Below are 137,486 nucleotides of genomic sequence, written 5' to 3'. Positions count from 1 at the left end.
TGACAAAGCCCTGGCTGGGATGATTTAACTGGGAATTGGTCCTGCTTTGAGCAGGGGGTTGGACTAGATGACCTTCTGGGGTCCCTTCCAACCCTGATATTCTATGATTCTATGATTCTAACCCAGGAACCTATCCTTGCAACAAAGCCTGTTGCCAACTCTGTCCACATATCTATTCAGGGGACACCATCATAGGGCCTAATCACATCAGCCACACTATCAGAGGCTCGTTCACCTGCACATCTACCAATGTGATACATGCCATCATGTGCCAGCAATGCCCCTCTGCCACGTACATTGGTCAAACTGGACAGTCTCTACGTAAAAGAATAAATGGACACAAATCAGACGTCAAGAATTATAACATTCAAAAACCAATTGGAGAACACTTCAATCTCTCTGGTCACGTGATTACAGACCTAAAAGTGGCAATTCTTCAGCAAAAAAACTTAAAAAACAGACTCCAACGAGACTGCTGAATTGGAATTAATTTGCAAACTGGATACAATTAACTTAGGCTTGAATAGAGACTGGGAGTGGATGGGTCATTACACAAAATAAAACTATTTCCCCAGTTTATCCCCCACCCCACCCCGCACTGTTACTCAGATGTTCTTGTCAACTACTGGAAATGGTCCACCTTGATTATCACTACAAAAGGTTCCCCTCCCCCCGCTCTCCTGCTGGTAATAGCTCACCTTAAGTGATCACTCTGGTTACAGTGTGTATGGTAACACCCATTGTTTCATGTTCTCTATGTATATAAATCACCCCACTGTATTTTCCACTGAATACATCCCACGAAGTGAGCTGTAGCTCATGAAAGCTTATGCTCAAAGAAATTTGTTAGTCTCTAAGGTGCCACAAGTCCTCCTTTTCTTTTTGCGAATACAGACTAACACGGCTGCTACTCTGAAACCTTTCCTTCAGAAGCATCTCAAAGATTTTTACCATATATACAGAAGTTATTTTGTCCAACACTGAAATACAGCCACCTCTGAGATTAAATGCAGCAGCTGTTTAACAGCAGCTGAATGATACACAACAGCTTAGGAGTGGAGTGTCCGTTAAAACCACAGTGGAGGAAGCCGGGGGCGGGGGAGGAAGGAGCAGCAGGCAGAATGTAACTTCCAAATTGGAAGGTGCCCAGGATTGCGAGCAAGTAGTAGCTGGGTCCTTGTCAGCACTCCTAACACTATGCTGAGGTGTTAGTTCAATCCTGACTCAGAAGAATGTTGAATCACCGACACCCTTTTCCTGCAGCACCTGGATGTCTTCTCTAACCAGTGACCAAAACAGGCTTAGTTTAGGAGCAGGGATGCCAGAACAGGGCGGGCCAGGGAGCATGACTCCCACCTTTTCTGGGCCATAAGGACAAGTGACAGGGGTCGGGGTGCAGAGGGGAGCAAGCGGGGGGTGAAGTCTTGGAGGGAAAGAGGTGGCACAGGAACAGGGCCTTGGGGAAAGAGATGGTGCGAGGGCAGGAGCATGGGGAGAAGGGGCAGTGTGGGGGCACAGCATCGGGGGGGGCAAGGCCATGGTTTGGGCGCCTGTGGCCCCCACACTTTTAGGGCACTTCCACCACTCCTGTTTAGGAGATGGATGAGATCACAGCCTGATGGAGCAAACAGCATATTCCTGAAGACTATGGAGAGTTCCATGAAAACCTGCTCTCCAGTCAAAGGGCAAATACACAGGATTGCTGGATTATTTCGTATATTTAAGAGATCTGATCCCCATTGTTCGGTTGTTTAATAAGATTAACTGCCACGGGACAATTTTTTAAACTGGGGACTCAGAGTATGGATTGGTCATGGCAAACTATGATTTTGCATATATTAAAACAGTGGCACCCTCAGCTCACAAAAAGAATGAGAGGTACTTGTGGTATTCCTCGTTCTTTTTGCTGATACAGACTAACACGGCTACCACTCTGAAACCTCAGCTCACAGGCATTCCTGCATGCTTGTACTGTTTTCACCTTTGGACAACCTATTTTGCTGTCTCCTGCTGTTCTATTTATGTCAACTGTAAACTCCTCTGGGCAGGGATTCCACCTCGTGATTTCCTTGTTTTGTAAAGCATCACTCACAATTATGGTGTCAGTCATAAATAATAGTAAGGCTAAAGTTAGCAAAAACAAGGAATAGCACAAAAGATTTCCCCCAGATGGCTCTATTAATGTACCTCGGTCATTTCTTACAACACTGCAGAGTTATTGCAGTCCTGCACAACCACACAGACTTGCCAGAGTACCTCAATCCAGTCCCACCTAATATTCCAGTCCTGGGAGCTCCAGACCTCTGCCAAAGCCCTCCTGACACAGCTGGGTCAAGCAAATTTGAGAAATCCTGCCAAACCTTTCAATTGCCTCCAACCCCAAAAGCCAAGATTCAATGCATCACTTTCTTTCCCCACACCTGACCCAAACTGCTAGCCAGACCTGCTGACTGGGGAGGAGACAGCATTCAGTCAGGGAAAGAGAAGCAGGTGATGTGTTTTGTGGAAGGAGTTATGGGAATGGCGGATGGCTGAAAAACAAGGAGTGGACACTGGGAAGTCTGCTGCACGCCCCTGCCAGGAGCAGGGCTTTGACAAAGTAGGAGAGTCTGTTTTCCGGCCAACTCAGTCTCCCTATTGTAGAAACTTTCAGTCAGGGGGTGGGGGAATCTTTCATTCTACACTGGGACAAACAAAAAAACCCATATTTTTCACAGGAGGAAAAATTCTGAAAAATTCCAGAGAACAAATGCAAAATTTTTCAGCCTGGCTCCAGCTGCCCAACTCCCCGGGCTGCTGCCTCCTGGGGTTGCCCGCTCAGAAAAGGTTCCATCAGAACATTTTTGACCAGCTTTGGTAGGAGATACTTTAATTCCCTAAAGCGCTCAAGGTATTACCACTGACCTCTTAGTCAGCACAAAGCAGCTCATTGCCACACCACGTGGCCCTGGGGCCAGGGCACTTGCATTTCTACCTGTTCTTACTGAGGGGTCAGCACCTGGACCCAGTGTTACACCAATAAAATAAAAACCAGCAGGATCTTATTAAAGGGGAAAAGGCAAAATACCACATTTATTGTGAATACAGAAAGAATCATAGTAAGCAGTTAGTTATAGCTATAACATTCCATTCAATCTCATCTTTATTCACACATTCATTCATACACACACACACACACACAGGTTCTGCAAGGTTGTTATCATAGTTACCAGCCTTACTGTTGCTCGTGCCAGGCCACTGGCCAGGTGGCCTGGACACGAAGAGGGAGCTGGGTCTTGTCAGATGCACATCTGACACTCCTGGAAGTTGGTTTACAGAATCAGATCCCAAAGTTCTCAGTTTCTAGAGTCCATTTTTATAAGAATTTCTTCCTATGCCAGTCTATGGGATTTGCTTCATCATGCTGTTGCTGAATCAATCAGCAGATGGCACATTCCTGACGGCTCCCTGTTGTTCTTCGGTTCACCCATCCTTGATGCTGTTGGGTAGATTCCAGTCTGCCTTCTGGTTGTTTCCACTTGACGCCTTCTTCGGCTGATGGACACTGGATTCTTAGGCTGGCACCTCCCTGATCATTCATTTATTATCCACAGCAACCATCCATCCACATACATCCTCTATCTCTATTTTAATCACAATTGTTAACAAAGAAAGATAAATACAACAAAAGGGCGGGGAATCTGTGTATGCTGTTTCTGTTGTTACAAAGTATCGCTTTGAGTCTCTCTCTGTGTGAGTAGTTGTTATAAAGTATTGCTTTGAGAACAGACTCTGTCTTAGGATGCCTTCTCTAATTGCCTTCTATGACGAGATAACTGGTTCTGTGGATGAGGGGAAAGCAGTGGACGTGTTGTTCCTTGACTTTAGCAAAGCTTTTGACACGGTCTCCCACAGTATTCTTGCCAGTAAGTTAAAGAAGGATGGGCTGGATGAATGGACGATAAGGTGGATAGAAAGTTGGCTAGATTGTCGGGCTCAACGGGTAGCGATCAATGGCTCCATGTCTAGTTGGCAGCCGGTATCAAGTGGAGTGCCCCAAGGGTCGGCACTCGGGCCGGTTTTGTTCAATATCTTCATTAATGATCTGGAGGATGGCATGGACTGCACCCTCAGCAAGTTTGCAGACGACATTAAACTGGGAGGAGAGGTAGATATGTTGGAGGGTAGGGATAGGATACAGAGGGCCCGAGACAAATTAGAGGATTGGGCCAAAAGAAATCTGATGAGGTTCAACAAGGACAAGTGCAGAGTCCTGCACTTGGGACGGAAGAATCACATGCACCGCTTCAGATTAGGGACTGAATGGCTCGGCAGCAGTTCTGCAGAAAAGGACCTAGGGGTTACAGTGGATGAGAAGCTGGATAGGAGTCAACAGTGTGCCCTTGTTGCCAAGAAGGCCAATGGCATTTTGGGATGTATAAGTAGGGGCACTACCAGCAGATCAAGGGACGTGATCGTTCCCCTCTATTCGACATTGGTGAGTCCTCATCTGGAGTACTGTGTCCAGTTTTGGGCCCCACACTACAAGAAGGATGTGGAAAAATTGGAAAACGTGCAGCAGAGGGCAACAAAAATGATTAGGGGACTGGAACACATGACTTATGAGGAGAGGCTGAGGGAACTGGGATTGTTTAGTCTGGGGAAGAGAAGAATGAGGGGGGATTTGATAGCTGCTTTCAACTACCTGAAAGGGGGTTTCAAAGAGGATGGATCTAGGCTGTTCTCAGTGGTAGCAGATGACAGAACGAGGACTAATGGTCTCAAGTTGCAGTGGAGGAGGTTTAGGTTGGATATTGGGAAAAAAATTTTCACTTGGAGGGTGATGAAACACTGGAATGGGTTCCCTAGGGAGGTGGTGGAATCTCCTTCCTTAGATATTTTTAAGGTCAGGCTTGACAAAAGCTTGGCTGGGATGATTTCGTTGGGGATTGGTCCTGCTTTGAGCAGGGGGCTGGACTAGCTGACCTCCTGAGGTCCCTTCCAACCCTGATATTCTATGCTTCTATGTACTAACACAATTAGCAGCTTGCAAGTTTCACACTCAGAGGGAGAAACAGTAAAAACAAGAGACCAAAAAGCAAGAGACCTCTTAATTAGTAATACCCTGGAATTTAAACTATGGGGAATCAAACTCATTTGTGATTTTAATACAGAACTTCTTTAATATGATGCAACATAACACCAGGGGTCCCCGTAGCTGCAGGTACACACTGAGCAGGCAGCAGTGCCAGTTCCTTGTATCCCGGTCAGACTGCCAGGTGTACCAATTTCTGGGATGGTTTCATGCGGTGGGTGAACATTCGCTAGGACCAAATTCATTTCACTTGTGGTCAAAGTGTCTTTATCTTTAAGACTGTGTGTACCAATGCAGCAAGAGCAATATTGCATGAACTGCAGTCACGCCTGCCTGCCTCCGTAAAGAGCTGGGTTCTATTTCCAATTCTGCCACTGACTCACTGCGTAATTTTGGTCACCTAACCTCCCCATCTGTGAGATGGGAATAATGCCACTCACCTACCTCTGTAGAATGGTTTGAGATCTATAGATGGGAAGTGCAAAATAGTTGAGCCATATGGGTGGCTGTTGAAATGTGCAGACCCAGGAATGTTTTCAGCTAAAGGCTTCCTAACAGCAGCAAGAGCTTCAAGCATTCAGCACCAGGCTGAGGGACTGGGGCGAGGGTGGGAGGAGAAGTCTGTGAACTTAAGGGGTTCCACAGACATCAGAAATTTTCCCAAACTTTCACTCTTGAGGTCAGCTTTTCCTCTTGACACTCCAGACAGTAACATGGCTCTGCCCATACCCAGGTCAGGGAACCACCACAGGGCCTAACACCTGGTAAATCTGCAGCAGAAGAAAAGCAGCAGCAATTGCCAATATCAGTGTTCAATTTTAAGCAGAAGCCAAAAGTTTGGTTCTGGTCTGCAGGAGGGGAGGGAACACCACACTTCCAGCAACAAACGAGGTGTCAGCAGCAAGAAAGGAGTGTCTGGTGCTCCAAGAGAGTAAAACCAGATTCAAAACCACTCAGAGGGTTTAACTGATGCCCGTGGAAAACAAGAGATTTGGGGGAAACAGGAGATAGCCAGCTTAGACTTTTCAGGCTACGTGCCTCACACCTGAGGCTGGCAGGAACCAAACGTGCAGCAGAAACAGTGTGCTAAGCTAAGTGAGGGGGAATGCCATGAGATGCCCCACAGATCTTACGCATGAGTGGTGGGGATGAGTTCCAATATGACTCACATTCAGTCCTACCAAGTCAAAGAAACTCAGCACAATGCAGGGCCTCGAAAGAGGGGAACAGAAATCCTGAGGACCTTTCTGGTTGGGATGCTTTTCCTTCCCATGGTGAAACAAGGCTACAGAGCTAAATACTCCAGCAGAAAACATTTTTTATAAGATCTCATACAACATTACTAAAGGGTCTGCATTATGTGCAAGCCACAGACTAAGCCCAGGTCTATACTCAGAAGCTTACAGTGACATAGCCGTACTGAGACGTCCGTGCCACTGTCAGAGTGCCCGTGTGTCGCGTTATGCTGACGGGAGAGAGCGCTCCTGTCAACATAACAAAGCCAGATCAATGAGCGGCACTAGCTATGTCAGCAGGAGAGCGCCTCCCACCGACATAGCGCTGTGCACACAAGCACTTATGCCGGCAAAACTTATGCCGCTCAGGGAGTGGTTTTTTCCACACCTCTGAGCAACAAAAGTTTTGTCACCATAAGTGCTAGTGTAGACATGGCCTAACACAAACCTGGTCTCTGGACAGCTGAATCACCTTTCTGAATCTTTGGCAATCATACAGCCTCCAGCCTTCACCACTGATTTACATACGCCAACTACTAAACTATTGATGACCAAATAAATCCAGTCATTTCTTAGGACTGTTCCAACCCAAGGCTTTAGTGACACTAGGGGGTCACAAGTACCAGTGGACCAACACCCTTTGTGAGAGACCCCACTGCTCTTGTGAGAGCTTGACCTAGCCCAAGAATGACATTAGGAAAATCTCCCTGTCGCGGCAGATTAATCAATTGTCTGAGATGCACAAGAAGTGAATTTGTCAAACCCCAAAAAGTAACACACAGGCTTCTTAAACATAATTTCTTTACCCAAATGAACAACACAAAAATTCCTTATGCCCACGAAGGCTACAAACAATAACCCACACTCAGGATGTCTTGCCCCCCCACTACCACCACACACACCACCCGTGACAAAAGAGAATTCTAAATTCACCCATCTCTGGCCTCCAAGAGCATTTGTCTGACAGAGCTCTAACTGTTTCCACTGAATTCAGTGGCCAAACCAAAAAGGACTAGGAATGTCTAACTCTGTGTTCATTCCCCTGCATGGACTCCAGGACATACTTTCTAGAATTAGCCTTGGAAAACTAAAATAGCCTCTGAAATGTCTAAACCAAACAATGGCAACAACTGCTGCTTAAGATATCACCGCTACAGTGGCAGGTCTATAGCCAGCTGTTGGTTAGAGGAGAGGACTTGGACCTGTCATGTGGCTGGCTGAGATGATCCCATGAGGAACCACTTTTCATCACGGATTTTAAGCCTGGGACATTTATGAGTAGCTGCCTGTGTTAAAGCATCAGAGCCTTTGGTGAGTTGGACACTGTTATAAGGATTAATCAGGGCTCTGAAGGGAAAGTGATCTGAGGCCAGCACTGCAGCATACGAATCGCTGTCCTTCACTACCATACCACGTACCATCTGGTCATCACCAAATTTCCAAGTACTTGTGGGGAAACAAATGTACAAGGCATGGCTCCCCAGATCCAAACTGTAGGAGGTGAGTATTCAGTAGTCTGGAAACAAGAGTCACAGACCACATCAGTACCTGGGCAGCAAAGAAATCTGCTTAACAAAGGAGATGCTTCCCTTTTTGCAGTTTCTGGGGAAAGATACCTTCTCTTCACAGCTCTCATCAACACAGCTCTTTTGCAAACAACATTTTAGTTATATTTTGTATTAAGTAAGAGTGTTTTTGAGGCAGGATTCTCTCAGAACACTTCAATTCCCATAGCACTGGTGACACTGTCCCTGGATAGCTGACGATGGGCACTTTACTGCCAGAAAAATAACAACACATTGGGGTTCCACAGGGATCTGTTCTGCGTCTGCTGTTATTTAATATCTTTATTAATTACCTGGATGTAGAAACAGAAAGCATACTGATCACATTTACAGATGACACAAAGCTGGGGGTCGAGGGGGAGGTTACAAACACTTCGGAGGATAAAGTTCAAATTCAAAGAGATCTTGATAAATTGGAGAACTGGGCTACACAACAAAATGAAATTCAGCAAAGACAAATGTAAGGTGCTACACTTAGGGAAGAAAACCCAAATGCACAAATACAGAATGGGGGATAACTGGCTTGGCAGCAGCACGGCTGAGAAGGATCTGGGCGTCTTGTGGATCACAACCTCAACACGAGTCGTCAATGTGATGCTGTTGCAAAAAAACCAAATGCAATTCTGGGTTGCATTAACAGAGGCACAGCGTGCAAGTCACGGGAGGTGACAGTACCACCCTACTCGGCACCGATTAGACTTCAGCTGGAGAGCTGTGTCCAGTTTTGGTCACCGCCATATAGAAAGAAAACTGGAGAGAAACTGGAAAGGATCCAGAGGCGAGACACAAAGATGATCAAAGGGCTGGAACGCAAGCCAGATGAGCAAAGGCTGAAGGAACTGGGTATGTTTAGTTTGGAAGAGAAGAGATTGCGGGGGGAGGGGGGGAGACATGATAGTGGTCTTCAAATACTTGAACGGCTGCCATAAAAAGATGGAGAAAAGTTGTTCTCCTTTGCCACAGGGGGCAGGACAAGAGGCTGTGGGTTCGAACTCCAGCACAGCAGATTTAGATGAAATCTCAGGAAAAACTTCCTAACTGTAAGAACACTAGGAGAATGGAACAAACTGTCAAGGGAGGTCATGGAAGCTCCTTCACTGGAGGTTTTCAAAAGGAGGCTCACTAGCCATCTGTCTTAGATGGTTTAGAGACAACAAATCCTGCATCTTGGCAGGGGTTAGACTAGATGACCCTTGCACTCCCTTCTAACACTATGGTTCTATGATACTAAGATAGAGAGAAGAATTGAGTGATTGGTCCTGAAGGGATTGATTTATAAGAAGAGATTTATAAGAACTGAATCTGTTTAGCTTGGCTAAGTGAGGATAAACGTCTACAAATTTTTGAAGGGTGCAAACATCAAGTAGAAAGAATTATTTACAGTGCCGCCCAAGGAGAGAGAAAGTTAAGCTTCGAATTTCTCAATTTAGGACAGACACCAAGAAGTGTTTCCTGACAGCAACATGGATAAAAATCAATTATTTAAAATAAATAGATAAATCAGAATTATTTTATTTAAATTGATTTTTAATTATTTAAATTATACCTTTTTAAAAAAAAACTTGTTTATAATGAAATCTGAGTTTAATAAAAAATATGTTAAAACCCAAACTTCTTATAATTTAGTTGTAAATGTGGAACATGTTTTGATAAGAGAAGTTTATGTAAACAAAACATTTAAGGTTATTTTGTTTAATAAAAATAAATTTTACATGCTGTTTTGTGTTTAATTAAATTACAGTTACCATCCTAATGCAGCTTGACACAAATCATAAGCAAAAAGTTAATTATCTAATAAATAAGCAACATATCATTTACCATTTTCTAACATACTAAAGGTATACAATTAATAAGAATCTGACAATATTAAGCTATATAATTGCTCAACAAATGTATGTATAGCATACCCTCCAAGGTAGCAAAACAATATACCAAATTAGTGTAAAGGCTCTACTGAGTTGTAAATCAATTTAATAGCTATATCAACCAATGAGAATGCATCTTTCTTTAGAAAATAACTGAAGTACAAATGGAAAAATTGATTAAAATTGATTATTTAAATCGAGACTTTCCACTTGGTGATTTAAATGCCTGGATTTAAATCAATCCACCCTGCCTAACAATGAAGTCTAGAGACTGTAAAATAGTCTCCTAAGGGAAGTGATGGAAACCTCAGCTGAAAGTGACCTGGGCAAGGCATTAGAGCATATACTTTTGGAAATGGTACCCACCCAAAAAGAGGTATGAACTCCAGGGGACCACTAACCCTTTCCATCTCTTATTTCTGTGACTTCAGGTCTCTTTGTGCACTGAGCCCTGAAAGGCTGAGGACGCCACTCCAGCTTGGCAAAAGCAATCAGGCAGCCCGGACAAATGCAGGCAGACAACCAAAGAGCAAGGTTAAGGAGAACTGTGCTGCTGTTCCTTTGAACGTTCCTTTGAACATCTACTGGAAGCATAGAGCACAATATTTTACCTCCATGCAGATGCCCTTCTCTGTCCTGCTCTGAAAGCTCATCTTTTCTTTTAATGCTTTTCTCTCTGAAAGCTGGCAGCGGCGCAGGTTGCTTGGGCTTTGTTTTTGAGACCAACCAGCAGAAATCATGCCTTGGAGCGCACTAGCCTTGCCTTGGAGCTTCAGGGAGTCACTTGACATCACTTGCCAGTGATGTCACTTTCCGGTGGACAAATGAAACAAGGTTAAAGACAGAAGAGTGAGGCAAGAACTCCACTGAGAAATGGCAGCTCAGACACCACGAACGCCATCCTACCTGGAAACAGAAGGCACTCAACCAAACACTAGGCCAGAGAGTTGAGGGACTGTTTCATAATATGAAATATTTACATATAGAGCAAGTGAACATGCGGCCTGATAGCTGACTGTCATGCTTGGCTGCATCAGGATGGTTAGCTCGATGGCACGGTTATTGCGCACCATAGCAGGAGAAAGGAGGACTGGGGCTATTTAAGATTTAAGATAGATGTAGTGCATAATGGCCACAGTTTTCAAACGAAGGGCCCTACAGTCATGTCCCCCCAGGAGTACTGAGCTCCTGCAGCTTCCCCTTAAGCCACTGCTGTGTGGGTGCTCAGCACTTTTGAAAAGCAGAACAATCTAGTTAGGTGCCCTGCTTTAAGTACTCACGTGGGAAAAACGTGGCCAAAGGCAGATTTATGTCGGGGCGCTTCCACAAAAGTATGTTCCTAAGGATGGGAACTGCAGGTTGTTACCATTGGTAAAGTCTCAGCCACACACCTCCCAAGCAAGCAGAGGCCCTTCCACAAAGAAGCTTCCCAAATTTGCCCAGCTGAGGAATACAAATGACAACTTGTCTGGCACTTGAGCGTGGTGCCTAATATGCATGAAATGGAGCAGAATGCAGCTGCTCTGACACTACAGACCAGCCGAGCCCTGGGTCAGGGTGGGTGTTAGCAAGACCTCGCAAAGCAGTAGGGTTTGGAGCTCAGACCCTACTGAGATGCACAGGTCTGACTGCTGGGAAGTTTTTAATCGAGATTGAGCCTAAATTTTCTCTCTCATTTCCTTCCTCTCTCTTACTAATACTTCTAACCACCCGCCCCTCCACCCCTGTATCACTCTGAATAATTGCTCCCTCTGATACATGCTTAATTTGCTTATTCTCCTCCCCCATCTAACCTTGCAGCCTCTGATCATTGTTGTTGCTCTCCCCTGAACTCCGTCTAATTGATCAGCATCTTTCTGGTAACATGGTTCCCACAGTGCATTAAATATTCCAGGTCTGGTCACACCAGAGCTCCTGAGAAAGGGGTAGTTATCTCCATATGCATTTCATACGTCACACTGGACTTTTAGTAAGCTTAGCGCACTGTAAGCTCATTTCTCCTTGTTCCCCACTATCACCCTTATAACTCTGTCACTCCCGCAGTGAGGAGCGGAAGCAGAATTTGGTCATACATGTCGTAATTTCCCATGATTTACTGAAATCTAATATCCTCGTACTACAGCTTTCTGTGAAGCCAGTCCTTATTCATCCAAGCGTAAGAGTACCATTGTGCAACAAGTACATCACGCTTTGGGACTGCCTTAGTGCTGACCAGATGAACAATAACAGCCCCCACATTGAGCAATCCTACCAAACCCAACCAGCACTTGAGCGTAATTATATAGAATGTTACGCCCCCAATTGCTTTCCAAACATTCATCGGCACAACATGCCTGGGAGGCAGGTATTTTACAGAAGAGGACACAAACATGTAAAAATCAAGGGACTTGTCCAAGTTCCCAGAGGCAATATGTTGTGGAGTCAGGAAAAGAACTTAACTGGCTTCAAGGCTGAGCTTGATAAGTTTATGGAGGGCGTGTTGTGATGAGACTGCGTACAATAGCACGTAGCTAATCTGCGACTGCTAGCAGCAAATATTTGCAATGGCCGGGGATGGGACACTAGCTGGGGAGGGCTCTGAGTTATTACAGAGAATTCTTTCCCAGGTGTCGGGCTGATGGATCTTGCCCACATGCTCAGGGTCTAATTGATCACCATATTTGGGGTCGGGAAAGAATTTTTGCCCAGGTAAGATTGGCAGAGACCCTGGGAGGGTTTCGCCTTCTTCTGCAGCATGGGGCGCAGGTCACTTGCAGGTTTAAACTAGTGTAAATGGTGGATTCTCTGTAACTTGAAGTCTTTCAGTCATGATTTGAGGACTTCAGGAACTCAGCCAGAGGTTAGGGGTCTATTCCAGGAATGGGTGGGTGAGGTTCTGTGGCCTGCAGTGTGCAGGAGGTCAGACTAGATCAGTGGTTCTCAAACTTTTGGACTGATGACCCCTTTCACACAGCAAGCCTCTGAGTGCGACCCCCTTCCTTATAAATGTAAAACACTTTTTGTTTATATTTAGCACTATTATAAATGCTGGAGGCAAAGTGGGGTTTGGGGGTGGAGGGTGACAGCTCACGACCCCCCATGTAATAACCTCACAACCCCCAGTTTGAGAACCTCTGGACTAGATGATCATGATGGTCCCTTCTGACCTTACAGTCTATGACCCTATGAGAACTCAACTCTGACTCCAAGTCGTCTGCCTTTATCCACAAGATGAAAAGGAGTACTTGTGGCACCTTAGAGACTAACCAATTTATTTGAGCATGAGCTTTCGTGAAAGCTCATGCTCAAATAAATTGGTTAGTCTCTAAGGTGCCACAAGTACTCCTTTTCTTTTTGCGAATACAGACTAACACGGCTGTTACTCTGAAACCTCTCTTTATCCACAAGATAACATTCCTCAATTGAAGAAAAGCGTTATTTGATGGGACACAAATAGAGACATGCAACCCGGGCTTTTAAAGTTCAAAGCCCAGGGAGTGGCAGTTCTAATAAATCGTGTCAAAAATGTTATCAGAAACTCTCTGGCAAAGAACCAGAAATTTCAGGGTGAGGAGGAAATTCATAGCTGTAAAATCCTTTTTAAAAAGCTCTGTGGAGTTTAAAACAGAGGTAATCCAGTTACTTAGGTTAACACATTTTGCACTGCAATCTATACGCCACCGAAGTGATAGTAAATATAGTCCAGCCCATAATCCTCACTGGCCATGGACCTGACTTGTCATGCACTGACGAGAACCAGTTTAGTGATTTCTCAGAGAGCTCGAGTACTTACCACAAGCCTCATTGCCATGGCAATATGTGCTAGAAAAATTAACAAACAGCCTCCAGAGCAGAACAACATGGAGAACAACAAAGGGTGAAAATTCGGGGATTATTTTGCTGTTCTCCAGAACTAGGCCAAATGCTATACAGATCCAGTTTTATGAAGAAAACTAGTTTTAGCATTTTGCAGTCTACTTTGTCGCTCATTAACACATTTCCTGGTGAGCCACCTATTTCAGGGCTATGCTACACCCAGGAGAAGGAAGCTGATCACACATGCCGATGTATGCATGTGAATCCCATTAGCATCATAATACTTAATAGTACTTAGCACTTACATTGCTCTTTCCAGCCTCAAATGAGCTTCCAGACATCAGCTAATTAATAGGATCAGCAGAAGTAGGATGCACAGGACTGGAGGAGAGCAGTAGCATTGGGGTTTTGTACCAATTTAACGGTGTAACCCCCTAGCATGGACATGAGGATCATTCCGGCATAGAGGTGTTTATATCACTATTGCTTATTTCTGTAATTTACATCTATGCCTGTATAACTGCATCTACACTAGGAGGTTGAATTGATTTAACTACATCAGTTACTAGAGCGTACAAAAAAACTGCGTGTAGAAAAGTATTAGTATTAGTATTGCTCTGCACCTAGGGAAAATCTTGTTCTCCAACGTGTGCCATATAAATATGATGCACTTTGTACTAAGTAAATTCAGGTTATGTACATCAAGCTGTTAGTCACTAACACTGACTAACAATGCACCTGTCCTGGTTCAGAAGATAGAGAAAGGTACAGTCCCCACCCTGAGAAGATGGATATTAGAGGAGGAGGAGAAGCAGTGGGGTAGAGAGACCAAGCCAGCCACATTTCCATGGATTCCCAACCAGGCAAATAAGAACATGATAAAAGTATACAAACTAATGAATGGCCTAGAGAACACAGATCAAGAACTCTCTTCTCCCTCCCTGTTTTCTAACACAAGAACAGGGCACACAATTAAGTTAAAAGGTGGCAAATTCTAACTGACAAAAGGAAATATTTTTATACACAACATGTAATTAGACGTGGAACTCGTGAAATTATGTCACTGAAGCCAAGAACTTCACAAGGTTCAAAAAAGGCTGGACGTTTATTGGATAGTATTCAATATTATAACCCTGGATATTCTCGTTAACAAGCATTTTGGAAGGTATATTAAACCTCCTTCTTCGGGACTTAAACTAATCTCTAACTATTAGTGATTTGGATAAGACCTTCACAAGGAGCAGATTAACCCATATCTGCTTACTCTGGGACTTCTTAAACCTTCCTCTGTAGCATCTGGTGTTGGCCACTTTGAGAGACAAGATACTGGGCTAGATGGACCAGCAATCTGATCCAGTCTGGCAATTCCTATGTTCCACAGAGGCATTGGCAATGGAGCAGGAAGGGAACAGGCCTTCACAGGCCCCACTATGACCAGATCAACTAACTGGATTGAACTGGAAAAACATGGCTGGGGGGCCTTGCATTCTAATCAGGAAAGGAAAGGACCCTGGGAGGGAAGTGCAAGAAAAGTATTGCAAAAGGCATTGAAATGACACAAAAGTGGTGGAATTCAAATAGAATATGATGGGCAGAGTGGAAGTAGGGCACGGTTACTAAGCTTGCTAAAGCAAGTTGGGTGAAGCACCTGAACAGAAGAATGGAGCTGGGAAAATTAACAACTAACCACGTTCTGTGTCTATCTTCCGTGTTGCCTGTCCATTACGTTTTGTATGACATCCTATTAGATTGTAAGCTCCTCGTCACTTACGTGTTTACACAGCACCCAGATCCTGACTGGGGCCACCAGAACATAAACATGAAATAATACATGAATAGCCATCACCCTCCCTTCCCCACGTTCTCACCTGCAGAACATTTCTCTGCTCCAGCTGTAGTTTCCCAAGCTGGGCAAAAACCCTCTCCTGCTGTTCCTGAGATATGGAAAAATGGGGAGAAGAAATATCTGCTACATTTTCAGTCTATAGGAATTCTCTTCTTTGCTTACTCGGATCAAGACCAACTGGGCTCCCCTCGACCCCGCCTGCCAGAAGTGTCAGGACACAGTGAAATGAGGGAAATAACAGTGCCACCAGCATTTCAAGTGTCACTTTAGACCAGGGGTCAGCAACCTTTCAGAAGTGGGGTGCTGAGTCTCCATTTATTCACTCTAATTTAAGGTTTCGCATGCCAGGAATACATTTTAACGTTTTTAGAAGGTCTCTTTCTATAAGTCTATAATATATAACTGAACGATTGTTGTATGTAAAGTAAATAAGGTTTTTAAAATGTTGAAGAAGCTTCATTTAAAATGAAATTAAAAAGCAGAGACCACCGGACAAGTGGCCAGGACCTGGGCAGTGTGAGTGCCCCTGAAAACCAGCTCGCGTGCCGCCTTCAACACGCGTGCCATAGGTCGCCTACCCCGCTTTAGACACTGGTAATGACAGGTTTCAGAGTAGCAGCCGTGTGAGTCTGTATTCGCAAAAAGAAAAGGAGGACTTGTGGCACCTTAGAGACGAACCAATTTATTTGAGCATGAGCTTTCGTGAGCTACAGCTCACTTCATCGGATGCATGCCGTGGAAACTGCAGCAGACTTTATATATACACAGAGAATATGAAACAATACCTCCTCCCACCCCACTGTCCTGCTGGGAATAGCTTATCTGGGAATAGCTTACACTGGTAATGGTGGCCCCTGCCATGAGACCCCTGTCCTCATCATACCCCCACCCCCTCCATACCCATCATGCCATGGTACCCCCACCCCCTCCATAGCCCAACTGACCCATGATAGGCCCCCCCGCCACAGCCCCCCAAGCACAGGCCCCCCCACCCCCTCCATACCCATCATGCCATGGTACCCCCACCCCCTCCATAGCCCAACTGACCCATGATAGGCCCCCCCGCCACAGCCCCCCAAGCACAGGCCCCCCACCCCCTCCATACCCATCATGCCATGGTACCCCCACCCCCTCCATAGCCCAACTGACCCATGATAGGCCCCCCCGCCACAGCCCCCCAAGCACAGGCCCCCCCACCCCCTCCATACCCATCATGCCATGGTACCCCCACCCCCTCCATAGCCCAACTGACCCATGATAGGCCCCCCCGCCACAGCCCCCCAAGCACAGGCCCCCCCACCCCCTCCATACCCATCATGCCATGGTACCCCCACCCCCTCCATAGCCCAACTGACCCATGATAGGCCCCCCCGCCACAGCCCCCCAAGCACAGGCCCCCCCGCCCCCTCCACAGCCCCCCATCACAGGCCCCCGTCCCCCCGCAGCCCCCCCCGCCCCCTCCACAGCCCCGCCCCAAGCACAGGCCCCAGGCCCCCTGCCCCGGGGACGCTCCCGCTCCCGGCTGCACTCACCCGCCGCCGTCGGCAGGAGCCGGATCGCTCTCCGGCTCTCTCCCCGGTAGGGGCGGGTCGCCACAGCGCCTCGCCATAGCAACCATCCACACTTCCGCTCTGGGCGGAGCTCCCGCCGGAACTGGGCGGCTCAGGGCAGACGCCGGCGGCGCCATGTCGAGTGTGGGCGAGAAGCCGGGGGGCGGGGCCAAGGGAGCGCGGCCCCGCCCCCGCCGGTAGGGGGTGGGGCCAGGAGGGACAAAGGGCGGGGCTGGGGGCGACTTAGTGAAAAGCCTCGGGGCCTGGCTGGGGGCCCCATCTCTTCCCCCCGCCCCGGCCTCGGGGCCTCCACAGTGTCCCCATCTCCCCCCACCTCGGAGCCTGGCCGGGGGCCCCCATCTCCCCCCCCGCCTTGGAGCTTGGCCGGGGGCCCCATCCCCCCCAAGCCCCATCTTGGGGCCTCCACAGTGTCCCCATCTCCCCCGCCTCGGAACCTGGCCGGGGCCCTATCTCCCCCCCTCCGGGCCTGGCCGGGGCCCCCATTTCCCTCCCGCCTTGGGGCCTGGCCGGGGGCCCCATCTCCCCCCACCCACCTAGGGGCCTCCACAGTGTCCCCATCTCCCCCCGCCTCGGAGCCTGGCCGGGGGGCCCATCTCCCCCTGCCTGCCTCGGAGCCTCCTCTGTATCCCCATCTCCCCCTGCCTTGGAGCCTGGTCAGGGGCCCCATCTCCCCCCGCCTCTGGGCCTGGACAGTGTCCCCATCTTCCCCCGCCTCTGGGCCTGGACAGTGTCCCCATCTTCCCCCGCCTCTGGGCCTGGACAGTGTCCCCATCTCCTCCCGCCTCGGGCCCTGGCTGGGGTCCCCGTCTCCCCTCATCTCGAGGCCTGGACAGTGCCCCCATCTCCCCCTGTCTCAAGGCCTAGCTGGGGGCCCTATCCCTTCCACATTGGGGCCTGGGCAGGGGCCCCGTCTCCTTCACATCACGTCTCCAGCTGGGTTTCCTGATCCACCCAGCTCAGAGTCCTGACCCACCTGCATCAAGGGTCCCAGGCCGCCCTGCCTTCATAAAGGGCCAGCGGGGTTTTCCAGGCCATCTGGGCCAGGGCCCCTATAGCCCTCAGCTCAGGCTCCGGCTGCCATTCGAATGCCGCCTGCCTATGTAGAGTTGGTGCCATTGACGGATGTCACTACCCCCCATATTTACACTTATACCCAGGGCCCAATCCTGCTCCAAGTGACTCCAATGGGAGCCCTTCGAATGGAGAACACGGCTCACACCACAGCAGGAGGCCTGAGTGATCTCACCAACCTGGACATTCCCCTCATATAAGTGGGACTGGACCAGTCTCAGAAAAAATACTCTAGCCAGCATCTGCTTTTTAATGGGATCCACTGGATCCTAGCACGAGGCACCAGCTGAACCCGTTCCCGGCACATTCTCTCCTTTCCCTGACCCCAGGCTCTCATGGAGTTAGACCAAGAGCTTTGCTCCTTTCAGTGCAATGTTTTCTTCCCACATTTCCACAGCCTTCGTTTCAGTCTTCAGTCTGCCTGGAGGGTTGATTTTTCTCCCTTGCAAGAGTATCTCTAGCTTTTACTTTGTGTTGCATTGATGGCTCTAGGTTAATTGTTGCTACTTCGGTAAAAGAAAAAGAAATAGAAAAATCCTATTCACAAACCATGGTACATTTCCACCCCTTTGATACCTGGATAAATTCATGTAAAATGTCATTGACTTTTTTACTCTTCCCTTTCCCAGAAATGCTCCTCTCCAGAGCCCTAGTGGTGGGTGCTGGCCACATATCTTTTGCTTCAGCCAATGGCCCTTGCCTAGCCAGTTTCCCCCTGGCTTGCATGCCCTAGCAAAGAGATTCCCGCCGGTGGGGGGTGCCCAAGGGCAGGGCATGACTGTTGCTCATGCTGGATCCTGACCTATATTCTCCTACTTTCCCCCCACAGTTGGGGCTACATAATGCTGCTCCCTGCAGTGTTCATGACCTCACACAGGGAGTACGAGAGAAACCGCCACTGCAGGGGGGTAGGGAAACCAGTCCCTGGGTGAGGGATGGAAGGAAGAAGAAAGCCCAGACAGCTGGGGAGGGCTCAGACTAGCAGGCAAGGGGGAAGGGGGGCCCAAAGTGGAGGTAGTGGGGCAGGACGGCCAGCCAGAGACATGCTGTGATCACTGGTAGAAACACAGCCGAGAAGAACAACTAGGAGCCGCGCTGGAGCTGGGGAGGAGGAGAGAGCTGGATAGGGAACGGGGAAGAGGCAGGAGGGGGAGCAAACCCAGAAGCAGACAGAGGAAAGGAGACAAGAAGGGAAAGGGCAGAAAGGAAAAGCCGGGAGAGTCAGAGGATGGGGCAGCAGCTTAGCCAAGGCAGGTCAGGAAGGGCGAGGACAGCTGGTGCTGATGCATTGGACAGGTGCGACCATGGCTGTTGTGAGAGCTCCAGGGGAAGGTTCAGTCCAAACCAAAAGAGCTGCTGCCATTGACGTCCCCCCTTTACTTTCCTGCGAGTATTTCTAGGAACACGGCTTTGTAAAACCCATTAGCAAACACACTCCATAGAGCCCCTAGGACCCCCCAGCGTCTTTCAGCACAACTCCCTATGCAGTAAATGTGCCAGAGAGCAGCAGTTCTCGGTTTTGGATATTAGGTGGATGGAAGAATAACATCAATAGTTCTCTGCACTGTCTGACTCCAGCCATGGAGGGGCTTCAGATCTGAAACACACAAGTGAATAGCCAGGAGGTGTAGCAACTGTTAGTTCTCCTTAGGGTCCCATGAACTTAGTTGGGACTTGGGGAATAGCCATGTCTCCTGGATGTGTCCCCCCGAGGCAGTTTCCAGTTCTAGCTCCGAAAAGGCAGCCGCGGATAGAGCGAAAACCCAGCTTCTCCTGGAGTCTCTGCATCACAGATCCTGCCTTTTCCAAGCAAGGCTTACGTCGGCTTATTTTCATCCTGACTAGTCACAGACGCTCAGCTTGGAGAGCACCTCTGCGGGTAGTGAGGGCTGGCTCCAACACCCAGTGCAATCCAGGGGAGTCTGCATTGTCTGCAAATGGAGCCTGGGAGCAGGTTCTCTCTCCTGCACAGCGGTTCCATCAGCAGCTTGCCACAGTGTCCGTCCCCCCACTCCAGCCTTGAGTAACTCCACGCCCAAGGAGGGCTCTCCACACCCTCCCTGCCTGCTCTCTCCCCTGCCCTAAAGATCCTCACAGTGACATTTTGTCCTGCTTCAGTTTCAGACTTGTTCTCGATGGAGAATTACCCCCCTGAAACACGTGCACGCACTCTCCTCTGTGTTACACCTGGCCAGGTAGGGCTGTTTCCACGTTGCTTCTCCCTGCTCTTTATGCACAGACTGTTTGCCAGCACCCAGTAACGCTCCCCAGCAGCTCGGGACACAGAGCACATCCTGGCTGCAAACCTAGGGAGAGCTAGAATGGAGTTGGAACGTGGCCTCACCTCTCCTTATTTATTAACACTGACAGCAATTCACGTGTTCAAAGTGTTGTACCAATGGGAATTCCACACTGAACCGCCAACGCCAGCCGCACACTGGGGCACTAGGATCAGTGCAAATTCATTGGGGAGAGCGCCTCCTACTGAGCACCCCAAGCGCTGTGCTGGGGCATTGGGGTCAGCACTGACTGCAAGGCGAGGGAGCCTCCCGCCCTAAAATCATCCACACCCTCCCCTGCAGTCCAGCACCGGGCTCAGCACCATCTCAGGAGAATAGCCATTAAGTCCTTCAGCCCCCTTGGTTTTTCTGGTGGTCTCCCATCCAGACGCTGATCCGGCCTGACTCTGCTAAGCCTTCCTGAGCCAAATTCCCCGAGGTACTGACGGCTCACAGCACCCATCACCTTTAGGCAGGGCAGCTGGCACTCACCACCCAGAATGCTTTGCAGGCGGATTCTCGGAAGGACGGGGGAACCACCAGAGCATGGGGGCATTCTGCTGACATCACAGTGGGGAGACTCCATAGCCCGCGGAGCTGGCGGCCCCCGGAGACATCCCGTAGCGCAGGATCTCCGGGCCAGCAGGCCTCCACCTTTCAGCACGCACTGTCAGAGAGATCTGGCCCAGCCCCCAGACATGGCCCAGGCTGGGCCAGCATGGGGCGCATCCCCTCATGCCTGCAGGAGAGGAGGGCACCACGGAAGAATAGACAGGTCTGGGCTCCTTCCTTCCTGTGAAGATGAAGCCGATGATTGGGAGACCGACCCGGACTATATAAATGACGCCACCAAGAGAGGCTTTTGGTCAGGGGATGGCCACAGAGCCTGCTCTGAGATCTCCATTGCCTCCATCATCTCTGGTAAGGACCGGGGAGAATGCTGGGAAAAGACCCTTGACAATAACCGCAGGGGTTCTGCCTGCCCATGGGGATGTGTGGATGGGCTGAGAGCACTGAACACGTGGGCCCACTTCTCCGAGGCACGTTCCTTCCTGCTGCCCTTTCAGCCTCAGCCTTGCTGCTGCTTCAGCTGGGAAACAGCCTGGGGCAGGATGTGGGGCCGAGTGAGGTAGGGAAACTGACCACCAGCCAAACAGATGTGGGTGCTGCTGTGTGCCCCAAGAAGACCCATTGCCACTGTTCCCTCTAAGCTGGGCGCGTGTGCACACAGATCCTAAACCCTGCGCACACGGCAAAACACCGTGCGCACAACAATTTACACAGAAGAAATTTTTTGCGCACACGGACTGTCAAAAATTAGAGGGAACACTGCCCATTACCCCGCTCTACTCACTTTCAGCTCCAGGGCTCACCGATCTGGGTTCCAGTAACAATCTGGGAACGGTCCCTGCTGCAGTGTTTGAGTCTGTGACCCAACCCAATGGGAACCTTTGGTCCCATTTCTACTACAAATTCAACCATGTCCGTCAAAGTGTAATGCCCGAGGGGGGGGAGAGAGATGCATGATGCACACACAGAGTGTAATGTCCTGGGGGCGGGGAAGAGAGAAAGGTCACGTTGTATACACACACACACAGACACAGAGTCATGTGTGGGAAGGGGGAGAAAGCACACACGTACTCGATGATGGCAGGACCAGGAAACAGAACCCAATTACACCAGTCGCAAATGCAAGTCCTGCTGGACAGCCCCCTGTGGGAGCAGACTGTCTGTTGTATGCCCCATCACTTGACGTGCTCTGGGTTGCGGGAGTTCAGACCAATGGTAGGAGCAGGAGGCTGGGAATTAGGAGCCCTGCCCAGCTCAAACCCTGAGCAAGCTGTGTGTCACAGCCCCAGGCAGGCCTCAGTTTCCCCTCCCAGGGAAGGCACTAGAAGAGGGCGGAGGGCAATTACCCTGCCTTGCTTGTTTTGGATTTTACTCTCCTTTCTGGGATTGTTTCAGATCTGTCGAACTCCATCCGTGGCTGTGAGCTGAACCAGCCTGGCACGGCGAAGCCAGGCACACCCCGTGTCCTATCCTACGAGACCAGGGAGCACGGGCGCCCACCCACTGCTGAGGACAGCCACCTCCGGAGCTCTCGAGAGACAATCCAACGGAGCCCGCGGCCAGGCACCGGGACTCGCCTGCTGCGGCCGTACCCCAGCGTCTACCTGCACTCCTCCGCGGGCACGGGCATCGAGAGGGCCTCCGTGTTTGAGTGCAACGCTGCTGAGAAGCTCGACACCTTCTTCTACGAGAAGCTCAAAGCTTGTGAAGAGGCCCCCGCACCGCCCTGCCCTGCCCGGGGTGACTCCAGTACCTACGCGAACGAGGAGCTCCTGGGTGATGAGCCAGGGACGGAGGCTGCCAGCAGGAGGAGGGCCCACAGCAGCACAGACAGAGAGGGGCAGCTGGCGCATCAGAGAGACGGAGCCCAGCAGGGTGGTTTGGCCCCCCAGGACCAGGGTGGGAGGCCCAGACGCAGTCACACCAGACAGAGGAACAGGAGGAGGGACAGCGGAGGCCTCCAGCGGCTGCCCAGTTCTGGAGATGCCCCCGACCCCGCAGCCTTCGATCAGAGCCTGGGGCCGTTCCAGCCAGGGGACAGGACAGCAGCAGGGCCGGGGTGGGAAGAGCCTGCCCATGGGAGGGGGTGCAGCAGACCTTGCCTGGAGGCAGGCGGGCCACCCCGGATACTGCCGCACTGCGTGATTGCTCATCTCCAGAGCTGTACGGCCTGCCAGCGGTTTAACCAGAGCCTGCAGGCCTGGCCTGGGGAGGAGGCCACCTACGAGAACAGCTGGGCCCCACGGGAAGAGGAGAGCGCCCCCAGCAGGAGGGCGAGGTCAGCAGCACCCTCGCAGAGGCAGCTCCGGCAGAGGCTCTCCGAGGTCCAGAAATGGCTGGAGCAATCCATGGCTGAGGAGCCTTCGCTTTGTCCGGGGCCAGAGACCCACAGGGCCCCAAGCCCGGTTGTCCCAGGCTGGTTCTATGCCTGTGAGAGCTACAGGAACTTGGATCAGAAAGAGGGTGGGACCTGGAGGAGGCTGGAGCGGGACGGGGACCCGGGGAGCCGCAAACAGCCTGCAGAGTGGGGCAGCAGGAGAGGGAAATGGGAAGCAGGAAACCCCCCGCGCTGCCAGGTGAGGAGGGGCCTGGAGGCTGAACAGCAAGGGAAGGGGGAGAGAGAGGCCCCTGTGCGGTGCAATAGTCCTGCTGTCAGTAGCCAGCGTGGTGGCATTGTGAGCCCAGGTCACGAGGTCAGGGCTCCCCGTCAGGCTGGTGCTAGCCCCTGGCTGAGCTGCAGGGAGGAGATCCACCAGCCTGGCAGAACGGAGGGGCTACGTGTGGGGAGCAGCCTCGAGCCGCATTGCCTAGGCCATTGAAAACCAGCCCAGACAAAGGCCTGGAGACTCCGGAGGGACCAGCCCAGCCCCAGAGGCAGGGACTAGCCGCTTCCATCAGCCTTGCCCACCTTCCCCCTCAAAGCGAATCCCCCTGGCCGTGGCCCAGGGCTTTGGCAAGCCAGGCACAGCGCCCCCCCACAGGAGAGCAGGGGATTTTCAGGGATTACGGGGAGGGGGATGGGAACTGGGACCAAACACCACTGGCCGGCTGCGTCCAGCCTGTCTGGCAGTAGACAGACGCTCAGCCAGAGGTGGAACAGGAGCCAGGCTAGCAGGCCGGGCTCGCTGGCAAGGAACAAGGGTGCACGGTCTATCAGGGAAATGTGACAAGGGCACGCAGAGAAGGCAGCCCCTGGCATCCCTTTTATTACACAGCAGAGGGCCCTTGCTCCCCCGTCACTGGGAAGCCACCCTTGACTGCAAGGGGTGAAAATGGAGCAAGTTGCGCAGGATTGGACCCTGTCTAACCCCCCCGCCCCCACAGGGCTCAGCTCAGGGCTTGGTCAGAACGGACGGCTTGGGGGTGGGGAGCTTGCGCTGGGAGAGGGAGCAGGCCACAGCGTTTGCCTCCATGCAAGTGTGCCCAGCCGCTCTCCGGGGGCTGCCAGCAGTGCCCTGCAGGCCACCGTTTGGGAGCCGCTGTCCCAGATGACCTGCTAGGTCTCTCCACCCCACTCCGATTTCCAGGGTTGGGGAAAGGATTAGTCACTCCTGTGGCTAAGCTGCAGCTTCCCCAGTGGGCACAACAAGAGATCTCAGGCCTCAGGGCGGATCACCAGCTGGCGTCAGGAAACCATTTCCCTCCATGGCAGCGTTGCAGTTAGATGTACCTGGCAAATGTCCAACTTGCACAGAGCATCTGGCATGGGAGACAGGGTCCCAGGATTGATGGGCTATTGGGCTGTCCTGCTATGGCAGGGGGTAGGATGGACCATGGTCTGTCCTGGTCCGGGGTGGGGTGGTACCCAGATGAGATGGACCATGGTCTGTCCTGGTCTGGGGAAGGGGGGCCCAGGCCATCGTCTGTCCTGGTCTGGGGAGCGTGGGCAGATGAGATGGACCCTGGTCTGTCCTGGTCCGAGGGGGGACGACACCCAGATGAGATGGACCATGGTCTGTCCTGGTCTGGGGAGGTGGGGTGTACCTAGATGAGGTGGACCATGGTTGTCCCAGTCCCTCCCCCAGCACCTGATGCCCTGGGGGTCGGAGCCCCGCAATGCCCGCTCACTGCACTGCGTGACCCCCTCTCTCTGCCGTAGCCTGTGGCGAGGGGCCTTGGCCATGAGGAGCTGAACGCAGCGACCGTCCCGCAGGGCACGTGCTCCTGGCTCTTCTGTGAGCACCAGAGACGCGGCCCAGGCTCCGAACCAGGCCGGCGGAGGGGAGGCCACGCCAACGAGTCTCGGCCCGGCACCTGTTCTGCCACCGAGGCTGCAGCTGCCAAGCTGCAGGCCGAGAGCCGTGTCCAGAGGATAGTGGAGGCCTTTGAGAGACGATCCCGCAGGGAGGCCAAGGCAGCAGCACAGGAGAAGCTGTTCCAGGCCGCCCGGCAGAGGGAGCTGGACAGAAGAACTAGGGCAGTGGCGTCAAAGGAGCACCGAGGGGCCCGGCTCGCTCGGCAGCCTCGGAGCGGTTCCAGGCCACCCCGATCCCATTCCAGGGAGCACTGGCGAGAGGCACCCCGGCCTGAGGCCGTGACTGAGGGGAGGCCCCAGGGCTCCCGGCGGAAGGGAGACACCATGAAGAAGAAGAGGCCAAGCTTTGTGGAGAAACGCAACAGCCATCACTAGTCCCTTGTGATCTGCCTGCAGCTCAGCTGGCAGCCCCAGGACCCACTCAGGAGAAGGGTCGGGCAGCACCTACATGCTGGGAGCCTGGTGTGCCACAGGCACGGACGGGCAAAGGCGGGCTGAGCTGGGCTACAGGGCACCAGATAAAGAGCAGGGCCCATGACAACCCAGGTACCCTCTGCCTGAGCAATCAGGGAAGGAGAAGGGGGGAACCGTGGAACAAGGGGGGCACCAGCCTGGGGGGCCAGGCAGGAGCTCAGAGCTCCTGGGGCCTGCAGAGACCCATGGCCGGGGCCGGCAGCCTGGGACGGGTCCCCCAGAGAGGGCGGGGGCTGCGGAGAACACCAGTGTCCGAGTGATGTGTCCATCAGCGGGGGAGGAGCCGGGCAGGGGGGATCGGGGCCACAGGCTGCCTGAGGAATGCCAGGGGGGCCCTGGTGGCTCCGTGCCACGTGATGCTTTCCGAGATGGTGCAGGAGCCCCCCCGGGGTGGCAGCACCCCTTGGTCCAGCCCAGCTCTCCCCACTGGGGTGAAAGGGCTGTTTCCCGGGGGCGAGGAGAGCCTGGGGCTGGCCTGAGGGCGCTGATGGCTCACTCTGCACCAAGGCCAGAGGAAAACAGGGACCAATACATCATTGCACCACTAGAGGTCGCTGTGTGTCTCCTTAGCGAGGCTGGCGCCTGGGAGGGGAGCCAGGAGCACCCTGAAAGGAGCAATGCCCTGGGGTCTGTCACGCACCCCCACCCCCAGAGCACAGGGGCAGGCCGCAGCAAGGGCCCTGCAGCCACGGAAACAACAGGCACAGTCCCCCAACACCTGGCCACACCTGTGCACAGACGGCACGCACAGCTCAGCCACCCTACAGCAAGGAGCCGGGCACAACCGGCAGACAGACAGACACACAGCTCAGCCACCCTACAGCAAGGAGCCGGGCACAATCGGCAGACAGACAGACACACAGCTCAGCCACCCTACAGCAAGGAGCTGGGTACAACCGGCAGACAGACACACACACACAGTATTGCTCACGCCTAGTGGTCAAAAATCACATAATCTCCCCCCACCCTCCCAAATGACAAGCTTGGCTTAGAGACCCTGTGATTTTCATACTAATCGAGGCTGAGTCTTCACTTGCCTCCTGGTCACTGGGCCTTTGGGGTCACAGTTTCCAGCTTTCCCCCCAAACCGGGGAACTCTGGGCCTTTGTGAAGCGAAGCTGTGCATCTCGCCCGCTCACCTGACTCCAGTAGCTGGGGCTTTAAGAAAACACCAGATGTAAGAATTGGCAAGAAACTCTCCCACGGAGCCTTCCCCACAAGACAGCCACACACACCCCCACGACACAGCCACACCCCACCACACACACAAACACCCCCCCACACCAGAGACGAGCCCTGGCCCCGGCCCCAGCTTTGCACTCCACCTGCTTCTCTGTAGACCCAGATACTGCCCCCACCTCCACCTCCCCCATTGCTCCTTGCTGCTGTTTTTATTTCCCCCTTTTTTAAAACCTCCCTCACTTCTCCCCATCCTGCTTGGGTGGGGCCCAGGCTCGGAGCAGCAGTGGGGGCTGCGGGTCAGGATTGTGAAGAATCGGCAGAACTTGGAGGGTGGGGGGAGCCCAAGGCTGGGACAGCAGCAGGAGCTGCAGGTCGGGATTGAGGGGCAGGGCATTGTCAGAGCTGGGGGTGGGGAGCCCAGGGCATGGAGCCAGGGTCCCTGCCTTCACATCCGCAGACGGAAATCCACATCCCTCCTCCCCAGGGCGATGGGGACTGTCAGGCCTGGTGCTGGCCAAGTCAAGCGGCCACATCAACAAGCCTTTCCCAGCTCCTGCCCCATCCCCCCTGATCTCGCACAACAATGGGGCTGGGGAGGCCCCGCTGAGCTCAATCACCAGCCCAACAAAGGGAGCTCCTGCCTGGCCTGGCGGCAGGGAGATGGCCGCAGACACCTCTGGGGGGGAGCAGCCCTGGCGGGGAGGTGACAAATGCACCAATGCCAGCTCTGGGGTCAAAAGGACAAGGGGGGGAGCAGCCAGAAATGGGGAGCACAGGCCTGCACCCTGCGTGCCATGGGGGGGATGGGAACCAGCAGGCTTGGCTGGGGAGAGCCGGGGGCGGGGGCGGAATTAATGACAGCGGATTTAGGCTGGAGGCGAGATCTCCTGGGCACTGGCATGGGCACTCGCTGCCCCAGGGCTGGGCTAGGCGCCTGGCGGACGGCTTGGAGAGTGCACTAGGGAGGACGTGGCTCATAGCGGTGCTGGGGGCACGACGGAGGCGGCAGGCAGGGCACACGGAGCAGACGGGGACAGAGAGCCTGTGCGGGGTCAGAGCCGCCGGCCAGCCAGCGAGTCCCTACGACCCACCGGGCCCAGGGGAACCGGTGCACGTCCCGGCCACAGCCCAGCGGGTGCAAACCAGCCGCCTTGGAGCTGCACCTGTCCCATCTGCTGAGGTTCCAGCCCTAGCAGCACAGGTCTGGGGGGGCTCAGGGTCGCAATGGGAAAAGCGGGTGTGTTTCCTCGCCCGGCCCTGCCCTGGCCAGCTCAGCCACTGCCATCTCCCCAACCCTCTGCTCCTGGGCTGGCCCCGGGCTCCCACACCATGAGCTCCGCCCAGGGCGGGGGCGGGGGCACACAACAACATGGCCAGCCCCTGGACAGTACCAGTCATACTGTCAGCCCCAGGGAGTCAGCTCCCACCCCAGCCAAATTCCTTAGCAGTGGGAAAGCCAGGGGGTGGGGTAGGGGATTTGGGCATGTCTCTTGACAGATATTGGGAACATGACACATGCCAGCCCATAAGGCTCCAGAGTCCCGATTTACCAGTGCTGATCTCCATCCTCCACTGGGCGGGGCACCCAAAGCACCGTATGCTCCAGGCTGGATTCATCCCAAACCCATCACTAGCCCGCCGGCTGGGGACAGATCATTCCAGGCAGGCTGCAGAGGGGAAAGGGACACCCAGGCCAGCCAGCGAGTCCATGCAGAGCCCTGAATAGAACCCAGGCGTCCTGACTCCCCAGCCTCGGTTTTAACCGTGAGAGCAGCATGTGCCTGCAAGGCCGCCAGGCGAGGGGGGTCAGTCGGTGTCACTGGCACAGTCAGGAGGTGCTCGGTGGTTACGAGCGATGGCCGTGTGCCAGTGGAGAGCTCTGCACTGCTGGTCCGCGGGGTTCCAGACTCCCTGAAACAGACAGCGCCACAACCGGGTGCGGCCCACAGCAGGACACAGCAGGTGTGAAACCCACGGACTGCAAGGGACAGCGCCCCCTACTGAGCCCCTGCCCCCCTCCCTGCACCACAGCGCCCCCTACCGACCCCCGCCCGGCTCCCTGCACCACAGCGCCCCCTACCGACCCCCACCCGGCTCCCTACACCACAGCGCCCCCTACTGAGCCCCTGCCCCCTTCCCTGCACCACAGCGCCCCCTACCGACCCCCGCCCGGCTCCCTGCACCTCAGCACCCCCTACCAACCCGCGCCCGGCTCCCTACACCACAGCGCCCCCTACTGAGCCCCACCCATCTCCCTACACCACAGCGCCCCTTACCGACCCCCGCCCGGCTCCCTGCACCACAGCGCCCCCTACCGACCCCCACCCGGCTCCCTACACCACAGCGCCCCCTACTGAGCCCCTGCCCCCTGCACCTCAGCGCCCCCTACCAACCCGCGCCCGGCTCCCTACACCACAGCGCCCCCTACTGAGCCCCACCCATCTCCCTACACCACAGCGCCCCTTACCGACCCCCGCCCGGCTCCCTGCACCACAGCGCCTCCTACTGAGCCCCGCCCAGCTCCCTACACCACAGCACCCCCTACTGAGCCCCTGCCCCCTGCACCTTAGCGCCCCCTACTGACCCTCGCCCATCTCCCTACACCACAGCTCACCTACTGACCCCCGCCCCGCTCCCCGCACTGCAGCGCCCCCTACCGACCCCCGCCCAGCTCCCTGCACCACAGCGCCCCCTACTGAGCCCCTGCCCCCTGCACCACAGCGCCCCCTACTGAGCCCCGCCCGGCTCCCTACACCACAGCTCCCCTACTGAGCTCCGCTCCCCGCATCACAGCACCCCCTACTGAGCCCCCACCCCACTGCCTGCACCACAGACCCCCCTAGCACCACACCAGGGCATTGGGCTCAGCACCGACTGCCAGGGGAGAGCACCCCCTCCTGAGCCCCTGCCCCACTCCCAGCACCCCCTCCTGAGCCCAACCCCTGCTCCCTGGAGTGCAGCGGCCCCAGCGCCACCCTGGGGCATTGGGGCCAGCACTGACTGCAGCCACGCTAGGGAAGTCCCTGCTGAGTGATGACACGGGACAGCACCGTCTCCCCACAGGGAAACCTAGACAAGGCAGTTTGCGATTGCCACAGGAGTTACAGGGGCAGCCTCGGGTTTGCCCTGACCAGCTAAGCTGCAGGAATGCTTGAAACTGCCTCTTCCCCTGTACAGGAGCTGAGAAGGGAGAGGCCAGCTCCAAACTAATAGGCCTTTAAGAGGGAGGCCTCCAAACCAACCCTGGCCCCCAGAACTCCTGGGTTCCTTTATGTCCTAGGAGGCATGTTCCCTTAGGCACCAGGTCAGGGAAGGAGTTGCTTAGCTGACCTCAGAGCAACCACCGAGCCACCAGTCAGCACAGCCAGGTCTCTGTGGGTACGTCCACACCACAGTGAAAAGCCCGTGGCACCGAGTGTCAGAGGCCAGGGCCACTGACTCAGGCCTGTGGGGATGGGGCTGCAAATTGCAGTGTAAACGTAACCCGAGAGCCCAGTCAGGCTAGAGACCTGCAACCCATAGCAGCAGTAGGGTGGCATGTGTGAAAATTCAGGAGGGGAGGCGGGAACTGGCGCCTATCCCTGAATATCGGAAAAGTCCCTATAAAATGGGGGCAAGTGGTCATCCTTGGCAGCTGGCACAATGTGCTCCTCACATTGAGTCTAGCCTCTCCTTTTCCTGGTTATATGGCCGGGCCGGGCCCCAGGGCAGGACTCCGGGACTGTGCCCAGTCTTTGTAAACTCCAGCCAGGGGTAACCTGCTCTGTCACAGCCAAACCGGGAAAACAAGGCCCAAGAGTGGGGAGCGCCCCCTCCTGAGTCCCCAGTGCCGCTCCCTGCAGCAGGCTGGAGGTTCCTCGGAGGTCTCCCAGCCAGGCCGGAGTCGCTTGTTGGGTCGGTCCTGTGCCAGGTCTGGGGCTGTTGGCGGGCACCCCACCCCCATGGCCCACAGTCGCTCACTGTCACCCACGCGAGTCCCAGAGAGTCACAGGGCCCAGGCTTGGCAAACTCAGCTGGAAACCTGCCCTGAGCATCCACAGCTGCTGCATGGCCCGGGGCCTCACATTTCCATGTCAATCCGGGGAGTTACAGGCACCAAAATCCACTGCTGACTGCGCCCCTTGCTGGGGACCTTTGCTCGGGGCGCTGGGGGCGAAGCCCCCCCCTCTGGATTGGAGTCCCGGGCTGGGGGACTCAGCTTCCCTGAGAAGCAGGCGAGGCCCCAGCTCTCAGACCATCTGGCTAGACTGGCCCAAGCCCTCCAGGTCCAGTGTGAGGAGTGACCCTGGCCTGGACCCAGGGCAGGGGAGAACGGGCCAGATCCTGAACCCCTTGCTCAGGCCTTCCCCAGGCCAGATGCCCACGGGCTTCAGGCTCTGGGCCTGGCCAGGGGGGCCTGACAGATGTTTCAGACTCAGCTCTACCATGGGCTGCCAAAGCCCCCCTCGGGCCAGTCCCCTGCGGGCTAGTGGGGTCCAGCAGGCCGGCCCAGGAGAGGGGCTGCGAGGCCGCAGGTTCTCCCCCAGCTGGGGCTGAGCCCGGGGTCTCATCTCCATCAGCCTTTGACGTCCTCCCAGGCCCCCCCGCTTAACAGAGCCCTGCTAATTGTCGGCCGGCCGGCCGGCCCTGCCCCCTGGTGCCAGCAGTCTGGCTCCCCAGTTGGGGCAGAGATGCGGATCAGCATGAGAAAGGCTTGAATCGGAGCAGGAGAGCCGCTGCCTCCCACCTGAGCCCGCCCCCTGCCCCTCCTGGCCCGGGGCTGCCCTTCACCTTCAGCCGGGCCGGCACCCGGAGCAGCAGCGGCTGGAGCAGCGCCCGGGCCATGTCCCATCCTACGGGGGAGGCAGCCCCTGGGCAGAGCGGCGCAGAGGCGGGGGGCTGCCCGAGCCCCCCGGGGGAAGCGCCCCAGCGCTGTGCCCCGGAGAGGGGAGCTCCGGGCGCTGGGGATGGAGCGGGGCCGGGCGAGGAGCCCCAGGACTCCAGCAGGAAGGGGAAGAAGAAGAAGAAGAAGAAATACAACCGCCACCCCAAGCCGCCCTACACCTACCTGGCCATGATCGCCCTGGTGATCCAGGCCTCGCCCGGCAGGAAGCTGAAGCTGTCCCAGGTAAGAGCAGGGCAGGGGCCCAGGAATCTGGGGGCCTTGATTTCCCCTGTTGTGCGCGGTCCCACAGGCTGGGCGACCGGGGAGGGGGGGCAGAGGGACTATTGGACCATCTAGTCTGACCTCCTGTACCTCCCGGGCCATGCACATCCCCCAGGTCCCCTGCTCTGGTTCCCCGCCCCTCCAGGCGCCCCTGGGAGAGCCGGGCAGCCCAGAGCCGGAGGGAGGGAGGGGGACACTGGGCTCCAGTTGGTACAGGGCCTGACCCCCCTTGCTAGGCTTGCACGGCTCTGGGAGAGCCCCAGGACCAATGGTGGGCGAGGGGGATGCCCGGAGACCCGGGCACTGTCCCTCCCCTCCCAGGGCCTGCTCTGGGGCCGAGCTGGGCGCGTGCAGCGGCCGGGGGATCGGGGATGGGGGCAGGCGACAGACCCCCGCGGAGGGAGGGTTTGGCTCCCGCTGCTCCCAGCGGCCGGGACCCAGCGGCTGAGCCGAGCCCCATTCAGCCCCGCGCCTACTGTATATGGTGTAGATAAGCCGCGGGTCAGGGGTCGGCCAGGGAAGGAGATTAGGAACAGCAGGGGGGGGATTCCTCGGGGGTCAGGTGACCTGGGAGTTTGCACAGACACGGGGGGGATTAGCACGTTGGGATGGAGAGCTCGCCCGACCCCCAGGCCAGGGTCTAAGGGGTCACACGAGGCTTTACCGCTGCCTGGGCCAGCGCCGGGCCGAGCTGCCGGGAGCCGGCGGTTGCTTAAAGCCCAGAAGCTCAGAGCACTTTACAAACACGGAGCGCAAGGCCAGACAGTGTCACTGCACTGGGGAAACTGAGGCACGGGGCCCGTCCGAGGTCCCCCAGCCAGTGGGAACAGAACCCAGGTGCCTGGTTCCGAGTGCTCTGCTCTAGCCACTAGACGCCACTCCACTCATCCTAAGGGACCCGCTCCCCTTGGGCATTTGCCCCCAGCTTGCGTTACTGGCCCCCCACTAAGCCAGGCTAACAGCTGGCACTTACAGCCCCGGGCAACCTGGGAGGGGGCGGGGCCTGGACGAGTCAGCCAATCAGCTCCACCCAGATCAGCTCTGCATGGGGTGGGGGGTCAGGTACCAGATTGGACTCACATGCTCAGCTCTGCTCGGACCCCTTCACCGCCTGGTGCCCCAGCTGCCCTGCCCCATGGCACTGTGGGTGCTGCAAGGGTTAATAGTGGGGGCTGGGGGCTTTGAGATCCGGAGGGGCAAGTGCTGCGGGGGAGGGGGTACTGGGACAGCCTATGGGGTGGGGGTGGTCCCCAGCTCCTCTGGAATGGCAGGGCAGAGCCGGGGGAGACTCTCCCCGGAGCGTGGCGTGGGCTCTGTGGGCTGTTTTGGGGGGCTACTGCCAGTGAGTGGCCCAGCCCTGGCCCTGGGGTACTGTTCAAGTGCTGGAAGCCAGCAGGAGGCATCAGGGAGCCCCCAACAGCCTGCCGTGCTGAGTAATCCCAGCCCCCCTGCCCAGGTTCACGGATGCTGCAGGGGCTCTGTGCTGGTGCAGCTCAGGCCCTCTGCCGGGGCCAGGAGGGGAGATGGGCATTACCGGAACCAGAGCCCAGCCCTGCTCCCATGTAACCTCTGCTCCTGGTGCCGTGGGTTCACTGGGAGCAGGTGGGTGAGCTGAGCTCACACAGAGAAGGGCGGGCATGGGGGGGAGGCCATGGGGACGGGTGTGCACCCAGAGGCAGAGCAGACCTGGGGGTGCCCCAGCACCAGCCTTTTCCACCTTGTGGGAAAGGGGAGCTCCCTCTCCCTGGCCTGTTCGGTCCTTGGCCCCTGCAGAGGCCTAGTTAGTGCTGGTTGGGGGAGGAGGGCGGGGGGGGGGGGGCTGCACAGCATGTCCCCTGGCCTGCTAGGAACAGGGATGCACCCCTCCATATTTGGGTCTCACACGCCACCCAATGGCCACAGTCACGATCCAGCAAGAGCCAGACAGGACCAACACGATGGCTGTCCTCGAGGGGATTAAACCCTCCACTCTGCACCACGCCCTGTGCCCCAGCCTTGCTTCCTGACAGGCTACAGTGCCTCCTTAAAGATGCAGCCAGCTGCAATCTGCTCCAGTCCATGACCACCAGGGGCCTGACAATTCCTTCCTGGCACCTTGTGCCATCAGTCTCATCTGCGCTGGGGGGGAATGAAGCGTCACAAGCCCGCTTTGCACAGGGGTGAAAGATGACATAAGAAAACTCTGAATTGTTTAACAACACTTTGTTAGATGCTCAAAAAAGCCATAATTAAGGAAGACCCTGTTGGTTAAAACGCTGACCTGGTTCAGAGGAAAGTGAAGGCAGCTATACAAAATTAAAAAATAATGTATAACAAATGGAAGAAAGGGGAAGTTGACAGTTATGAGTATAAATCAGAGGTTAGGAACTGTAGAAAATTGATAAGGGAAGCAAAGGAACACAAGGAGAAATCTAAGGCCGGCAGAGTTAAGAACAATAAGGAGTAGTTTTCAAAGTATATTAGGAACAAAAAGAATCCTCACAATAGTATTGGTCCAGTACTAGATGTAGAACTATTAATCATGATGCAGAAAAGGCAGAAAAGTTCATTAAATATTTGTTCTGTATTTGGGGAAAAAAACTTAGATGATGGCATCTCATCATATGATGATGATAACACTACATCCATTCCACTAGTCTCTCAGGAGGATGATAAACAGCAGCTACTAACATTCGATATTTTTAAATCAGCTGGTCTGGATAACTTACATCCAAGAGTTTTAAAAGAGCTGGCTTGACCATTAATCTTGATTTTCAATAAGTCTTGGTACAGTGGGGAGGTTCCAGAAGACTGGAAGAAACCTAATGTTGTGCCACTATTTAGAAAGGGTAAACAGCATGACCCAGGTAATTATATGCCTTTCATCTGATATCAATCCCAGGCAAAATAATGAAGCAGCTAATACGGGACTTGATTAACAAAGAATTAAAGGAGGGTGATATAATTAATACCAATCAACAAATGTTTAGGGAAAGAGATCCCGTCAAACTAATTTGATATCTTTTTCTAATGAGAGTACAAGTTTGGAAGGAAAAGGTAACAGTGTTGATATGCTATTACTTAGACTTCTGGGCATTTGATTTGGTACCACAGGATATTTTGTTTAAAACACTGGGAAGATATAACATGAACACGGCACACATTACATGGATTAAATGCTGGCAAATGGATAGATCTGAGAATGTAACTGTAAATGGGGAATCGTATTAGAGAAGATGTGTTTCTAGTGGGGTCCCACAGAGATCGGTTCTTGGCCCTGGGCTATTTAACATTTTTATCAGTGACCTGGAAGAAAACATAAAATCATCATTGACAAAGTTTTCAGATGGCACAAAAATTGGGGTAGTGGTAAGTAACGAAGAGACCAGGTCTAAATTGCTTGGTAAGCTGGGCACAAGCAAACAATATGCATTTTTATACACCTAAATGTTAACGTGTACATCTAGGGACAGAGAACGTTGGCCAGGCTTACAGGATGGAGGACTCTGGGAAGCAGGGACACTGAAAAAGATGTGGGGGTGATGGTGAATAATCAGCTGAACGTGAGCTCCCAGTGCGACACTGTGGCCAAAAGGGCGAATGCGATCCTGGGACGTATACACGGGAATCTCCAGGAGGAGCAGAGAGGTTATGTCACCTCTGTATGTGGCCCTGGTGCGAGCGCTGCTGGGGTCCTGAGTCCAGTCCTGGGGCCACAGTTCAAGAAGGATGGTGGTAAACTGGAGAGGGGTCAGAGAGGAGATATGAGAATGATTCCAGGATTAGAAAACCTGCCTTGCAGGGATACATTCAGGGAGATCAATCTATTTAGCTTAACAAAGAGAAGATTAAGGGGAGACTTGATCCCAGTACCTACACGGGGGGCACACATTTAATAACGGGCTCTTCAATCTAGTAGAGGAAGGTCTAACACCATCCAGTGGCTGGAAGTTGAAGCTAGACACATTCACACTGCAAATAAGGCACACGATTTTGACAGTGAGGGTCATTAACCACTGGGACAATTTTCCCCAGGTCATGGTGGATTCTCCCTCACTGACGATTTTTAAATCCAGACGGGCTGTGTTTCTAACTGCTCTGCTCCGGGAACAACTTGGGGGCAGGGCTTTGGCCCGCGCTGCACAGGGTGTCAGCCTGGAGTCACGCTGGTCCCTTCTGGCCTTGGAATCGAGGACTCTGAGCCAGCGGAGGGCCGGCCGCAGCCCCCAGCAGTCAGGGAGTTGCATGCAAGGCCCCAGGAGGGAGGAGCCTCCCCAATTTGTGCCACCACAATCTGAGGTGCCCACCTGGCTCCCTGTTCACTGTGTGGCACAAGTGCTGTGTCCCACGCGGGTCCCAGTGAGGTGGCACCAAAGCCAGCAGCCCTGCAGTCCAGGTGGGGACAGCCTGAGGCACGCTGAACACAGCAGTCTCACAGGGCCCGGCGCTGGGGTCTGCTCCGCCCGCGGCCAGGGGCTCTCACCCCCCATCTCTCGGTTTCAGATCATCCAGGAGATCGGTGCCCTCTTCCCCTTCTTCACCGAGGGCTACCAGGGCTGGAAGGACTCCATCCGCCACAACCTATCCTCCAACCGCTGCTTCTCCAAGGTGAGCGCTGGGGTGCAGTGAGGGAGCGGGGGCTGGGGAAGAGAACGGCCTCCGGGGGGCTCTGGAGGTACAATATGTTGGGGGGGGGACTGGGTCCGAGGGTAGGGGGATGGGATGGGGAGCCTGAGGGAGTAAGGATCCAGCTTTGGGGGTAGGTGATGGACTGTCAGGCTCCAGGACAGGGTTGATGGAGCTGGAGAAGGGCCAGGGGAGAGCCCAGGGCTAAGGATGAGGTGGTGGGGGGTGCTAGGCTCTGAGGGGTGAATCGGTCAGGCCTGACACACAGGGAAGCTCTGTCCCCACTTCCTGAGCTCCTGGGGTTGGGTTCGGGGCCTCCCCAGGCTCAGGATTGCTCCATGGCTCCCCCGGAGGCCGATCCCCGCACTGAGCCTGTCTCGCTCTCTCCCTGGCAGCTGCTGAAGGATCCCGCAAAGCCCAAGGCCAAAGGGAATTTCTGGACGGTGGACGTGAGCCGGATCCCCCCGGACGCCCTGAAGCTGCAGAACACGGCCATCTCCCGGCAGGAGGCGGCCTCCTTCGCCAGCGACCTGGCCCCCTTCATCCTGCACGGCTGGCCCTACGGCTGCCAGGGGGCACAGCACCCACTGCAGTGTGCCAGGGCCTCCTCCACCCACGCCAGCTCTGACAATGAGGAGAGCGGCTACCAGCTCGGCGAGGCGGCGAGGCCAAGCAGCTCCTTCACCATCGACTCCCTCCTCAGTGACTTCCAGGAGGTGGGTCTGTCCGGGAAGCCCCGGGAGGACGGGGGCCACCCCCAGCCCGTACAGCCCCCTCCCAGCCAGTCAGCGGGAGACTCCCTTCCCATCAGCATGGACCTGTGGGGCCCAGTCCCCATCTTCCGTGTCTCCTCTGGGCCCCCGTCGCTGCCCTGGCGACCCCTGTGCAGTCTGGCTGCACCGCAGTCTTTCTCCTCCTCCTCCAGCAGCATCTCCACCCTCAGCTCCTTGTCGTCCGACGAGAGGGACCCCGGCAGCCGGCGGTCAAAGCAGGCGCGAGGCTCCCGTGCCCCGGCCAAGCGCCCCCGGCTACTGGCTGCCCGTGAGAGCAGCGGTTCCAGCTCGGACTCCGATGGCTCCGGAGGCTGCACCCCGGCTCCATCGCCCACGCTGGTCCCCCGGCCGTGCTGGGAGCAGCTCCCCACCTCCTACACCAAGTGCGTGGCCCCCAACGTTGTGGCTCCCCCAAGCGGCCCCCCGTTCTTTGCCTTCCCCACAATGCCGGGCCTGCCCTACTACAGCTACAGACCCCCCAGCTACGTCAGCCCGGTGTACTGGGACCTGAGGCCAGGCCCCTCGGTGGCCCCCAGGCAGCAGGGCCCACAACTTCCTGGCCTCTCCGTGGACCTGGACCACACGGTGCAGGGCATGCCCCCCAACAAGAGCGTGTATGACGTGTGGGTGAGCCATCCAGGAGACATTGTGCACCCAGCGCTGTACAGCCAGGGCCCCATGCCCGGCAGCGTGGCGCTGACCCGCTACGACTCCCTGTGACGGGCCCCAGTAGGGGAGGGCTGGGCAGCCCCGTGGCCTCTCAACAGCCCTGTCTCTTCGGGAGCCTGCGCCAGCTGCATGGATAAACTAGCCCTTGCAGGCCCAATGGTGCTCCTCAAAACCGGGGCCAGTAGGCAGAGCTGCATCTGGATCTGCAACGGTGCGGTCCCTGGAGACTACAAATCCCAGCATGCAATGCTCCATGCAGAGCCCACTGTCCCTGGGGGGCCACCCGTCCTCCCACGGAGCCAGCTGGCAGCAAGCAGGGCATCCTGATGGGCTGTTCTGCTCTGCAGGAGGAAGACACGGATGCCATTGACTCTGGTCCTCACCCAGCGGGGAACCATCTCTGCTGCCTTTACTTACCTACCTGGATGGCTGCCTTTGGGCCTCTCCGGATGGGATGGGGGGAGTTCCTGCAGGAGTCTCTCTGCTCCCCCTTCTCCTGAGTTGCCTCCCTGGCAGGACCCTCTGCTCCCTTCCACATCGCGTCTGCACATGTGTGCCCTCCCCCAACATGCTCCGGGGGACAGCGGCTGCTACAGTCCAGTGGCTCCTGGGGAGGGCCTAATCCAGGTTCCCAGCTTCAGCCGGCCCCAACTGTGCAGAGCTGGGGGACATGGAAATCTGAACGCAGATCTGGATTCCTAGCGGGACAAACCATCTGACCACGTGGCAGTGTAACCCACACACCTTCTGGATGTGGTGTTCTGTCCCATCTAGGGGCACTGAGACCAAAGGTGTGTGGATTACAACAGCACGAAGGCTGGGCCTGCCTCTGGGGAGTTTCTGTTCGCCCCGGAATCTGCAGACAGAGACGCAGCTCTCAGAGCGGGGCAGCTTCATGACTTTCTATAATGCTGGGGTACCCTCCCCCATGCAGCCCACCAGGCATCTAGCATCAGCTTCACCAGGACGCGGGCTGCTCGCAAGGCACAATTACCACCCAGGCAAGAAGGGACCAGTGTGACCATCCCATGTGACCGCCTGTGTAACACAGGCCAGAGACCTGCCCCCAAGTCATTCCCAGAGCAGAGCTGTTAAGAAAAAAAACAGTTTTGATTTAAAAATTGCCAGTGATGGAGAATCCACCATGACCCTGTTCCAGTGGTTAATTGCACTCACCATTAAAAATGTTACCCCTCATTTCACTTCCAGTCTGAATCTGTCCAGCTTCAGCCTCCAGCCACTGGATCGTGTCAGACCTTCCTCTGCTAGATCGAAGAGCCCGTTATTAGCTCTTTGCTCCCCACGCAGGTACTCCCAGACTGATCAAGTCACCCCTCCACCTGCTCTTTGTTAAGGTAAATAGATGGAGCTCCTGGAGTCCATTCCCTATAGGCAGGTTTTCTAATCCTTCCATCATTCTCTTGCCTTGTCTCTGCCCCCTCTCCAATTTATCAACCTCCTTCTTGCGTTGTGGGCACCAGAACTGGACCCAGGACTCCACAGCGGTGGCACCAGGGCCACATACAGAGGGAAAATAACCTCCCTCCTCTTACCCAAGCTTACAGTTTGTACCTCCCAGGGTCCCATTCGCCCGTTTGCCCACAGCATCACGCTGGGAGCTCACATTCAGCTGGTCCTCCACCCCCACCCCCAAATCTCATTCAGCGCCGCTGCGTCGCAGGAGAGAGTCCCCCACCCTGTACCTATGGCCAGCAGTCTTTGCTCCAAGATTTTTTACTTCACATTTGGCTGTACTGAAACACACACTGTTTGCTTGTGCCCAGCTTACCAAGCGATCCAGGTCATTTTCTATCAGTGACCGGCCCTCTCTGCTAGTTCCTACTCCCCCAATTCTGCGTCACCTGCAAAATGCACTGGCGATGCTTACATGTTCTCTGCCAGGTCATTGATAAACCCCTTCAGTAGCGTAGGGCCAAGAACCGATCCCTGGGGGACCCCACTGGGAACACACCCCCCTCCATGGTGATTCCCCTCTAGAATTACATTTTGAGACCAGTTAGTCTGGGGGGAGGGATAGCTCAGTGGTTTGAGCAGTGGCCTGCTAAACCCAGGATTGTAAATTCAATCCTTGAGGGGGCCATTTAGGGAACTGGGGCAAAAATTGGGGATTGGTCCTGCTTTGAGCAGGGGGGGTTGGACTAGATGACCTCCTGAGGTCCCTTCCAACCCTGATAGTCTATGATTCAGTCAGCTTTTAATCTCCTTAAGACATGCCACACTGATTTTGATTAAAAACTAGAAAAATACAAAGTATCATAAGGTACCACGTCGAACCCCTCACAGAAATCTGTTACAGCAACACTATTCCTGTTATCAGCCAAACTTGTCATCTCATTGAAAAGACACCGAGTGAGTTTGACAGGATCTATTTTCCATAAGCCCGTGTGGATGGGCATTAGCTCTATCACCCTCCTTTCATTCTTTAACTGCATCCCTGTTACTGAAGCTACTGGAGATCTCCCTCTGCCAGCAGCAGTAGCAAGTCTCTTATCCCCGCTGTGAGTCCAGTCACTAGAGGACGCCATCCCTCACAGCCAACAATGTTACATACCTTAGGGTGGAGTCTCCTCTTGAGTCAGTGTCCAGCATTTCTAAGAACCCTTTTATCTAAGGAGGAGGCCACATTCGGGTCCCAGGTGCCCCAGGAAATGCTGCACGTGTGTCTTCAAGCAAATCTGGCTCATTCTTTTTACTCTTTAATGGTTTTGCCTCCTTTCCTCCTCTTTGTTCAAATCCCCCCTGGAAAAGCAGCACTGGCCAAATGATTCCTAGCGGTGGCACAGCTTCTCTCTTTCCGTTTACAAACCAGCCAGCCGGTCAGCCCGAGGCCACCTGCAAAGTGACACACGTCAGCAGGAATAATCTGAGCCCCTCGTTTATCTGTCTCGGGTGCTTCTATGGTCCCCATCACGGTGACTGAGCAACTCCCGATCTGTAACGTGTTTCGCCTCACAACTCCCCTGGGAGGCAGAGCAGAGCTGTTAGCCCCATTTTATGGGTGGGAAACTGAGGCACAAAGAGACTAAATCACATGGGGGGGGTGTCCTGTGGTAGAACAGAGACTTGAACCCAGGTTTCCCAAAGCCTAGGCTGGCGCTCTAACCACTGGGCCATCCACCGTCTCATAGAAACCACGGGAGGGGCAATCCCGCTGTGGCCAGCTCGCTGCAAAGCTCTGCTGAACGTGTAGCAGAGTGCAAACCCACGGTGTTCGGGGACGGAGGGCAAATCAGATGACGCCCTTCTCTCCATTCAGACTGGACGTGTGGGCCAGGATAACTAGCCATGGGAACAAGCTACCAAGGCGCGTGGGGGATTTGCCGTCACTGGCAATGTTTAAATCAAGACTGGCTGGTTTTCCAAAGACCTGCTCTGGTTCAGCCAGGAATTAATTCCAGGGAATTGGCTGGCTGGGGCTACACAGGAGGGCAGATGAGATGATCACAGTGGTCCCTTCTGGCCTTGGAAGCGATGAACAGGGCCGGCTCCAGGCACCAGCGAAGGAAGCAGGGGCCTGGGGTGGCCAACAGAAAGGGGCGGCATGCCGTCCGTCACCGGGGCGGCACGTCCGGGTCTCGGCCCTGCAGTCCCTCTCTTCCTCTTCGGTGGTACTTTGGCAGCAGTTCAACCAGGCTTGGGTTTTTTAGTTTGGTTTTTTTTTCCTTCGCTGCTTGGGGCGGCAGAAAAGCTGGAGCTGGCCCTGGCGATGAAGCTCGGGGACATGGCCCAGCTACCCACCATAATGAAGGGAAGAGAGGAGGTAAGGTAGATCAGGCTGTGCTCTTCCCTCCCCATCTCCTCCTCCAGGACCTGAGGGGATGGTCAATTAATTTAAAAGGCAAAAACCACATCACCGATCAAAGGAAATTCTGCTCCCCCCGCCCCCCCCGCACACTTGGCCTGTGGAATCCACTGCTCTGGGGATCGCCGAGGCCAAGAGTTTAGCAGGCTTTGTGGGTGAGAACATGCCCCAGGGTTCCATAGGCCGGGCACCCACTGGGGTCAAGCGGGGGCTGCCCCCGTGGAGAGGGTATTCCATAACCACCCACTGGGAAGGTCTTGCCCCATCCCCTGATGAATTGGTGGTGGCCCCAGCAGGCGGGATGCTGGATTAGATGGACCATTGGCAGAGCCCGTGAGAACAGCCCTACATGCCTTAGCCACTTGTTGCAAGGATTTGATTGGAGATTTGAGCTGTGGGGGTGGGTGCTGACTGGATGCCTGGGTCACGTGGCAGGTTGCTGTTCCCTCCATGGAACAAGCGTCCGGGTTCCAGGAGCAAGCCCCTGGGTGCGAGTTCGAAATTCACCTCCGGCATGGACTGTCCCAAGCCCCCAGCTTCCCCGCCCGCTCCCGCCAGCCGCGGCACTCGCGGAACCGGCTGCAGACAGCGAACAGGAGCAGAGGGCGAAAGCAGGCGGAGGAAGTTCAGGGTTTCTGCTAGAGAAAGCGTGGCCAGAGCGTCTGCCCAGGGGCTCTCCCAGGCCTACCAAAAACATGGGGCTTGAGCTAGAACTGCAGCTGGAGTCAGTGGAGCTTGGAGCTGCCCGACCTGTCCCGCCCGCCTCATTAACCCCTGGTCTCCTGCATGTCTCTGAAAGAAGCCCAAACCCTTCTCCGCCCCGAGGTCTCCAGGATCCATCTGTGTCTGACCTGTCTGGTTGCGCTTCTGACGCTAAGCTCCTCCATGACTGTATCTTCTCCTGGGTCCAGTCCCGCACACGGCACCCTGGCTCCATGTCAGTAATAAAGTATTTGTGCCTGGTTAATTGGCTGCAGGTCTGTGCATAGCCCCCTGTGGGTGTGGGGGTTTGGGCTTTCAGAGATTGGGAGGGGTTGTGGGTGTCAGAGACAAGGGGGTGTCACAGATGAGGCCTGAAGTCACAGGCTTAGACTGAGATATGAGCTGGGTGAGAGCAATGGGACCACTCGAGCAATGAACTGAAGGGATCGCCAGCTGGCCCAGGATGAGCGGCAGGGCTGAGGGAGGCAGTTTGGCTGCATCACCTTAACTGAAATTCCCTTTGAACAAGTTCGAGAATGTTCCTCACGCTCACGAGGAAGCTCACGCCCCCCCGGCACAATCCCAAGAGCCCATCCTTATGGGCCTAGGTCGGAGCCCACTCCCGGGGGATCCACTGAATTGTCAGAACAATGGGGAACAGTCTCAATTAAAACACAAGGCTGTGCGAACCCTAGCCTGGCAGGTACCTGTGTAAGTGCAGAGAGCATCCCTCGGCATAACAAACAGCAACCTGTAATAAAAGGCTATAGTTCCCTTAAAACTGCCATCACTATGCTTCAGAGTTAACGGGGAGAGTAGCATTCCAGGCTGCCTGCAGCCATCACTGCGCTGGTTACAGCTCACGGTTGGAGGGTTTTTGTTACATACAAACCAGGAGGGCTAGAAACTGACTTTTTAGATACTAGGGCTTAAAATCTGCAGCCCCATTGTGCACTGGGCATGAGTTTGGCAGCAGGTCCCACAGCTGTGGGATAGCTGGGTGCACATGTCCCACTGCCCAGGTCTGAGCTAACCTGAAGCTCTGCCACCCACCAGGAGCGTCCATCAGGATTAAACCCCAACACACCATTCAGTGCCCCCCTCCCCCGGGCAGCGGGGCTTTTTGCACATCCAAGGCTTCCCCAGGCTTTGTTCAGTGAGCTCCCCTCCCATGTGCTCATTCACTCTCCCCCCATCCCAGTTATCGCTGGGGGAGCAGAGATGGGGGGCTGGTGAGATCCGGCGACAGTGGGGAGCTGCTCACCAGGCACAGAGGAGCGCCCTGTACCCCCACCCCAAAGAAGCCATGCCCACACAGGCATATTTCACGTTTGCCCCCTCCACTGGCAAACCAAACCCACTGCCCCAGAATAGACCCGCCCCATCCCCATCTGCCCAAGACACCAGGCGCCCCACACCGCCTCCAGGAGATCTGCGCCATCTGCCCCCGCCCCTTGCTGGGCTCGCCTGCTGCTGCCCCTTCTGCCCGACTAGATGCACGGTTGGGACCTGCACCTCGAGATCCTCTGCGTGCACCTCCTCTCCTCTCCCAGGAGGCCCCGCCCCAGGGCAGGAGCCCACCGGGGCCTATCCCAACCTAGGCCCCTGCCTGGGAACCCCCCCAGGTCAGAGGTCTGGCATGAGCGGGTTCAGCCGGGCAGGAGCTGGGGGGAAGGGCAGGAACCCAGAAGACTGGGCCCTTGTACACTTGGGCCAAAGGTCCAGCGATCCTCACGCCACTTGATGCATGTAACTGCGGGGGGGGCGCATGTGTGGGCCTGCAACACTGCCCCCTGGTGGTCATGGTGGAGCTATCTGTGCATGGCATCAGGTCGCCGCCGCTGGAATCAGGCCAAAGAAATCTGCAAACTTAATTCCAGCTTTGGAGGGCGCCCTTCTCCCTCCTGCCCTTCCCCCTTTCCCCGCCTGCCTTGGGACCCCACCAGACCCTTCCTGCGCCCTCCACCCCATCTTCCCTCTCACCTCTCATTGCCTCCCCAATCCCAGCGCTAGGAAAACGAGCCATTATTTGCTGCATGGTACAAAATCCCAGCCTGCTCCCCCATCACCTGCAGGGGGGACACTGCCTGATAGGCGCCCCTCTTGCACTGCCCTAAGCCAAATGTCCCACATGGCTCTGGTGCCCCACCCCCACTCCCAGCCTCCAGCCCACTGCTCTCCCACTACCCCCCCATCCCATCCTGCAGCCCCTGCTGTTCTGGTCCTGGCCCTCTCCTGAGCAGAAGCTGACGCCTGTGCCCAGTAGGAGGGTGTTTTTGTGCTGAGACCCCCTAAACTCACCTCACTTGTGGAGACCTGTCTGGAAGGTGAGGCCAGGCTCTGCAGTTGGAGGGGGGGCTGCAGGCAGTGACAGGGAGCTGGGGTCATGCCAAGAGCAGGGATTAATGAATAGATGGTACCAAGGGCCCGTGAACTGGCACAAAGAGGATCAGCGGCAAATGCTCCGCAACAAAAGGTGAGAGGAGTTTGCGTGGACCTGCCCCAGGGGCTGCCATTCAGCCCCCTCCCCCTGCGGCCCAGGCCCCAGGCCCCAGGTTGGGTCGGACTGGCGCAGGGGAGCTGCTGGGATGGCACCAGGGGCTTCAACCAGAATGCCGGGGGGGGGGAGGTCAGTCTGACCAGGGGGATGTAGTCACAGGGAGCTGGGATCCCACAGTCCCATGCAGCAATGCTCCCCGCAGGCCCAAGCCAAACGCCCCCCACCCCAGCCACCAGCCAGGGCCTGACCCCGAGCCTGAGACAGGCTCTAACCCAGCCCTGCACCAGCCCAGCCGCTAACCCAGGCCATAACTTGAGGCCTAACCCAGCTGTCTTAGGGCGCGTCTACACTGCAAAGAAAAACCCCACACCACGGCCTCAGAGCCTGGGACGACTGATTCGGGCTCGCAAGGCTCGGGCTGCAGGGGCTAAAACCAGCAGGGCAGCCGTTCCCGCTGGGTCTGGTGCCCGGGTTCGGAAACCCCAGACGTTCCCTCCCCTTCGCCGGGTCTCAGAGCCCAGCCTCCAGCCCACGCCGAACGGCTATGCTGCTGCTCTCAGCCCCACAGCCTGAACCCCACAGCACTCTGGGCCTGGGCGCCCCAGGCTGGTCTTTGCAGGGTAGCCAGGCCCTCGGAGCCCTCGGGGCAGCCAGGCTGCAGCACGTAGCTGATCAGCTAGAGGTGCTGGGAGCCTGAGAGGTTGGGAACAAATGCGACGGGGCCAGAGCTGTCATTTCCTCCGAGCTGAGCCAGGAGACTCCGGCCTCAGGGCCGACCAGGTCTCTGCTGCTGGACGGTCCGGTCCAGAGGATTTAAGGGAGCGTCAGGAAGCAGCGGTGGGAGGGTGAGCAAGCCGTGTAGTGGGCAGGCCACCCCCCGCCAACAGCCAGAGATCTGTTCATTTCCAATCTGGTGAGCTGTTCAGTCCCTACGCACCTCCTGGGGCCCTGATGGTGCCACTTCTTCCCAAAGCATCCGCAAACTCCCTGGTCACATCAGCTGGCCCCACCCAGGACCGTAGCCCCTAGCCAGGCACTGAGCCAGGCCTGGTCTGCTGGCCCTGCACCGAGCGAGCACCAGCCTCCGGTTCGCTGCTCGGAGGGAGCCGAGGGACCAGGCCAGATACACGCTGTTCACCTGTGTCCGCAGGAGGGACCGGGTGCGGATCCCACGTCTGGGCTGACCCTGCCTACCCTCAACCCCTTTGCCTTGTCTAGGCCAGGGGTTCCCAATGGAGGGCCGGACACAGCCCCCGGGGGTCTGCTGGCTGGGGCGGAGATCGGGGGGCATTAGGAGAGTTGCCCCCCCCGCAAATTGCTTCTTTCCACTCCCCTCCCGGCCCTGGCCCTTCAGCGCAGCCCCAGGGCACACAGTCCTAGCCACTTGCCCGGCCTGGCAGAGCCTGTGTTTGGGGGGCAGGGTCTGGAATTTTTGGGGAATTTTTGGGGGTGGGGGAGCCTGGGTCAGAGGCGCAGAAGAGGCGCAGCTGGAAGGTTTCCTCCTCCCGCCCTCAGCAGCTGGCTTGCAGGCCGGGGGACAGGAGTATCGGGGACCTCCCATGCACTCACCTGTCCCCTTCCCCCATTCCGTCTCTGCTATCCATGCTGGAGCCCCTGCCCCATTGCAGGCTGCACCCGGTGCCCTCCCCAGCCAGCCGTCCCTCGCCAGGGTGGGGCACAGGGCTGCTCCTCAGCTTGCTCCACCACCGGGCTCACTCAGCCGTCTCGCCGCCTGCGGGCTCCCCTTCCCCGTTCCCCCCAAACTCAGGGTCCCCCACACAACATGGCTGCCCCACCCCTTCCGAAACTCCCTTAACTCTTCGTACACCACAGCCCACCCCAGCCCTTCCACCTCCCCATGAGCCATCTATGGTCAGCTTCCTCCGTCTCGGACCAGACTGGTCTCTCTGTGTCGCCCCCTCACCCCTCTGCCCCAGGGCCAGACTGGGGCTCTCTGGGGCGGAACCCCGGCTTTGACTGGGGTAACGGGTTCTGCCCCCTCCCCCTTTCTCTGCCCCCCACCCCCACGCTCCCCAGCCGGAGGGGGCCTGCCTGCTGCAGGAGAACCGGGCCCTGCGGGCCAAGCTGGCTCTGGTAGCCCCAGGACCGAGCAGAATGTGCCCCGCCTGCCACCGGTGAGAGGAACACCAAGGGACCTCACTCAGCCACACCCCCACCAGCATCCCTGTGGGGCAGAGGCCAGGGGACCTTGCTTATCATAAGTGGGGGGGACAGGGAGCTTTGGCTCAATTTGGGGAGGGAGATCAGGGCTTTTGCCTCTGCAAGGGAAGGGGTGCTGGGCACCAGTGGGCAGGAGGGGTGGCACCTGCCCTCAGATGGAAAGATGCCCCCCTGAGTCCTGGCCCCTGCTGGTACATCGAGTTTCTATGTCTGTCAGAATTAATATTAATAGTGTTCCCCAAGGAGTGTGAATGGTGGGCCACAGCACCTATTGCAGCTGCAGAGGGGGGCCTCAGGGAAAACGTCTGGGACCCCCTGGTCTAGGCCAGCCCCCACTGGCCTCAGGGAAGCCCTGCCAAGCAGCCAGACTCTCTGGAGGTTTTCCAATCAGCAAAAGCTCCCCTCTCGGATCCACATGGCGGGTGGCGGCTGCTCTGGGAGCTGTGTGGATAGGAACATCAAGGGAGCAAATGGCTCCCCTCAGGGCAGGAGAACAGGCTAGCAGAGCTGGGCCCTATGCTGTGGGGCTGGGGGCTCAATGCGCTCTGGGCCCTGCCCCCGTCTGTCTAGCTGGGAGGTGCTTCTATGGCCCTCAATATGGGAGTCCCTCTGCTGATGCCCCTCAATCCCTAACCACTGCCCCCTGCTACCCCAGCCCTGGGGTGTGTCCCCCAGCTCTGCCGGTGCCCCTCAGTCCTGACCCACAGCTCCCTGCTGCCCCAGCCCTGGGCTCCCCCACTCCACTCTGCCGGTGCCCCTCAATCCCTAACCACTGCCCCCTGCTACCCCAGCCCTGGGGTGTGTCCCCCAGCTCTGCCGGTGCCCCTCAGTCCTGACCCACAGCTCCCTGCTGCCCCAGCCCTGGGCTCCCCCATTCCACTCTGCCAGTGCCCCTCAATCCTGACCCCCAGCTCCCTGCTGCCCCAGCCCTGGGGTGTGTCCCCCAGCTCTGCCAGTGCCCCTCAATCCTAACCCACAGCTCCCTGCTGCCCCAGCCCTGGGCTCCCCCACTCCACTCTGCCGGTGCCCCTCAATCCTGACCCACAGCTCTCTGCTGCCCCAGCCCTGGGCTCCCCCACTCCACTCTGCCGGTGCCCCTCAATCCTGACCCACAGCTCTCTGCTGCCCCAGCCCTGGGCTCCCCCACTCTACTCTGCCGGTGCCCCTCAATCCTGACCCACTGCCCCCTGCTACCCCGGCCCTGGGGTGTGTCCCCCAGCTCTGCCGGTGCCCCTCAGTCCTGACCCACAGCTCCCTGCTACCCCAGCCCTGGGCTCCCCCCCAACTCTGCCGCTGCCCCCCAATCCTGACACGCAGACCCCTGCTACCCCAGCCCTGGGCCCCCCACACCTCTCGCTCTGCTGCTGCCCCTCAAACCCCGACCCGCAGCCCCCTACCCCCACTGTTCCATCTTACTGTGAACCGTAACCTCTCTGCGACCTCCCCACTGGTGCCAGGGCTCCCCGGTGCAATCAGCCCCAGCATTAGCAGCCCTGTTAGTGCGGGCACTTTGCATAATCCTCCCAGTGTTAGCACAACAAAGGGGCTGGGGCTGGAGGGCGAGGGGAGCCAACTGGGCCAAGGGGAATCCAGGGGGTATCTCGGGGGAAACGGCCCACCAGGGAGGGGGGTCGGAGCATGGCGCAGTTCCCCTAGGGAAGGTGGGAACCTGGGCGCAGCACTGAGGAAACCACGTCTGGGGAGGGTCCTAGAGTCATAGATCAGGGTTGGAAGGGACCTCGGGAGGTCAGCTAGTCCGACCCCCAACGCAGGGTCCTCCCGGACCTCACAGGCTTTGCCACTTGGGATTTCTGCCGTGGAGCCAATCACCCCAAAACACAGCCGTGAGGGGCAGACCCGGCCTGGCCCGGCCTGGCCGGGTGAGCAGCCAGCTCCAGCCCCATGCCTCAGCCATGAAAGCACAGCGCTCACCCGGGGGGACTCCAAACGCTGCACTCCCTGAGGGCTGGAGGCATCTCGCCCCAGGGCTGCTGCGCTACCCCAAGGGGAGAAATGGCTGAATGTAAAGGGTTAACCCTTTCGTTGCTGATTGCTGGAGCAGAAACACCCAGGCAGTAGGAGCAGATATTCCCCTCCCACTGCCAACCTCCTCCCTGACTCCCTCAGCTGGGGAATCTCCCAGGAGACACTTAGCCATGTGTTGAGAACCTGGGGATCACCAGCACCAGGATCCACCTGGGGAAGGGCAGGGAAGCTCGTAGCGTGAGCCTCTAGCTCAGTGGTTCTCAGCCTGCGGCCCGCGAGCCCCCTTCCAGCCCAGTCAGCTCAGAGCTGCGGCCCATGGGACATCCTCAGGGCCATATCTGTAGTATTGGATGCATCCCACAGAACACATTCTGGCCCACCTACGTGGCCCACAATGGTAACTGGGTTGAGAACCGCTGCCTAGCTAATCGGTGATGGACATGCCCAAAGCCGGCCCACAACGGTTGCTGTCCTGACTATGAGCTCACCCCCTAAGCAGGGCGAGGCCTGGTCAAGGTCTGGATGGGAGATGTCCAAAGAGAGGGTGCATCCCACCTTGAGCGGGGGAGGAGGGGAGCTGGCAGGGCTCAAAGGCACGGGAACATGCCCTCCTGCTGAATCTCAGGCAAAGGGCCAGCCCCCTCCCTCGACGACAGTGATGCCACCCCCCAGGAGTGCAGAAATCATGAGATTGGCTTAAAAATCCCGAGATCTTCAAAGCCAAACACCCGGCCTCCGGGTTCCGAGCCTCCAGGGCTCACGCAAGCCTCAGGGCCCAAACCCTGGGAGTAGCAGGCTCTCTCGCCCCCATGTCCTCCCATCCAAACCCCGTGGGGAGAAGAGCCGGGCCTGTGGCTGACGGACAGGATGGTTTGGGCATGGCAGGACAGGGGCCCTGCTTTGCCACAGGACTGCGGTTCCCTGCCTGGACCTGCCTCCCCTCCATGGCAGCGGGCTGGCGGGTTTTATGCCTCTGGCTTTGTGTGGGCATGCAGCCAGTCAATGCCCAGTGGCATCAGGAAAGCCTTGCTGGCAGCTCCGGAGTCCTGCACGTCTCCATGGCCCAGCACCCAAGCGCATCCCCGGGTGGGAGACGGGAACAGCAGGGCTGGGATAGGATCCCAAGGGGTAGAAATAGCTCCTTTGGGTCCCTGCCAGGGCCCCAGCTCAGGGCTGTGCCCTGCAGGCCCTTCAGTGATGGGCCTTCCCCTAGGACAGGGAGTGGGAGGATGGGTGGCCCAGTGCTTAGGTGCTAAACTAGGTTCTGCAACCGGCTGCCGTCCCTACCCTGGGGGTAACAGTGCCGCCCCAGCCCACGGGGAGGCTGGGAGGCTAAATCTCTCCTGTGATTGCCAGGCGGCTGGATACCACAGGGAGAGGGGGCTGCTGCGTGAGCAGCCATAGAGACTCCAGTCAGTGCCCCACAGGGTCTGGAGCCCTCCTTGGGCGTGGTTCTTGCTATTCAGCCTGCTTGAGTTGATGACATTCAGTGAGGACGAATGCAAAGTGCTCCACTTAGGAAGGAACAATCAGTTGCCACATACACAATGGGAAATGACCGCCTAGGAAGGAGCACTGCAGAAAGGATGAGGAGTGGGGGTCATAGTGGATCACAAGCTAAATATGAGTCAACAGTGTAACACTTGCACACAAAAAAAGAGAGAGAGAGAGCGCACACATTCTGGGCTGTATTAGCAGGAGTGTTGTAAGGAAGACACAAGAAGTAATTCTTCCACTCTGCTATGTGCTGATTAGGCCTCAGCTGGAGGATTGTGTCCAGTTCTGGGCACCACATTTCAGGAAAGATGTGGACAAATTGGAGAGAATGCAGAGAAGAGAAACAAAAATGAGTAAAGGTCTAGAAAACATGACCTCTGAGGGACGATTGAAAACACTGGGTTTGTTTAGTCTAGAGAAGAGGGGACTGAGGGGGGACATGATAACAGTTTTCAAGCACATAAAAGGTTGTTACAGGAGGAGAGAGAAAAATTGTTCTCCTTGACCGCTGAGGACAGGGTCAGAAGCAATGGGCTTAAATTGCAGCGAGGGAGGTTTAGGTTGGACATTAGGAAAAACTTCCTAACTGTCCTGGTGGTTAAGCACTGGAATAAATTGCCCAGGGAGGTGGTGGAATCTCCGTCCTTGGAGATGTTTAAGAGTAGGTTGGACAAACACCTGTCAGGGCTGGGCTAGATAGTTCTTAGTCCTGCCAGGGAGGTCCCGTCCAGTCCTACGAAGCTATGATTCTTCCTGGCATCACCCCGACTCATGGTTCCTAGGCCCCCCACCCAACACCCTAAACTAGCCAGGCCAAGCCCTGCCCTGTTCCTGTACCAGGCCTCACTCTGCCCACCGGAATCTCAGCTCATCTGCAGCTGCTTGTCACCCCTGTGCCCAATACCATGGCGGTGCCCCAGGACGGCAGGTGCCCACCCAGCCAGGCGGGGTCACCCCAGAGCCAGGCAGGGCAGGAGGCTCTGGCTGGGGGTGGCTCCCCCCCCCAGCAGCGCTGTCTCAGGCCCCATTGTGCTGAGCTGCAGGGTGAGCTGTGGAGGGGAGGCAGGGGCCACTTCTCACCTCAATCAACCCAGGGCCGCCACCTCCCGCCTCCTCCCAAAGCAGAGCCAGCGCCCAGCCCCTTCCCCTGGGCCGCACCCCAGCCGGGCTGGCTCCAGCGGGGGGCGAGCCGCCCATCTGCATGACAAAGGCCGCGATGGCCACTGAGAGCCCCTAATGCGCCCACCTGGGAGCTCCCAACAGCCGCCGCGGGCGCCTGGCCTCCCTCTTCACACGCTCCGGGCGCCTGGCCGGGACGGACGGACCCAGCCCCCGCGGAGCAGCCCTCGGGCCCCGCCGGCCACCCCACTGCCCAGCCCAGCGCCATGGAGCAGACGCCGCCGAAGAAGAAGAAATACAGCCGGCACCGCAAGCCGCCCTACACCTACCTGGCCATGATCGCCCTGGTGATCCAGGCCTCGCCGGGCAGGAAGCTGAAGCTGTCCCAGGTACGGGGCCCCCCGCCCGGGACAGCTGCGCCCTCCTGGCCGGGCAGCGCAGCGCGCAACTCGCCACGGCCCGGATCGGGGCCCCTGGGTGGTTGGTGCCCCCGGGAGGAGACCCCCGCCCTGAACCAGTGACCCCGGACCGCAGGCTGCAGTTCCCTCCTGGGGTGCCCTGTAGGAGGTTGTGGGGCGGGGACCCAGCGTAGGGTCACCGGTCCCGGGGTTAGCTCCGCTCCAGGCGTCTTGCCGTCTGCCTGCGGGCTGGGGGGCATCGGCTGGGTTTGGGGGGGGCGCTAGGGTGGATTGGCGGCAGGGGCGATGTGGTTTTGGGGTGGTGGGGCAGTGGCTGCGGGGCGATAACTGGTTTGGAGAAGGGGAAGGGGGTCGTTGGGGGGGTCACTGGTTTGGGGTAGGGATGGGGTGGTAGGGGGAGGGGGGTCACTGGGTTGAGGGGGTGGAGGTGTGGGGGTCACTTGTTCGGGATGGGGGGAGAGGGTTTGGGGCGGTCACTGGTTCGGCGTGTGGAAGTGGGGGGTTTCTAGTTCAGGTTAGGGGATGGGGTTGGGTTCAGGGAGGGGGGTCACTGGTTCCGGGTGGAGGTGGGGGTCACTGGTTCGGGGTTTTGGTGGGTGTTTGGGGTCACTGGTTTGGAATGGTTCCGGGTGGGCGGTCAGTGGTTTGGGGTATGAGAGAGGGTTGGGGGGGTCACTGGTTCGGGGGAGGTGAGAATCACAGGTTTGAGGTGAGGGGATGGGAGGTGGGCTCAGTAATTTGGGGGTGGGGAAGGCGGGAGAGAAGGTTTGGGGGTCACTGGCTCGGGGAGAGGTGGGAGTCAGTGGTTCGAGGTGGGGAGATGGGGTGGGGGTCACTGGGAGTCACTGGTTGGGGTCAGGGAAGGGTGCGTGAGGGTCCCCCAGCCGGGATCGGCCCTGGGGTCTGCTCCGCCCGCGGCCAGGGGCTCTCACGCCCCGTCTCTCGGTTTCAGATCATCCAGGAGATCGGCGCCCTCTTCCCCTTCTTCACCGAGGGCTACCAGGGCTGGAAGGACTCCATCCGCCACAACCTGTCCTCCAACCGCTGCTTCTCCAAGGTGAGCGCTGGGCCGGGGCCACAGACACCGGGGGCAGGGGTGGGGTGGGGTGATGGGGCTTTGGGGGGCAGACTGGCGGTGGGGTGATGGTGATGGGGTGTGGTGGGCAGGCTGGCAATATTGGGGGTAGGGATGATGGGGAATGGGGGTCAGCCTGGCAGTGGGGGGGATAAACAGGACATGGGGGGCAGACTGGCAGTGGGGGTGGGGTTAATGGGCTATGTGGTGACAGGCTGGCAGTGGGGAGGATGACAGGACATGGGAAGCAGGCTGGCAGCGGGAGGTGGGGTTAATGGGGCATGGGGCAGGCTGGCAGGGTAGGGATGACAGGTATGGAAGGCAGGCTGGCAGTGGGGGGTGGAGATGATGGGGTATGGAGGGCAGGCTGGCAGTGGGGGGTGGAGATGATGGGGTATGGAGGGCAGGCTGGCAGTGGGTTGGGTAAACAGGAAATGGGGGGCAGGCTGGAAGTGGGGGGTGGAGTTAACAGGGCATGGGGCAGGCTGACAGGGTGGGGAAGATTGGGTATGGAGGGCAGGCTGGCAGTGGGGGGGTAAACAGGACTAATAAATTGGTTAGTCTCTAAGGTGCCACAAGTACTCCTTTTCTTAGTGGGGGGGTGGGGATTATGGGGTGTGGGGATGACAGGGGATGGGGTCAGGCTGGCAGTGAGAGGGGTAAACAGGAAATGGAGGGCTGGCTGGAAGTGGGGGGTGGAGTTAACAGGGCATGGGGCAGGCTGACAGGGTGGGGAAGATTGGGTATGGAGGGCAGGCTGGCAGTGGGGGGGTGGGGATTATGGGGTGTGGGGATGACAGGGGATGGGGTCAGGCTGGCAGTGAGAGGGGTAAACAGGAAATGGAGGGCTGGCTGGCAGTGGGGGGCAGGCTGACGGGGGGGGTCTCTGACTCTGGGGAGCTCTGTCCCTGGAGACCTCCCCCCTCCCACAGGTTGAGCCCGTCTCGCTCTCTCCCCGGCAGCTGCTGAAGGATCCCGCGAAGCCCAAGGCCAAAGGGAATTTCTGGACGGTGGACGTGAGCCGGATCCCCCCGGAAGCCCTGAAGCTGCAGAACACGGCCATCTCCCGGCAGGAGGCGGCCTTCTTCGCCAGCGACCTGGCCCCCTTCATCCTGCACGGGCAGCACTATAGGGGGGGCCCCCAGCAGATGCTGCCTGCAGCCAGCGTGGGCGCTAGAGTTCCCGCACCTGGGGCCGATCCAGAGACTCAGGCCCTGCAGGCCAGGCCCCGGCTGGACACTTCCTTTTCCATCCAGTCCCTGCTGCAGAACCTGCACAAGGTGGACTTGAACAAGCAGCCCGGGGGTCAGGGGCTGCCCAGGCTGGGGAGGTCTCTGCACCCGGAGTGCCAGGAGCCCTCTCCCTTCCCGCTTCCTTCCCCCGCTGCGCTGAGGGCCCCTGGCAGCCCCAGCTACCCCTCCAGGGGCCCTGGCATCCCAAGGACTCGCTCCTCCTCTGCCTCGACGCTGCCCTTGGATGAAAAGAGCCCAGGCAGCCCACAGCCCCCGGCTCTGGCCAAGTGCCCCCAGCTGCTCCATGCCTTCCCGAGCAGCAGCTCCGACTCAGAGGGCTCCACGTGCCGCACCCCGCCAGTGTCCCCCATGCACCAGCTCCCCCCCTCCTACGCTATGGGCCTGACCCCGCTCATCCCCACTTGTTTTGCCTTTCCCCCCATCCCCGGGCTGCCCTACCTCAGCTACTGCCCCGCTGCCTACGTCAGCCCGGCCTACTGGGACCTTGTGCCCCAGCCCTTGCCAGCGGCCCTTCCCCCACTGCTGGGCGTCCCCATGGACCTGGACAGCGCCCTCCCGGCCCTCCCCCACAGCAAGGCCAGACACGCCCCTCCCACGGCGCCTCCGCCCTGGCACACCCAGCATCTGGTGCCCCCCCAGTACGGGGGGTTCTGAGGGACACGGGGGCAGCCCCTTTCCGGCGGGGCAGCAGCGTGGCTGCTGGGCGATGGCTGATGCTAAACGTGCAATAAAGGCCAAAAGCTGGGAAAGGGCAGCTCCACACCGGCCCTGCCCCAGAGACCAGCCCCTCCCGAGCCCCTGACCTGCACCACGCAGCCTGCAGGCCCAGCACGCAGCGTGGCCTAGCCGCAGGGGTTAGGTTGCAGCGGTGCGTGCTGCAGCATGGCCCGGGAGCCTTCCCAGGGGAGCAGGGCCCAGAGCCTGGGCTGGAGGAAGGGCGGGGTGGCTCCCAGGGGCTGGGGCAGCCCGGGCCAGCCCTGCCCCTCCTCCGGCCAGCCCCAGTGGGAAAGTGAGCGGGTGGGGTGGAGACCGTGGGGGGGGTATGCGTGTAAAGTGTGTGCACACACGCACAGCTATGAATAAAGGCGAATGGAGACTTGGCCGTGCCGCTCACTGTGCTGACCCCATCACCTGCCCCTGCCCTACGCTGACCCACAGCCTGCTCCCCCCAGCTCCCTGAGCCTGTCCTGTTCCAGCCCCAGGTCCATCTGCTACTCACTACCGGGTGGGGGGATGGGAGCAATGTGAGGGCAACCGCAGGCAGCAGTAGGGGTGGGGGGCTTCACCATCTGCCCCCTGCTGTGCTTGGCAACCCCACCCCACCCCCCATGAGTGCGGGAACCCATGTCAGGAAATACAACGCCTAACCCCTCTGCCAGGGCACAGGAGCATGGGCTGTGAGACTGTTTGGGGCTGGGCCCCACCAGTTGGGGGCCCAGGACTACCTGTGGGGATTGCAGAGGCTGAGGACAGCAGGTTCTTTGCTCTGGCAAGTGGGGGTGGGGGGGGAGGCCACAAACTGGCTGAGGATGCAGGAGACACAGGGTCCCCTGGGGAGGCAGGGAAGAGGTGGGAGGGGGAGGGACGTCTCAGAGCTGGGCCCCTCACCCTAATAAGGCAGCATCAAGAACAGGCTGGGGATGCAAAGGTTCCTCTTTATTGCACCCAGCGGGAATAGGGCTCAAGTAGCACAGACGCAGCCTGGGGGCCCCAGCCCTCCCCCAGTAGCCCGACTGCCAGGGGCGCAGACCTGGGGATGGGGCATGAAGGGCCTCTCCCAGCAGGCAGTGGGGCAGGAGCACTGGCTGGGAGGGGAGTGCCCAGCTACTCCAGCAGGGGGCAACTGCAAGGAGTGGGGCAGCACCGGCTATGGGGGGGCTCCTAGCTATTCCAGCAGGGGGTGCTGTGGAGGGGGCCAGCAGCGTGGGCATGAGGATGCCTCCCTCCAGGCTATTGCACTAATTAACTCCTGGCACAGAGCTCGGGTTCGAGGAGCGGCGGGGAAGATGAGTCCTCCGTGATCTCCCCCAACATGGGTGGCCGGGGAGATGTTGGTGCACATTTGCCTGGCTTTGCATATGCATTCAGACATGCGTGTGCGGAGGAGCATGCGTGATTGTTCAAGCCAGTGACTGCTCAGCAATTGTCAGGCAGTATGTGGGGGCATTGCTGTGGGGTGGGGGCAAGGCCCTGCTGGTCTCCTATTTGCCCATTCGGAGGGCAGAGTGACTCTCTGTGTGCTTTACACACACGCAGGGAGCATGCCCTACCGTTATGATAGGGCCTACAATAACAGTTGCAGGGTGGGAGCCCATTGTCCCACACAGCTTTCCTCTGTCATCGGGGCCAGCAGAGGGGAGCACAGTGTGGACAAGGGCTGCCAATACCCAGCATGGAGGGCTGGGCGACCTGTACTACAAGGGTAATGGGCGGGGGCACGTCTCCTAGTCCGAATGGGCCCAGAGTGGTCCTGCTCAGGGCAGGTGTCTGGCCCGAGAGGGGCCCCATGGCTGGAGGAAATCACAGCCCAGCTGCCGAGCTGGGGACAGTGTGCCGGGGTACCCGCTAGTGGGCAGAGGGAACCAGCATAGCACGGTCAGCCCAGGCCAGGCCTTTCCCTTCCCCTGCTTCTCTGCCCTGTTGCTGGGCTTAGGACCAGGGCTCCAACCGCAGCTTGGTGTCTGGGACCAGACGCCCCCACTGCCCTGTGGATGCGCTGGCTGTTGCATGTGATTGCTCCCTCCCAGCTGACGGCCGCTGCCTACCCTGCCCTGGTGCCTCCTTGCTGTACCACAGCTGGAGAGAGGTGGGGTTGCTGCCTGCATCTTGGGCCCAGGGACGGGGCCAGGCGGGCTCAGAGCTCGCTCCGGCCCCAGGAGTCGATCCTGCGGGATGCTGGGCCCAGCTCCACCTTGCAGACGCGCTGGGCGAACTTCAGGGAACACATGGTCTCCCCCACGTTCTTCTCCAGTAGCGAGATCTGTGGGGGAGAGATGGACGGAGTAAGGGGGCCTGGTTAAAATAACCCGCTTTCACCACCAAGGGGTAGCGGGCCCCATCCCCCAGAGTCCTACCCCCACACAGGGGTCCCTCATCACGGTAATAACGGACGTGGGTGCTGAGCCGCCCTCTCGGTGGGGGGTGCGGGGGTGGGACGACATGGCCTCGCTGCTCAGCCGAGCAGGAACTAATCGAGCCCTCCGCGATCCCTGTATCATCCTGGGCTGGGAAGTCTGTTAATCAGCAGCGTTCTCCCTACTGGTCAGAGGCAGCAGCACGGGGTGAAATAATGTAGGCCCTACACAAACAACAACGGTTATTCCCCCTTTTCTCTGTCACAGAATGGCGAATTTCCATGAGGCATTTCGGGTGCAGCAGCTCACACGCGGGAGATGTGGCCTGTGGAGCCCCAGCATGCAGTGCGGCCATTCCCCAGCATGCCCCGGGCTCGGCGGTACCTACCTGCACCATCATTACAGTCTTGTTGCCCTTGCCCAGGGAGTCCTGCAGCAGGTAGGTGAGCTTGGAGTTGCGGAAAGGCACGTGGCCCTGCTTGGCTCTGAGGGCCTGGATCACCTCCCCCAGGGCCAGCAGGGACTTGTTAATGTTCTGAGCTTCCTTCAGCCGCTCGCCCTGCGCCCCCGACTTCCAGACCCGCTCAGAACCTGCCAGGTCCACCAGATTCAGCTTCCCTGGGGTGCCGGAGACACAAGAGGAGAGTCTGGGCTTTGTGCGGCAGGCTCTGGGGAGCCAGGAAGGGCTGGGTCTGCCAGGAAGGGGCCAGGTGTGGGGTGCTCTTGGGGGAGCCACAGCCCCTCCCTGCCCACCCTCCCGATCCCCTCGTTCCCCCTCCAGCTGGCACTGGACCCCCAGCACCGAACCACACCTAACACTGCCCCACAAAGAGAGGAGAGCCAGATTTTCAAGCAGGGATCTCTCCATTCTGGGAGCACAATTTTGCACCAATGGTGATAAATCTGAGTCTGCAATTCAGATCACAAAAGCCACTGCCCTGCGGGGACAGCCTGGTACATTGATCACCCAGCGACCTGAACTGCACCCGCAGACTATTATGGGGCCGTGAGTTGTGGCTGTGAAAACAGAGGCCAGCACCCTAGGGCAAAAGGGTGTCCCTAATGCTGGGTGGTTAATAAACACCCTCCCCCCATCCCACCCCCCATGATGCTGACCATGGCCAAGCGTTCAGAGATTGCAGGTGGGAGGCTGGCGGTTCCCTCCCTGGGTCTCGGTCACTTGGACAAGGACAGCAGCCTGGTCAGTTCCACCTTGTTTCTCGTCCATTTCACTGTCAGGGGCTCATGCCCTAGCACAGGGCTGCAGTGTTGGGCCCCTGCCAAGGGGATGAGTGTTCAGCCTGTCAGCCCCTGGGGGGGCCGTCGTTTCCTGCGCATACTTCCAGCGGCAAGCACGGGGGGACACCCCCCCCTCCGGCCTCCAGCTGCTACTGCAAGACTCAGCATGAGCCATGGCCTAGGGGACAGGCGAGGATCAGGGTGCAAGGTCTCTGGAGCACTGATCGCTAAAGGGCGCAATTGGATGCAGTAGGGCCACGGTGTGAATTCAGCGTTAGTGGGTCGGTGGCCCTACCAGGTGGAGCCCTGTACAGATCAGGCAGTGCCAGGATGAGCTCCCCCCACCCCCATTAGCCCTGCCCTATAGGGGTTCCACGGCTCGCCCAGAGAGCCCCAGTACAGCGGCTTCTTCGTGAACATTTGAGAGTTGCATTTATCAATGTTGATCAATGCAAAGTACTGCACACTGGAAAACATAATCCCAACTCGACGTAGAAAATGATGGGGTCTAAATTAGCTGTTACCACTCAAGAAAGAGATCTTGGAGTCACTGTGGATAGTTCTCTGAAAACATCCACTCACTGTGCAGCCGCAGCCAAAAAACTAACAGACTGTTGGGAATCATTAAGAAAGGGATCGATACTAAGACAGAAAATATCTTATTGCTTCTATATAAATCCACGGTACGCCCACACCTTGAATACTGCATGCAGATGTGGTCGCCCCATCTCAAAACAGATCTATTGGAATTGGAAAAGGTTCAGAAAAGGGCAACAAAAATGACGAGGGGACTGGAACGGCTTCTGTAGGAGGAGAGATTAATAAGACTGGGACTTTTCAGCTTGGAAAAGAGACGACTAAGGGGGGATATGACAGAGGTCTATAAAATCGTGACTGGTGTGGAGAAAGTAAATAAGGAAGTGTTATTTACTCCTTCTCATAACACAAGAACCAGGGGCCACCAAATGAAATTAATAGGCAGCAAGTTTAAAACAACCAAAAGGCAGTATTGCTTCACACAACGCACAGTCAACCTGTGGAACTCCTTGCCAGAGGCTGTTGTGAAGGCCAAGACTATAACAGGGTTCAAAAAAGAACTTCATGGAGGATAGGTCCATCAGTGGCTAGTAGCCAGGATGGGCAGGGATGGTGTCCCGAGCCTCTGTTTGCAGAAGCTGGGAATGGGAGACAGGGGATGGATCACTTGATGATTCCCTATTCTGTTCAATTCCCTCTGGGGCACCTGGCATTGGCCACTGTCGGCAGACAGGACACTGGGCTAGATGGACCATTGGTCTGACCCACTCTGGCCGTTCTTCTGTTCTTCTGAGAGGGTGAGGCATATCCATGGGGATCCAGCCTGGGGCCCAGCCAACTCATTTCACAGGGTATACCTATACTGCAATTAAACACCCACAGCTGGCCTGTCTTATCAGACTCGGCCTCTCGCTACGGGGATGTTTAACTTCGGCCTTGGGATCTTCGCCCATTGCAGGGTCCCAGAGCCCAGGCTCCAGCCTGAGTCCCAGCGTCTACCCCGCCAAACTGCAGCAGAGGCCCGAGCCAGCATAGACCCGTGCAGGCCGGCTGGTAGCCAGGAACAACGTCTGGTCACTGCCCTGGAATCAGAGCCAACCCTCCCCTGAGCGAGTCCCGGGCGACTTGACACCTCCTCAGCCAGCCATTCCTGCCTAAGAACCCCACCTTGTCCCTGAGAAGCCTGGTCTTACCTCAGTGCAGCCTCCGTGGGACCTCTGCCCCCCACAGCTCTGCCCCTGCGTGGGGGTGGCCGGAGGAAGGCTCAGGGGCTTCCCACAAGCACCAAGCCTCAAGTTCCTCCTCCACCCCCCGGAAATCCTGAATCAGTGTGTCCCCAGCACTGACCATGACGTCCAAAGCCCCCAGCCCTCTTCCTCGCCTCCTGTCCATCAGCTGCCGCTGTGGACCGTCAGATTCGGGTGGCTCTGCCGCCCCCAGGCTGTCCCAGGGCTTCTCTCCTCTGTGCGCAGCAGCCAGCAGGGGGCGACGCGGAGCAGGCCGGGGGTCCAGGAGAGGATTGTGGCGCAGGCCCGCGGCAGTGAGTACCTGAGGTCTTGGTCCCGGTGCTGCAGTTGGTGCCAGTGATGGTGATGGTGAGCAGGGCGTGGGACCGGGAGCTGCGCTCGTTCATGTTGGTGCAGTAGGTTGCCCGGTTCCTCTTCCCCAGCGACAGCATCTGAGACAGACCCAAAGGCCGAGGGAATGAACCCACCAGGAATGATCCTCACAGCCCCCAGCCCCACCCTCCAAGACGCAGTGAGTCAGCAGTGTGCCCTTGTTGCCAAGAAGGCCAATGGCATTTTGGGATGTATAAGTAGGGGCATAGCGAGCAGATCGAGGGACGTGATCGTTCCCCTCTATTCGACATTGGTGAGGCCTCATCTGGAGTACTGTGTCCAGTTTTGGGCCCCACACTTCAAGAAGGATGTGGATAAATTGGAGAGAGTCCAGCGAAGGGCAACAAAAATTATTAGGGGACTGGAACACATGAGTTATGAGGAGAGGCTGAGGGAACTGGGATTGTTTAGTCTACGGAAGAGAAGAATGAGGGGGGATTTGATAGCTGCTTTCAACTACCTGAAAGGGGGTTCCAAAGAGGATGGCTCTAGACTGTTCTCAATGGTAGCAGATGACAGAACGAGGAGTAATGGTCTCAAGTTGCAGTGGGGGAGGTTTAGATTGGATATTAGGAAAAACTTTTTCACTAAGAGGGTGGTGAAACACTGGAATGCGTTACCTAGGGAGGTGGTAGAATCTCCTTCCTTAGAGGTTTTTAAGGTCAGGCTTGACAAAGCCCTGGCTGGGATGATTTAACTGAGAATTGGTCCTGCTTCGAGCAGGGGGTTGGACTAGATGACCTTCTGGGGTCCCTTCCAACCCTGATATTCTATGATTCTATGATTCTATGACGCGGCAGCTGCGGGGAACCTCCCGCTCTGCTAGGCGAAGCTGCCGGGGAGCGCCGGCCTGAGTCACTGGCACTAGCAAAGGGAGCAAGCAGAGGGGTGGCTGGACCAGGTTTCACCAATTCACGAGCATGACTCCGCCCCTCTTAGCTCCACCCCTGCCAGTATAACTCAGATGCCCTGCCCCCTCACTCCTCCTGCACCCGAAGGCCATGGGTGGCTTTGTCCCGTCCCCTGGTACCTTTCGGATCTCCCGGAGCCCCTGCACCTCCACACTGGTCAGGCCCGGCACATGGAGCTGCCCACTCCCGTCAGGGTTCAGCTTGATGTCCAGCTTCTCCTGCGGCTCCTTCCCAAGCAGATCCCTGCAGGGAGATGACAACATCGGCTCAGGCTGGGTCCCCGTGCCCAGGACGGTCCCTGGGTGCTCTGGGTCCCTCAGGGCGGGTTGAGACAGTATTGAGTCTGCAGACAGGGATGCTAGGGAAGGGGACGGGCCATGGGGAGTCTAGGACGTAGGGCTGGGTAATATCAAGTGCTTCAAAAACCATATAGAGCAATCACTGCTCTCTCCATGGAAGTGCGGCCACCTCTGGAGCAGGCCTGTACAGCCACTCTGAACAGCAGCTTAGAACAAGTGAAGAGGAATCCTGGATCCAACTGAAATCAACAGGAGGGTTTAAGGAGGCAGCATTGATTCACCTGAGCTGGGATTAACTCAGGACCTAGTTTTATGTTTCAGCTTAAATCTGCATCTCCGGAAGCACAGCGCCCCCTACTGCGCTCTGGGGTCCCGTCAGTCAGAGCCGAGAGCGCCCCCCGCAGCACGGCGCCCCCTACTGCGCTCTGGGGTCCCGTCAGTCAGTGCCGAGAGCGCCCCCCGCAGCACGGCGCCCCCTACTGCGCTCTGGGGTCCCGTCAGTCAGTGCCGAGAGCGCCCCCTGCAGCACGGCCCCCCTACTGCGCTCTGGGGTCCCGTCAGTCAGTGCCGAGAGCGCCCCCTGCAGCACGGCCCCCCTACTGCGCTCTGGGGTCCCGTCAGTCAGAGCCGAGAGCGCCCCCTGCAGCACGGCGCCCCCTACTGCGCTCTGGGGTCCCGTCAGTCAGTGCCGAGAGCGCCCCCTGCAGCACGGCGCCCCCTACTGCGCTCTGGGGTCCCGTCAGTCAGTGCCGAGAGCGCCCCCTGCAGCACGGCGCCCCCTACTGCGCTCTGGGGTCCCGTCAGTCAGAGCCGAGAGCGCCCCCTGCAGCACGGCGCCCCCTACTGCGCTCTGGGGTCCCGTCAGTCAGAGCCGAGAGCGCCCCCTGCAGCACGGCCCCCCTACTGCGCTCTGGGGTCCCGTCAGTCAGTGCCGAGAGCGCCCCCTGCAGCACGGCCCCCCTACTGCGCTCTGGGGTCCCGTCAGTCAGTGCCGAGAGCGCCCCCTGCAGCACGGGCCCCCTACTGCGCTCTGGGGTCCCGTCAGTCAGTGCCGAGAGCGCCCCCTGCAGCACGGGCCCCCTACTGCGCTCTGGGGTCCCGTCAGTCAGAGCCGAGAGCGCCCCCTGCAGCACGGCCCCCCTACTGCGCTCTGGGGTCCCGTCAGTCAGAGCCGAGAGCGCCCCCTGCAGCACGGCCCCCTACTGCGCTCTGGGGTCCCGTCAGTCAGTGCCGAGAGCGCCCCCTGCAGCACGGCCCCCCTACTGCGCTCTGGGGTCCCGTCAGTCAGTGCCGAGAGCGCCCCCTGCAGCACGGCCCCCCTACTGCGCTCTGGGGTCCCGTCAGTCAGTGCCGAGAGCGCCCCCTGCAGCACAGCACCCCCTACTGCGCTCTGGGGTCCCGTCAGTCAGTGCCGAGAGCGCCCCCTGCAGCACGGCCCCCCTACTGCGCTCTGGGGTCCCGTCAGTCAGTGCCGAGAGCGCCCCCTGCAGCACGGCCCCCTACTGCGCTCTGGGGTCCTGTCAATCAGAGCCGAGAGCGCCTCCTGCTGCGCCCCCTCCCCCTGTCCCGTCACGGCGCCCCCTAGTCCCATGCTGGGTATTGGGGTCACTCTGGAGTGCTGAGCAGGTCCTTTGGTCAGACCCTGCCCGGTAAGGCAGCGCGGTGCCCAGCCTATGCAGCAGGGTGAGGGGAAGGTTCTGTGGGGGGCAGGGCGTTCCTAGCAGTGCATGGGGCAGGCCCCCTCTCCCGGCCCCCTCTTACCGGATCACCTCGTTGTAGATCTCCACCACGCTGAGGCTCACCGAATACTTCCACAGCCCCTCCCTGGCCTCCATCTCCTGGTACAGGGCCTGCAGCGCCCGCTGGTTTATGCCAGGGTCCTCGGGGACGCCCTGGAGCCAGACAGAGACAGGGCCTCAGGCTGCCGCCCAGCACAGAGGTGGGGGCTTCGGGGGCAGCCTAGGCCCCCTCAGAGTCCCCTCAATGTGGAGGCGTGTGGGGGCCTGTCCGTGCGCGTCGCAGCCCGTTGGCACATGCGTGTGTACCCGTGTGTAGGAGTGTGCAGGTCGGGATCTCCTGCACTGAGCCCCATGCTTCCAGGCGGCTCCAAACGCCCTCACACCGGCAGGACGCCCACAGACGACGCCCTCCTTCCCAAGGGCAGAGAGACAGATCCCACCTCCCGAGAACGGGAGACTGTCTGGGGGGCAGCCGGATTCCCACGTCCCTGGAGGGCTCTAGGCCTGGGATGCAGAGCGGGGTCTCTCCATTCCCCCACCCCCGTGTCAGCCCTTCCTGGAACCTGTGGGGCTAAGTGGGGCAGAACCCAGACTGGCCCCTTCCTCAGCCCCATGGCCCTGCTGCTTACCTCCATGGTGTACGTCTTCCCCGAGCCAGTCTGCCCGTAGGCAAAGATACACACGTTGTAGCCATCCAGACAGGACAGGACCAGGGGCTCGATCTCCAGAAACACCTGAGCGGGAGGCAGACAAACAGGTGGGCATCAGCAGGGGGCCGAGGGACCCGTGTCCCGGTGTGGGGTGCAGGTTCTGCAGTGTGGGTGACAGCCAGCAGAGCTGTGGGGGAAGGGGTGCAGTGCAGGGGGTGCCCTGAGCAGGCGGGGTGAGTGCTGGGGGCTGAGGCTGCCGGTCGTGCGGGAGGAAAGCCAGTTACCTGCGACCCTGGCAATCATGGCTCTGGTGGTCTGGGAGGAGCTCCAGGGTCCTGTCCCTGGCTAGGCACCTGGGGATCAAGGGGTCACAAAGCACCAGGTGGAAAGGTCAGCGCAGAATTAACGAGCCCTCCCCAGGGGGGAGGCAGTGCCCAGAGCTCCCCCACGGCGATAGGCCCCAGCACGCTCTGCCAGACTGCGGAGCACCACCACACGCCGTCTTAGAACACGATCCCCCTGCATGCCGCTCTAGAACAGACCGCAAATGGCTCTAGGACAGTGGAGTTGCACACCGCTCATGCACACCGAGCTCTAGAACAGACCACAAGCGACTCTAGAGCAGTCTAGCTGCACACTGCTCTAGAACAATCCACCCACACACCCGGGGAGCGAGAGAGCTCTAGAACAGTCCATCTCCACCCCACGCACACCTCTAGAACTCAGGCCACGTACCACTCTAGACCAGTCCATACACACACAGAGAGAGCTCTAGAACAGTCCGTCAACACACCGCTCACATGTCATGGTAGAACACTCCACATCACCCCCACATGCTGTTTTAGGACACCGCACCCTGGCACTTCAAATCTAGAATGTTCCACACATCAATCTAGAATGTGCCATATTTCCATTTACTTAGAACACTATAACCCACATGGCATTTTGCAACCCTCTGTTAACCATCCTAGAATGTCCCAGCTTCCCAAGACAATTCTCTAGAACATTTGGGCCATAAATGCTCACCTAGATCACTATATCCTATCTTATTCTAGAGCTCTATAGGCCACCTTTGTGTGCCATTTTAGAACACCATGCGATGCACGGATCTAGAACACTACAGCATGTGTCTCCTTGCAGAACACTCACAAAGGCATGCTGTCCTAGAGTGCCCTACACAGACCATGCTAGAACGCGCCACCCCGCACCCTGATCGAGAACAGCCTGCCCTGTGCGCTGATCTAGAACACTGGCGAGTCTTGCTGTTCTGGAACACATCCTGCCCCGTGGGCTAGAATCTCCCTCCTCCTCCTCCTCCTCCGCTGCTCCCCAGTGCAGCACTGCTCTGACATGCTCCATTTTCTGGAATGCTTTCCCCCCTTCTGCCTGTCTCACTTCCCCGGTTCCTCTACAGCGCTGCACCTCCCTGCACCCTGGAACTCCCTCCCCTCCCCCGCAGCGTTCTGGAGTCCCCCAAGTCCCTCCAGCATTCCAGGAGGCTCCATCTCCCCAGGTTCCAGGACACTATATCCCAGCTCCATTCCCTTCCCCACAGCGTTCTGGACCGCTCCAGGCTCTGCTCCCTTGGCAAGCATGGGGGGCACAGCCGTCACCCCCATACCATCACAGTGCAGATGTGAGGGAGGTGGGGATGGAGTGGGGCACATGCCCCGGCCTGCCCTCCCTCATTCCCAAGAGCTGCCAGGCAGTGCAGCTCCCTGGGGGGCCTGCCGGCCGCATGGCAGCTCTATGGAGGGGCTCCTGGTAATGCAGCCCATCCAGGGGGCCCTCCCCCCATCCACACAACTGCCCCAATCGCTGGGCTGCTGCTGCCCCCGCAGCTGCCAGGGGACGGCCCTTCGGCTGAGTCACACGGGCGCTGTGCCTCCCAGCCCGGGGCGGAGACCAGCACTGACATGGCCAAGGGGCGCAGCACGCCTGGCATGGGCACAATGAAGGGAAGGGAGAGCTAAGTGTCTGGCTGCAGATGCTGCCTTGAGAGCCACCCCTCCCATCTCCCCCACCCCGGCCTGGGGGGCCACAGCTCTGAGGTGAAGATGCCCGTGGGCCCGGCCAGGGCACCAAGTCCCCAGGCATGGCGTGGGTCTGAGAAACAGGCAGGGGGTGGCTCAGATCCAGTCCTGCCACCAGAATGCCCCTGGGGGCCCTGACTGCCAGGAGCTTGGGTGGCAGCTGGGCCCCCAGCTCATGGCCGGCACCGCCCGGGGTTCAGGGCAGGAGGGTGGCCGAGCCGGGGTCCCCAGTCTGACACAGATGGGATGGGGCACGGCGGGGCGGGAGGGAGTCGGGCAGCGGGTCACCTCCTCCTGCGTGGCCTCCGGCAGGAAGACCTTGTCCAGCTCGAAGGTCCTCTCCTTGCCCTTGTAGCGGGCGGTGAGGCTGCTGTCACTGCCGGGCTCCGTGCTGACGGCCGTGCTCACCTCCCCCTCCCGCTGGTCCACCTCCGTCACCGGCTTCAGCCGGCACAGCACCCGGATGTTCCCTGGGGGCAGAGACGCAGGGTCACGGGGGCTCTGCGGGGCCCTGGAAACTGGAGTCCACTACACGCGACAGCCAGGGGCCTGCCACGCTGCCCTCAGCCCTGCCTGGCGCCCTCAGGCTCCATGGCCCAGCCAGCCCCTGGCCAATCAGTGCCAATGGATGCCTGGCCCATGAGAAGCCAGGCTGAGACCGCTACCCACCGCCCCAGAGCCGCCCGCAGACAGGCTCACCCTGCAGCCAGGGCCGAAGCCAGCCCTGCGGGACCCCACAGCGAGTGTCTCCGAGCCAGCTGCTCCCTGTGCAGGGCAGAAGCCAGTACTGAGCCGGGGCGGCCTGGGAAGGGCGCTGTCCCACTGCGGAGGGGAACACATTTGATCCTGTCCCTGCCCAGCACCCTGAGCCAGGGCTGTGGGGAGCAGGGCTTCTGAGGCTGGAGGTCCCAGCTCAGCCCCTGGGTATGGGCCTGGGCAGGGAGGGCTCCAGGGACAGGCACAGGAGCCTGAACCCTGGACCAAGCCAGGGGCTCTGGGGGTCAGCGCAGGTGCCCGAGCCCTGGGCTGGGCTGGGGGCGGGTCACAGGGTCCTGGTGGCCTGGAGCCAGGACCACACCTGGTTTCCACTGGGGCTGAACCCAGCTCAGTGTGAACGGCAGGAGCAGGAGGCGGAGCAGGAACGCCTTGGCTCCTCCCACACAGCTGCTCAGCCAATGAAACACAAGAGGTCGTTGTGCCAAGCCGTCACTGGCTGCTCAGTGACCCAGCAGGCGGGTGGTGACACCTGAGAGCCAGTTAACCCTTTCCCGCCTGCCACACCCCCCATGCTCGGCTCTGGACCGACCCAACCCAGGAGAGCGACCTGCCATCCCAGGCACCCTGGGGCCTCTGCTGGGTGGGGCGAGGGGCCCACCCAGCCCCGCCCATGGCCCCCCGCACTGAATCCATCCCCTGCCACCCTCCCCCAGCCCTTCGCACCTTTCAGCTCCACCAGGTGGGCGTGGTACTTTTTGCGCAGCAGCACCTCGTGCTGGTATTTCCACTGCAGGTCCCGGCTGGCCTCCGATGCCTCGCTGGCGGCCGAGCACATCTAGGGGGACAGGGACACTCAGCCCCCGCCGGGCCCCGCGCAGAGAGCCAGCCTGAGCGCCCAGCGCCGCTGGTGTTGGGGGCAGGAGGCTGGGGGACCAGGAGCAACTGCCCCCTTCCCCTGGACGGGCCTCCCCTGCCCCCTCCATTCCCCGTGGGCGAGCCCCGCTTCTCCCCGACAGGCTGTCCCCCAGCAGCCTCCCCAGCCTCACCTGTCTCCTGGCCTCCCGGATGGCTGCCTCGTAGAACTCGGAGAAGTCGCGCACCTGGCTGCGCAGGCTGGAGTAGCTGGTTTTCATGCCCTTGAGGATGGGCTGCAGCGTGGCCAGGCGCCTCTGGACACCTGCCAGGGGAGCAGAGACCGGGGGCAGCTGCCCTCAGAAACAGGCCCTAGGTAGTCCATCCCCCCCACCCCTGCCCCACACAGGGATCCACTCCGCAGGGCTGGAATCTGCTCCCATCGAGCGCAGGGGATCCACTCCCCAGGGATCAGCTCCCCGGGAGGCAGCACCAGGATCTGATCCCAGCAGGGATCTGCGCCAGGGCACTAGCGTTGTGCGCTCACGGCTCAGGATCCCCTCCTGACCAGGGGCTTTCGGAGACGCTTCCCCAGCCCCTCCCCAGGCCGGCGGTACCTGTCAGCTGCTCACGGAGCTGCTCCAGGTGCTGCTCCGAGCACTCCGAGGCCTCCTTGACGGCCTCCTCCTTCTGGGCTTCCAGGTGGCTGATCTCCCGCAGCAGCTCCTCCCGCAGCTTGGTGATCTCGCACTCGTAGGCAGAGATCTGCAGGTGGGGAGACCCTCGGGTCACCAGGGAGGGCTCGTCTGGCCCTCCCCAGGGGCTGTGGGGGTCACATGAGTGAGGGACGGGGCTCCTGGCTATGGCCTGGGGGGAGGTCGGTCCCTCCACAGGTGAGCGCCTGCTCTGGGGGCTGGACGGAGCAGCTCCATTCCCCACCTCCACCTGCCGTGCCTGGGCCCCGGGGACCTGCCCCCTCTTTCGTAGGGTCTGGGCTACTGGAATGCAAGGCTGGGCTACCCTCCCGTGCCCGATGGCCACCCCCAGGGTTGGGTCTCTATGTCAGGGGATGCGGCTCTCAGCAAAGGAGCAAGGAGCCATGGACCGCGGTATTCTGCCTGCGAGGGCACAAGTTTGAATCCCACCCACCCTGTCAACGGTGCCGCTCTCGCTCACCTTGTCTCGCAGCCCAGCAGTCACCTCCTCCGAGCCTTGCAGCTGCTCCGCCAGCCGTTGGCACCGCTCCCCCTGGCTGCAGAGCTGCTCCTGCAGCCCCCGGTTCCGCTCCTCGGCCTCCACCAGAGACCTCAGGGTCGTGGGGGACTCCACCTCCACTGTCTGGGTCACATACTAGAGACGTGAAATGGATGCTGTGAGGGGCTGGGGGCGTGACTGCCCCCTGCTGGGGGAATCAGACCTGTACGTGTGCGTGTGTCACTGCCCTGTGGGTGGGTGGGTGTCACTGCCCCCTGCTGTGTGTAAGTGTGTGTTTGTGTCACTGCCATGCACGTATGTGTGTGTCACCACCCTTGCTGGGGGAATCGGACCCATGTCTCTGTGTGTGGGTGTGTGTCACTATCCCTGCTGGGGGAATCAGACCCACGTGGGTGTGGGGGTGTGTGACTGCCCCCTGCTGGGGGAATCAGACCCGTGTGGGTGTGGGTGACTCCCCGTGCTGGGGGAATCAGACCCGTGTGGGTGTGGGTGTGGGTGTGTGTGACTGCCCCCTGCTGGGGGAATCAGACCTGTGGGTGTGTGTGGGTGTGTGTCACTATCCCTGCTGGGGGAATCAGACCCGTGTGGGTGTGGGTGGGTGTGACTCCCCCTGCTGGGGCAATCAGACCCGTGGGGGTGTGGGTGTGTGTGACTGCCCCCTGCTGGGGGAATCAGACCCGTGTGGGTGTGGGTGTGTGTGGGTGTGGGTGTGTGTGACTCCCCCTGCTGGGGGAATCAGACCCATGTGGGTGTGGGTGGGTGTGACTCCCCCTGCTGGGGGAATCAGACCCGTGGGGGTGTGTGACTCCCCCCGCTGGGGCAATCAGACCCGTGTGGGTGTGGGTGTGTGTGTGTGTGGGTGGGTGTGACTCCCCCTGCTGGGGGAATCAGACCCGTGTGGGTGTGGGTGACTCCCCGTGCTGGGGGAATCAGACCCGTGTGGGTGTGGGTGTGGGTGTGTGTGACTGCCCCCTGCTGGGGGAATCAGACCTGTGGGTGTGTGTGGGTGTGTGTCACTATCCCTGCTGGGGGAATCAGACCCGTGGGGGTGTGGGTGTGTGTGACTGCCCCCTGCTGGGGGAATCAGACCCGTGTGGGTGTGGGTGTGTGTGGGTGTGGGTGTGTGTGACTCCCCCTGCTGGGGGAATCAGACCCATGTGGGTGTGGGTGGGTGTGACTCCCCCTGCTGGGGGAATCAGACCCGTGGGGGTGTGTGACTCCCCCCGCTGGGGCAATCAGACCCGTGTGGGTGTGGGTGTGGGTGGGTGTGACTGCCCCCTGCTGGGGGAATCAGACCCGTGTGGGTGTGGGTGTGTGTGGGTGTGGGTGTGTGTGACTCCCCCTGCTGGGGGAATCAGACCCATGTGGGTGTGGGTGGGTGTGACTCCCCCTGCTGGGGGAATCAGACCCGTGGGGGTGTGTGACTCCCCCCGCTGGGGCAATCAGACCCGTGTGGGTGTGGGTGTGTGTGTGTGTGGGTGGGTGTGACTCCCCCTGCTGGGGGAATCAGACCCGTGTGGGTGTGGGTGACTCCCCGTGCTGGGGGAATCAGACCCGTGTGGGTGTGGGTGTGGGTGTGTGTGACTGCCCCCTGCTGGGGGAATCAGACCTGTGGGTGTGTGTGGGTGTGTGTCACTATCCCTGCTGGGGGAATCAGACCCGTGGGGGTGTGGGTGTGTGTGACTGCCCCCTGCTGGGGGAATCAGACCCGTGTGGGTGTGGGTGTGTGTGGGTGTGGGTGTGTGTGACTCCCCCTGCTGGGGGAATCAGACCCATGTGGGTGTGGGTGGGTGTGACTCCCCCTGCTGGGGGAATCAGACCCGTGGGGGTGTGTGACTCCCCCCGCTGGGGCAATCAGACCCGTGTGGGTGTGGGTGTGGGTGGGTGTGACTGCCCCCTGCTGGGGGAATCAGACCCGTGTGGGTGTGGGTGTGTGTGGGTGTGGGTGTGTGTGACTCCCCCTGCTGGGGGAATCAGACCCATGTGGGTGTGGGTGGGTGTGACTCCCCCTGCTGGGGGAATCAGACCCGTGGGGGTGTGTGACTCCCCCCGCTGGGGCAATCAGACCCGTGTGGGTGTGGGTGTGTGTGTGTGTGGGTGGGTGTGACTCCCCCTGCTGGGGGAATCAGACCCGTGTGGGTGTGGGTGACTCCCCGTGCTGGGGGAATCAGACCCGTGTGGGTGTGGGTGTGGGTGTGTGTGACTGCCCCCTGCTGGGGGAATCAGACCTGTGGGTGTGTGTGGGTGTGTGTCACTATCCCTGCTGGGGGAATCAGACCCGTGGGGGTGTGGGTGTGTGTGTGGGTGGGTGGGTGTGACTCCCCCTGCTGGGGGAATCAGACCCGTGTGGGTGTGGGTGTGGGTGGGTGTGACTGCCCCCTGCTGGGGCAATCAGACCTGTGCACACGTGTGTGAGAGCAAGAGGCTGCGCCTGCCCTCTAGAGGCCACAGAGGCAAACTGCGGCGCCGAGAGGCAGGCCGGGAGCTGGGCTCACCTGTACATCAGGGGGCCGGTTCTGCTGGGTCTCCAGCGCGAGCTGCAGCTTCTGTATCCGCTCGTCCAGCCTGCGCACCTCCTGCTCCTTCCGCCACTGCATGGCGCTGGCCTGCCCCTCCAGGCCCACCAGCTCCTCCACCTTCTGCTGCAGGGACGTCTCCAGGTGCTGCACCCTCGACCTCAGGCCCTCGTTCTCCTGCAGGGGCCGTGGGCAGGGCGTGGTTACGTGCCAGGAGGCTCCTCGGGGACCTACCTGGCCGGATCTCCCAGCACAGTGCCCACGGGGCGCCGGCCTGGAGCTCAGGGTCCTGCATCCCACAGTGGTAGTGATGCGGGGGCTGGGCATAGGGGGACTCTGGCGGTCAGTGACACGGGGGCTGGATGGGGGGGGCAGGGATCTAGGGGTGAGTGATGGGGGGGCTAGGCGGGGAGGCTGTAGGGGTCAGTGACATGGGGGTTGGGTGGGAGTAGGGCTCTGGGTCAGCAAGAGGGGCCCCGCTCACCTTGGCCAGCATGGCAGAGGACTGGGTATGGGGCGGAGGGAGGGATCTCTAGGGGTCAGTGACACAGGGGCTGGGCAGGGACAAGGCTCTGGGTCAGTGATGTGGGGGCTGGGCATGGGGGGGATCTAGGGGTCAGCGATGCGGGGCCTGGGTGGGGGCCTGGGCGCTGGGTCAGTGACGGGGGGGCTGGGTAGGGGCAGGGCACTGGGTCAGCAACAGAGGCTGCTCACCTTGGCCAGCGTGGCAGAGCGCTGGGCATGGGGCGGGGCTCTAGGGGTCGGCAACGGGGGGGTTGGGCGGGGGCAGGATACTGGGTCACCTTGGCCAGTGTGGCAGAGAGCTGGGCACGGAGGTGGGCTCCAGGGGTCAGCGACAAGGGGTCAGGGGGGCTGAGCAGGGCACTGGGTCAGTGACAGGGGGCTTGACGGGCCCCACTCACCTTGGCCAGCACCTTGGCCAGCATGGCAGAGGGCTGGGCACAGGGGGGGCAGTGGGTCACCTTGGCCAGCGTGGCAGAGGGCTGGGCACAGGGGGGTGGGGGGGCACTGGGTCACCTTGGCCAGCATGGCAGAGGGCTGGGAACGGGGAGGGGGCTCTAGGGGGTCAGCGAGGGGGGTGGGGGTGGGGCGGGGGGGCAGTGGGTCACCTTGGCCAGCGTGGCAGAGGGCTGGGCATGGGGGGGCAGTGGGTCACCTTGGCCAACATGGCAGAGGGCTGAGCACAGGGGGGGCGGGGGGGCAGTGGGTCACCTTGGCCAGCGTGGCAGAGGGCTGGGCATGGGGGGGCAGTGGGTCACCTTGGCCAACATGGCAGAGGGCTGAGCACAGGGGGGGCGGGGGGGCAGTGGGTCACCTTGGCCAGCGTGGCAGAGGGCTGGGCATGGGGGGGCAGTGGGTCACCTTGGCCAGCGTGGCAGAGGGCTGGGCACAGGGGGGATGGGGGGGCAGTGGGTCACCTTGGCCAGCATGGCAGAGGGCTGGGCAGACACAGTCGCCAGCTGCTGCAGGAGCCCCTGGGTGACGCTGAGACTCTGCTTCAGCCCCTCGTTCTCCACCGTCAGGTTGTGGATCCGCTTCTCCGAATCCGTCACCCCCTGGAAGGAAAAGCGGGGCCGGGGAGCTCGAAGCCTCGGCAGCCCCCCCGCCACTGCCCCCGAGAGCCTCGGCAGCCTCCCCCCACTGCCCCCAGGAGCCTCGGCAGCCTCCCCCCACTGCCCCCAGGAGCCTCGGCAGCCCCCCCACACTGCCCCCAGGAGCATCAGTGCCCCCTCCCCACACTGCCCATGGGAGCCTTGGCACCAATCCCACACACTGCCCCCAGGAGCCTCGGTGCCCCCCCACTGCCCCCCCACACACATACTGGCCCCCCCCACACACACTCACTGCTCCCGGGAGCCTCGGCACCCCCCCACAGTGCCCCCAGGAGCCTCGCCCCCACACACACACAGTGCCCCCACAGCAGCTGCCAGCTTTCCTCTCCTGGGAGCGCCCCCCTCCCCCCGCTTCTCTCATCTTCCTCCCCACCCTGGGGAGCAGGAGAAGGGATAGGCCTGTAAAGGAGGCAGTGGGGGGAGAGGGCAGAGACAATAGGGGTGGGGGGGATAAAGTGGGGGGGCAGAAGGAACAAGCCTAGGCGGTACAGTGGGGGGACATGGGGCTGGGGGGCAGATGCAGTGGGGGGCAAAGGGACAGGTGTGGAGGGGCTGCAGTGGGGGGCAGCAGAGGGGATGTGGGGATGCAGTAGGGGGGAGCAAAAGGAACAGGCCTATGGAGTGGAGTGGGGGGAGGAGGCAGAGGGGACGGGGGGTTGGGGTGGGGGACTAAAGCAGGGGGCAGAGGGGACAGGCCTAGGGGAAGGAGGCAGAGGGGATGGGGGGAGGAGGCAGAGGGGACGGGGCTGGGCTGGGGATGTCTTTCTCCTCACCATCCCCGTGCGCAGCCGCCTCAGCTCCTCCTCTCGCTCCTCAATCTGCTGCTTCAGCTCTTGGACCTAGCGGAAGGACACACCTGGCATCAGGCCCCTCCCTCCCCAGGGGCTGCGCGCCACGGCCCCCTCCCCAAAGACGGGGCGCTGCCGATGGAGGGCGCAGTTAGGGCAGGGACAGCCCCAGGGCATAAGGGGCTGGCTGGCGGGGGGTGAGCCCAGTGCCCCACATGGCCCCCAGGGCTGTAAGGATGAGGCTGGTGCCTGCTAGCAGGGGCTCCCCTATAGCTCAGGGACGCTGAAGGGCTGAGTTCTTGCCCTGGTTCCCCAGGGACTCAGCCATCCCTGCCCTGCAAGGCCCTGCAAGCAGAGATCCCACCTGTGGAGCTGTCTCCATCCTCGGGGTCTTCTCCCCTTCCTGGGGCTTTGCTGTGGGCCCCGCCAGCCTCTCCTCAGCAAGAGCATCATTCCCATCCTACCTGCCAAGGTCCACCAGCAGCGCGGCCCCTGGTTCTCACCTGCAGGCCGAAGCTCCCTGCCAGCTGCTGCCTCTCCTTCTCCCCCTCTTCCAGCTGCTCCCTCAGGCCCGTGATCTCCTCCAGCAGCTTGTTCCTCTCTCCCTGCAGGGCACTGATGGACTCCACCAGCCGGTGCACGCCCACAGGGGTCACGGGCGGACACGGGGACAGGGGGCAAGCGGAGGGTGGCTTCATACCTGGGGAGAGGGGGACATATGCAGTCACTCCTAGGACATCCATGTGGGTGCAGAACTAGGTGGGCCATCTGGGGAAGGGATGAGCGGGATGGGGGGGATGCATCCCACCATAGAATTAGCCTGGAGACAGAATCACCCTCCGCTCAGTGAGGGGCAGGCGGGTATGTGCTCGGGGGAGGGGGGGAGGATGTGTCGGGGGTTGGACAGGTATTTTGTATGGGTGGGTAGATGGATGAGTGTATTGCATGGACGGATGGATGGATGGTCATGTTGGATGGACGGGTGGGTGAATGTTGGATAGGTGGATGAATGAGTGGGTGCATTGCATGGGTAAATGGATGAGTCTGTTGGATGTGTGAATGGATGAGTTTGTTGGGTGGACAGGTATATGGATGGATGGTGTGTTGGATGGACAGGTGGATGTGAGGGATGGATGGATGGATGGATGGGCAGATGGATGTGTGTGTTGGATGAGTGTGTTGGATGGATGGTTGGTTCTGTTGGATGGGCAGATGGCTGAGTGTGTTGGATGGTGTGAAGAAGTGGGACTGTTCTTAATGTTTCCTCTGAATAGTGTGGGGGTGCCTCAGTTTCCCCTAGGCAGTTCTTAAGTATCTAGGGGGTGGGATAAGGGTGTATGATCGTTGCAGAGCCCTAGAGGACAGGTATGTGCAGGAGTCTGGACACAGAGAATGGCCGACACCCTGTTTTCTGGCCACTGATGGCCCGGCCCTTTCCCCCTGCAAGGTGAGAGCTAAAGGGTTGGAGAACAAAGGAATCAGGTGACCTCCTGGCCAGGAAAAGGGACAAAGCCCAGAGGAGGAGGGGCTGGAGGGAGTTTCAGTTTGGGGCTGGCTGGGACATGGAGTGAAGGGCAGACATGGTTGTCTGGCTCACTGCCACCCAAAGTGGACCCAGCTGAGGGGTCCTGTTCTCTGCACCTGCAAGCTCTGTTTTAGACCGTGTTCCTGTCATCTAATAAACCTTTTGTTTTACTGGCTGACTGAGAGTCACGTCTGACTGTGAAGTTGTGGGGGCAGGACCCTCTGGCTTCCCCAGGAGTCCCGCCTGGGCGGACTCGCTGTGGGAAGTGCACGGGGGGCAGAGGATGCTGAATGCTCCGAGGTCAGACCCAGGAAGGTGGAAGCTGTGTGAGCTGTGTGTCCTGCAGACAGGCTGCTCACAGAAAGGAGACTTCCCCAGGGTCCTGACTGGCTTCATGGGGAGCAGTTCCAGAGCATCGCCCAGGGACTCCGTGACAGATGGATGGATGGGTATGTTGGATGGTTGGGCAGATGGATGAGTGTGTTGGATGGTGTCAGAAGTCACAGGTGTGGTGCTCTGCTCTGTTAAATGTTGATAACAGTCGGTTGCGTACGTGTGTTCCCTCTGTGTGCTGCCCCGGCTCTGCAGATCGCTGACACAGAAGACCCCGAGAGAACCCCCAATGACCACAGGCTCTGATAAGGTACGAAGGCACCCGGCCAGGTTTATTGTCAAATGAAAGAGTCTCTAGCTCCCCGGATAAGATGTCTACAGTTCTGCTAGTACATATGTGCTCCCTGACAATGGATCATCTCAGCCAGTGGCGGGATTTACCACTGCCCCCTAGGCCAAACCAAGACATCCACTCAGGAGTGCATTCATAGCCACAGCTACAAACAAGTTACACATCACTCCTGACGCATAGAGGTGCAACCCCTCTAGGTATTAGGGTGCCGCCTCTCACAAAGCAACCCTACCATATTACTTTCCTGCCCCTGTCTTTAGGATAGGTCAGCCTGTTCCTGTTATCTGTGGGGTACGTGCTTGTACCAGTGTTCTGGTACCATCCTGGCACGTGTTTCCATAACTAGTGCCCAGTACCTTTTAGGGATGTGTATTTTTACAACATCAGCCCTCTTCTTGCCAGATTCTGTGAGCAGGGCCTGCCTCTGGCTCACAGCTTAACTTTGCTTTATGTCAGCAAAATCTTGACCATTACTTTAGTTCAGGCCTTACGCTTCATACCAGGCCTCTGAAGCAAAAGTTTGTTTCAGGGCATCATCTTACTACAGATGGATTGATGGATATGTTGGATGGATGGTTGGTTGTGTTGGACGGTTGGGTGGATGGGTGGGTGTCTTGGATAGATGGATAGGTGGGTGGGTGTGTTGGATGGTGTAGTAGGAAGAGAGCCTGAGACATAAGCCCTTGTGTCAGAGGCCTGGAATGAGGCAGGACCTGCTCACAAAATCTGGTAAGAACAGGGCTGATATTGCAGAAACACACATTCCTAAGAAGTGCTAGGCACAGAGCACTCACGCAAACACATCTCGATATCAAGTGGTACCAGAACATCCCAATATCAAGGATGGTAGAAAAACATTCCCCAAAGATAAAAGGAACACACTGACCCCTCTTAAAAGATAAGGTCAAGATGACAGTATGTAATAGAGATGTTTTGATCGAACCAACATGTACAAGGTGATGGGTGATAATTCGCCACGTCAGGGGGCAGTAACTATGTCAAAGGGGCAGTACTAACTTGTTTGTATTAGGGCAGGGGTCGGTAACCTTTCACAAGTGGTGTGCCAAGTCTTCATTTATTCACTCTAATTTAAGGTTTCGCGTGCCAGGCATACATGTTAATGTTTTTAGAAGATCTCTTTCTATAAATCTATAATATATACCTGAACGATTGTTGTATGTAAAGTAGATACGGTTTTTAAAATGTTGAAGAAGCTTCATTTAAAATGAAATGAAAATGCAGAGCCCCCTGGGCCGGTGGCCAGGACCTGGGCAGTATGAGTGCCACTGAAAATCAGCTCACGTGCTGCCTTCAACACGCGTGCCATAGGTCGCCTACCCCTGTATTAGGGTATAAAGATGTATCTCAGAGGGAATATCTTTGTCTGGCCTAGGGAGGAATGGAAAGTCCCACCGTTCACTGAGCTGGTCCATTGTTATGGGCATACATGTATTAGTGGCCCAGTAGTCTGTGGGATACTAGTACTGCACTTCTTCGACAATAAACCTGGCTGGGTGCCTTCGTCCCTTAACGGATCTTGTGCTTATTGAGCGGTTCGCTCAAGGTCTGCTGTGCCAGCTGTCTGCACAGGGCTGGGGCGGTACAAAGAGGGAACACACACAAGCAGCCAAATATTTATCAACATCTAACCACAGATGGATGGATGGGTGGATGTGCTTGATGGTTGGGCAGATGGATGAGTGTGTTAGATGGACAGAGAGATGAATTCATGGTGTGTTGGATGGATGGGTGGATGAGTGTGTTGGATGGCTGGACAGATGGATGAGTGGGTGTGTAGGATAGACAGGTGGACGGATGGGTGAGTGTTGGATGGATGAATAAATGGACAGGTGTGCTGGATGGGTGGGTGGATGAGTATTTTGGATGGATGAATTGATGCCTGATCTGCCTGTCCATCCAATACACCCATGCATCCACCTGTCCATCCAACACACCTACCCACACATCCATCACACCCTCCATTCATCCACCCAAAATACTCATCCACCTTCCCCTCCAACACACCGGTCCATCCGTTCATCCATCCAACATGCCCACACATCCATATGTCCTACCAACACACCATCCATTCATTCGTCCGTCCATCCAACACACTCATCCATTTGCCCACCCATCCAACACACGCACCCATCCATCCAACACACTCATCATAGAATCATAGAATATCAGGGTTGGAAGGGACCTCAGGAGGTCATCTAGTCCAACCCCCTGCTCAAAGCCAGACCAATCCCCAACTAAATCATCTTAGCCACGGCTTTGTCAAGCCTGACCTTAAAAACTCCTTCCTTAGAAGTTTTTAAGGTCAGGCTTGACAAAGCCCTGGCTGGGATGATTTAGTTTGGGGTTGGTCCTGCTTTGAGCAGGGGGTTGGACTAGATGACCTCCTGAGGTCCCTTCCAACCCTGATATTCTATGATTCTATGATGAGTGTGTTGGATGGATGAATGGATGGGTGGGTGTGTTGGATGAGTGTGTTAGATGGACAGACGAATGAATGGATGGTGTGTTGGTTGGACATATGGATGTGTGGGCATGTTGGATGGATGAACGGACAGACCGGTGTATTGGAGGGGAAGGTGGATGAGTATTTTGGGTGGATGGATGGAGGGTGTGATGGATGTGTGGGTAGGTGTGTTGGATGGACAGGTGGATGCATGGGTGTATTGGATGGACAAGCAGATGAATGGCTGTGTTGGATGGACGGGTGGATGCATGGGTGGGTGTGTTGGATGGACGGGTGGATACATGGGTGTGCTGAATGAATGGATGGATGGACAGGTGTGTTGGATGGGAGGGTGGATCACTATTTTGGGTGTGTGAATGGTGCATTGGATGGGTGGGTGTGTTGGACATACGGGCAAATTGATGCATGGACATGTTGGATGGATGAACGGATGGGTGCATGTTTTGGATGAACGGATGGGTGCATGTGTTGGATGGATGGGTGGGTGGTGTGTTGGATGAATAGATAGATGGTGGGTTGGGTGGGTGGTATGTTGGATGGATGGGTGGGTGTGTTGAATGGGTGGGTGGATGGTGTGTTGGATGGAAGTGTGGGTGGTGTGTTGGATGAATAGATGGATGGTGCGTAGGATGGGTGGGTGGTGTGTTGGGAGGGTGTGTTGGACAAACAGATGGATGGTATGTTGGGTGGCTGGATGGTGTGTTGAATGGGTGGGTTTGTTGGATGGACGGGTGGATGGTGTGTTGGATTAATAGATGGATGGTGCACTGGGTGGATCGATGGGTGGGTGTGTTGAATGGGTGGGCAGATGGTGTGTTGGATGGACGGGTGGATGGTGTGTTGGATGGATGGGTGGGTGTGTTGGATGGAGGTGTGGGTGGTGTGTTGAATGGGTGGATGGTGTGTTGGATGGATGAGTGGATGGTGTGTTGAATGGGTGGGTGTGTTGGATGGATGGGGGTGTGTGTTGAATGGGTGGGCGGATGGTGTCTTGGATGAGTGGGTGTGTTGGATGGATGAGTGGATGATGTGTTGAATGGGTGGGTGTGTTGGATAGACAGGTGGATGGTGTGTTGGATAGGTGGGGGTGTTGGATGAATAGATGGTGTGTTGGGTGGATGGATGGGTGGGTGTGCTGAAGGACGGGTGTGTTGGATGGACGGGTGGATGGTGTGTTGGATGGATGGGTGGATGTGTTGAATGGGTGAGCGGATGGTGTGTTGGATGGGTGGGTGGGTTTGCTGGATGAATAGATGGATGGTGTGTTGGGTGGATGGATGGGTGGGTGTGTTGAATGGACGGGTGGATGCGTGAGCTGCGGTTCACTGGTTCATCGGGTTACTTCAGAAGACGAAGTCCCTGCAGATCAGTCTCTGTGACTCATTCAGTCCTTGGCCTCTCTCCAGAGGCTGCCCAAGAGGGGCCGACTGACCACCACTCATCACCATTTCGTTTGGACACTGCCCCTTAGCCGAGACCCTCCAGCACACTCTGCCTCCAGTGGCCTCATGGGGCAGCCGAAGCTGCCCGACAGGTGACTTTGAGCAGCCACCATCCTGGAGGTGAAGGGCTCCTCCCCCCTATTACCAACCCCTCTCCATGTCCAACCGCCAGCCAGGTTTCCTCCCATCACCAGTGCAGCCACCTTCCTACATCTCCAGGGCTGCAGCAGGCCCATCACCCTGGTCCTCGTGACAACCTCAGGAGCTCCTCTACCCTGTTGTCTTCAGAGGGGAGGAATTCACACAAGGCCTGACAAGGCGTAGGGGACGAGGCGGGATGCCAGGCAATGGCACCCAGGCCTCGGTGGGATCCCAGCGGTGCCCAGGCCTCGGCGGGGGCGGGACCCCAGCGGCGCCCAGGCCTTGCAAATTTCACCCCCGAAGCCCAGGTGGCTGCTCATGGGCGTTGCTGCGGTCGGGACGAACGACTCCCCACCGTGCAGCATCTCCATGACGTTCTGCTGCTCGCAGATGACGCCCTCCAGGCTCTCGATGAGGCTCAGCTTGTCCTGCACCCGCTGCCTGTAGGCCCTCCTCAGCATCCGCAGCTGCTTCCGTCGCCGGCGCTCCTCCCGGCGCAGGAGGGAGCGGTACTCCCCGGCTTGCTCCTGCAGCCGCTGCATCTGGCCGTAGTGCTCCAGGAAGGAGAGGAGGTGGGACATCACCGAGATGAGCGGGGAGTCGGGGAGCTGGCGTGGGGGCCCGTGGGAGGAGCAGGGGGAGAGGGGGGCCCATGGGGATGGTCCGGCCCGAGTGAAATGGCGGGACGGGGAGGGAGGGGCGGACATGGCAGGTCGCAGGGGCACATAGGACGTGGGGGGATGAGGGAGGTGGTTCGAAGGAGAAAAGAGAAGACAGAGCAGTTAGCGCAGGCAGAGGGTGGGGATGGTTTGCCTAGCGCGGAGGGTGGGGGCCCAGGACTCAGGAGACTGGGCCCTGTCCCTGCCCTGCCACAGACCCCGTTTGACTCTGGAGTGGGTCACTTCATCCACTGTGTCTCGGACCCCCACGCGTGCAGTGTGCTGGCTCCATGAGACGCTATAGGCTACGGTGAGGCACTACGCCCAGGGGCCAGAGGAAACCCCCAGACAGGTACCCCGCACGCAGCAGCCTGCGCAGACCTCACAGCTGCCTGGCACCATCGGCAATCGCACACCAAGAGCAGGGGCCCTGTGCGCTGGGCCCGGCACACTTCGTCGGGGACAGGTGCTGTCTGTCTGTCTGTCTCGGCTGCTGAGCGTGGGAGGAGAAGGGACTCGCCCAAGGCCACCCGTGTAGCCGGGGTAGGAAAGGGGGCAGGTCAGGCGAGCCACCCGAACACAGACCCGGGGGCCGGGCGGGACGGCACTCCGGCAGCTAGACCAAGCGCCCCCCCACCCCGTGCTCCCAGCTGCACTGCTGTGTTTAGTGCACCAGAGTGAGCAGAGCTAGCATGTCTGTCCGCACGAGCTGGGAATCACCTCCCGGCTCAGACCCAGAGCCTGGGCCGCCTCCGAGCCTGGGCTCCTGTTAGGAGCAGAGGGGTCCTTAGGGCCCGGTTCCTGGCTGCCCTGTGTCGTGTCATTGAGGCCAGCGCTCCCAATGGCAGCGTTCTACCCACGCTCTGCCAGGCTGTGCCAGGCCCTTCGGTATCACCGTGACGGGCGCTATCCAAAACCAGGCAGGTGGACATGGAGCCAGGGATGGGCAGCGCTGTAGGATTCCAGAAACCCACACACACTCCAGACCAAGACCATTGGTCCCCTCTGTGGTCTGAGACACACGGTGACCCTGGGGACACAGGGACTGGGTCCCTCCTTCTCTGCTCCAGGCCTCAGCAACCCCCTTCTGGGGAGAGGAGAGAGCTGGAAAAGCTCCTGGGTGGACAGGAGCACTGGCGACTGCCTGGTAAATAGCCAGCAGGTCAGTGAGGGCAGCAAAGCGAGCAGAGTGGAGGACAGGGACGGATGAGACCTGGGAGCTGTCTGGATGGATGGTTCTGCTGGGCTGGTACATGGCCAGTTCAGATCTGACGCGGTGGGTCCTGGTGTGACCCAAGAATCCCGGAATGCCAGCTGGCAAGGGGGTCCAGCAATATCCTGATGCTGGATTGTGCATTCTGGGTCCCCAAAAAGCGAACTGTCCACACAGATGCTGCGTAAGGGGCTATGGATGTCCACTGACAGCGTGCAGGTTTTCTATCGCACAAGGGACTTTTGTTCACCTGGCTCTCGGGCGGGACGTGAGCACCGTAAGCTAACACAGCGTATACCCATGTACATACGAAGCCAGCAGGGGGATGTGAAATCAACAGGGAAGCGGCACACCGGAAAAAGAAACCCCAGTGCGTTATCCTGATCTGAGAACATACACTGAAGTCTGGGGACTTGAGCAGAAGGCAGAGACGACACCCCCCATCCTGCACCTAGGAAGGAAGCGGGCTGGGCATTTACGGTCCTGAAAACAGGATCTCAACCCCCTTGGCTGAGACTCGGCAGAGGAGTTTGGGGGTGAGATATGCTTCATTGGCTGGCAGCTTAGCCTGCTGAGTGAAGTGCAGGCTCCAGAAAGCGTGCTATGATCTTGTTTTACAGGTAACCTTTTGTTTCCATTATTCTCCCTCGCCATCTCTTGGTTCTTTGCCAATGATCTCACCCTTGTTTTCACGATAAAGATCCCTCAGAGCCGTGATATCACACAAAGAGCGGATCCTGACTCTCACAAACAGGGGTACATGTTGGCCCCTGGGGGACAGCAGGCCTGGTACTTCTGGGAGTGTCCTGTGGAGACGGGGCTCGGGGACTGGGGTGCACCTCCTGTTAACCTGCAAGGCAAGGTAAGGGCTGGCACGGCCTGGAGGAGAGGGCCTGGGTGGCTGACAAGAGGGGGGGGTGAGGGAGTGGACACCCAGCTAAGCACAAGCAAGACTCCCCCAGCACAAGAGACGGGGAATACCAAGGGGCCTCACAGCTCTGGGCACCCCGAGACCCATCACACCTGGCCACACCTGTTTGTGTTTCATGCTCCTCATTGCCATGGAGACAGGTCTGATGGGGAACATGCCCAGATTTACCTTCCCGCCAAGGGCCTCTGTGTCCGCTGGGCAGAGCTTCCCCTCGGCAGCTTCCCGCTTGAGGGACAGGAATTCGGTGAGCGGGGTGGCGGCATCCTCCAGAAACCCGCTGTCAGGGCCAGCCTCCTCCTCCTCCGTGCCATTGTCTCGGTCGCTCTCGGAGCTGCCTGCAAAGGCGGGGACCAGCACTGGGCGGGAGCAGCAGCGCCGGGGCGCCCCTTGGTTCCCCCACCGTCGAGACAGCTGTGCCCCAGCTCAGCCACACCCCCCCACCCCGTGTGAGATCCACGCCCCCAACACCCCGCACCCCTCCAGGACATGGGCAGAGCTGGGACACTGTCCCAGCTCACCAGCCCGGCATGCACCGAAATACAGCCAGCACCCGCCCCCTGCAGCTGGGCCCCGTGCGAACCGGACCAGCCGCTGTGGCTCAGAGCCGTGCACGGGGCAGGGAGAGGAGGCTACGCACTGTCCAGCTCCGGCAGCTCCGGCCACAGCTTGCGTCGCCTGGCTGGCTCCGCGGAGAAGGCATCGGGGCCCTGGAGAGCAGGAGGGGAAGGAAACGTCTGTCAGCAACAGAGGCCAGGCCATGGACGGGTCCTCAGAGCCCCCCGAGCAACCTGCCCCCTTCCACGCATGGGTCCTCAGAGCCCCCCGACTAAACCTCCACTGCAAACGAGTCCTCAGAGCTCTCCCCATCACCATGGACGGCATCTCAGAACCCCTTCCCCGCAGACAGTGCTTCAGAGCCCCCTCCCCCCCCCCGAGCAACCCCACACCACAGATGATGCCTCAGAGCCCCCATGGCACCACCCCTTCATGAACAGCACCACAGAGCTCCTCACCCCCTGAACACTCCCCACCATGGCTGCCCCCCCCAAGCCCCTCCGGGCACGGACAGCCCCCCCATGCCACCCCCCACCACTGTGCCCTACAGATCTCCCCAAGAAACACCCCCCAACAGACAGCCCCATAGAGCCCCCCACCACAGACAGTGTCCCCACACACCCCTGGCTACAGATAGCCCCACAGAGCCCGTTCCTGGCCATCAACAGCCCCACAGAACCCCCTCAAGTACCCCCCCACCACAGACAGCCCCATAGAGCTCCCCCCCCACTCCCCACAAGCCCAGCACAGAGCTGACCCTGCTGGGTGCAACTGATGCCCTGAGCTGGAGCCATCTCCGCGATGAAGCTGTCTAGACACCGGGAACACTCCCGGATTGCTCCCTTCAGCACTACGTGCCCAGGGCCTTGATGCACCCCAAGACCCGACCCTCTCCCACGAGGCCTGGCTGGGTGCACCAATAGGGCTGGGGAACAGCAAGGTGCTGAGCTAGCAAGATGGGAACCCTGCTAATGGGGAAGAGCCGGCCCTGCCCGGGTGCTGCCCCCGCTAACATACGCCACGGAGGAGGACACACGCCCGTTCCCCCTCGGTGCCCGGCGCACAGAGGACAAGCAGCTGCTTAGCCCCCAACGGCAAGCCCTGCTCTTTAACTCATGCTTAGCTCTGGAGGTCCCTGGTTCAGCCCAGCCCCTCGCCCAGCTACGCTGATGGGGCACCTGACTGTGTTGCCTGGCCTCACAGCGGGCACCCCCTACTGGAGGAGTCAGCATTGCACCCAGCACCGGCTGGGATGCGGGGGTGCTGCTGTCTGGGTACTGCTCTCTAGGGGGTGCTGGGAGAGCAATGCCCCACGGTGGGCTGCTGCAGAGTTGGGTGCCTGAGGGGGTCAGGGGCTGCCCACAGGGCAGCACGGAGCCAGCGTTACACTGGGGGGGGGGGGCGGGGGATGCTTTGATTTAGACACAGAGACTAGCCCTGGACCCCTGAGCACAACTGCCCCAGTTTGCAAAAACCACCTCCTGCCTCCCCCACCCCGCAACCAGCCTGTACATGACACCTCGTGCATCCCCCTTCCCTCCACCACCCCCGCGGTCTAGACCCTGCCTGTCTCCGGTCCCCGGGACAGACCCTGCTCTCCACCCAGCAGACAGATGGACTCAACCCCTCGTCCAAGCTGTCAGATGAGAATCCCTGCCCATCCTAAACCCAACGCAGCAGCACCAGTGCTGGGGAGCTGTCTGCCTCTGTGCCCCCCGCCAGGGAGACAGACCCACGGCGCAGCAAGTCAAAGCCTGAGCCAGGCCTCCCTGGACAATCAATACAGCCCGGCTGGAAACTGCACCAGCTCCCTGCTAACAAGCTGCAGCCGAGCCAACCTCGGAGCCAGCTGCACAGAGTGGAGCCGAGTGGGGAAACGGCAGAGCGCCAGAGCCGAGATGCCAAGGGGAGGAAATGGGGCAGGCTCTCAGCACCGCCCTATGGATCCAATCAGCCCTCTGGCAGGGGAGATCACGCTGCCTTGAGCGGTCAGGCCCCCATCCTGCTGGGCCCCTTTGGAGAGAACCGACCCCCCAGCTGCTAAAGCGCCCACAGAGCCAACCCGGGCACACCTGGCACGCACATCCCGCCCCAGCAGAGGGGCCCAGCCTGGGAACGGCGCACAAAGCTCTCTGCCAGCGGAACACGAGGCACGGCCAACGCTCCTGGCCCTGTAGACGTGTCTGGCAAGGCTCAGCGGGGCTGGGCGCCGACCCGTGGCTGCGGTGAGGAGGGGTCAGAGACTGGAACAATCGATGTCTATTCAAACAACAGACAACACCCCTGCCCCCAGGCGTCCCCAGTGCAGAGCAGGGGCCCAGGGCAAAGCGGGCAGGGAAAGCCGAGGTTCTGTGCCGTGCTGACAAGCAGAGGGAGACCCAGACCCAGCCCCCCTGCGAGGGGAGGAGTGAATGAACCCCAGTCTGCTGTCCTCTGCGCTGGGTTCGACTGGAACCAGGAGGCTCAGCACAGACAGACCGAGCCCTTCAATCCCTCGCGCCTTCTGGCGCCTGCTCCAAGCGAGTGGGCCCTAGCAGGCTGGGCCCCTGCCCCTGAAGCCACACCGTCCCCAGCCCCTACTCACGTCCCTCGCGCCGCCAGTCTCTCCCACCTCCTTTCCCTGGCGCTGTCGTAACACGCTTGTGAAGCTGGAACTGTTCATAGAATCATAGAATATCAGGGTTGGAAGGGACCTCAGGAGGTCATCTAGTCCAACCCCCTGCTCAAAGCAGGGCCAATCCCCAATTTTTGACCCAAATGGCCCCCTCAAGGATTGAACCCACAACCCTGGGTTTAGCAGGCCAATGCTAAGCGTGGGTCATGTCTCTCGGGGCTGGTCCTGATAGAGGATAAGAGCCTACTGCTGCTGGTGGCTGACGGAGGGATTCCTTTAGCTCAAGCGACGAGGACCTATGCTCTGGTGCGGATCCACAGCGAAGGATGTCACTGAACCGGACCCCGAACAGGCACCCGAATGCCTGCGCTGCCATCCCTTCCCATGCACAGCCAGCTTGGGGAGTAGCCCACGCGTTACCGGCCGACCCTCAATAACAAGCCTGTGTTAAAACAGGGGTAGGTGTTAGCATTGGCACAGGGATTCCACCTGGCCCCAGCATGGGACGTGGGAAATCCAGGCCCATCCATCAACCAGGGGACAGCCTCAGCACCCGCATCTCCAGCAGCTGCCGAGGGCTGCGGTGGAGTCTCCATCCCTAGACATTTTTAAATCAAGATTGACCTCGAGCAGATCTTTCAGAAAAGCATCCAGACAGGAGTTAATGCAGGGCACTCCTAGGGCCGATGTGATAGATACAGAGATCTCACAACGGCGCCTCCTGGCCCCAGGCTCTCAGAATTGATGGAAAAAACACCAGGAAATCACTAGTGGCCCAGGAGCGAGAACACCAGAGTCCTGCAGCGGCCTTGGAAGGGATGTCAACAGGACAGGACCTGCCCCCCATGTACTCCCGAGGGCTCTCACCCCACCACGCTGGGTGCAGGATCCTAGTGATGTCACACGGGCCAGCCTGGGCAAGGATAAAGTCAACCGGCTAAGTGCACAGCTGGGTCAGCAGGTTCAATTCCCCCTCCAGCAGGGCTGAGCTGCCCCCATGCCCACCCCTTCGACCCCTGGCTCTTCGCCTCCCCACTGCCAATTTCAGTCACTTCACTGGTACTGCTAAGTGCCCAGGCTGCTGGCCGCATTGATCTCCAGAACCAAAGCTGTGCCCGGGGCTGCTCTGCCACCACCATAGAATCATAGAATATCAGGGTTGGAAGGGACCTCTGGAGGTCATCTAGTCCAACCCCCTGCTCAAAGCAGAACCAATTCCCAACTAAATCATCCCAGCCAGGGCTTTGTCAAGCCTGACCTTAAAAACCTCTAAGGAAGGAGATTCCACCACCTCCCTAGGTAATGCATTCCAGTGCTTCACCACCCTCCTAGTGCAAAAGTTTTTCCTAATATCCAACCTAAACCTCTCCCACTGCAACTTGAGACCATTACTCCTCGTTCTGTCATCTGCTACCACTGAGAACAGTCTAGATCCATCCTCTTTGGAACGCCCCTTCAGGCTGAAAGCAGCTATCAAATCCCCCCTCATTCTTCTCTTCCGCAGACTAAACAAACCCAGTTCTCTCAGCCTCTCCTCATAAGTCATGTGTTCCAGCCCCCTAATCATTTTTGTTCCCCTCCGCTGGACTCTCCAATTTTTCCACATCCTTCTTGTAGTGTGGGGCCCAAAACTGGACACAGTACTCCAGATGAGGCTTCACCAGTGTCGAATAGAGGGGAATGATCACGTCCCTCGATCTGCTGGCAATGCCCCTACTTATACATCCCAAAATGCTGTTAGCCTTCTTGGCAGCAAGGGCACACTGTTGACTCATATCCAGCTTCTCGTCCACTGTAACCCCTAGGTCCTTTTCTGCAGAACTGCTGCCTAGCCATTCGGTCCCTAGTCTGTAGCGGTGCATTGGATTCTTCCATCCTAAGTGCAGGACTCTGCACTTGTCCTTGTTGAACCTCATCAGATTTTTTTTGGCCCAATCCTCTAATTTGTCTAGGGCCCTCTGTATCCTATCCCTACCCTCCAGCGTATCTACCTCTCCTCCCAGTTTAGTGTCATCTGCAAACTTGCTGAGGGTGCAATCCACACCACCCTCCAGATCATTAATGAAGATATTGAATAAAACCAGCCCCAGGACCCACCCTTGGGACACTCCGCTTGATACCAGCTGCCAACTAGACATGGAGCCATTGATCACTACCCGTTGAGCCCGATGATCTAGCCAGCTTTCTATCCACCTTATAGTCCATTCACCAGTCCATATTTCTTTAACTCGCTGGCAAGAATACTGTGGGAGACAGTGTCAAAAGCTTTGCTAAAGTCAAGGAATCGCACGTCCACTGCTTTCCCTTCATCCACAGAGCCAGTTATCTCGTCATAGAAGACAATTAGATTAGTCAGGCACGACTTGCCCTTGGTGAATCCATGCTGACTGTTCCTGATCACTTTCCTCTCATGTAAGTGCTTCAGGATTGATTCTTTGAGGACCTGCTCCATGATTTTTCCGGGGACTGAAGTGAGGCTGACTGGTCTGTAGTTCCCAAGATCCTCCTTGTTCCCTTTTTTAAAGATGGGCACTACATTAGCCTTTTTCCAGTTGTCCGGAACTTCCTCCGATCGCCATGAGTTTTTAAAGATAATGGCCAATGGCTCTGCAATCACATCCGCCAACTCCTTTAGCACTCTCGGATGCAGCGCATCCGGCCCCATGGACTTGTGCTCGTCCAGCTTTTCTAAATAGTCCCAAACCACCTCTTTCTCCACAGAGGGCTGGTCACCTCCTCCCCATGCTGTGCTGCCCAGTGCAGTAGTCTGGGAGCTGACCTTGTTCGTGAAGACAGAGGCAAAAAAGCATTGAGTACATTTGCTTTTTCCACATCCTCTGTCACTAGGTTGCCTCCCTCATTCAGTAAGGGGCCCACACTTTCCTTGACTTTCTTCTTGTTGCTAACATACCTGAAGAAACCCTTCTTGTTACTCTTAACATCTCTTGCTAGCTGCAACTCCCATTGTGATTTGGCCTTCCTGATTTCACTCCTGCATGCCTGAGCAATATTTTTATACTCTTCCCTGGTCATTTGTCCAATCTTCCACTTCTTGTAAGCTGCTTTTTTGTGTTTAAGATCAGCAAGGATTTCATGGTTAAGCCAAGGTGGTCGCCTGCCATATTTACTATTCTTTCGACACATCGGGATGGTTTGTTCCTGTAACTTCAATAAGGATTCTTTAAAATACAGCCAGCTCTCCTGGACTCCTTTCCCCCTCATGTTATTCCCCAGGGGATCCTGCCCATCAGTTCCCTGAGGGAGTCTAAGTCTGCTTTTCTGAAGTCCAGGGTCCATATTCTGCTGCTTTCCTTTCTTCCCTGTGTCAGGATCCTGAACTCGATCATCTCATGGTCACTTTCTCTCAGGTTCCCATCCACTTTTGCTTCTCTACTAATTCTTCCCGGTTTGTGAGCAGCAGGTCAAGAGGAGCATGGCCCTTAGTTGGTTCCTCCAGCACTTGCACCAGGAAATTGTCCCCTACACTTTCTAAGAACTTCCTGGATTGTCTGTGCACCGCTGTATTGCTCTCCCAGCAGATATCAGGGTGATCGAAGTCTCCCATGAGAACCAGGGCCTGCGATCTAGTAATGGGGATTTGGACCGATGGGCTTTGGACCATGGGTCCCCTCTGGACTGTTGCCCATTTTTGGCTCTGGGACTCCTGCCTCCTTTTTTTCCAGGGGAAGAATCGTTTGCTATCTCCAAGAGCTTGAGTCAGGTGATAGAGACGGCAAACTGAGCAGCACTTAGCCCCCCATTCAGGATACAGGGAACCAGGGACTGTCTGTGAGGTGGAAATACAACACATTTACAACTGATCAGAGAGCCACTTTTCCCACACGCGTCATTAACCTGTGTAACTCACTGTTACTAGACCTTATTGAGCTTAGCAAAATACAAAACAGGGCCAGACCCTTCTAAGGATCATTACCCCAGCCATGGTTACCCATTACAAAGGCTATAATCTCTCCTGGTCCCGGACATCAGCAGCCCCTAACTGAATGATGCGGGGTTAGGAAGAGATGACCCCCGGACAAGTTACTCCATAATCATCCAGTACCAGGTGCCTTGTGCCTTCCTCTGGAACGGCTGGGGCTGGTCCCTTTCACCAATAGGACAGACTGAGACTATCCCTGGTCTGTTCAACCTGCCCATTCTTATGTCCCGAGTGCTGACCCAGACAGACCGGAGGGGCCACTAATCACATTCAGAAAACAATCTCAGCTCCACAGCAAGGCATGGCGAGCGGGAGGGACGGGGCGTGCCTGGAGCCCCACCTAGCCTGAGAGCAGGGGCTGCCCGACTGGGGAGGGGCAGGTAGACTCACTCAGGCAGCTGGCTCCTTAGTGCACCCGGAGCGGGAGAGGACCTAGGGTGTGGGCTGAGCAGTCAGGAGTGGGGAGCCGGACTGAGCTGCTCTTTACATTCCCCTCGGGACCCCAGGACAGGGGGACCTGCCATGCACTTTGCTATGAGCTGGTTGGGAAAGGGGTCTGCTGCCAGGGAGACAGAGTGGGTGCGCAGTTACCATGGCAACAGATGTCTTTGAAATTCCACCACGGAATGATGGCGACAGATCGACTGTTACTTCTGGTTCCTGTCACTGCAAACCATCTCTGAGTACCACTCCTCCCCCACCAGTGTGCCAGGAATAATGGGGATCCATCCAGTCAGGGGCAGGTGCCCCCAAGTCTGCATGGCTAGGACTGAGGTACCCTCCCTCCACCTCTTCCCATGCCGGCAGAGGATCAGTGTCCCATATCACTCCCCTGGGCTGGATCCGGCAGCACCAAAGCTGACCTGGTTTCCTCCCCCTTCCCCTGGCCCGCCAGGCAGATGCGACAGCCGCAGCCAGGCGGGCTTTCATCTCTGCATTGATCAGGGAGCAGCATCCCCACAAGAGAAGCAACCACGGCTACCTGGGCACGCAGCGGCTCAGAAGCCATGCTGCCGGGGACCATGCCAAGTGGACAGAGAGCAGAGATCCAGGGCCGGCAGTGCGAAGGGCCGTGGGGCTGGGAGTGGAGAGGGAATGACTATCTGGCCCAGGACAGAGCAGTCCCACTCGGTCAGGGGACAGGGACTGGCTGCTCCAGGTCAGCAGCAAACTGAACAGCGTGAGGGGAGAGGAACAGCCCATCCCGGTGGGGCAGGTGGCAGCTTCCCATCCCTGCCATGAGTTGGGAGGACTCAGCCGGGCCTCCACCGCCCAGAAACCACCCCACGGCCTGGCACCTGGGGAGTCTGCTCAGGAGACGCCCAAGACCAGCCTGGCCGGGGGGCTGCAGGCTGGGACTGAGGTCAACAGACCTAAGGGGGGAGCCCAGAGCTGGGGGAGCAGGGGGCTGCGGGTTAGGATTGAGGGGCACTGGCAGGGCGTGGAGATGGGGGATAGCAGGGAGCACCGGGGATCTGGCTGGGGGAAGCCAGGCACCCCGGCACAGGGCACCGGAGGACAGTGAACAGCTGTCAGGGGCAGGTGCTGCTGGGGGCGTGCAGAGCAGCTGGGTGCCGGGGGCAAGGCGGGGGGGGGCCGGGGGCACAGCGGGTAGAATAGCTCCCCCCCTTTGCCCTCCCCAGAGGTGGCACTGGCAGGTGTCCCGGGTCCGCACCCCGGGGCCGGGCTCCGCTAACGGGGTCCCCGTGGCCCAGCGGTCCCGTCTCACCGCTTGATCCGATCCAGAGACTGGCCCGGGCCGGGGTTCCCCACAGCGGGGGCGGCTCAGGGCCCTCTGGAGGGCATGACGCTGGCCGAGGGGGGCCGGGGTCCCCCCGCCCGGTGCCCCAGCCCCCCCCCAGCCCCCCCTACCTGCGGCGGGGGGAGCGGCGGCGGGCCGCGGCGCAGCAGCGCGTACACGATGTAGACCAGCAGCGAGTAGAAGGCGAACATGGGGGCGCCGGGGGGGCCGCCGGGGCGCCCTGCGCAGCCCAGCCCGGGGATCCCCTCGCCCGCCCGGCAGCTGCAGCGCCCGCCCCCCGGCCGAGCCAGCCGCAGCGGCTCGGAGCATGCCCAGTGCCCCCGCCCGCCCCTGGCGCTGCGGCACCGGCGGGGCCCGGGCGGAGCTGGGGGGAGCCGCCCACGGGCGGCGGGACGCGGGCACCCCCTGCAGCTCCCTGGGCATGGGCAAGACACGGGCACCCCCTGCAGCCTCCTCACGCCCTGGGCATGGGCGAGACACGGGCACCCCCTGCAGCCTCCTCACGCCCTGGGCATGGGCGAGACACGGGCACCCCCTGCAGCTCCCCTCACTGACACGGGCACCCCATGCATCTCCCCTTGCCCTGGGCACAGGGGCGACTCGGGCACCCCCTGGAGCCTCTTTGTGCCCTGGGCATGGGTGAGACATGGGCACCCCATGCAGCTCCCCTCCTCTGGGCACGTGTGAGACACGGGTACTCCCTGCAGGCTCTTTGTGTCCTGGGCATGGGCAAGACATGGGCACCCCTTGCAGCCTCGTCAGCCCTGGGCAGCGTGGATCTGCAAGACCCAGGGGGCCTGCAGCCTCCTTGGCCCCTGCTGGTAGTGACAGACACCTGGTCAGAGCCCCAGGCCCCAGGCCGCTGTGGTGAGTGTAGGGTCTGAGTGTAGGGCCTGACCCGGGGGGGCGTGAGCTGCTGGCCATGGGGAGGGCTGCGGGCTCTGAGAGATGCAGAGAGCTGTGACAGGGTGGGCATCATGCCCATTTCTCTGCTCCACAGCCCTAGGGAGCTTGAACCACAGCAGGGAGTGAGTGCAGGGGCATGGGTCCGAGACATGCAGCACAAGGGCTGGAGCAGGAGGGTTAGCTATGGAGCACCGAACCCAAGAAATAATCACCCCCCCACCCCCAGTTCCCCGAAAGATTCCCCGTAGGGAGCGTGATGTGCTTTGGGGTGTGGAGGGGGTCTCCAGGGCGCTTTGGCTGCCTCTGTGGCAGGGGAGAGGCAGGGTCCCCCCTCTTCTCTGTGCAGAGCTCTCCCGGTTGCCCCAGGAACCAATTCAGCCAGGCCCTAGCGCAGGGGTGGCCAGCCTGAGCCTGAGGAGGAGCCAGAATTTATCAATGCACATGGCCAAAGAGTCCCAGTAATACGCCAGCAGCCCCCCATCAGCTCCCCCCACACGCTCCCAGCGCCTCCCGCCCACGGGCAGCCCCGCCGAACAGCGCCTCCCCCTCCCTCCTGATCAGCTGTTTCGTGGGGTGCAGGAGGCTCTGGGGGTGGGGTGGGGGAGGAGCGAGGGCACGGCCGGCTCAAGGGAGGGGGCGGGAAGGGGTGGAGTGGGGGCAGGACCTGGGGCAGAGCCGGGGGTTGGCAGTGAGCACCCCCCGGCACACTGGAAAGTTGGCGCCTGTAGCTCCAGCCCCGGAGTCGGTGCCTGGCCAAGGAGCCGCACGTTAACTCCTGAAGAGCCGCGTGTGGCTCCGGGCCCCAGGTGGGCCACCCCGGCCTAGCGCGGCAGCGCTCCGTGCTGAGCCCACCAGCAGAGGGGTGAACGGGTCCACTGGGGCCTCCGTCCCGCCAGGGGCAGCGGGAACAGCACAGCGAGCGGGCCGGCACGGGTTCCGCTCAGCCCCGCCCGCTCCGCCCAGGGAGAGCAGCAATCCCCCTCGTGCCCAGTGGACATCTTTCCCCGAGCCTTCACGGTCCATAGCGAGTCTCACGCCCTTGGGACTCTGCAGCGAGGGGTGGCAAAGTCCCTGGGCTGGCATGGCACGTCCTCCCCGCTGCAAGCAGGCCGAGCACCTCGCACTCCCTCCCGAGCAAGGCCCCTGGCTCTGAGCAGCCACCACCTCAGCTGGGCCTGGAGGGGGGAGTTCCCATGGGGGCGGGGGTGGAACTGCCTCCGCTACAGCTGGGAAGCTTCCTGTCCACCTGAACGGAGCTCAGCACGGTCTGTCCCGGCCGGCTCCGACCCGTCCATCCCCCGGGGGACCGGCCAGCTCCTGGTGCCAGCTGCAGACTCAGAGCAAGGGAGGTACAGAGGTCAGGGCCTAGCTCGTTCACGCCACTGCTAGCAGGGTGGCTGAGCTCAAAACTACTCCAGCCCCCACTTCTCCCAGCAGGGGGCGCTGTGGGGAGCGGGGCAGGAGCGGCTTGGGGGGAGCTCCCGGTTTCTCCAGCAGCTTCTGGAGCAGGAAGACGGTGCAGCTTCACGGGGCAGTGCTGGGACCCTCAGCAGCTGTGACTAACGGGAGCTCTTGTGACAGAAGCTCTTTAACAGTTACAATCAGACTGAACTGTATCACCTCTGACTTTATTGCTGAGCTCCCAGAACAGAACAGGAGACGGTGTCCTGGTGCCCCGTTGGGCTGGCCAGGGCGGAGATATCGGGAGAGTCGCAGCGGGCACGTCTATGCAGCAGCTGGGCGCAAGCTCCCGGCCCCATCAGATACCACCTGACGCCTGGGCTTGGGAGCTGGAGCGCCAGCCCGAGCCAGAACATCTCCCCTGCTCTTTGTGCCCCCCGGCCATGCTCCTCAGTCCGGCCTGCTTTGAAATGTCCCTGGCAGACGATCCCACAGCCGGATCCATCTCCCAGCCGTGGAGTCACTCCTGATATTCACCCTCATTCTTCCCTTCCTTAACCCCATCCCCATTCTGCTCCCATGGGTACCCGAAACAGGCAGTCGAGGGACAGAGCTCCTGTCGGACTGTCTCCAATGCCCTCCTCCCCCTGGCGCTGGGGCCAGGCCAGCAGGAAGGACGGGCCTGTGATCCAAGCACTGGAGAGAGGCTCTGGAGAGCTGGGTTCTAATCCTGACTCTGCCACAGCCTCCTGTGTGACCTTGGGCAAGTCGCTTAGTGGCTCTGTGCCCCTGGTGCCCCGATACCACAGTGCTGGGCCTGGCAGCAGAAACCTGAGAGAGTTCTGAACGGCGGCCAACTTTGGCCTCAATTTGCAGCTACCAGGCACAGAGCGAGCAGGGACTGTGTTACTGCCCCATCCTAGATTGCTGGCGCCCCTCAATCACAACCCGCAGCCCCCTATCCCAGCCCCGGGCTCCCCCCGGCTCTGCCGGCGCCCCTCAATCCCGACCCGCAGCCCCCTAACCCAGCCCCGGGCTCCCCCCGGCTCTGCCGGCGCCCCTCAATCCCGACCCACAAAATCTGTTGGCGCTCTCAGGAGGGGGGTACTGAACCAACCTGTCCAGCCGGTTGTTCTTGCCCCTCATCACACACACACACTCTGCACTTTGCACCCTGGCCACAGGCCATGCAGCTGTCTCCTAAGGCCAGTGCCAGTGGGCGGCCGGCAGAGACTGCAGCTCCCAGCATTCAGTGCCTCACTGGGCCGTATTGCATGCTGGAGCGTGGGCTGCACCGGGGCATTAAAGTCGAGGCGATTTGGTTCCGTCCGTGCCCATCAGGTTCAGCTGCGGGGCTCCCGGCCTGATGCCCCAGCTGCCCACTGGGCGTGGCTGGCAGAAGGCCTGGGGGAGAGCAGACGGCAGCGTATGGGTGCTGTGGCGGGAGCAGGCGCAAGGCCAGCATCTCACTTCCCCGGCTCCGGGCTGCCCGCTTTTCCGGGTGTCCCTGCCTGCAGTTTCTGTCTCTTCCTGCTGGGCCGGGGGCTGGGCACCTGGGGAAGGAAAGTGGCCGAGATCAGACCAGCTCGTCTCACTGTCTGGGTCCTGTTGATACAAGGGCAGCCCCCAGCAGAGAGGGCGGCTAAGACTGATACGTGCCCAGGCCCCTGTTGGGACCAATGGGGCCAGGACTGGAAGCAAAGGGATCCGTGTAGGGCATGAGGAACCCCGATGGCTGGCACCAGGCCTGGCCCTGCCCCCTCCTCACACAAACAACTGGCACAATGAACACCCTGCTCAGTGCTGTTTGCAGATCTCGACCCATACACAGGATAACCCCCTGCGCCATCCCTCGGGCCCGCCCGGTGCCGGGGGGCCTGGCGCGCACACCCCTTACCTCCGGCGGACGTGCCCGTTTGCTGGCTGGGAAGAAATCGCCCAGCTTCCGCTGCCTCCTGCCCTCCTGGGGCACTTGCTGCTTGGGCTGGGCCTCCTTGGGCTTGGGCTGGGCCTCATGCCACCGCTGCAGCCGCCGGCACACCCGCGACTCACTGGAAAGAGAGCTCGGGTCAACGTGGGGGGGGGGCAGGGCCTGGAGGGGATCTGGGCCAGGGGGGCACCACAGCAAGAGGAACGGAAACCAAGGGGGGTTGAGGAGAACCCCCTAAGTGTGGCCCTCCTCGCCCGCCCTGTGCCAGGATCTCAGCAGAAGTGGCTCAGCGCCAGGCCTGCTCCCAGAGCTCCCTGATACAGGGGGTCTGGCTTGAATGGGCTTCCCAAGCTCTGGGTCCACTGTGCCTCAAGGGCGCTGCAGTAGATCTGCTCCATGGACAAGGCCGTGTCCAGCCTCTCCAGGGCTCCGAGAGTCACCCTGGGACTGGGGCCAAGCGAAACAGGCAATTCCTTGGAGCCCAGCTCGGACCCAGGTCAGGCGCTGGAGACTTGCATGGGGCACTCAAGGCCCTGGCGCTCTGAGTGTCGATCCCAAAGGGGGCGGGGGAGTCTGCTGGTGCCACACAGCGAGCTCCATGTTGGTGCGAAAGGTGCCGGACTGGGAGCACTGGAGACGTGTCCCCTGTCTACACACCGCCCCGCCTCCCCCCATCCCGCCCTGGACATCCCCCCTGTGGGCGGGAGAAAGGGGGTGAGTCTCCAAGGCCTATTTAGCTGCTGGCTTCAGGACTGAGGCTGCCAGCTGTGGGGTCAGATTGGGGGCAGCCACACAATGAATTGAGACCCCCCCGAACTCATCACACACAGGACTCCTCCCCATGCTAGGTCATCCCGCCTGCCCCCCATCCAGACAGTGCAACACTGACTTCATGTGCTTCTCGCGGGCGAGGAACTGCACCAGCCCCTCCGGGTCGGGGTCATGCCACTCCAGCGTTATCTGGCCCGGGTCAGCCACCTCCGGCTGCAGGAAGAGCCTGCGAGCTCCCTCCAGGTCCCAGTTGGTGGGCAGCGGGTGCTTCTGCAACAGCAGCAGCTTACAAGCCAGCGGTGCCCTGTGCCCCCAAAGGATCCCAAAGCACTTTGGAGCCCACACCCAGGAACGGCTGTACCCACCGCTGCAATGCACCCACCTCTGGGGAGGGACCAGCAGCTGGTTACCAGTGCATAGCTACACCACAGCCCGGGTTGGGGCCGGGAGTGAAGCAGAACCCTGCATCCACAGTTACCGGATCTAGGACACCAGGGTTCACGCCCCAGGGTCTTTAACGCCCATGGGGTCGATGGGCAGGGGCCTCGGTGTCGTGTCTCATTCAAAGGGCCGCACAACTGCACCAGGGAGCACAGGCCGGCGGGGGGGGGTCACTGCTGTTCCCCCCCCAAGGGGTGAGGGGTTTGTTCCCTCCAACCAGCCCTGCTCCTTTGCCCACTTCTCGGGCATCCCCACTACCTGGCTCTCGCTGGCAGTAACGCCCCTCCTGGCCCTTCCCACCGACAGCGCGGCTTTACGGCAAACCCAGCCCACTCCCCGGCTTGGGCAGCACACGGCTTGGCTGCTCATGCCCAGGCCGAGGCCTCCGGTACCTGCGAGTCGATGTTCTGGAGAACCTGCTCGATGGTCCCGTGTTGCTGCAGCAGCCTGAGGGCCTTCTTGGGGCCCAGCCGCCAGATCTTCCCACAGTAATCACAGCCCAGCAAGATGCACAGGTCCACGAACTGCTCCGGGACAGGCCCAGCCCGAGGAGAGGGGGAAGAAGACAACCATCACCAGAGGGGTTAGCTGGGTGGCCGCCTGCTCCGGCCCTGACCACCCCTCCCACACCCTGGTGAGGCTGGCGGACCAGGGGCCAGCTCATGCCACAAGTCTCAACTGAACCCTGACAAATACGTGGCTGGCATAGCCTGGTCCGCCTGTGGGTTAGTATTGTTCAAACAGGTGTCAGCATTGGAAGACTGTGTTTAGCCTGTATGGAACAGTGGTGAGCTGCTGCCGGCGTCAATCTGACGTATCACGTCCGTATCCCCTCGTGCAAGGGACTATCGGAGCGGTTGGATAGTGAGCCTCTGTGACCCTGTAACTCGCCAGGCAGGAGAGAGACATTAACCAGTGTGAAGTGCTGGCTCCAGCAGGTGTTACATCCTGCCCCACAGGGAAGGTCCATCCACACCTGCTGTGCTCCCCTTCCTCCACCCCACCCCTGCTGAGTCATGCATGTGGTTTCCTCCCATCAGCTGAGTTTGTGGCTCAGAGCACATGGCGGGAGGGGGATAAAACCCCCAGACAGAAGGAAATGATTCTCTTTACTCTGCTTGGACTCTGGAGGGGCAGGTTTCTAGGCAGAAGCAAGAGATCCCCAGTGCTCAGCCTAGGTCAGCCCTAAAGGACGTTTGGAGCTTGCGTGTGACAGATGCTTCTATTCCCTTTTGAAACTTGTGACTGTAACTCGGGTGTGTATCTATGGTTCCCTGCTTAACCTTGTCAATAACTCTCCTGTTTCCTTTTCCTGGTTAATAAAGCTTTAGACAGTTTATTATAGGACTGGCTACAAGCGTGGGCTTTGGTGTGAGAGCTAAGGTGCAACTGACCTGGGGTGAGTGACGGGTCCTTTGGGTCAGGGAGTAACCTGACTATTGCCGTATCCTTGGGGTAAGGGCCCAGCTATCACACAGGCAGCTCCCCTGGGTGGCAGGACAGATGGGGGAGCCCACGGCCTGGCTGTGACTCCCAGGTTAGGCTGTTGTAGGGCCTGAGGAGCTCACACCTGGTAACTGGTTGGTGAAATCGAATACAGAGCTCACAGCCAATGGGGGGTTGGTGCCGGGTTCCCAGCACTCTGCCCTGAGGCTGGCATGCACGCCCTGGGGTCACGGCAGGCAGCCTTACACTCCTCACCAGCACGGTCCCTCCCCGTCCCAGCATAGCCTCACCTGTTCAACATGCACCAGACTGACGGGCAGCCCAAGGGAACGATGAGACAATCCTGCTGGCCAGCGTCGTCTCCCTCTTCCCTTGGGCTGCCCGTCGGTCTGTCTGCATCCACCCGCTGCCTCCTGTCCTCGGATTCTCAGCTCTGGGCGGGGCCTGTCTCTTTGTTCTGTGTCCGGGCAGCACCGAGCGCAGGGGGTTCTGCTCCACCGTGGGGGCCCCACGGTGGTACCACCACACAACAAAACCCATCAATCCATCCCCACCTGCTCCTGAGTCATCCCCAGCTTCTGCAGAATGGCAGGCAAGGAAAACTCTTCCACTTCACTGCAAGAGACAGAGGGCAGCGTGAGGCTGGGGCACCCTCCCCCACCAAGCCCCCATTCCTGTCCGCTTTACCCTATGGCACCCCTCAGAGCCGCGCAGCCATCCCCTGCGGCACAAACCTGGCGTGGCCAGACAGTGGGAGCCCAAGGCCATAACCTGAGTGCAGGCTCTAGTCTCCCGTCTACACCTGTCCAGCCCCCAGCACCTCCCCTCTGCTGGGTGGGCACCTTTCCGGCTCCCCCACCACCCACTCCTCACTTCCTCTTCCACAGATTCCGAGATTCTCAGGCCAGAAGGGACCACTGTGATCATCCAGTCTGACCCCATGTGTAACACAGGCCAGAGCCCTGCCCCCAAACAACTCCTGTTTGACCCAGAGCAGATCTCTTAGATTTAAAAACGGCCAGTGAGAGAGAATCCACCATAGCCTTGGGATGTTGCTCCGGGGTTAATGGTTTTAACCCTCACTGTTAAAAATATGCCCCTTATTTCCAGTCTGAATTTGTCTAGTTTCAACCTCCAGCCATCGGATCATGTTAGACTTTAGTCTGCTGAACTGACAAACCTTCTGTCAAATCTCTGTTCCCACGGAGATACTTATAGACTGTGATCAAGTCACCCCTTCACCTGCTCTTTGGTAAGGTAAATAGATGGAGCTCCTGGAATCTCTCTCTATAAAATATGTTTTCTAATCCTTTAATCATTCTCATGCCTCTTCTCTTAACCCTCTGCAATTTATCACCATCCTTTTCAAATTGTGGGCACCAGAACTGGGCCCAGGATCCCAGCAGCCCTCGCACCAGGGCCACATACAGAGGTGAAATAACCTCTTTGCTCCTCCTGGAGATTCCCGTGTATATCTCCCAGGATTGCATTCGCCCTTTTGGCCACAGTGTCGCACTGGGAGCTCACGTTCAGCTGGTTATCCACCACGACCCACAAATCTTTTCCAGAGTCGCTGCTTCCCAGGATAGGGTCCCCCATCCAGTAAGTATGGCCGACAGACTTTGGTCCCAGATGTATGACTTTACATCTGGTCGTATTGTTGTTTGCTTGTGCCCAGCTTACCAAGCAATCCAGATTGCTCTGTGTCAATGACCAGTTCTCTTTGTTATTTCCCACTCCCCCAATCATTGTGTCATCTGCAAACTTTGTCAGTGATGGTTTTATCGTTTCCTCCAGGTCACTGATAAACATGTTAAATAGTGTAGGGCCAAGAACCGATCCCTGTGCGTTCTTACTACGAACACCGGCTCAGTGGGGATTCCCTGGTTTCAGTTACATTTTAAGACCTATCACTTGGCTAGTTTATAATCTGTGGGCCAGGTTAATTTTATATCATTCTAGTTTCTTCATCAAAACGACATGCAGGACGAGGTCAAACGCCTTCCAGGAGTCTAAGTCCGTTACGCCAACGCTATCAGCGTTATCAGCCAGACTTGTCATCTCGTCAGAAAAGAGACTGAGTGAGTTTGACAGGGTCTATTTTCCGCAAACCCATGCGGATTGGCATTACTGAGATCACCCTCTCGTTCTTTATTAACTGAGTCCCCTCTCAGCTGCTCCGTTACCTTGCCCAGGATCGACGTCAGGCTGACAGCCTATAATTACCCTGGTCACCCTGTTTATCCCTTTAAAATCCTGGCACATGAGCTTTATGCCAGGCCTCTGGAACTTCCCCGGGGTTCCCAGGCGCCAGCAGCTCCTGGATCCCCCTCTCTCCTCTACCATGTCCCCCAGCAGGGCTCAGACCCGCCAAGGGCTCAGCGTGGCCAAGACCGCTGCCACTCACCAGCTTTTCTTGGCGCTCAGGTGGCGGATCAGGCGGAGGCTCCCGAAAGGCAGCGCGTCCATGTCCTCCGTGGCCGTGCACCAAACCTTGCCAGACTTCACCAGAGCTGCGCAGGTGGCTTCTGCCTCAGCCGGAGCCTGCGCACAGGTACAGAGAGCGGCTCTGCTAGCATCCCCGTGGGGACAGCGCCCTCCTTGGGCCATCCCCCAAACGGGACCTGCCAGCGGCACATGGCCCCTCCTCCCCGGTCCCCGCTCAGACCAGCTTTCACTGCTTCCTTTACATCACAGCAACTGGCTTGCTTCTGTCAAGGGTCCATGTCCCTCCCAGAGCACTTTGTGTAGGCCCTAGATAAACAACCCCCGTCTCCACCAGCGATACCCTGCGGCTCTGTCACACTCAGCCATGGACCCTCTGGCCAGCAGAGCCACCTGGGCCACCCCTGAAGAGCAAGAAACTGCAGGCAAAGCAACGGGCTTCGCCCAAGCACAGGGCCTCTCCCCTTCTCCTGAGGAGCCCAGACAGCTGCCCCAGTGACCCACGGGCTGGCCCCTCTGCCACAGGATCCGACCCCATGCTGTCCCACTCCAGGTTACCTGCACACATGGCACACCCAGGTAGCTCAGCAGGGTCTCACAATCCTGCTTCAGGGGCCGCTGCAGGTTTTCAGCCAGGCGGGACTCTGTAACCAGCAGAGGAATGTGGGTCAGGGGGTCCTGATGCAGCAGGGACCCCCGTTCCCAGTTACAGTGCCCCTGCTGTTGCATACAGGCGCTGCATGTTCAAGCCGGACCCCAGGCCTGGACAGCGAAGGCCCTGAAACTAGGCTTGCCACCCGGATAGGGGCCACTGACTGCCACTGCGAGAGCCCAGGGAGCTCTCTGGAAGGCAGGGGAGGGCCCTGTTGGGGCAGGGCAGATGAGGCGAGCCATGGGCCCCCAGCTGCTTTGCAATGTGGCACAGCAGAATTCCACAGGCTTGGGCATTTACCTGCAGCGTCTCTCCTCGCCCTGGCAGCCTCTGCCCGCCTGGCCAACTGCAAGGAAAGGAATCTGTTACAACAATCTGCGCGCAGAGACGTCCTATCCCCTTCTCACCCCAGGCCAGGCATCATCCTCCCACCTGGGACAGAGAACATCGGCATAGCCCCCCCAGCCCCTGTCCCAATTGCTGCAGCGCCCCTTGTGGCTGGGACCGAGAATGATCAGCTGTGTATCCCCACCCCCGCCCCTACCCCATTGCTGCATGTTCTGTCCCCTCTGCCGTGTTCAGGGATCACACAGTGTTCACGAGAGCTCTGCCTTACAACACTGCACCTGGGGCTACTCCTGCATGTAAGGGACCTAACAACAAGAGCTCCCCGCCTGGATGCTCTACCCGGGAAGCTCAGCTCTTAAAGGCACAGCCCACCCTGCGCCATTAACAAACGTCCCAGAACGCCTCTGATACCAACCAGCGGCTGTTTGAGGTCAGGGGGCCGCCCGTCAAACACAAACACCGGTTTGATGCCATTTTCCAGGAGATGCAGCGTCCGGTAAAACAGCCCCTGCAAGTGACTGAGACCAAAAGCCGGGCAGCCTGCGGCTTGCACCACGACACGTGCGCCAGGCGGAACGGCAGCGGGAGCCGCTCCGACAGAACGGGGGAAGCCCATCTGGCGTCACACACCCGCACAGGTGCAGGCCAGAACAATATGGCTGCCCAGCTTCAGTGTGAGGATGTCAGCACCCTTATCCCCACGCACGGAGGAACAGGCAGGGGATGGGGGCTGCTCAAAGCCACCCAGGAAGTCTGTGGCAGGGCTGAGGGCAGGCTCCAGGGGCTCCTGTCTCCGAATCCTGCACACAAGCCATTAGGCCATTGAACTGTCCTCCGCTGGGCCCCCGGCACGGCACGGCACCACGTGAGTGAGCTCCCAAGGCGACCCCCACTGGCCAGGCACTGGGTGTGTGACACCACGGAGCTGGTGCTGCCTAGGGGCTCTGGGAGCAGGGAGCAGCCCTGGGGAAGTTGGGCACTGCTGGGGTACGGGCCACTCACCTGATGTTCTCCCCGTTGCGGTTGAAGATCTTCGGCATGGCCGTGCGGAACTGGTAAATGGCAATGGATGCGTCCAGGGCTATGATGCGGTCTGGGAAGCCCAAGGCAACAGCTAGGTTATTCCCCCAGGAACGGGCATAACCTCCGCCCCATCCTGTCCTAAAGGGCTGGCTGCTCTGGAACTGCCTGCCTGGGGACTCTCACTCCTCATCCTCCATGCCACCCCCCAGGGCTGCTTCCCCATTCACCCCCCTCCCAATTCCCTGGGGTGTCCCCAGCCGCTACCCCCACCATTCCCAGGCGATCTCAGCCTCTCCCACCCTCCTCTTCGCTCTGAATCCCCACCTGCCCCCTGGCCCCTGCCCGCTTGTGCGGTCCCCTCCCGCCGGGGGGCAGCAGGAGGAGCCGTGCCCCAGGCTGGGGAAGAGCTGGGGGGTGCTCACCTCGATACTGTTGCAGAGGGAACGAGCTCACAGCCTCCGCAGCCTCCTCCTTAATCACATCTGCCAACCTGACGATGCCCATGGGCACGATCCGGGAATCCGTGCAGGGGCTGGGCACGGAAGGGGGGGCCACTGGGGGGGGGACGGATAAAGAGTGTCCCCCGGGCTGGGCACGGAGAAGCAGGGGGCAGACACTCCCCAGAACAGGGGACACACACCGGGCAGGCTCCAGGCACGCAGCGGAGCTCAGAGCAGGGACCAGACCGAGGGGCAGCGCGGCCCGGGCCCAGAGCCGGGGCTGCGCGCGGGGAACCACGGGCAGCGGCAGCCGCCGGGCTGGGAGTTCGCGTCCGAGCCGGGCCAGGAAGTGCGGGGCCGGAGCGCAGGGGGAGCCGAGCCGGGCCGGGCCGGGCCGCGCCGGAAGGAAGGAGCGGGGCGGGGCAGCAGCCCGGGCGGGGAGGGAGCTGGGGCAGCCGCAGGTCGGACCGTGGGCAGACAGATCCCAGCAGCAAGACGCGCAGGGATGGGCGGGGGGAGGCTACCCGGGAGCAAAGAGGCTTTTCCAGCTCTGATTGCCCGGGCGAGCCTAATGCTGAGGGGTGCTTGATGCCCCCCGAGGGGGGGACTGGCCCATGGGGACCCCGAGGCAGCAGACGCTCAGTGCCCGAGGAGTGGCCTGGCCCATGCGGCCGGTGATGCCCAGGGGGTACCTGGCGTGTGGGAGTCTTGTCTCTGGCGGGCAGGGGTCAGGTCCGTGTCTGCCCGCCAGGCCCGGCTCTCTCTGCAGGTTGGCAATCACCTGACCCCTCTGCGCGGCTCCTGGCCCACTGGACACTCAGAGCTGCTGCTCCCCAGCATCCCAGTCCCAGATCAGGCTCTGGGCGAGGCCGAGCGCGGAGATATGGATATAGCGACACCAGTCAGTTCATGTCACCCGGTTCCCAGGTGCAGGTGACCCCAAGCAGAAGTGCTGGAAACCAATGGTCACAGACAAAATCCAACCACAAAGCACCTTCTAAACCCTAGGCTGGCTGAGCAGATACCTTCTTACCTTCTGGAGCGACGCTCACCCAAAGTCTTCCCGGTGTGGAACAGCCAGGTCTGGTTGTGATTGTCTATCTGTGGACAAGACGCAGCTGGCAGCTTGCCTCCTTGGTGACGCATCCCAGGTGTCTCTTCACCTGGAGTTAGGCCCTCCAATCCATTGTTTGAATGACACCGCCTAACCAGTGGGTTTTCCTGTGTTTTCCTTTCCTGTTGATTTTCCAAACCCTTGACCAGCATGTGGCTCAAGCTGCAGATGGGCCTCCGTTGTGAGACAGTTGATGCAGAGAGAGACAAGTCCCTTCCCTCCTGCTGCCTGGAGCATGTTTCTCACAGTCTGGTGACCTCTGCAACTCACAGACCTTAGGAATACAGTGTGCGGTCTAGCTCCCTAGCTCCTGAAATATCATCCTACCTACACCTTGCAATGATTATAACGACCAGTGTATTGCTGACTATTGGTAGAGACTTCATATGCCACCCTTTGACACAGTATTATGCATATAGCTGATCCAGAGGATCCCTGTGAACTCTTACGCAGTCTTTATGCCCTCTGCCTGTTCCTGAGTCAGAGTAACCCTGAGACCGTGGCCACACAGTGCCAGGGGAGGGGAGGTGCAGCATGGCTCATAAGGACCCTCAGGCTGGGGGCACTCAGTATCCAGGAAGGGGTGGCATGGCACGGCCCATGGGGACCCCGAGGCTGCAAACACTCAGTGCCTGGTGAGGGGTGGCACGGCCTGGCCCACGGGGACCCCGAGGCTGGGGGTGCTCAGTGCCTGGTGAGGGGTGGCACGGCTTGGCCCACAGGGACCCTGAGGCTGGGGGCGCTCAGTGCCAGGTGAGGGGTGGCACGGCCTGGCCCATGAGGATCCCGAGGCTGGGGGCGCTCAGTGCCCGGTGAGGGGTGGCACGGCCTGGCCCATGAGGATCCCAAGGCTGGGGGCGCTCAGTGCCCGGGGAGGGGTGGCGCGGCCTGGCCCACGGGGACCCCGAGGCTGGGGGCGCTCAGGGCCCGGGGAGGGGTGGCGCGGCCTGACCCACGGGGACCCCGAGGCTGGGGGCGCTCAGGGCCCGGGGAGGGGTGGCGCGGCCTGGCCCAGGGGGACCCCGAGGCTGGGGTCGCTCAGTGCCCGGGGAGGGGTGGCACGGCTTGGCCCACGGGGATGGATTTCCTAGCACAGTGTATAAGCAGCCGGGATGCCAAGTGCGGTGTCACGGAGTCCCTGGGCGATGCTCTGGAACTGCTCCCCATGAAGCCAGTCAGGACTCTGGGGCAGTCGCCTTTCTGTGAGCAGCCTGTCTTCAGGACACACAGCTCACCCGGCTTCCACCTTCCTGGGTCTGACCTCAGAGCATTCAGCATCCTCTGCCCCTCCGTGTGCTTCCCCCCAGCGAGTCCGCTCAGGCGGGGCTCCTGGGGAAGCCAGAGGGTCCTGCACCCCAACTTCGCAGTCAGACGTGACTCTCAGCCAGCCAGGAAAACAGAAGGTTTATTAGACGACAGGAACATGGTCTAACACAGAGCTTGCAGGTGCAGAGAACGGGACCCCTCAGCTGGGTCCATTTTGGGGGGCAGTGAGCCAGACAACCACGTCTGCACTTCACTCCATGTCCCAGCCAGCCCCAAACTGAAAACCCCCTCCAGCCCCTCCTCCTCTGGGCTTTGTCCCTTTCCCGGGCCAGGAGGTCACCTGATTCCTTTGTTCTCCAACCCTTCAGCTCTCACCTTGCAGGGGGGAAGGGCCCAGGCCATCAGTTGCCAGGAAACAGGGTGTCGGCCATTCTCTGTGTCCAGACTCCTGCACACACCTGCCCTCTAGGGCTCTGCAATGATCATACACCCTTACCCCACCCCCTAGATACTTAAGAACTGCCTAGAGGAAACTGAGGCACCCCCACACTATTCAGAGGAAACATTAAGAACAGTCCCACTTCGTCACATGCGGCTCAAGCCGGGTGAGGGGTTCCAGTCTCTGCCCGCTGAGCCCCAGGCACTGGCCAGACAGCCCAGCCCAGCGGGGCAATGGGATACGTGCCCCGCTGCCCTGCACCCCGGGCCTGGCGGCTCCCTTCTGCGCGCAGGGCGAGTCCCAGCCACCCCGCCTCGTGCCCCGGCTGAGGCCGCCCTGGGTCCCTGCGCGCCGACGGGCTGCGATGACTCCTCCGTGCCAGCAGGGGGCGCCAAGGCAGCGCTGCCTGTGTCCGGGCACAGAGCGCGCCTCTCTCGGCTGACTCCCCGTGCGCCGCTCTAGCCCAGGACTCGCTCGCCCGGGCGCCCGCCTGTTGCCGGAAGTGCGGTGGGGGGGCCGGTGAGCGCGGAGCGGCCGGTGGCCGTGCGGGGGGGGCACTCTGGGGGTCGGGGGAGGGGGCGCCCGGAGGGGAGGGGGCGCCGGCCCGGGAGCGCGGGGGGGGCGCCCAGAGATGGGGGGGCGCCGGCCCGGGAGCGCGTGCGGGGTGGGGGGGCGCCCGGAGGGGAGGGGAGGGGGCGTCGGCCCGGGAGCGCGTGCGGGGTGGGGGGGCGCCCGGAGGGGAGGGGGCGTCGGCCCGGGAGCGCGTGCGGGGGGGCACCCGGGGGGGGGCGCCGGCCCGGGAGCGCGTGCGGTGGGGGGGCGCCCGGAGGGGAGGGGAGGGGAGGGGGCGTCGGCCCGGGAGCGCGTGGGGGGGCACCCGGGGGGGGCGCCGGCCCGGGAGCGCGTGCGGGGGGGGGCCCGGAGGGGAGGGGGGGGGCGCCGGCCCGGGAGCGCGTGCGGTGGGGGGGCGCCCGGAGGGGAGGGGAGGGGAGGGGGCGCCGGCCCGGGAGCGCGTGCTGGGGTGGGGGGGGAATGGCCGTGAAGTTCTCCTCCCTAGGCGGGTTTCCCAGCTGGGGGCTCTGCCCTTGGCCCAGGCAGTTGCTTTGCTGTGTGAACTCCGCAGCCGTGTCCTGCCTGGGCAGCTGGAGCTGGGGCTCAGCCGCTGGAGGGAGGCTGCCTGCCAGCCCCCAGTAACCTGCTCTCTTCTCCCTTTCAGGCTGGATAAGGCCTCTGCCCCCATGGCTGGCCGGCCTGCTGAGTGGAGCACGGCTCTGCCCAGCCTGGGGCTGTGCGCCGTGTGTCTGTGCTCAGCTGTCCGCACCTTCCAGGTGAGAGCGATGGCCGCAGGGCTCAGGGACGGGCGAATGTGCCCCTCTTACCGTGGACCTGCCCAGGTGGCAGCTGCGCGGCTGCTCCTGTTTTCCCACCTGACGGAGACAGGTCTTGTTAAAGGAAACTTTCAAGGCAGAGAACAAATCAGCGCACTGCGCGCTAGTGCTGTGGCCTAGCGAAAGGCCGTCTGCGTTGTCCCTCATTCGCTTCTGGCTGCCCCCATATTTACTGGACCAACAGATTTACAGGCCCAAGGATAACTTACCAGGTTTCTTCCTGCAGCACTTGATTGAAAGTTAGTTTAATGCTTACAGGTGTCAAGAGTCTGAAAAGGAGGCCTGGGGCCCGAGTTCAGCGTGTTCTGGTCTACCAGATGAGTCCTTGGTTTCTTGGCAGCATACCTGCTTCACCAGCTCCAGATGATTTTTTGGCAGAAGCTGGGGGAAGGATGAGTCTGTTTGTGAGCGCAGGAGGCGGAGTCAGTGTATCTGGGGCTGGGGAATCTGCTTTGGGGATGGGCAGTTGTCAGTGGAACAAAAGGGGTTTCACAGTCGCACTACAGGTAGGAAGGAACACAAGCAAAGACTTTTTTCTTAATGGGCCTTTGTGAGGAGCCATGTGTGAAGGAAGCAGTGGAGCTCGTGAAGGGTGGACTCCCGCTGACAGCGTGATGCAACTCTGGGTACCAGTCAGGGGGCATGGATCCTCAGGCTGCTACCCTGGGTGTCCAAGCTATTGCTTTGTGTCTGTTCTGCTGAGTTCCCTGTGATCGTGGCCTGCGGCTCATTGCTTGCCTCTGTGTGTTTGTAGATAAATCGCGGGGCTGCGGCAGGGTTTCTCCTCCAGGCCCTGGCAGCACTTGTGGGAGCAGTTGGCTTCTTCTGGACACCTCTTGGCCTTACCTTGGCAGCAGATTCCCAGTCTGGTACATGGGTCTCCACCGTCATTGGCCTCCCTTTGCTGGCTTTTGGATTCCACTGGCTGAACGGCGACCACTCCACTGCCAACATCCTCCTGGGAGGAGCCCTGCTGCTGGCCACGGGCGTGGAGTACCTCACTGAAGAGGGCAGGGCCATGGTTGCCCAGTCTGTCACCGTGGTGGCCTCCATCACCATCCTCATCCTTTCCATTTTCACCATGAATTTCTATGGGATACTGGGCAGCCTGGTGTTGAGCACAGCTGGCCTCCTGTCTGGGGTGAAGGTGGAGAGATTGCTCATGCTGAGGAAGGAAGCCGTCCTCAGCTGTCTCCTGGCAGCAGGAAATTTGGCATTTCAATGGGCCTTACGGACACAGCACCTTGACCTGGATTGATTTTATGTAGGACTGACCTGTGGCGTTCTCAGTGTGGTCTGTGGCTGCCGTCAGCCTTGGTGCAGTGGTTACAGCTTCCGGCATGCAATGTGACCCGAGCCCTTGGACTGTAGAGTTAACCTTCATGTTTACAGCCGCTGTCTGATCTACATTAGCGCACTGGGTGCAGCCCTCAGGCTCCAGGTAAGTCTCAGCAGCAGCTTGTCTCTTGGGTAACTGATTGATGCCGGATGAGAGGAAGATACCAAAGATCGGAGCTGTCATGTTTGCTGCTGTTCCTTGGAGTGGGCCCCGATAGGGCAGAAATACACCCAACTGCTGCTCCAAACTGCTTTGAATTTCTTTGGTCTCTGGGGTGGGGAGAAGAGGCAAGGTGACTATGGAGCCCTCTTAGAAGCCGGCTGGTTCAATACCCCCAGCCTTCCAGGACGAGTTACAGGCCGCCCAGGGAAGAGGCTGGCTGTTCCATCATAGGCTCAAGGGAACTGGTGACAGAAAGGACCTGCCAGTCCGTTTCCCAGCAGACCATTGCATGATACTGTTGCAGACTGAGAGAGTGCCTGGTCCCGCGTCTCCAGCACTTCCCTTGGGAGCCCATTCCTTAAGCAGATGGAGCTCCGGGTATTGTTCCTGCCAACCAGTCTACATTTACTTTTGCTTAATTTCATTCCAGGCATTAACAGACTCTTTTGAATTTACGGGTATTAAATTCAGGGAACTCCAATTTTTTTCCCGCCCCAATATTAACTCAGCCCCTCTGCAAGAATAATGTTGTTATTGAGCCCTTGGCACTTTTCACCATCGAAGTGCTGTAAGTGCTACCAGTGGCCTGTAGTGTCTTGGATGTCCCATGATAACTTGCTGTCATATAGTTCTGATTGCCTTGGGAACTGCACCCTTGAATGTCCTGACTATTATGCTTGTAAAGCCTTGAGCACTAGCTGATTTTTTTTACATTTAATTTCCTCACTTGAAAGGGAAAATAAAAAAGTGAGACCAGATGAAATAAAGCGTTTTCCACCCGGTGCATGTGTCCCCATGGAGTTGCACGAGCACGCTGGCTGTCTCTGTCTGCCTGGGTGATTGCTGGAGGGAGTGCTGCATGGCCGTAGCTCTCTGGATATACACACACCACAAGTGTAACCCAAGAGTGCATCCTCATAAGGAAGCTGGCCTGGCCGCTGTGCTGTGTTCACTTGCTTCTCCTCCAACACTTGGCAAAGCCAAGTCCTCATTGGAGACCCTATAAGACGGTTTCAAACCAAGCTGCTGAAATCTTCTTGAATGTCCCTCTTAACACCCGGGAAAGCTCTCCCCCTGCTGCCTCCCTCCTCCCCTCCCCACACACACACTTAGGGCAATGTTTTGCTCTGCAGCTTGGCTTCTGTTTGCAGAGACCATCCATTCAGGGTGTGGAAGAGCAGCTGGGGGAACCCCCACAAGCATATTTGAGTTTCTTACCCGTATTAATGCTCTGACTGGGCCCCCAGTGTTTGGGTATCTATAGTTGTAGCTGATGCTGGTATAGAGGGTCTCACTTGTACCCTGGCATGGCTTTTCCCAGCCACTGGGATACTCACTGTGCAATGAGACCAGGGGTGGGCAAACTTTTTGGCCTGAGGGCCACATCGAGATTGTGAAACGTTATGGAGGGCCGGATAGGAAAGGCTGTGCCTCCCCAAAGAGCCTGGCCCCCACCCCCATCTGCCCGCTCCCACTTCCTGCCCCCTGACTGCCCTCCTCAGAACCCCTGACCCATCCAACCCCCCAGCTCCTTGTCCCCTGACTGCCCCCTACCCCAACTGCTCCCCTGGGACCCCACACCCTATCCAGACCCCCCCTGTCCCCTGACTGCCCCCCTGACCCCTGTCCACACCCCTGTCCCCTGACAGGCCCCCCAGGACTCCCATGCCTATCCAACCCTGACTGCCCCCTGGGACCCTTGTACCAAACTGTCCTCCCAGGACCTCACCCCCTGTCCATCCCCCCCACTCCCTGGCCCCCCGGGACCCCACTCCCATCCAACCCTCTCTGTCTCCTGACTGCCCCCCCCCGAACCTCTGTCCCATCCAACCTCCCTGTCACCTGACTGCCCCCGGGACCTCCTGCCCCTTATCCAACCCCAGCTCCGCCCTACCCTTATCATGCCGCTCAGAGTGGCAAGACAGGCTTATCTGAAAGCCTGGGAGGTGGGCGGGCGCAAGCCGTGCTAGCTGTGTGGCTGTGGGGGAGGGGGGACAGCAGGGGAGGAGCCAGGGGCAAGCCTCCCCAGCCAGGAGCTCAGGGGCCAGGCAGGACGGTCCCGCTGGTTGGATGTGGCCCGCGGGCCGTAGTTTGCCAACCCCTGAGTTAGATTCTTCCATAATAAGGTTTGAACTTTTCTGTCTTTCCTCATGAAGGTGGTTAAAACATCAACAGCAGCTCTTGGGTTTTTCTCTCAATAAAATTAAAGGAGTCAGGCAAATTCTGCACCACCCCTTGCTCCCCCCGGTCCCCAGTGCAGCTCTGCCAGTAGAACGCCTGACTTCTAGCACTCTCTGCTGACCTTATCTATCTGCATAAATCGTTACCCTGGTGACAGGCGTTCTGTATCCGGACATGAGTCCCTACGTAGTTCAACCCGGCTGTAAGAGTTAGATGCCCTAGAAGTGACTGGACCCCTGCCCCGTTACCAACCCCAAGAGCCTCACAGGCTCTGGCTGGCTCTTTGTTCTTCTTTGAGTGCTTACAGACATTCCACTCAGGTGTGTGCATGCCCAGTGCACCAAAGCCGGAGAAATTCGCCTAGCAGTACCCGTAGGGATAGTGTTTGTGCCCCTTGCCTCATAGCCTGTCCCCTGGCTGTATAAGGGCAGCGTCGCCTTGACCCGCCTCAGTTCCTTCTCACCACCCCCAGCAAGAGGTCGGAGCACTGTGGGCACGGCCCTTTTATCTCTAAGTTGTTGAGAACTTTGTGTTCATAGTTAGTTGTTTAGTAGTTAGTACCTTAGGTGGGTTAGTTAGTTAGCTGTAGTTTCCTGGTGGAATGTCTTCACCAGGATTTAAACGTTGCCCATCATGTGAGGGGCTATTCCAAATAGTGATCCCCACACGCAGTGTTTAATGTGCCTGGGAGAGGAACACAGTAAGGACAGATGCTCCATCTGTAAGTCCTTCAGGACAAGGATGCAGTTAGCAAGGCACTTGAGATGCGAGCAAGCCATGAGGCCCCCGTCAGCACTGGAGATGGTACCAGCTCCTCAGCTGTCGTGTGAGCCTCATCGTACCGATGTTCTGCGGCAGAACTTGGAGGCAGCCTCTAGGAGGGCTCCACCAAGGAAAAGGACCCATAAATCGGAACACAGCTGGCAGAGAGAGTCATTCTCTGCAGGGATCAATGATGGCTCCTTGGGTACCCGTGCAGGAGCTGATCCTTCAACCCATTCTCTCGTACCAAGGCAACATTGAGAGGCTGTACAGTCAACTCCAGCACCATGCGTGAGTCCAGAACTGCCGTCTTCAGCACCAACAATGACAACGCCCGTGGCCTACTAGGCGACATCAGACCTATTATGCCTCTCAGTCCCAGACTCTCCAATCACCAATGAACCGTCAGCAGCAATGACTTCATCAGTGATTAGGGCACTGACACCATCCTTGGTACCACCTGTACGCCTGGGTACCCTGTCTAGGCTGGCGTCTGACCAGTTCTTCGGCGATGACGACTTTGGTACAGACTGAGGCTTGAAGACGGGTGCCAACACCGGCCCTGGAGCCGCCTTGAGAGTCAGTACTGAGCGAGAACATGTTGCCCCTGCAACCCATAGGGCCCCTTATTGACCTAGGGCCCGTGCAAGCAGCATATTGGGCCTTGCATGAAGCTGGATGGTGGCTGGCTGGCTCTGCCGGGAGTTGATCCTCCATTACCCCAAATGACTTTGGGGTTCATCGGGGCTGAATTAGAATTCTTCCTCACCCTCCCTTTTGTCCCCCAGAGGCCGGTTTACAGCTTGGTCCAGACACACATCTGATACTGACATCATGGGATCAATACCAATCACACATTAGGCGTAGGGGCTCTTGGCACGCTACTCATTGGCCACTGATGCCTTACCCATATCCACGATGGCCTGGGAATCTGTGGAACGCTCCTTCTTCCTTCAGATTCCGATCTTCCACCCACTCTAGGGCAACCTCTTCGGTTTCAATTCAACCTCCCAAGTCTCTCCTCCTCCCTGAACTGTTGACCCAACATCACAGCCAGGTTGTTCATCCAGCAGTAGGCAGTCTACCCCTTACCACGTGGGTGCTAGATGAGGAAGAGACGCAGTTAAAGAAGTTCTGCTTAGAGTAGGACATCTGGGGGGGGGCACCTGTTTTTGTCTAAGTGGAAGCAGTTTTCGGTTTGGGGGAACCTCAGAGGGAGTTCATCCTATGTCAGCATGGATTCAGAACGTTCTGGACTATTGGTTGCAGTTGAAATCTTTGGGCCTGGCTCTTAGCTCTTCCAAAGTTCATTTGGCTATGATTTCAGCTTTCTACCCTCCTCTTTGGGGAAAGTTGCTAAATTCACATCCTATGGTAGGGAGGTTTCTGAAAGGCATTGTCTGTCATTTTCCACCAGTGAAGAAAATGGTGCCATTGTGGGACCTTAATACAGTGCTCGTGCCACCAATGAGTCTGTCTGAGTCAATAGTTAACATGCTCATTGGCTCTCCACTCCCAGGAGCTGGCCTTCCCGGTAGCTATAACATCCACTAGACTAGTCAGGGAAGCCTTCATGGCAGCAGATCCCCCATACACCCACTTCTTCAAAGGCAAGGTAGCTTCAAGACCATAGCCAAAATTTCTGTCAAAAGCGATCTCTCGGATTCACCTTAATGAGGTTATTTACTTACCTGTATTTTTTCCCAAACCACACTTGGGCATAGAAGAACAACGTCTTCAGACCTTAGATGCGGGAAGGTGCTCGGCATTTTATCTGGAAAGGACTAACCCCTTTCGTTCATCACCTCTCCTCTTCGTATCTTACACTGAGCGGATGAAAGGACAATCGGTCTCTGCTAAGTAGATAAGGACGTGTATTGCCGCAGCTTCTGGAGCAGCTCAGATTACGCCCCCAAAGTCGTTACGGGCTCATTCGACGAGCGCTCGAGCAACATCAATAGCGTTTCTTAGAGATGTTTCCCCGAGTGGATGGCCGCAGGGCTGCAAGTGGCCCTCAGCGCACACCTTTGCGAGACACTACGCTATCACCACGGCTTCTCGGGCTGACGCACGCTTTGGAAAGGCAGTTCTGCAGTCTCTGTGTAAATCGACTCCGAGCCCTGGGAATACACGTCCGCAAGCACTCGAAGAGGAAAAGACTGTTACTCACCTGCGTTGGAGCTGTTCTTCGAGATGTGGCTGCAGACACGTATTCCACGGCCCACCCTGCACCCCCTCTGCATCGGAGGCTCCAGCCTGGGGTTTGGTGCAAAGGAACAGAGGGGACATGGCATCTCTGCCCTTCTAGAGCCGGGGAGGGGCGTGAGCACTGCCCATGCGTGCTGCTAGGCGGATTTCTCCAGCTTTGGTGCATGAGCGCGGGATACGTGCCTGCAGCCACACCTCGAAGAACAAGTTACCAGACAGGTAAGTAACCATCTGCTATTGTTGATTTGTGCCAAAAGAGTTAAAAGAGCAGGACCACGTGTGGGGTAGAATTTCTGCTGTCACTCGTATGTGGCTTGCAGGAGTGGGGTGGCTACGTGCGTCTCTGCCCATTCTGCTGGGGAGGAGCTGTGCAAAGCAGCCCTTGTAACACACGAGAGGAAGGAGTGTGGCAAAGTGCGGGTGGGAGCAGCAGCAGGAGCTGGGGAACCACCATCAGCAGAAAGTCCCTTGCAGCGCCCGTCCTAAGCCAGGGTACAGGGCACGTTTGGGGCGTGCTGGCAGACCTGGCTGCAGCGCTGTGCCTATGACAAGGCCAAGCCCAGCTGCCGGAGTTCAGTTCCCCTCCCCCCAATAGCTGGCTGAGCACGTGGGGGACGCAGAGAGCAGGATGGTGGCAGGGGAGGCAAATGAGGCCATGCTGCCTTCTATGCAAGGCTGGCTCTGGGAATGCCCTGCGCTCCATCCGCCAGTGGGTAGAACAGGACAGCTTGGTGACGCAGGCCTCCCACCTGGGCCAGTGGTTCACACCTGGGCAGGAGCAGCTGAACATCTCACCGGCCACGATGGAGTAAGTCAGGGGAAGAGGGGGGTCTTGTCCCGGCTGCATCTGCCACTGTGATGAGCCGCCGCGCAGGCAGAGATGCCAAGCCTGGAACGGAGCCCGAGCTCCCTCCAGGGGGCCTCTCCAGTTTATGAATGCAGCGCTCAGTTCCCTCTCTGGTGGCACTGAACCATCAAAGAGCAAATGGGTGAAAGCAGGAGCAGGGCAGAGCAGATCAAGGGGGGATGGGTGTGCATATGCAGTTTTCCCCGTGAGTGCAGTTCCCTGGCAGTGCAGACAGCTCCCTGATCAGCAAGAGGGGGCAGGGGCTGAATGCAGTGGGGCCCAGGGGGCAGGAGCGGCTGGTCACCTTCATCCCCCACCTGGGTCAACCAGACAGACAGGCAAGCCGGTGTCACTGGGGTGGGTAGCTCTCCAGTCTGCGAGGATTGGAGCTCTTTGCTGGACAGATGTTAACCCATGCAGCCCCTGGCGGGTGGGATGGGGACATCTCCAGGTTGCACGGGGGAAACTGAGGCACAGAGCAGGGTTGGGCCCTGCCCCAGGCTGTGGAGTGGGTGTCAGGGCTGCGGGGGGAAACCAGGGTTTTCTGCCTGTGGAGGCTTTATGGAGAAGGGGGCCCCACCCTCCTTTTTTACTGCACTGTGACCGCATGTGACTGCCCTGCTGGGAGGGGTGTGCCAGGTGCATTAGCTCCTCCCCAGGCTCTTCTCCAACGCACCAGGAAGCAGTTGGCAAGCTCCCTTGTGGGCACAGCAAGATCCTGGCCAAGGTAGAGGAACCCCCTCTTAGCTTTGCCGAACCTCCCCCTGCCCTGCTCAGTCAGCTGCCCCAGCCCTCCCCCCGCCCCCCTGTGATGCAGAAAGCAAACACTCTGGCTGGGGGTACCAGCCGCTACTGGAGCCCCGAGGGGGCCCCATTACATCCCAGCTCAGAGTCCCTGTATCAGAGAGCTGCGCCAGGCGAGGCCTGCTGGACCCTCTCCCCTGGCACTCCCCGCTTGGAGGACAGAGCAGCCCAGGCCCCGCTCGTCCCTGCTCCCAGAGTGACTGCGTGAGGGCACGCCTGGGGCGACGGGGAGCTGAACAGGGGGCTCGACAGGGGGCTCTCTCCCCAGCAGTCAGTGCTGGCCCCAGTGCTCCAGAGCAGGGCTAGGGGCCGGAGTCGCTGGAGGTGCCGAATTTCACACCACGCCCTCTCAGGGAGCTAACGATGCCTTCCCAAGGGGCAGAGGGCCCAGGGACTGAGTCCCTACAGGGTCGGGCTGCGGTGTGCTGGGAAGGTTCCTGCCCTGGGGAGAGCTAGAGGCATTCACTGTCTGTGGGGTGGGCCCCCTGGGGCTGGAGCTGGCAGTGAGGGGGGTGTGGGGTTCCCCCAGCATACAGCAGCCTGGGCCCCAGCTGGGGAAACATGCTCCATTCCCTGCTTTCTCCTTCCCTCCGGCTGCAGCCCTGCTAGGTCTGCCTGCCCGTGGCCCAGCGGGACGGGTCCTGCCGGGGAATGGAGCCCCTGGGCCAGGCCTGGGCACTTATCACCCACGGCTGCTGGAGGGAGCCAGCCCCCGCACTGTGATGGCGACTGTGCCCCTGCCCGGGCTGAAGTTCAAGCTCATCCTGCTGGGGGACTTTGGGGTGGGGAAGACCACCCTGTTCCACCACGTCCGGGCAGGGCGCTTCCTGCAGGGGGCCCACGCCCCCACCGAGCACCTGGCCATCTGCGAGAGGACCATGCAGCTCAGCCTCCCCCAAGCCCCCCGCCTGGCCCAGGTATGTGGCTGTGGGCCTGTCCCTCCCCCTCCCCCCAGGGCCGGGTGTGTCTGGGCCACACCAGCGAGACTCCTTGCAGCAGCACCATGGTAGCCGCCGGGCCCTGCCACGGGCACCCAGACTGTCCCGCTCTGGGGAGCGACACCACAAAGGGGTTAATCGGCTGTCGGGAGTTGCTAGGCGACAGCATCCCACCCTCAGGTAGCGGCTCAGGGCTGGGCTTGTGTTGGCTGGGAGCCTTGGTGGTCCCCACTGGTTGGGGGGCCGGGCTGGCAGAGGGCCTGGAGTTGAATCACGATGCTCTGTAAATGAGCTGGTTTTTCTGAGTCCCTCTCTGGACTCTCGCTCCACTCACCACAGCACGTGGGGCTCTGGGCCCATCTTGCCTGGTATCCTGCCGGCGTCCTGAGGGAGATGAAACCAGCCGGCTGGGCAGTGCTGTCTGTGGCATGTCCCTGGCACGCCCACAAGCCAGGCGGTTTAGGCCCTGCAGCCCGAGACCTTTACCATCTAACCCAGCCGGCTTACAGACTCCAGCCACAGCGTTTGTCTAGCCAAGTTCATGTGGCAGTGAGTTCCACAGGCTGCCAGTGCCTTGCTCTCTGCTGTGTGCAGATCTCCCTGTGGGACACGGCCGGTGAAGAAAGGTTCCTCTCCCTGAGCAGCTGCTACTACCGGGGCACAGACGCTGTGCTGCTGGTGTACAGCGTCCAGAGCCAGCTCTCCTTCGACAGCCTCCCGCACTGGGTGTGCATGGCCCGGCAGCACTGCCCAGAAGGTAGGGGGCAGGGCAGGTGGGACGGTGTCCCTGGGCAACTCCCGCCGTGCGGGGACGGGGAGGGCCGAGGTTCCCAATACCCCTCCTCTGCACTGTCCCCTGACTCCGCTCCCTCCCAGACAGCGGGTTCCCCCGGCCCGCCAAGGGGGGCGGTTCGCGGCGCTGTCGGAGCAGCAGTGATCTGTATAACCTGTGTGCTCAAAAGGTCTGTTACGCTCCCCGCCCTTTTGTCTCCTCTCCCTCTTTGAATCCCTGCGAGGACGAGGACGTGGCTTTCCCCCGCCCCCTCCCTCCTGGAAGGCTTGTGGGATGGATGGGCTGCCAGAGCAGCTGGAAGAGCTCCCCGTAGACAAGGGGTCTGGGACTCTGATAAGGCAGCGATCACGCCCCCAGTGCATGGACACCTGACGTGGTGATGCCACATGGGCTCTGGCCCATGGCAGGGATGCCCAGCAGGGCCCCATGCCCCCCACGGACCTGTTCTAGCCTCCCCACACACTGTCCCTGCCCCGTGCACAAAGCCCCTCCCCCTCCCCATTCCACTACCTGCGCCCCCCCCCCCCTGCATGTAGCTTCCCTCTCCTGGAGGGAGCACCCATCCCATAGGCCTGAGTGCCTGTCCCGGGGTTGGGCCCCGCTGCCCGCCACCCTGAGGGCTGGCATCCAGCCTGTGCCACCCAGCTCTTTCCCAGGCTGGGCTCCAGTCATGCTCGTTAAGCCCTGGGCTCCAGGCCATCTCTCTCACGAGGTTCCCTGGCAGCTTTTCAAAGTGGCTGGAGACAGAGGGAGCCCGGAAAATGGTTAAAGAGAAACCAGCCGCCCTGCCGACATCATGCGTGTGCATCTGTACATGGGTGTGTGCGTGTGCGCATCTGACTGTTAATTAGCGATGCCCTGGCCAGAGCGCTGCTGTCTTCAGACACACATTTGTGACACTTTGCATGACGATGGTGTGTACTGTACGTGTCTCCCCTAAAGCTCTGCCGGTGACCCTCATTCCCGACCTGCAGTTCTTCTATCCTGGCCTGGGGTCCCACCCCCAGCTCTGCCGGTGCCCCTCAATGCTGGACCTCAGCCCTGTGCTCACAGGCACCGACTTAAACCTTCTTTTTTCCGGGAGGGTGCCCCACCCCTGCTCTGCCTGGAGGCCCCTTCCCCAAGGCCCCACCCTTGCTTCACCTCTTCCCGCCCCGCTCCAGTGCCTCCCGCCTGCCAAGCAGCTGATTGGTGGGGCCCGCTGGGCAGCTGATCAGTGGGAGGCTGGTGGGTGCTAAGCACCCACTATTTTTTCCCCATGGCTGCTCTAGCCCCAGAGCACCCCTAGAGTCAGCGCCTGGGCTCCCCACGCACAGCTGTGCTGGGCTCCGGCGGGGAGCTGCAGCCGGGAGGGCAGAGCAGGCAGGAGAAGCCCTTCCAGAGAGCCCGTCTCGTCTCATCCCGGCTCTTATCCAAGCCTGCCCCTTGAGGCAGAATCGCCAGGTGCTCACACGCTGCTGGCCCTGGCAACCACAGGCTCCATTCAGGGCCGGGCCCCAGGGTGCTGTGCAGACACGTACCAAGACACGCCCTGCCCCGAAGAGCTGACAGGGAACACGGGCCACCGGCAGGGCGGGGCGTCCCACGGAGCTGCTCGGCTCTCCCGGTGGCAGGTGTCGTCTGGGATCAGTGGGGGACGCGGGGCCAGTCCATCCGTGAGCTGAGCCCCCCGGGCTCTCGAGCGCTGTACACGAGGGAGTTGGCACAGATGCTGAGGTTGGCACAGATGCTGAGGCAGTGCCAAGGGACAGGGCAGTTCAGGGTGCGGACGCTGGTCTGAACATGTGTCCAGGCCTCCCTGCCATGCGCAGGGGTACAGGGCCCTGGCTGGGCCTCCCTGCATACAGCCGCGGCCCCCCGGTGCTGTACGCAGGTGCTGGCCCTGTCCTGAGCCCTTGGTTTTCCCGTCTCTCTCTCCCCCATCACCCCATCCCATCTCTGCCTCCTGCAGCCCCCATCTTCCTGCTGGGGAACAAGACTGACCTGGAGCCGTGCCTGCCGGAGGACAAGGCTGAGAAGTTTTCTGTGGAGCACAGAATAGCTGGCAGGTTTAACGTGTCTGCCAAGACAGGTAGGGTGGGGCTGCCCCCCTTGCCTCATGCAGCCGGGGAGCTGGGCCCCCCAAATGGGCTCGAGCTGGAGCCCTCTCCAAAACATGATGTGGCAGCTGGGCAGCTTCCCTGCCCCAGCCGTGTGGCCCACCCTGCCCACGGGGCAGGGAGTTCAGGCTCTCGCCCATTCAGTCCTTCTCGGGGGGGCCCTGCCATTGATTTCAGTGGGAGTTAGTACCTTTGGGGAGCAGGACTTCAGTGCCCATGGCCAGTGCTGTGCTGAGATTCCTCCCCAGTTGATACCTCCCCTGTTGAGTGGCTGTCAGACAGGAGCCACTGCCCTAGGGTTGCCAACTTTCTAATAGCAGAAAACTGAACACCCTTGCCCCACCTCTTCCCTGAGGCCCCACCCTCGCTCACTCCTTCCCCCCCTTCCTCTGTTGCTTGCTCTCCCCTACCCTCATTCACTCGCTCATTTTCATTGGACTGAGGCAGGAGGTTGGGGTGCCAGAGGGGGTGAGAGCTCCGGCTGGGGGTGCAGGCTCTGGGGTAAGGCTGGAAATGAGAAGTTCAAGGTGTGGGAGGGGGCTCAGAGCTGGGGGAGGGGTGTGGGCTCCCAGCGGGGGCTCAGGTGCGGGAGGGGGCTCAGGGCTGGGACACGGGAGGGTGTGCGGGTTGTGGGCTCTGGGAAGGAGTTTGGGTGCGGGAGGGGGCTCAGAGCAGGGGCAGGGGGTTGGGGTGCAGGAGGGGGTGTGGGGTGCGGGCTCATTAGGGTGCGGGAGGGAGTTTGGGTGCAGGAGGGGGCTCAGGGCTGGGGTTGGGGTGCGGGAGGGGGAGAGGGGTGTGGGCTCCAGGAGAGATTTTGGGTGCAGGAGGGGGAGAGGGGTGTGGGCTCCGGGAGGGATTTTGGGTGCGGGAGGGGGCTCAGGGCTGGGTTTGGGGTGCGGGAGGGGGAGAGGGGTGTGGGCTCCGGGAGGGAGTTTGGGTGCGGGAGGGGGCTCAGGGCTGGGGTTGGGGTGCGGGAGGGGGAGAGGGGTGTGGGATCCGGGAGGGATTTTGGGTGCGGGAGGGGGCTCAGGGCTGGGGTTGGGGTGCGGGAGGGGGAGAGGGGTGTGGGCTCCGGGAGGGATTTTGGGTGCGGGAGGGGGCTCAGGGCTGGGGCAGGGGGTTGGGGTGCAGAAGTTGGTGAAGGGTGCGGGCTCCGGGAGGGACTTTGGGTGCGGGTGCCCATGTATGGCTCTCAGACACACACAGCCCTTGTGCACACCCGGCCCTCGTGTACACGCTCATGTGTAGAGCCTTCCTTCTCACGCACAGCCCTAGACACATGCATGTGCACTGAATCCCCGTTACGCACAGACACGCACACACACGCTCTGCAAGAGAAGCGGCTCCTCTTCCTTTCCCCCGGGGGGGACTCCTGGTGCTGCCGCCCGTGGCTGAGCCGTGGCCGGTCTCGCCCCTGCAGGGGAGAACGTGGACAGGTGCGTGCAGGACGTGGTGCGGCTGCTCGTCCTCGAGAGCGACGCAGGGTGCGGCAGGCTCACGGTGCCGCTGCAGGAGGCCGGCTCCTCCAGCCCGTGCGCGTGCTGAGAGCCCTGGGGATGCCTGGCAAAACCGCGCTCCGCGTCAGGAAGCTGCTGGGGTCCCGGCCTGAGCCCCGAAAGCCACCGTGCCACCACCAGCCACTGCTCCTGCCGGGCGTGGAGCCACCCCTGGAGAGACCCTCCTGCCCTGTTCCCGGAACGTGCTGCCGGATAATCCCTGCTGTGGGGGGTGAGCAGCCTCGTGCCATCCAGGCATCTTTGTCCCCTGGAAGGGGAGGCTGGACCCCAGGGGCTGGGGCTGAGCCCCACGTCTGTCCCCGCGTCTGCGGTTTGTCCTCTCGCTGCTCACCAGCCTGTAGGGGAGGAGAGCCTCCCACAGGCCCAGCACATGGGCTGCGCCTGGTCGCTGGGAGACCCACGCGCACACACTAGGCCCAGCAGGAGGCCATGTCAGCGGTTATGGGGGCTCTTCCGCCCTCTGGGCCGGCAGCGAATCAATGCCCCCACCCAGTGCTGGAGGGCGCTCTGCGTCCTGTTTGAGAGAGGGTGTGAAAAGCAGCCCCTGCTCCCTAGTGCTCATTGCAAATCCCATTGTTCTCCATGCTGGGTGGTGGGGTAACCTACTGTCCTGTGCCCAGGCCAGATGCCATGTCAAGCACCTGGGCTGGGCTGGGCTCTGGGAGAAGCGAACAAGGAGAAGGGGGCTGCATAGCAGGTGACTTCTTTGCATCAGCCTTCACTGGGGCAGGGGGTGGTGGGAACCGGTCCCAGACTCACTCTTGTCAGGCGCTGCAGAGAAGGGAGGAGGGATTGAGGTGACAGGGGGGTTGCTGGAACAAGCTGCCAAGGCGCTGGCAGTCCCCAGCACCAGGTGGGATAAGCCACCAGTAGTACTGTGTGATCCACACCAGAGGGCGTGGTCCCTGGGACCTCTGGTTGCACCTGCCGTAAGAAAGGTGTTGCCCATGATCCGGGGAGTCACCGCGAGTCTCATCGCAAAGCTCGGGAAACTATCTGAAATGCTCCATCGGGTGAAATCTTGGCCCCATGGAAGTCAATGGCATGTTCCTGTTGGCTTCCCTGGAACTAGGAGTTCACCCATAGATCTTCAAGGCTAGAAGGGAGCCTGAGCCTGACCTCCTCAGCAGGCCAGACTGGATCTCCCCCAACTCCGCCTGTTCTGAGCCCAGCTGCTTGTGTCTGGCTGAGGCAGCTCCTCCAGAAAAGCATCCCATGTTGATGTGAAGATGGCAGAGATGGACAATCCACCACTTGGTGTCTGTTTGTTGCAATGGTTAACTGCCCTGCCTGTTAAAAATGTGTCATCTTTCTAACTTCCATTTGTCTGGCTTTAACTTCCAGCCCCAGTCTCTTGTTCTGTCTTTCTTTGCTAAATCAGAGATTCCGCTTAGGGCCTGGTAGCTTCTCCCTGTATTGATCCCTCTCTACGGTACTGAGTGCCGCCCATCTTGCACTGTCTCGAGTCATCGCTGTAGCTCTCTCCTGCACCCTCACCAAGTTTCAACTTCCTTTGTAAAACGTAGTCTTAGCACGATCAACAAAAAGCCAGGGACGAGCCTGCCCGGGCTCTGCAAGGGAAAGTCACGCCTCTCCGATCTGCTGGCATTCTTTGAGCATGTCAGCACATGGCGGAGAAAGGAGACCCAGGTGATACTTGGTCACCTAACCCTGCTGGTTCCCAAGCCGCCCTTCTGCTGGTGGAGAAACAGTGGGCTGGAGGCTGTGTTTCCTAGCCGCTCTGTGTTCTTGGGGAACCAGGCGCAGCACCCAGCCTGTCTGACTCACGAAAGACATTCCCCCACCCCCCAGCCTCTGCTTGAACCAAAGCTGCATCAGAAGAAAGACTTACAAAAAGCAATGAAAAGGCCGTGGGAGACCCACCTAATCCCCTGGGAGAAGGGTGACAGGATTAAGGAAACTCCCGTAGGCTCATTTGCATCAAAGATGGGACAGGGAGGCATCTCCATTAGCATACAGACTGGAGAACAGAGACTCCGAGGCAAGAACCGCAGGGAACTCTGGGACCAGAAAAGCAGGGAAGCAGTGCATGATGGGGGATCTCTGCTCCAGATGTTAACAAACCCACGCCTGCACACACCCAGCTCAGCAGTTATCAGACCAATTCTAGTAATAAATCCTTGATTGGTATCCAAAATACTGAAGCTGCCTAACTGCATTGGGAGCTCCCTCGAAGGAACACTGCCCATAGCCAGGGATGATCAGCTCCCCTGATCTAGCCTGAACAAAACAACCTCCCTTGTTTACACGGCAACAAATCTAGTGTTCTCCCTTGAACCGTTGTCATTTCTCTACAAAAACCGCTGTCCACGCTCAAGTAAGTGCTCTGATGCCTGGATCCACAATCTGCGTCAGTCCCACTGGGACTTCATCTTCTCCTGACTGATCATGCTGGGGGCTCTGCCTGTCTCCAGCTCTCTGGACCCTCAGCTACCACCACCACCTGGGACCGCCCGATCGAGTCCAGCTTCACGGAGTGGCAAGAACCTAGCTCGCTCTAGGTGCAGCCCCCTGACCCTGACTGGTGGGGTCAGTTAGAGGTTTCTAAACCTGACTTTTACAATTGTGTTTGTTAGATTTAATAGTATCCCTGTTTTGTTTGTGTGGCTCCCCATGGTTATTACCTGGCAATAAATAACTTTCATGGTTAAGCTGGTTGCTTCTCTCTCTCTCTCTCCCCCCCCCCCCATCCCCCTCGTGGGTGTTTTTGGTTTCCTCATTCGCTCTGCAGCAGCGCTCCTCGTGCCTAAGCTACAGATCCCCGCAGCGCCCGACAATCCTGTGGGGTTTGCTCCTCCAGTGGGTTATGAACAGAAGAACGGTAATGGGAAAGTGGGGATAGGGACGTGCTGAACCTGGGGCATAGGAGGGCAGCAGCTGGGGGGTGCTGCTCGGCCCAGTCTGCTGGGGCCAGGGGCATGTCAGGGTGGTGGACTGAAAGTGCTGCTCGGCCCAGCCTGCTCCGGCGGGCTCTGTTCCGGTGCGGTGCCCGTGGCACGTGTGGGCGACCGCTTGGCAGTGCTGCTCCCGGCCTGCTGAGTGCAGGGGCATATGAGGGGTCAGCTGGGGCGTGCTGATTTACCCTGTCCTCTCAGATGCGCCCTGTTAACATGCCTGTGCTCATCTGATTCTGGGGCTGGAGGAACCCAGCCCTGGGAACCGAGGTCCGGCAGGACAGCCCCACTGGAAGGGGACTTGCAGCAGGGAGAAGCAGAGCGCCGTGTGAGAACACAAGTGACGCAAGCCGTACATGGATAGAAGTACAGACATCCCCCTGCCCCCAGAAGAGTAACCCGAATAAATGGGCGTACCCCAAAGTGACGGGCGAAGCTGGCCAGAGCCGTGGCTGGCGATGCAGCCTGAGTCTGCGACAGTCTTCGGGGTGACAAAGGTACACTGCAGATGCGCCTGCTGGTGTGAACCTAGCCCTGCATTGCAGCAGGCTTTCCTGAGGGGTGGGGTAACGAGGACAAAACACGACAGGCCGGGAGACTGAGGCCAGACAAGAAACATCAGTGGCCCTCCAAGACCAGACTCTTGGTTCCAAGGCACCCCCGTGGCCTGTTCCCCCCTTCTCAGAAGCAGCCCTGCTTCTCTCCTTTCTGTGCCCTGGCCCAGTTTGCTTCCTGCTGCAGCAGGACAGGGGGAGCGACTTTCCTCCTCGCTGGAACCCCTGAGAAGCTGCTGGTGAGCCAGGAGTGAGGAGCCAGGTGTTGGGGCGGAGAAAGGACCGTCCTGCTCCTGGTGGCACGGGGGAAGGCGGCTGGTTCCAAACCTCCACCGCAGAGAGCCATTTCCACAGCCCCCTCCGCCGTGTCCTGCTGCTGATCGCCAGCATGGGGCAGGCCTGAGCTGGTTCCAAGCAGCCCCTTGGGTCTGCAGAGAGACTTGGCTTTTCCCCCCGGGGGTGCCGCAGTTAGCAGGTCACGGGATGGTTTGGGGGGCTCAGTGATTGCTGGGCTCAGTGTGCTGCGTGCTTGGCAGCGTGCTCACAGGCTCTGCCCTTGCCCCAGGGCTCGGTGGCGTACACTCAGCAAGCGGGCATTCAATGGAAAACACATTTAAGGCCAAAGGGACACATAAGACTTTGCCTTCTGCGGCTCCTTGGGCATGGCTATTGCCAGCGCTTGAAAACATTCCCTCCCAACCCACCTGGGTGAGATTGTCATCCCCGTTTCATAGACGGGGAAACCGAGGCACAGGGAAGTGAAATGTCTTGGCCAGAGTTTGTTTTGTTCCCGCTTAAATAATTATACAAGAGACACCCAGACAAGCCAGGCTTCAGCCGCTCTAAGCTGCCATTAATACTGCAAGAGAAGCCGGCACCAGGGCAAACTCCTGCCAGCCAGTCACCTCCAGCAAGACTCCTTTCCACCCTCACATCGATGCGGGCAGCAAACCCTCGGCCCTCTCCAAAGCCCTGCCTCACAGGTGGCTTTGGCAGGGTGTCCGTGTCACATAGTCCAAGCTATTTCAGATCAGCGGAGGGAGTGAGTTGTGGGGCTCTCGTGATGCTCCTCCTGCCCGGTCCAGGCTGAAATGGGCTCTTTGGTCTGGTCTCCGTAGGCGGCCTGGTATGTGTGTCATTGTTACAGCTGTGAAACCTGGTCAGCAGCCTAGCTGAGGGACCAAGGAAAACATGCACTCAATGAACCAGGAGCCTCCTGGGCCCAGGATGCAAGTGTCACAGTTCAGGGCTGTGTTTCCCCCCTTGTGGTCCCTGGAGGGCACCCGCTCTAGGCTCCCAGCTCCTCCGTCGTCACCTGTCTCTCTTCCTTCTGAGCAGGGGGTTTTCCAGGCTGCACAGTTCCCTGCCTACACTGCGATATCCCCAGCAAGCCAGACTGCCCGAGCAGGCCAGCTTCTGGGCTTTGCCTTGTTCTCCAAAGCGATAAACGGCCTAGCAGCCATTGGTTACGAGTTCCCACCCAGCCCTTCCTAAGGGAGCACAGTTCTGGGCAGGTGGAAGCATGACAGAGAAAACATTTTAAAAAGTAGCTTCTAAAAAGCTTTCCAGAGGTCACCCCAACTCCAGCCTCAGGCTCGGGCCTGCATCCCTCCTTCCGACTCTCCCCTAAAGCTGTCCCGCCCATTGGCTGGAGCAGAAAGCAGGCCCTGAGTCCCTTTAAACTTCGGCCTTTCTTTACTGGTCTTGGGAGAATCCAGTCTGACCCAGCCTACACGAGCCTCTCCCGCTGGTGGGACTTCTCTGGCGGTGTCACAACCTGAGTGAATTTCCGCAGTCACCCCCTGCTGCTCTGAGTTCCCGGAGGTCTGTGGTCGACTTCCCGCCATGGAATTACAGACAGTCCCTGGCCCATAATGATACAGGAACGTAATACAGTAAGAGCTCCCCAAGACACGGCGAGGCACAGGCCCCAACCCCGGGGGTGCTCCGGGGCTGGAGCCCCCACGGGGAAAATTTGGTGGGTGCAGAGCCCCCACCGGCAGCTCCCCGCCCCACGCCTGGCCCCAGCTCGCCTCCGCTCCGCCTCCTCCCCTGAACGCGCCGCCCTGCTCTGCTTCTCCCCCACCTCCGGCTTCCTGCAGATCAGCTGTTCGCGCGGGAAGGGCTGAGAAGCAGGCGGTGGCTTCGCGCTCAGGCCCAGGGAGGCGGAGTCGGAGCGGAGGGGAGCTGGGGCCAGGCGTGGGGCGGGGAGCTGCCGGTGGGGGCTCTGCACCCACCAAATTCTCCCCTTGGGGGCTCCAGCCTAAGACGCCACTTTTGATGTGATCGGTGGGGGGAGCGGCTGCTCCCCCCCAGCTACGCTCCCCCACCCCTAGGAGCCAGAGGGATCTGCCGGATGCTTCCTGGGAGCTGCCCCAGGTGAGCACCTCCGGGACTCCCCACCTCGCCCCCCAGCAGGTGCTTCTGGCTCTTAGGGGTGGGGTGGGCACCCACTATGGTGACCCACGAGACCCTCCTGCCCGGTTCTGGGGGCAGTCGGGGACAGGGGAGGGAGGTGGATGGGCCAGAGGTCTGGGGGGGGCCTCAAGGAACGCGGCGGGGTTGGATGGGGCAGGAGTCCCGGGGGGCGGGCGTGGGCCACCACCCCCTCATGGGGTGAGGAGGGAACCAGTGGTTAAGATTTTGGCAGCTCATCCCTGGGAGCACCCGACAGCCAAACCAGAAGTCAGCACCTGTGCTGCGGGGCGTTGCAATCCCTGTCACAGCAAGGATGGGCAGCTCCCCGAGAGCATCCCTGGGCTGAACTTTTCCCACTGCGTTTCCTCTTGCGCCCCATCTCCGGAGACACTTGCGGTGGAACCAGCTCTCTGGATTGGAGGCTCGTCTCATGCCAGCTGACTGGGCCGGTGCTGATCCCACAGCAGGGGCCACCGGGGTGCGGGAGGTTCTGAGTCACCAGTCTCTGCATTCGCTGCACCAGCACATTCGACCGCTGAGCCTGGCAGTTTGAAGCACGGATCTTCCGTTTTTAACCCCATAAACCATCTCCTTTCCTTGGCACCCAAGGATCTCAAAGTGCCTAATGGGCTAATTCATCCACCCTCACCCCCCTGGGAGCTGGACAGTATCATCATCCCACCTTACAGAGAGGGAAACTGAGGCACGCATCATGCTAGTTAGGCCTTGTCCCTGTTCCTGTGAATGTAGATGGACACTTCTAAACCATTCAAGGGGTGCAGGATTGGGCCATGAGTTCACCGTGTGTCCTGATCCTTAAACCCAAGGCCATGCCTCCTCTGCCAAACTCAAAGGTGGATTCATTGTGAAAGTCCCTCATAAAGGTGACCTGTAAGGATGGGGAAATGGAGCCTGCGTCCTTATTTGCATGGCTACTTCAAACACTTTGGGGGTGATTATTTGGTGGGGTTTTTTCGTTAATATAAAAGGAATGTCTGGAATATCAGTTCCAAACAGTGGCACTAAATGGAGGAGGAATAACGGAGCCTTGTTAGCAGAGCTCCCAAAAGTCAGACTCCAGTGACTAACCAGCTTGTAGAGGCAGGAAGCCCAACTCCTTCTGTTCATCGAGTGATAGACTCCACGGCCAGAAGGGACCGTTGGGGTCATCCAGCGTGACCTCTTGGGCAGAATCCCCTGGGAGGATAACATGAGGGGGAACGGAGTCCAGGAGAGCTGGCTGTATTTCAAGGAATCCCTGTTGAGGTTACAGGGACAAACCATCCTGATGTGTAGAAAGAATAGTAAATATGGCAGGTGACCAGCTTGGCTTAACAGTGAAATCCTTGCTGATCTTAAACACAAAAAAGCAGCTTACAAGAAGTGGAAGATTGGACAAATGACCAGGGAAGAGTATAAAAATATTGCTAAGGCATGCAGGAGTGAAATCAGGAAGGCCAAATCACAGTGGGAGTTGCAGCTAGCAAGAGATGTTAAGAGTAACAAGTAGGGTTTCTTCAGGTATGTTAGCAACAAGAAGAAAGCCAAGGAAAGTGTGGGCCCCTTACTGAATGAGGGAGGCAACCTAGTGACAGAGGATGTGGAAAAAGCTAATGTACTCAATACTTTTTTTGCCTCTGTCTTCACTAACAAGGTCAGCTCCCAGACTGCTGCACTGGGCAGCACAGCATGGGGAGGAGGTGGCCAGCCCTCTGTGGAGAAAGAGGTAGTTCGGGACTATTTAGAAAAGCTGGATGTGCACAAGTCCATGGGGCCGGATGCGTTGCATCCGAGAGTGCTAAAGGAGTTGGCGGATGTGATTGCAGAGCCATTGGCCATTATCTTTGAAAACTCATGGCGATCGGGGGAAGTCCCGGACGACTGGAAAAAGGCTAATGTAGTGCCCATCTTTAAAAAAGGGAAGAAGGAGGATCCTGGGAACTACAGGCCAGTCAGCCTCACCTCAGTCCCTGGAAAAATCATGGAGCACGTCCTCAAGGAATCAATTCTGAAGCACTTAGAGGAGAGGAAAGTGATCAGGAACAGTCAGCATGGATTCACCAAGGGCAAGTCATGCCTGACTAATCTAATTGCCTTCTATGACGAGATAACTGGCTCTGTGAATGAGGGGAAAGCAGTGGATGTGTTGTTCCTTGACTTTAGCAAAGCTTTTGACACTGTCTCCCACAGTATTCTTTCCAGCAAGTTAAAGAAGTATGGGCTGGATGAATGGACTGTAAGCTCAACAGGTAGTGATCAATGGCTCCATGTCTAGTTGGCAGCTGGTATCAAGTGGAGTGCCCCAAGGGTTGGTCCTCAGGCCAGTTTTGTTCAATATCTTCATTAATGATCTGGAGGATGGCGTGGATTGCACCCTCAGCAAGTTTGCAGATGACACTAAACTGGGAGGAGAGGTAGATATGCTGGAGGGTAGGGATAGGATACAGAGGGCCCTAGACAAATTAGAGGATTGGGCCAAAAGAAATCTGATGAGGTTCAACAAGGACAAGTGCAGAGTCCTGCACTTAGGATGGAAGAATCCCATGCACCGCTACAGACGAGGGACCGAATGGCTCGGCAGCAGTTCTGCAGAAAAGGACCTAGGGGTTACAGTGGACGAGAAGCTGGATAGGAGTCAACAGTGTGCCCTTCCTGCCAAGAAGGCTAACAGCATTTTGGGATGTATAAGTAGGGGCATTGCCAGCAGATCGAGGGATGTGATCATTCCCCTCTATTCGACACTGGTGAGGCCTCATCTGGAGTACTGTGTCCAGTTTTGGGCCCCACACTACAAGAAGGATGTGGAAAAATTGGAAAGAGTCCAGCGGAGGGCAACAAAAATGATTAGGGGACTGGAACACATGACTTATGAGGAGAGGCTGAGAGAACTGGGATTGTTGAGTCTGCAGAAGAGAAGAATGAAGGGGGATTTGATAGCTGCTTTCAACCTGAAGGGGCATTCCAAAGAGGAGGGATCTAGACTGTTCTCAGTGGTAGCAGATGACAGAACGAGGAGTAATGGTCTCAAGTTGCAGTAGGGGAGGTTTAGGTTGGATATTAGGAAAAACTTTTTCACTAGGAGGGTGGTGAAACACGGGAATGTGTTACCTAGGGAGGTGGTGGAATCTCCTTTCATAGAGGTTTTTAAGGTCAGGCGTGACAAAGCCCTGGCTGGGATGATTTAGTTGGGGATTGGTCCTGCTTTGAGCAGGGGGTTGGACTAGATGATCTCCAGAGGTCCCTTCCAACCCTGATATTCTATGATTCTATGACTGCTAAAGACACCTGAAGGGAAGGCGGGGTCAGGGGGAGTCCAGATTGAGACGGGGTCCAGTCTGAAAAGGAATATAACTGGAACTCTAAACCACAGAAACTTTGCAACCTGCCTAAAATAACATTTAGGGTAAGAAATTACATTTTGTAACCTGTTTCTTAAGTATATTGAGTTTAGCTTGCATATTTTGTTTCATTTGCTCAGTAATCTGCTTTGTTCTCTCTTATACTCACTTAAAATTCACCTTTTGTACTTAATAAACTTATTTCTTGTTTATTGTGAAAGTATCACTTACAAATGTAGATTTTTTTTGTTACATAACTGCACTCAAAAACAAAACAATGTAAAACTTTAGAGCCTACAAGTCCACTCAGTCCTACTTCCTATTCAGCCAATTGCTAAGACAAAGAAGTTTGTTTACATTTACAGGAGTTAATGCTGCCCTCTTCTTATTTACAATGTCACCAGAAAGTGAGAACAGGGGTTCCCATGGCACTTTTGTGGCCGGCATTACAAGATATTTACGTGTCAGATATGCTAAATATTCATATGCCCCTTCATGCTTTGGCCACCATTCCAGAGGACATGCTTCCATGCTGATGATGCTCTTTAAAAAAATAGTGTGTTAATTAAATTTGTGACTGAACTCCTTGGGGGAGAATTGTACGTCCCCTGATCTGTTTTACACACATTCTGCCATAGATTTCATGTTCTAGCAGTCTCGGATGATGACCTGGCACATGTTCGTTTTAAGAATACTTTCACAGCAGATTTGACAAAACACAAAGAAGGTACCAATGTGAGATTTCTAAAGATAGCTAGAGCACTCAACACAAGGCTTAAGAATCTGAAGTGCCTTTCAAAACCTGAGAGGGACGAGGTGTGGAGCATGCTTTCAGACATCTTAAAAAAGCAACACTCCGATGGGGAAACTACAGAATCTGAACCACCAAAAACAAGGAAATCAACCCTCTGCTGGTGGCATCTGACTCAGATGATGAAAATGAACATATGTGAGTGCTTTGGATCGTTATCAAGCAGAACCCATCATCAGCATGGCTGCATGTCCTCTAGAATGGTGGTTGAAGCATGAAGGGACATATGAATCTTTAGCGCATCTGGCACGTAAATATCTTGTGACGCCGGCTACAAAAGTGCCATGCGAACGCCTGTTCTCACTTTCAGGGGACATTGTAAACAAGAAACGGGCAGCATTAACTCTTGCTAATTGTAACCAAACTTGTTTGTCTGAGCGATTGGCTGAAGTAAGACTGAGTGGACTTGTAGGCTCTAAAGTTTTACATTGTTCTATTTTTGAATACAAGTTTTTTTATACATAATTCTACATTTGTAAGTTCAACTTTCATGGTAAAGAGATTGCACCACAGTACTTGTGTTAGGTGAATTGAAAATACTATTTCTTTTGTTTTTTACTGTGAAAATATTTGTAATAAAAATAAATATAAAGTGAGCAGCGTACACTCTGTATTCTGTGTTGTAATTGAAATCAATATATTTGAAAATGTAGAAAACATCCAAAAATATTGAAATAAATGGTATTTGATTATGCTTACCTTCCTCCACATTGAGGAAGGAAGCAGATTTCATAATATACCTTTGGGTCTGCACTCCAAGGGAGGTGGACACCTGAGTTCTGGGGCAAGTCCCTTAAGCTGAGACTTCCCAGAACTGATCTCAGTGTCTGTGTCGTTCTGAAGTTCAGTGTGGCCCTGCCTGTGTGTGTGCTGGAGGAGGCTTAATGGCCTGGCTCAGCAAGACAGGTAAAAAGGGTGCCCAGGCTGGCATAAAAGGCAGGCTCAGTGGTATCTCAGCACATCAGGTGGCATCCTAAAGGGGGAAACCCTTCATAGTTCCATTTACATTTAGCCAGATTAAAGTGCATATTGTTTGCTTGTGCCCAATTTATCAAGTGATCCAGATCATTCTGTCAGTTAGGGAGTGAGGGCTCACACTGTAACAGCCTCCAGACACTCCTCATTCCCCAACCCCATCCCCAATTGCATCCTTCAGCAAAACCAGGGTAGACCTGATATTTCTAAAGGTAAACAGAAAATATTAACAAAATAAATCCTTCAGACCATTTCCCCCCCCCATTATAAAGAAGCACAAAAGGCACAAGGACAGGTTTCAAAATAATTGTTTGCTGGTCACTTTTTAACACAAAATAACATTCCAAGTCTTTGGGCCTGATCCTGCAAAGTCCATAGGAACAGAGGAAGTCCTTGGGCATCTTTCAGGGTTGGGGCCATTTCTTTCTTCTTTAGGAGGAGAACCAGGCCCTGGATGTCGGCCAGACGGATGATTACAGACTGAGAAGAGCCGGGAATTGTTGGAAAGTTAAAAGTAGCAACTCTGTTACCGCTGCAGACCAGGAGAATGACAATCATTTCCTGTTTGGTTCTGCGACTCTAGTATAAAACGGGCCCAATCCCAAATGAGATTTGGATTGCTGACTAGATAAGTGTCATTAATATGCAAATTACTCTCCCTTTTTTCCTCCAGAATTCAACATCAAAGGAATATCATTTCCAAACACAAGAGCATCCAAATGAGCCAGGAACAATAGGGCATTGTTCACACAGCTCCTGAAAGACTAAAAATGCATCGTGTTAGAATGGTCGCTGCTATTTTGCAGCTGGTTGGGGATTTTGATTTCTGTGTGTCCTTGCCCAAAGAACGGTCACAGAGAAAACACTAGTCAGGCATAAATGGCCATTATTCTTCCTGGGGCCCAGACCAGCTTCTAACACGCCACTTGCACCTTCCTGCCCACAGCTCACCATGCACATATCCAGCATGGGCTGTGCAAAACAAAGGCAGGACATGTAGCAACATGCAAAGGTCTGGCCTGTTACAGCCAGCAGTGCTGTTAGCCAAGGCCTTGTCTGCACTGGGGATTTTAGCCACTGGTATAGCTTTGCCAATGCAGCTACCCCAGTGCAGACCCCTAGGCTAGCTGCATTGCACTGGTGCATCGATACTGGGAGTGTCCTCTCACCACTGCAGGGGAAGTTACCTCCTGAGCTTCACAAACCAAACTGCCCTGTGAAACGAGATTCACCTGGGAGATGAGATACCCCAGCAGATCCTCAGAAGAGACCCACTCCAGTCCATCACTTAGGCCCCAGGGGTTGAACTGCAGCATGGTAGCAGGCGCTGGTTGGACTTCTCCACGGCCTCGAGCACTTACTGCAGAATTTAAGCTTTCCTTTGCAACCCCTAACGTTCTAATTACTAGGGTCACAAGATCCACTTGCAAATGGGATCCCCATGCATTGCTACCCCCAGAGTCTGCAGGATCCAGCTGGAGAGGAGCCTCCATCCATTTCGGGGAACTCCACAGCATAACCATGACCATTTAAGTCTCAGTGCTGCTAGTCATTTCCCCGGGATTCAGTTCAGAAGCACCCAGCTAGACTGGGATAAGGCCAGTGCTTGAAGAGTGTCTGGCTTCTTTGGGCTGGTCTGACTCCTGCTTTGTGTCCCTGGGAGAGCCAAGATAATTCCAGGGACACATTGCTGGGAAGCAGGTCACCCTAAAAATAAGTGTGCATGACTTTATTCGTGTGCTGTAGGAATCACTACCTGGGCAGTTCCTTGGTTCCAGCCTTCTCTCGCTCAATAAGGACCGGATGGGATATTTCTCATTGACTTCAGGCTTTGGGCAGCCAGTGCGTGTGGTAAGTGGCTTGGGGGAGTCCAGGTGGAGGCTTTTGGGAGCCAGCAGGCCCAGCTGATTTCACAGCAGCTCCTCCTCCCAGCTTGGTGCTCAGTGGAAATGAAGGAACTTCAGACGTGACATTATCCCACCCAGCCAATGCCGCTGTCTGTGCAGGGGCTGGATGGAGGTGCCAGGGCGGGATCAGAAAGTGCATCTCGCTGCTTGAACGGAGTTCCAGTGACGGCATTTCTGAGCTGGCCTGGTTCCTCGCACGCCTTGCAGGAGACCTCAGTTCTGGCAGGGCAGGAGCCAGGTGTGCGTTGTGTTGGGGAGAGCGGGCGAGGACAGGGACACTTTCCCGGCCCACCTGCATTTCTCAAGGTCTCCCCACATCTTAATGAGGTTGGAAGCAGCTCACTTGCAGGCTCTCCAGTGTGGCGCTGCAGGGCCAGGCTCCCCCCATCCCACCAGCTCAGCTCTCGGCTTAGTTATTCCAGCCAGGAGGGATTTGATCCCAGTAACCGAGTGGGGGTGAGCAGGCCCTATGGAAAGCACCCATTTATTGTCAGCCTGAATGGTAAGTACCCTCCCAACACTGTACTGCAGGGGGGAAGGAGGAGAGCAGGGAAAGGAGATGAAATACCATGCAAAAAAGGTAGGGGGTGGTGGTTAGGGTTGCCAACCCTCCCAGATTGGGCAGATGTGTCCTGGAATCAGGCTTGAGCTCCCGGAGGCTTCTGAAGCCAGCCTGGGAGATTTTAGGCCATTAAAAGTCCGGTTGGCGGTTCAGCAGAGCTAAGGCAGACTCACTGCCTGCCCTGATTCCACGCAGCTCCTGGAAGCAAGTGATCAGGAAAGGTGAGCTATTACCAGCAGGAGAGTGGTCAGGGGAGGCAGGGGGGACCTTTTTTAGTGATAATCAAGGTGGGCCATTTCCAGCAGTTGACAAGAATGTCTGCGGAACAGTGCGGGGTGGGGTGGGGGATAAACATGGGGAAATAGTTTTACTTTGTGTAATGACCCATCCACTCCCAGTCTCTATTCAAGCCTAAGTTAATTGTATCCAGTTTGCAAATTAATTCCAATTCAGCAGTCTCCTGTTGGAGTCTTTTTTTGAAGTTTTTTTGTTGAAGAATTGCCACTTTTAGGTCTGTAATCGAGTGATCAGAGAGATTGAAGTGTTCTCCCACTGGTTTTTGAATGTTATAATTCTTGACGTCTGAATTGTGTCCATTTATTCTTTTACGTAGAGACTGTCCAGTTTGACCAATGTACATGGCAGAGGGGCATTGCTGGCACATGATGGCATATATCACATTGGTGGATGTGCAGGTGAACGAGCCTCTGATAGTGTGGCTGATGTGATTAGGCCCTATGATGGTGACCCCTGAATAGATATGTGGACAGAGTTGGCAACGGGCTTTGTTGCAAGGATAGGTTCCTTGGTTAGTGGTTCTGTTGTGTGGTGTGTGGTTGCTGGTGAGTATTTGCTTCAGGTTGGGGGGCTGTCTGTAAGCAAGGACTGGCCTGTCTCCCAAGATCTGTGAGAGCGATGGGTCGTCCTTCAGGATAGGTTGTAGATCCTTGATGATGCGTTGGAGAGGTTTTAGTTGGGGGCTGAAGGTGATGGCTAATGGTGTTCTGTTATTTTTTTTGTTGGGCCTGTCCTGTAGTAGGTGACTTCTGGGAACTCTTCTGGCTCTGTCAATCTGTTTCTTCACTTCAGCAGGTGGGTATTGTAGTTGTAAGAAGGCTTGACAGAGATCTTGTCGGTGTTTGTCTCTGTCTGAGGGTTGGAGCAAATGGGGTTGTATCGTAGAGCTTGGCTGTAGACAATGGATCGTGTAGTGTGGTCTGGATGAAAGCTGGAGGCATGTAGGTAGGAATAGCTCTCCTGCTGGTAATAGCTCACCTTAAGTGATCACTCTGGTTACAGTGTGTATGGTAACACCCATTGTTTCATGTTCTCTGTGTATTTAAATCTCCCCACTGTATTTTCACTGAATGCATCCGATGAAGTGAGCTGTAGCTCACGAAAGCTCATGCTCAAATAAATTGGTTAGTCTCTAAGGTGCCACAAGTCCTCCTTTTCTTTTTGCGAATACAGACTAACAGGCCTGCTGCTCTGAAACCTGTGATTAGACAGTTGGGAACCCTAGGGGTCGGATGTCTTTGTTGGTGCTTTGCCATCGTCATCCGGTCTCTGCTGTGCCTGCTGCAGGCTCTGCAGCCCCTTGCCCAGCTACTCTTTGCCACCCTTCCCTCCCACCTTTCGCCCACCCTACGGTACCCTTCCCCCTCTCACTAGACCTGCCCATTCCAGCACCCCCTGCTTCCCGGCACTGCCCTCTCATCTCCAGCCCCACCTCCACTCTAGTCTCTCCCTCCCCCTCTAGCTCCGCCCCTTCTCTTTAGCCCCTCCTCTCCCATCTCCAGCCCCCTTCTCCTTTAGCCTCTCCCATTCAGCCCCTCCCCCTCTTTAGCCCTTCCCCCTCTAGCCCCTCCCCTTCTCTTTAGCCTCTCCCATTCAGCCTCTTCCCCTGCAGCCCCTCCCCCTCCCCCATCTAGCCCCTCCCTCTAGCTGCTGCCCTTCCCCTCTAGCCCCTCCCCTTCTCTTCAGCCCTTCCTTTCCCATCTGTAGCCCCTCCCTTCTCCTTTAGCCTCTCCCATTCAGCCCC

At 58.3% G+C, this 137,486-nt stretch overlaps 7 protein-coding genes across 12 annotated transcripts in view; 4 read left to right on the top strand and 3 right to left on the bottom strand.

Moving 5' to 3' along the window:
- PPP1R16A (protein phosphatase 1 regulatory subunit 16A) overlaps window positions 1-16,982 on the bottom strand; it is an 81,608-nt gene extending 64,626 nt beyond the window's left edge. The window contains exon 1 of the mRNA XM_073329909.2: window positions 16,913-16,982. The gene's annotated coding sequence lies outside the window, so the exon portion shown is untranslated. The remainder of the gene's footprint in view (window positions 1-16,912) is intronic.
- Window positions 16,983-31,604: 14,622 nt separating this feature from the next.
- On the top strand, window positions 31,605-38,026 carry LOC140907959 (forkhead box protein H1). Its single transcript, XM_073335046.1, has 3 exons — window positions 31,605-31,889; window positions 36,411-36,515; window positions 36,929-38,026. The coding sequence occupies exons 1-3, from the start codon at window positions 31,605-31,607 to the stop codon at window positions 38,024-38,026; spliced, it is 1,488 nt and encodes a 495-aa protein (XP_073191147.1).
- A 14,023-nt stretch (window positions 38,027-52,049) lies between these two features.
- FOXH1 (forkhead box H1) lies at window positions 52,050-55,184 on the top strand. Its single transcript, XM_073329325.1, has 3 exons — window positions 52,050-52,172; window positions 53,155-53,259; window positions 54,240-55,184. The coding sequence occupies exons 1-3, from the start codon at window positions 52,050-52,052 to the stop codon at window positions 55,182-55,184; spliced, it is 1,173 nt and encodes a 390-aa protein (XP_073185426.1).
- A 981-nt stretch (window positions 55,185-56,165) lies between these two features.
- Window positions 56,166-92,576, bottom strand: KIFC2 (kinesin family member C2). 3 transcript variants are annotated; one of them, XM_073329904.1, is made up of 19 exons: window positions 92,416-92,576; window positions 84,072-84,141; window positions 83,603-83,769; window positions 80,987-81,239; window positions 74,857-75,053; window positions 74,339-74,404; window positions 73,371-73,508; window positions 71,911-72,108; window positions 69,377-69,550; window positions 68,818-68,965; window positions 68,395-68,525; window positions 68,072-68,183; window positions 66,920-67,101; window positions 64,578-64,682; window positions 63,971-64,101; window positions 62,030-62,153; window positions 60,929-61,058; window positions 57,993-58,222; window positions 56,166-57,510 (listed from the first exon to the last, which is right to left on the bottom strand). In XM_073329904.1, exons 1-19 carry the CDS (start codon window positions 92,494-92,496, stop codon window positions 57,385-57,387), a joined length of 2,763 nt encoding a protein of 920 aa, XP_073186005.1. In that variant the 5' UTR covers window positions 92,497-92,576; the 3' UTR covers window positions 56,166-57,384. The 3 variants fall into 3 exon arrangements, with proteins under 3 accessions (XP_073186005.1, XP_073186008.1, XP_073186007.1); XM_073329907.1 differs by lacking the exon at window positions 84,072-84,141 and having other exon boundaries at window positions 92,416-92,494; XM_073329906.1 differs by lacking the exons at window positions 80,987-81,239; window positions 84,072-84,141; window positions 92,416-92,576 and having other exon boundaries at window positions 83,603-83,684.
- Window positions 92,577-94,823: 2,247 nt separating this feature from the next.
- LOC140906273 (putative flap endonuclease 1 homolog) lies at window positions 94,824-104,254 on the bottom strand. 3 transcript variants are annotated; one of them, XM_073329901.1, is made up of 11 exons: window positions 104,091-104,254; window positions 103,648-103,738; window positions 103,061-103,163; window positions 102,598-102,643; window positions 102,204-102,289; window positions 101,608-101,744; window positions 99,755-99,815; window positions 98,147-98,278; window positions 97,432-97,583; window positions 96,510-96,663; window positions 94,824-96,165 (listed from the first exon to the last, which is right to left on the bottom strand). In XM_073329901.1, the coding sequence occupies exons 1-11, from the start codon at window positions 104,170-104,172 to the stop codon at window positions 96,079-96,081; spliced, it is 1,131 nt and encodes a 376-aa protein (XP_073186002.1). In that variant the 5' UTR covers window positions 104,173-104,254; the 3' UTR covers window positions 94,824-96,078. The 3 variants fall into 3 exon arrangements, with proteins under 3 accessions (XP_073186002.1, XP_073186004.1, XP_073186003.1); XM_073329903.1 differs by lacking the exons at window positions 97,432-97,583; window positions 99,755-99,815; XM_073329902.1 differs by lacking the exons at window positions 102,204-102,289; window positions 103,061-103,163.
- Window positions 104,255-107,377: 3,123 nt separating this feature from the next.
- TMEM276 (transmembrane protein 276) lies at window positions 107,378-111,418 on the top strand. The gene is made up of 3 exons (XM_073329899.2): window positions 107,378-107,446; window positions 108,144-108,255; window positions 109,070-111,418. The coding sequence occupies exons 2-3, from the start codon at window positions 108,166-108,168 to the stop codon at window positions 109,571-109,573; spliced, it is 594 nt and encodes a 197-aa protein (XP_073186000.1). The 5' UTR covers window positions 107,378-107,446; window positions 108,144-108,165; the 3' UTR covers window positions 109,574-111,418.
- A 4,721-nt stretch (window positions 111,419-116,139) lies between these two features.
- On the top strand, window positions 116,140-124,612 carry LOC140906271 (ras-related protein Rab-7a). 2 transcript variants are annotated; one of them, XM_078851394.1, is made up of 4 exons: window positions 116,140-116,541; window positions 117,219-118,313; window positions 120,301-120,420; window positions 121,869-124,612. In XM_078851394.1, exons 2-4 carry the CDS (start codon window positions 117,950-117,952, stop codon window positions 121,991-121,993), a joined length of 609 nt encoding a protein of 202 aa, XP_078707520.1. In that variant the 5' UTR covers window positions 116,140-116,541; window positions 117,219-117,949; the 3' UTR covers window positions 121,994-124,612. The 2 variants fall into 2 exon arrangements, with proteins under 2 accessions (XP_078707520.1, XP_073186001.1); XM_073329900.2 differs by lacking the exon at window positions 121,869-124,612 and having other exon boundaries at window positions 117,219-117,535; window positions 118,151-118,313; window positions 120,301-120,908.
- Window positions 124,613-137,486: the final 12,874 nt, after the last annotated feature.

This window comes from Lepidochelys kempii, chromosome 2 (assembly GCF_965140285.1).
Source record: "Lepidochelys kempii isolate rLepKem1 chromosome 2, rLepKem1.hap1, whole genome shotgun sequence".
NCBI lineage: Eukaryota > Metazoa > Chordata > Testudines > Cheloniidae > Lepidochelys > Lepidochelys kempii.
This window is presented reverse-complemented; position numbering and strand designations above follow the sequence as displayed.

Coding starts and splice junctions, on each gene's coding strand:
- LOC140906273 (XM_073329901.1), bottom strand. CDS start 104,172: ATGGGCATCGTCAGGTTGGCAGATGTGATTAAGGAGGAGGCTGCGGAG. Junction 103,164..103,647: donor CGCAACGGGGAGAACATCAG/GTGAGTGGCCCG, acceptor TTTTGGTCTCAG/TCACTTGCAGGGGCTGTTTT. Junction 96,664..97,431: donor GCCCGCGAGAAGCACATGAA/GTCAGTGTTGCA, acceptor CTCTCTTTCCAG/TGAGTCGCGGGTGTGCCGGC.
- LOC140907959 (XM_073335046.1), top strand. CDS start 31,605: ATGTCCCATCCTACGGGGGAGGCAGCCCCTGGGCAGAGCGGCGCAGAG. Junction 31,890..36,410: donor GGAAGCTGAAGCTGTCCCAG/GTAAGAGCAGGG, acceptor TCTCGGTTTCAG/ATCATCCAGGAGATCGGTGC. Junction 36,516..36,928: donor CCAACCGCTGCTTCTCCAAG/GTGAGCGCTGGG, acceptor TCTCCCTGGCAG/CTGCTGAAGGATCCCGCAAA.
- FOXH1 (XM_073329325.1), top strand. CDS start 52,050: ATGGAGCAGACGCCGCCGAAGAAGAAGAAATACAGCCGGCACCGCAAG. Junction 52,173..53,154: donor GGAAGCTGAAGCTGTCCCAG/GTACGGGGCCCC, acceptor TCTCGGTTTCAG/ATCATCCAGGAGATCGGCGC. Junction 53,260..54,239: donor CCAACCGCTGCTTCTCCAAG/GTGAGCGCTGGG, acceptor TCTCCCCGGCAG/CTGCTGAAGGATCCCGCGAA.
- LOC140906271 (XM_073329900.2), top strand. CDS start 117,341: ATGGCGACTGTGCCCCTGCCCGGGCTGAAGTTCAAGCTCATCCTGCTG. Junction 117,536..118,150: donor AAGCCCCCCGCCTGGCCCAG/GTATGTGGCTGT, acceptor TGCTGTGTGCAG/ATCTCCCTGTGGGACACGGC. Junction 118,314..120,300: donor CCGGCAGCACTGCCCAGAAG/GTAGGGGGCAGG, acceptor TGCCTCCTGCAG/CCCCCATCTTCCTGCTGGGG.
- TMEM276 (XM_073329899.2), top strand. CDS start 108,166: ATGGCTGGCCGGCCTGCTGAGTGGAGCACGGCTCTGCCCAGCCTGGGG. Junction 108,256..109,069: donor CAGCTGTCCGCACCTTCCAG/GTGAGAGCGATG, acceptor GTGTGTTTGTAG/ATAAATCGCGGGGCTGCGGC.
- KIFC2 (XM_073329904.1), bottom strand. CDS start 92,496: ATGTTCGCCTTCTACTCGCTGCTGGTCTACATCGTGTACGCGCTGCTG. Junction 75,054..80,986: donor CGTCATGGAGATGCTGCACG/GTGGGGAGTCGT, acceptor CCCTCTCCCCAG/GTATGAAGCCACCCTCCGCT. Junction 73,509..74,338: donor GGCGGCTGCGCACGGGGATG/GTGAGGAGAAAG, acceptor TTTTCCTTCCAG/GGGGTGACGGATTCGGAGAA.